This window comes from Nomascus leucogenys, chromosome 7b (genome assembly GCF_006542625.1).
Source record: "Nomascus leucogenys isolate Asia chromosome 7b, Asia_NLE_v1, whole genome shotgun sequence".
NCBI lineage: Eukaryota > Metazoa > Chordata > Mammalia > Primates > Hylobatidae > Nomascus > Nomascus leucogenys.
The window spans coordinates 106,341,108-106,485,286 of NC_044387.1; the positions used below are offsets into that span (position 1 = coordinate 106,341,108).

General features: G+C 43.2%; 3 protein-coding genes and 2 pseudogenes across 3 annotated transcripts; 4 read left to right on the forward strand and 1 right to left on the reverse strand.

Moving 5' to 3' along the window:
• The first annotated feature begins 7,819 nt into the window (after positions 1–7,819).
• LOC115836093 lies at positions 7,820–48,107 on the forward strand (annotated as a pseudogene).
• A 628-nt stretch (positions 48,108–48,735) lies between these two features.
• LOC100593697 (protein FAM149A) lies at positions 48,736–71,610 on the forward strand. Its single transcript, XM_030816406.1, is given in 11 exon segments — positions 48,736–50,292; positions 51,872–51,997; positions 52,692–52,862; positions 54,249–54,439; positions 55,822–55,976; positions 62,257–62,360; positions 62,830–63,039; positions 64,749–64,869; positions 66,354–66,482; positions 66,567–66,648; positions 71,382–71,610. Coding segments are annotated over 11 exon segments (1,449 nt in total). The 5' UTR covers positions 48,736–50,206; the 3' UTR covers positions 71,456–71,610.
• A 14,220-nt stretch (positions 71,611–85,830) lies between these two features.
• LOC105740070 lies at positions 85,831–86,905 on the reverse strand (annotated as a pseudogene).
• Positions 86,901–101,620, forward strand: LOC100602871 (cytochrome P450 4V2). Its single transcript, XM_003271511.3, has 9 exons — positions 86,901–87,488; positions 89,908–90,020; positions 91,411–91,496; positions 92,349–92,539; positions 92,942–93,011; positions 94,365–94,491; positions 96,565–96,750; positions 100,697–100,799; positions 101,512–101,620. Exons 1-9 carry the CDS (start codon positions 87,275–87,277, stop codon positions 101,544–101,546), a joined length of 1,125 nt encoding a protein of 374 aa, XP_003271559.2. The 5' UTR covers positions 86,901–87,274; the 3' UTR covers positions 101,547–101,620.
• A 2,002-nt stretch (positions 101,621–103,622) lies between these two features.
• On the forward strand, positions 103,623–125,850 carry LOC115835879 (plasma kallikrein-like). Its single transcript, XM_030815190.1, has 13 exons — positions 103,623–103,822; positions 107,664–107,826; positions 109,483–109,589; positions 112,034–112,193; positions 113,489–113,598; positions 118,706–118,865; positions 119,651–119,760; positions 119,919–120,081; positions 120,181–120,293; positions 120,449–120,617; positions 123,073–123,248; positions 124,461–124,556; positions 125,639–125,850. The coding sequence occupies exons 1-13, from the start codon at positions 103,765–103,767 to the stop codon at positions 125,848–125,850; spliced, it is 1,797 nt and encodes a 598-aa protein (XP_030671050.1). The 5' UTR covers positions 103,623–103,764.
• The last annotated feature ends 18,329 nt before the right edge of the window (positions 125,851–144,179 follow it).

Consider the following 144,179-nt stretch of genomic DNA (forward strand, 5'->3'; position numbering starts at 1 on the left):
GCCCCTGCAGACTGCCCCGATCACAGTTCAAGCCCACTCCTGGCAGCTTAGTGATTCTGCAGCTTCCTCCCATGTCACCCATCTCTGCTGGCTCATGTGTCATGGTCTGGGCTTAAAGTATGTGGTCCTAATATCAGATCCCAGCTTAGAAGAGAGGGGAGGAAACGGCACTGCCCCTCGCCTCGCCCTCCCTCCTTAGGGAGCCCCTGGTGATTTCTGAGCATAATCGTAGAGTGTATAAAGCAGGAGGGTGTATTTAAGGGATGGCTTAGGACTGTGGTTAGAAAGTTGACCTTCTTGTTAATCTTGGCACAGTGGATTTTGAGTATTGTACTTTCAAATAACTTCCAGGAGGTGTCATAAGGCGTGCTCCAAACTTTAAGGAGAGTCTCCCCGTTCCATGCTCTGTTCTTCATCTTCCTCCTCTCCCTCTTCTCTCTCTTTTTATCTACCTTCAATCTCCTTTCCCTCCTCTTCTGCTCTCCCTGAATTATGCCCCCGTCTAGAGGCATGCTTAGCAGGAAAACACAAATTCTGGGGGAATGGATATGTCTAAAGTCTGTGTGCATCGCTGTTATTCTTGTGTTTTATGAGCCTCTTACCAAAGCACTCTATGATAAAATGTTGGCATGTCATCCAGAAATACAAAGGCTGGCTTTGAGAAGGTCTCTTGCCGTCTCTTGAATGATAGCATTTGAAATGGCGAAGTGCTCCGTGCATGCATTACATTAACAGAGCATAGAGGTGCTGTAAATCAGTAGCTGCCCTTTTAGTCTAATAACAATGGACAGTCAGACTCTTCACTGGAGCTCCCAACTACAGCAGACACTGCCAGTTACCTGCCCAACAGACACCCACACCTCACACTCTTTCTTGGTTTAGTGACGCTAATTTTGTTCAGAGGCAACATATTCAGGGAAAGGGATCCCCTCTAGCCCTAGAAAAATAGCATTATTTCTCTTTCCCTTCCTCTTTCTTTTCTTTCCTTTATTATTATTATCATTATTTTTAGACAGGGTGTCACTCTGTTACCCAGGCTGGAAGAGTTCAGTGACATGATCTCAGCTCACTGCAGCCTCGACCTGTTGGGCTCAAGTGATCCTCCCACCTCAGCCTCTGGAAGAGCTGGGGAAACAGGCGTAAGCCACCATGCCCAGCTAATTTTTTTATATTTGGGCTGGTCTTGAACTCCTGGGCTCAACCCATCTGTCAGCCTCGGCCTCCCAAAGTGCTGGGATTAAGGCGTGAGCCACCCTGCTCCGTCCGTTTCTCTTTCTCATGATTAGTTTAGCTGTGGACTTTTGACCTGGTTATAGCCAATGGGACTCAATTGGAGGGGATTCTGGAAAGTAGTTCGTTCTTTAATGAGAGAGGGTGACCTGAGCCGCCTTCTTACCTTGGATGTAGCTATTTATTTATTTTTGAAACAGAGTCTCGCTCTGTCACCCAGGCGTGCAATGGTGAGATCTCGGCTCACTGCAACCTCCCCTTCCCGAATTCAAGCGATTCTCTTGCCTCAGCCTCCTGAGTAGCTGGGATTACAGGCATGTGCCACCACGCCCGGCTAATTTTTGTATTTTTAGTAGAGATGAGATTTCACCATGTTATCTAGGCTGATCTCGAACTCCTGACCTCGTGATCCACCCACCTCGGCCTCCCAAAGTGCTGGGATTACAGGCGTGAGCCATTGCGCCCGGCCAGATGTAGCTATTTAAAGAAAGATGGCTGGTGCTGAGGGTGACACCTTAGAAACACCAGGAAACAAGCCATACACCCTGACAATGTGTGACTGAAAGAGAATGAGCTTGAGTGTCTGTGACGTTGGTAATTCACCGCAGCAATCCCAGAAGCAGTGAATTGTGGGCTTCCTACCCTGTGAGCTACTTAAGCATCTTGAATGCTCAAGCTAAGGCCAGCGAGGGATTTCCCTGTTCCCTGCAGCTGAACGTACCTCACCTGCCTCTGTGGTCTGGTCCTCCACCTGTATCTGCTATAGTACTCGGGGAATGGGGTCATGGTCTGTCAAGAATCACTGTGATGTAACACTGCCTTTTGATCGGTTTAAAATTGTTCTTATTGTTATTTTATTTTATTTTTTGAGACACTTTCCCTCCCATCCCCCAGGCTGGAGTGCAATGGCATGATCCCAGCTCACTGCAACCTCCGCCTTCCAGGTTCAAGCTTCTCCTGCCTCAGCCTCCCAAGTAGCTGGGATTACAGGTGTCTGCCACCACATCCAGCCTAAAATTGTTCTTATTGTTGTTTTAATAGTCTTTCCCTCAGTAGAATCCCGAGCCCTCAATCAAATAGCAAGAAAATTTGCCCAAGGCTTTACAGAGGCTTTCATTCATTGTGTTTATCACTGAAAACAAATAATACATATTTGTTGCAAACAAATTTTGTTCACATTATACAAAAAGGAATAAACTTGGAAGCAAATGTAGCTATAATTTCCTTCTAGATCTTTCTCTCTAGTTATTCAATGTAGCCTGGGGTCATATATAATAAAAACTAACATCTACTGAGAATTTGCCAAGTGCTATGCTCTGTTTCAGCGACCTCACATGTATTAGTTAATGTAACTCTTACAAGGCGCCATTCAGATAATTACAGCCGAGGAAACTAAAGAACAGAGAGAAGTCTTGGTGTTGTTTAGTGGCAAAGACAGACCATGAGCCTACATAGTTCAGACCCATAGTCCACCAGTCTGCAATGCCTCCCTCTGGTGCTTAGTAAATGTTTGTTGAATCAACAAATGTTCCTCATTGTTCAGAAGTTTGACATTTTTATAATAAAAATTGACAGTATTTTCTTTGTAAATACTGATGTCATGCTAATTGAGGCGATTTAACTTCTTAAACAGATTAATCAGGTTGTTTTAACTTTCAGGTTTCCAAAACACATGTTTTCATAGCAACATGGTCGTAATTTCCTAATACTTTCTCCACGATGTAGCCAAGTGTTATTATACACATCAGAAAGACAATTCATGAAATTGTTCATCAATATAAGCAGAATAATTTTATCACATAAAGCACTACTCTGACATTTCTTTTCTTTCTTTCTTTTTTTTTTTTTGAGATGGAGTTTCACTCTTGTTGCCTAGGTTGGAGTGCAATGGCGTGATCTCGGCTCACTGCAACCTCCGCCTCCCAGGTTCAAACAATTCTCGGGCCTCAGCCCCCCGAGTAGCTGGGATTACTGGCATGTGCCACCACGCCCTGCTAATTTTGTATTTTTAGTAGAGACGGGGTTTCTCCACGTTGGTCAGGCTGGTCTTCAACTCCCAGCCTCAGGCAATCCGCCTGCCTCGGCTTCCCAAAGTGCTGGGATTACAGGCAAGAGCCACCATGCCTGGCCTTACCCTGACATTTCTAATTGTCTATATAAAATCATTAGAAAGAAAGATTAACAATTTACTGTATTTACTTTCATTGCCTGATCCTGCTTGAGCCAGACCACATCACCTGAGGCTCATGTTCTGAGAAGGACATGCTGCTGGTAATTAACAGAGAAGCCTGGCCGCATCTATGAAAGGCTGTTGATGGATGAACAAAGGACTGGACAACTTGCTAAGAATGGCTTATCATGTTTGCAATTATAGGTCATTTTCAAAGGAAGGCCCTCCAAAGAAAAGGACCCACTATCCTTTCAGTGTGCCTTCTTCATGGGGCTGGCTGGTCAGAATGCTACATCTACTGCCGTAACCAAGGATGATACTTCTTCCCCACCACCACCATCTCCTTTTTATGATTCTTGTCATTCTCCCTATAGATTTAAAACAATTACGATGACCATTTCAATTTGTAGCCAGCTTTTTAGAGTGAATTTACCCACTAAAGACTTTCATAGAGGTACAAGCAAGATACTATGATCTTGAAGTACCCCAAAATTAATTAATACCCCAACCACGGATCTTTCCTAGGATTGCCATAACAAAGTGCTGGGTGGCTTAAAACAACAGAATTTTTTTTCTCACGGTCTGGAAATGGGAAGTCCTAACTGAGGTGTTTGTGGGGCCCTGTAGGGGAGGAGTCATCCCTGCCTCTTCTTAGCGTCTGGTAGTGGCCGTCAGCCTGGAGCGCCCTTCGGCTTGCAGCTTCTTCACTCCAGCCTCTGCCTCTGTCATCCCGTGGTGCTTCCCCTGTGTGTCTGGGCCCACATCTCCCTCTTCTTAAGAGTACACTCATCGTACTGGACAACGGCCCATCCTAGTGACCTCAGCTTAACTTGATTACATCTGTAAAGATCCTATTTCCAAATAAGATCACATTCACATGAACTGGGGGTGGGACTTCAACACATCTTCTGGGAGCACACAACTCAAATGTGCCCACAGCTGGGACACATGCAAACACACCTTAGAGACAGAATGCTTTCAAGGCCGGGATCTGGAAGGGTATGCAGCTGTTCTCTAGCTTTATTTTTTATTTTATTATTATTATTATTATTTGAGACGGAGTTTCACTCTTGTTGCCCAGGCTGGAGTGCAACGGTGCGATCTTGGCTCACCGCAACGTCTGCTTCCTGGGTTCAAGCGATTCCCCTGCCTCAGCCTCCCAAGTAGCTGGGATTACCGGGACCCGGCACCACACCCAGCTAATTTTTGTATTTTTAGTAGAGACGGGGTTTCTCCATGTTGGTCAGGCTGGTCTTGACCTCCTGACTTCAAGTGATCCACCCACCTCAGACTCCCAAAGTGCTGGGATTACAGGCGTGAGCCACCGTACCCGGCCTCTCTAGCTTTATTAACAGCATCTATCTGTATACTTAAAAAAATAAAAAGTATGTCCATAGAAGAGAAGTGGTTATTAAGGGAAACATGGAAAGATGTAGAACGAGAGAGCCCAAGACAGCGGCATGAATGCACCACTGTTCAGGAACGGTTGCTCCTGAAGGAGAAGGGTGCTTGGCTCTAAGGGTTAATGCCCCCTGTATGTGAACCACATGATTCCTCCCTTTACTTTGATTCCACACTCACCTAACAACCATTGGAATTAATTTGGTCCTAAAGGGAGTCCTCTTATGGTGAAAGAGCAGAGGATGTAACACTGCATCAGTGTTTTTTTTTTGTTTTGTTTTGTGAGACGGAGTCTCGCTCTGTCGCCCAGGCTGGAGTGCAGTGGTGCAATCTCGGCTCAGTGCAAGCTCTGCCTCCCGGGTTCACGCCATTCTCCTGCCTCAGCCTCCGGAGTAGCTGGGACTACAGGTGCCCGCCACCACACCCGGCTAATTTCTTGTATTGTTTGTAGAGGCGGGGTTTCACCGTGTTAGCCAGGATGGTCTCGATCTCCTGACCTCGTGATCCGCCCGCCTCGGCCTCCCAAAGTGCTGGGATTACAGGCGTGAGCCACCGCGCCCGGCCGCATCAGTGCTTTGTGGGTCAGGTTAGTGGGGCTCCACACACAGACGCTGGTCAGCTGTGAAGGTGCTGGGCCAATCAGATTTCCGAGTCTGAAATATCAGACTGAGTTCTGGCAGCAAACAAGTGCTACCCCCAAGGATCTAGGTGAGCTGACTCGAACTTTGCTCCACAATGGCCCTCCCTTTCTGCTATTTCAAGTTACGTATGTTCAGATTCAATGGAGCGACTAGCAGCTTACTCACCGAAAGCACATACTCTAGAAATAACTTCTATTTGCATTGAAAGTGACCTGATACATTAAGGATTTCATTACTCCATGAATCAGAATAAGATCCTTAAAAGATAAACAAAAAATCTGTGGGAAACTGCTTTGCAGTCCTGAATGAGGGCTATATGAAAACAGTCCAGTGTTCGGATGGAACATCCAGACTTCTGAGGCTACCTGGTGAGTTGCTACAGGAGAGGAACAAGAGAGCATGGGAAAAGTTCATGGTTCAACACCAGCCTGTTCCTGGTGTCTCTGGGTTGTGACGGAGTTGGCACTGCTTCCCTGGTTTGCCCCCAGCCCTCTCCCTCTTGTTACCATTGCTGCTCTCAGAGGTGTCTGTTCTTAATTCCCTCTTTCTCTCATTTTGATTCTTCACTGTGTGCTCTCGCCTCTCCGAACATCCAAGGGCCTTTAAAATCTGACCCTAGTCATCCATGTCTCTTACTTCCCTTAGGCATACAAACGCTCTGCTGTCCCCAAGCGAATGTTGACCACGATGGCTGCCATCACCTGTGCTTGTTTTCTGGGGCACTCACAGGACACTCAGCATATGACGTGAAGCGGATTATTCCGTGCTCTGGGAAGAGAGCCGCTCTTTCTTTGCATGTCTGTGCTTAATGCAATCTTGAAGCAGACAAGTGCCCAGTACATGTTGGTGGCAGTTAGATGCAGAAAAGGGATCATGACAGGACATCATGAGCAGAAGACTGGTTAACTGCCTCCAAATAACGCAAAACTTAGCATTACCCGGAAGTTTACCGTGGCTCAGACTCCAGTTTGATAACTTACAAAAGATTCAAGTATATAAGCATGAATGTCAGTTTATTCACTGCCAGGCTTAATTCATCTCTCTTCCCTACCCCAAATCAGGAAATGTATCTCCTGAGATCCTCTCCTGAATATTAATGGACAAACTCCATCAATATCTCATTACTATTTTTTTTGACACAGGGTCTCACTCTACTGCCCAGGCTGGAATGCAGTGGTGCGATCACGGCTCACTCCAGGCCCAAGCGATCACCTCAGCCTCCCGAGTACCTGGGACTACAGGCATGCGCCACCACTCCAGGCTTTTTTTTTTTTTTTTTTTTTTTTTAATATTTGTAGAGATGGGGTCTCCCTATGTTGTTGCCCAGGCTGGCCTGGAACTCCTGGGCTCAAGCCATCCTCCCACCTCCCAATCCCCGTGCTGGGATAACAGGTATGAGCCACCGTGCCTGGCTGCAATATTTTATTTTTTAACTCTGTTCAACACTGACCCCACACCCCTTTAGATGCTCGCACCTATACGCTCTACATTTCACACTATTTTTCAGATTAAGCAAAATACAATTTATTCCACTTAATAGAAAACTTTGTCTTCCATATCTGTCTTTGAATTTGTAGTCGTTCCGATTATAATTTGAGTTCTCAAACATTTGAGTTACACATTCTCTTTGTTCACTCCGACAGATGTTTAAACAGGTGTGCGTGGGTCTTTCTACTTCAGCTCTCAGAGCCGGTCTTGTCTGCAGGTTAGTGGGTGGCGCACCTCGCGGTCGCTTCCACCCCAACCTTAGTAACAGGGTTTGAGCAGGACCCTGGGGTAGGGGGGTGGATGCTGCTGTTTCAAGCTCGTTCGCCCAAATACATCTTTCTACCTACCTTCCCTGTCATCAGAGAGGTGGCCTGACCCCAGCACGTGCAAGCTTGTCAGGCTGGGTAAGTTCCAGGACCTTTTGGAGCCAGGATTCTCTTTCCCAGCCCTGGGCCCTGAGCTGGGCGGTTGGGATCTGCGACGTTCCCAGCGCAGGGGAAATGGGGGCGTGTTCCTTTAAGGCGGAACCAGGCGGGGAGTGGGGCGTCCGCCGCGGGCACAGCCCGAGCCGCACCTGGGGCCCAATTAGCCTGGAGCGCGGCCCGGTGTGTTGCACTTAGTAACCGCCGGCGGCTGGCGGCGGGTGGCGGGCGTCTGAGGCGGGCGTCTGGGGCGGACGGCGGCCGCGCCTCCCCGGGCTCCTGGCCCTTCGGCCCTCGGGGGTGTCGCGGCGCTGGGACGAGGCGGGGCTGCTCCCCGCAGCCGGGGCGCTCGGCGGGCGGACCCGGACCGGGGAAGGGCGACCCCAGCGGCGCGGAGCTGAGCGCCCCGGGCTGTTCCTCCGGGAGGATAGGGAGCCAGGGGCCTCCGGGGCGCCGGGTGCGGGGACCCCAGGCTCCTCGCCCCCGGCCCGGGCCGCCTCGGCCGGATCCCCGCGGTCTGGACTCTGGGGCGGCGGCGAGGACGGCGTGTCCACCGTCGAGGCATGAAGGCTGCTGTGCTGGACCTTGGGTCTTTCTTGGCCAAACTCTTCGAGACCTCGACGGCGCCCCCCGCAGGCCCCTCCTCCAGACCCTCGGGAGGTGCTGCCGCTGCAGGGTCGGGGGGCTCCAGGGCGGGCACCCCGCTGGGCACCGCCCCGACCCCGACCCTCCTCCTCACCCTGGCTCCGGACTCCCCCTCCGCCTCGCGCCGGGCGCCCGCCCCGCTGCTCCCCGCCCCCTACTCCGGGGCTCCGCCGCCAGCCGCGCCGCGGGAGCAGTGGGGACCCTGCTCTCTTGGCCCAGTAGCCCGAGAGCGGGTAAAGCCCCGCCCCAGCCCCCCACTCCCTCCGGCGGGGGCTGCTCCCGTGCCCGCCTGGTGGTCCCAGCGCGGCCGCCCCCGGGCTCCGGCGGGGTCTGGGCCGCGCTCCCCCGGAACCCGCGCCAGCTTGGCCCCGGAGAGCGAGAGCGCGGCGCCTGCGTGGCCCCCGGGGCTGGCCCCAGAACCCTGTTCCTTACCCTGCCTGACATCGGCGAGGAGGGGGCCTCGGACGGCGACTCCGGGGATGGCGAATCGTGAGTAGCAGCGTGGTCCGGGCGCGTATACCTTTTGCTGGGACCCCCGACCCCTCCGCCTGCCGCACTCACCTTCGCAGGTGCACTTCAGGAAATGAAATATTTGTAGTAACTTCCATAACCCCCGGGCACCCTCCTTGCATGTTTCCTGGGTCTTTACTCCTTGGCTTTGCGAGCTTTCAGACATCAGCTGTGACCTGCTTTGTCCAACTTTCTCGGAGTGAATCCTAAGGGGGCTTGAAGGAAGGGACAGAATTTTGTTTCTCTTCTACCAGAAGCATTGCTACTTAGAGCGTTTGTTTGATTTTCTTAAGGACTTTTTGAAGTCCCTTTCTTTGTCTCAGAATATAGCAGGTGTGCAGGGAAACCGAATACATGCGTCTGCAGCAAGTATTTTAAGAAATGGTGAGACCTTGTGCTTTCCTAATTTCTAAGGACCAGTCCCTAGCCTCATCCCAAGTGGGATGGGTCTCCTTTGTGTGACATCTAGTTAATTTACATATGCATAACATCATCTGACACAAATGGAATTGTAATGGCCAGGACACGTCTGATTATTACCCTAGAGCTCCTGAGAGCTTTCCACAGTGTCCTGAGTCACTGCAGAAACGTTGACTTCATGGGAACATTTTCAATGGGAATCGGAGGCCACTTCCCTCAACACACACACACCCACACAGCACCCCTTTCACTTCCAAGAGTCGTGATAAAAACATTGCTCTTTTAAAATGTGTTTTAGAACTAGGATGAATTTTAATTTTTAAAGAGTGGAGCATATTGTTAGCTATTCTTGAATGGGTAAATTTTCATCCTGAATGCTGCAAAGAAATAGTGAAATGGTCAAAGACAGATGAGCCAATTCACAGACTGAGGTTTCTGCATTGTAATCTAGTGAGGCCATTCCCTACTCCCTCCAAAAAATCCTGAGTAATTTTTGCATTCATACTGATCCTGACTCACTCACAATTTAAAGAATTACAGTTTCACAAAATTGCATGACATTCATGTCAATATGAAAATAAGCTGCCGGGCACGGTGGCTCACGCCTGTAATCCCAGCACTTTGGGAGGCCACGGCGGGCGGATCATGAGGTCAGCAGATCGAGACCATCCTGGCTAACACGGTGAAACCCCGTCTCTACTAAAAATACAAAATATTAGCCGGGCGTGGTAGTACGTGCCTGTAGTCCCAGCTACTCGGGAGGCTGAGGCAAGAGGATAATGGCGTGAACCCGGGAGGCGGAGCTTGCAGTGAGCCGAGATCGCCCCACTGCATTCCAGACTGGGCGACAGAGAGAGACTCCGTCTCAAGAAAACAACAAAAAAACAAGAAAATAAGCAGTTAAGCAAAAAGTTGTTCCCACTCATTAGAAAATACTATATTATGACATATGTTTATCAACTGATAGTTTTCCCTAAAACTATCAGTTAATTGCTTTTGGAAAACTCACTGGAATACATATACCTGAGGAATTAAACCTTTGTTGTTGGCAACTGGTCCTTAACATTTATGCAATTAATGTTTTATGAGCAAACAGATCTACACACTGACCTTAAACGCTAGTCTTAGTGCTTTTAACAAATAGGGACTGAAATATGCAGCAAGGCCAGTGAAAGAACTGGTGTTGGTTTCAGTTCTTGAACATATTAGCTCATGTTTATATTGTGCAAATATTTGCAATAGACACTTTTTGAATAACACTGCATTTGGCATTATTTACATAAGAGATTATTCTGAATTAACAAATGCATTCAATTTTATGGACAGTGAAGAACTTGAATTTTTAAATTATTATTTTTTGAGATGAGGCCTCTCTCTGTCACCCAGGTTGGAGTGCAGTGGTGTGATCACTGTTCATTGCAGCCTCAACCCCTCAGGCTCAAGCGATCTGATTCTCCGGTCTCAGACTCTCGAGTAGCTGGGACTACAGGTGTGAGCTACTATGCCTGGCCAATTTTAAAAATGTTTCTGTGGAGACGGGGTCTCCCTATGTTGCCCAGGCTGGTCTTGAACTCCTGGCCTCAAGCAATCTTCCCACCTGGGCATTGCTGGGATTACAGGCATGAGCCACTGCATCTGGCCATGAAATTGGATTTTAGGTAAGTGCCATGAGAAGTAATATACACAGCTAGGTGCTTTGCAGAATCCTCCTGAGCTTGTGTGCTCCTACTGTCTGCAGCAGCAGGTAAAGGCACACACAGGCAGGAAGTAGACTGGCCCTCTGAGTATACCATTTTTCCTTTCAGATCCACAACTACTCACATTCCCTTCCTTTCATCATACCCCACTCCTTTTTCAATCACTAAAACATAAGAGATGAAGGGGAAGGAAGAAAGTATTAATTAAGGCGACTTTTCTTTCAATACTACAGACTTGGCACCTTGAAGGATCTTTTTTTCCCTCCTGGATTTCTGCGGTGGTGATTTATAACACCGAGTAAACAAACATAAGACAATGAATTTAAATTTGCTCCTACCATCTCATCTGTCAGTTGGCAGATAGCTGCTGCTGTTAGCCTGCATGGTTAATATTAACATCAGGAATTTAAATTTCAAAAGCCTAGGAACATGGAAAGGGAGAAATGGGTAATGTCAGAGAAAAAGAAAAAGAGTGATGAGAATGTGAATACATATAAAGGAAACCATAAACCTAGCTGCAAGAAGTGTGGATCTAATTTTAAGGCTGTGGCACTGAGTTCTAAAGGAAAACCCTGTTAACAGTTTATACTTTTTTTGACAGTAATGCATACATTTTACATTTGCCTGATTCTGTATTGGCTTTAAAAAAAAACAAAAAACAAACAAAAAAAAACTAAAAGTAGTGAAATTAACTTGAGTAGGAAAATATGCAAACTCTCCTGCAATTTAGAGGCTTTTTTCCAAACAAAGATGCTGAATAGCAGCAGGGGTTTTTAATCTCTGACCCAAGAATTCCATAAGTGAAAGGCCCATGGAACGGAGGCTGCCCCTTTCGCTCCACAGGACATACTGGCTGCACCTCTGAGCCAGAGGCAGAGGATCCTGAGCTCTCTTTCTTCACCTCACTGTCCTGCATCTCTAGATGTGTGATCCAACACCTTTGATCTTCACCTTGGCTTCCCTGTGCATTTCGTGTATATATTACACCTCAGTGTTTTTCAGTCTCACTCATCCCTCTTCACTACCTCTTTTCACACTTCTGATTTGAACCACACAATACACCTTGTAAAGGTCTTATTCTCTTATTTGTTCTGCAAATATAAGAATTCCTAGCAGTATGTAAGGTGGATAGATAGATAGCTGCTGTGTATGAATGTTGGTAGAGTGTAATCTTCTTCTAGTCAGGAAGTATTTATAGCTGGTATAAGTCATAGTTATTAGCAAGCATATACTCTTTTTTTTTTTTTTTTTTTTTTTTGAGTGAGTTCCACTGTTAAAATCACATTACTGTGGAAACATTGCAGTGGCTGCTTGCTTGAAGGGCTTGTCAGCATGGCTGGCAGTAAAGTGACTGGAGGGACTTATCTCGATTCCTCTGACACTGAGGCAGCCTTGAGTGTGGTGAAGCCTGTAGACCCGGAAACCAGACGAGGTGGATTCCACCTCAAAGCGATTGCTAGCTGAGTAATTCTGGGCAGCTTATTCATTCTTCCCTAGCTGTACTTTTTCTTTCTTGATAATATGGAGGTGATAATACTTTCTGCATAGAAGTGCTCCAGAAATTAATTGAAATAATAAGTAACATATGGAGAAATGCTAAAAAATGTTATCTACGATTACTACCTGCTTCTTGGCACAGAAATGAAAATTGAGAGCCATGTTTTATTGAAAGAAACATTCTAGGTGAAGAAAAGACTGAGAGAAATGTTTCATTATATTTACCATGTGACTGTAATAAATGGCATCTTTTAGTTCAGTTATTTGGGAGAACGAATTATAGTACATGCCAGTCTTTCATCATTACCTTCCCTGCAAGACTTACAGAAGATGAGGGTTAGTTTAATTAACATTACCATTGAGCTCTGTGTAACACCCAGAAGGAAATGCATTTGCCACTCTGGGATCAAACTTTTAGTCTGCAGAATAATCAGTAGCATCACAAACCATACATTTGTGTAGCCCTTCTCTTTTCCTCCACTGAAACCCTGTGATATATATTCACATCTTATGTCCATTATCAGACTATAAACTCTTTGTCCTGTGACACTTAAGGGAACACATGCCCATGAAAGACATTTAGCAAATATTTATTGAATGGATGCAGAAAATATTTTCTTCCTCATGTAATCCACTGTCATGGGTTTCTAATCTTACAACAACCCAGGGGCAGTTTAAATGTCTTTCTTGAAGAATAATTATTGTCTTGGGTCTTTTTTGTTTCATTGTCTTGAGTTTTTCCAGAGTTAGTAGTGCTTTCTGCTGGGACTTGGCATGTCCTCAGGGATGAACGGTGAGCTCAGTGTACAATTGTCATGTGACTGTTACTTTCTATTACAGTCATATGACCGTTGCTTTCATTAAAGATAATAATGAATTCAACTTTGTTTTCCATATTGAGTATTTGCTTAAACCTGAGAAAACAATTTTGCTCTGTCTTATGCACTAGACTTTTGCTTTAAATTATCCTCTTTCTTTGTTGTTATATTTAAATCTTTTTTTTTTTTTTTTTTTTTTTGAGACGGAGTCTTGCTCTGTCACCAGGCTGGCTGGAGTGCAGCGGTGCGATCTCGGCTCACTGCAACCTCCGCCTCCTGGGTTCAAGTGATTCTCCTGCCTCAGCCTCCTGAGTAGCTGGGATATATTTAAATCTTGAAAATTGTATTTAAGTTAGCAGTTATATTTTTTTTTTTTTGCTGTATATTTAAAGAACACATTTTGAGTGTTTTCTAATTTCTTATCCAACAAGCATGGCCCTTGACTTGTGCCAAGCTCATAATGACAGTCCTATGGGATTTGAACCCTTCAGCATTGTGTAATCATAACAGCTCATGTAAATTAGTATAGTTTTTAAAACACAGATTGAAGTCAGATTGAACTTGATTCAAATCTCATAATTTTTCTTAGAATGCTAGGCGTTCACATTGGGTACTTTACCTCTTTAAGTTTCCCCTTCTCATTCATAAAATGGGAATTAATAATAATGCCTGTTGAAAGAGACATCGTAAGGATTAAAAGAGATCATATATACAAGCTTGTCTCTGTGGTGGCTGGTACATAAACACTGAATAAATATCTGTTACTATTACATGATACTCATTATTCTAAATATATTTTTATTACCCACAGTCAGCATCTTTTGTACAAAATACAGTTTATTGCCATGATCTGCAGTGAAGGCTAATGTATTAATTGTCAACCTGTATTAAATATCTATTCCATCTAAGATCCACGTGGAGCTAGATTTATGAGTAATCAGGGAAAGAACTGGAAATGAATCTTATCAAAAAGCAGGAAAAATAAGATAAATGAGCCAAGAGTGGTTTCAGACACACTGCTGTGAGCACACAGCTAAGAGAGAAGAGGAGGCGCGGAGATGATGCTGAACGAGGGGAGAGGTCAGGGATCTGAGTTCTAAAGAATGTCCAAAAGTGGGGCACGTGGACACCTGGGGCTTGGGAGGGCGCTGTAGGAGACCAAAGCAGTGGGAGCAAACGCGTGGAGGCCCAGAGCCACATGGCACGAGGCTTTCTGTTTGTTAGGAGCACAGCTTTCGTGAAAAGCGTTAAAACTAGGGAGAGCCTTGGATACTGGGCTCTGTTTAGTAAACACTGGAAAAGCCAGGATTTAGGTAGAGAAGTGGCAGGAGCGGGCTGCACTTTAGAAGGGTTGAGCTGATGCGCAGGGAGCTAGTAGGAGGCTCTGGAATTAAACACCTGAGAGGTGTGGAGCCTAGGAATGGACACAGTGAAAAGAAAGATACTGAACTGACAAATCTCACAAGACCAGCAACACATAGGGGAGGCTGAGGAAGCAAGAGGAAGGGCTGAAGATGATGTCATGTGGCTGGGAGGAGAGTGCCACTCATAAAGGGGGACCACAGAAGATGCGGGTTGGTCACGCAGATGAGGAGTTCACTCTGGGATACACACCTTGAGTTGAGGCCTAGGAAAACATCTAGAGAAGGGACCAGCCACGGGGCTGGACATTCATGGTGGAATGTGGCAGGAAGTTAAGGACTGGAAGTATAAACAGGCAGCTTTGCACATGCAGGTGATGGTGAACACACACAGTGATCACAAACTATACAACAGATGACATCACACACCACGCAAGATGGGAGTCCCCCTTGCTGTTGCTGCGGGGGTTTCAAGACCCTCTAAAATGAGGGGCGTCTCCTTTCTCTGCTGGAACAGTGCTTCTCAATGTGTGTGCCATTAGCTACCTGCTTGCAGTTACCAGGTAGCTGCTTGTTCCCTGTCCACGAAGAGGTAAGTACAAAAAGGGAGAATAAGCGTTTAGAAATTTTATAGCAGCTGGCAGAGGAGCTTTATGTCTGTTGACTCTAATAACTAAGCATTTGGATTCACATTTTGGGTATTGTTTTTACCCTTCTATTTTTCTATTTTTATTATATTTTAAAAGTCTTTACATACAATCAATTGGAAAAATGATCTGACACTACAGATAGTTTGGAGACCACTGAGGTAGACTTTATTAAGATAACTTTAGACCACACTGAGCAAAACATTTCAGGACACCAAGAAAAAACAGCCAGATGATGACATTATCTTTTACTGTCCTTAAAATACCGGGCTAAGCAATATTCAAATAGTATCCTCTGACTGAATATGAGATTCTTTAAATTGTTCAGACGATCTGGAGTTGAGGATGTGCCCGGTTCACAGTATCTTTGAGTGCTGCGGTCATCGGATGCAGCCTCCAGCCAAGCACCCACTGTCTGGGAGGGGGGAGCTTCCCATTCTTATTCCTGCTTTAATCCAAGCTTGTAAGTTTCAGTTTTGTTTTGTTTTGACATAAAAACCATGAGGAGTAGAGTCTATTGCTTTCTGTCAAAATAAACCTTTGGATCATTCAATGTGAGGGGGGACAAAGGAAAGTGAAAATGCTAGGGAAAAAAATATCAGTTAACATGTACAAATACCATTCCACATATCCTTCACATACAGAGGACACTCTTCCCTCATGGGTGCAGTCTGGATATTTGTTTCATTTTACACAGTCAAACCACGTACCTTTTTGGATATGCAGAATTTTACTATTCATAGGCAAAAATTTCAAAAATTACCTTCACATTTAATGGTCTCACAAATAGTGTTACACAGACACATATTTAACAGGACATGATTTTCTAGACACTGTGTACGACGTAGTACTCATCAAGCAAATGGATAAATACTATTCATTATGTATTGAAAAAAAGTTGCCCCTTTTTGAGAGGTAGAAATAATGAAGATACCATCTTTTGAGAAGCACAGAAACGAAATAAAGTCTTTGTCATGATTAACAATTATGGAACTTTGCAATGATTAAATATCATTTAGAAGCTGATGGTCTTTGGCAGTGACTAGAAAAACAGCCAAGCTAAGACTTTCCCTTCTGTTGTTTAATAAAGAGGTTATTAAGGCAAAGTTGAACTAAATAAAATGTTCTTCTCAAATGCATGTATACCTATATAATCTTAGAATCATTGCCTTCTTTATAACCATAACTTGAAATTACTTTTAAATATTGTGGAACTTCTATATAATGTCAGTCGTGAGGATGAGGACACAACTCACCTTGGAAGCTCCTGTTCATATCAGGCTTTTAATGTTAATACTATTTCAGAGAATGTCGCTAGTTGTATAGAAAGGTAAAGTGGGGATGTATGTAAAATGCAACATTTAATTCAATTCCCTAATATCAAACAGTGTGAAGACTTGGAAACCATCCCTGTAGATGCAGGACTCTTCATAATCCAGTTGAACTAAGAGTCTACATGAAATAAAATGAACCCCTCCCCTCAAGTAGAAGTTTTGTTGCTAAATTAATGCAAACAATTGAATCCTAAGGAACTACAGTTTGAATATATGAAGTGTACTTTAAAGAAGCAGGTGATATATTCCCAAGGAAAGGTCTACTTCAGACCTCTGTTTTACTTACTGGTTTTAACATTTTTATAAGCATGTTTCACAGATTGATGTGATCATTGATCAAAGCCAGGGTTCTTAGCATTTGAAGTAACAGCTGGTATTTCAGGGTCTACTAGGCACCAAATACAGCATGCATGTTTTATGGACATTGTCACAAATCCCCAGAACATACATACAAGGCAGGAATTTTATTTTCATTTTACACATGAAGAAATTGAGGCTCAGAATAAGAAATTGTCTAATTCCACCTAGCTGCTATGTGAAAAATGTAAGATTGAATTCCTGGAAATCAATCTATATCTTCCATACATAGGTATAACCAGGTATTTTTAATGAATTAAGATAGTAATGAAGATTAAAATCTACTTCTAAAGTAATTCATGGTATTTCCACCAGAACAAAATAACTCCAAAGAATTATACTCTTTCCAATAAAAATTTAAAAATCATGTTAGTAAGGCTGGGCGCACTGGCTCACACCTGTAATCCCAGCACTTTGGGGGGCTGAGGCGGGCGGATCACGAGGTTAGGAGTTGGAGACCAGCCTGACCAATATGGTGAAACCCTGTCTCTACTAAAAAAACACAAAAATTAGCCGGGCATGGTGGTGTGAGCCTGTAGTCCCAGCTACTCAGGAGGCTGAGGCAGGAGAATCACTGGAACCTGGGAGGCGGAGGTTGCAGTGAGCCGAGATTGCACTCCAGCCTGGGTGACAGAGCAAGACTCCATCTCAAAAAAAAAAAAAAAGTAATCTAAAAGTATCTTTCTCAAAATAATATTCCTTTTTTTTTTTTTTTTCCCTTTTGAGACAGAGTCTCCCTCTGTTGTCCAGGCTGGAGTGCAGTGGCACGATCTCGGCTCACTGCAAGCTCCGCGTCCCGGGTTCACGCCATTCTCCTGCCTCAGCCTTCCTAATATTCCTATTAGTACTGATAAAGAGACCATAATAGTCCATTTCAAAGTACGGATAAATGCCTTTTGTAATAAAGGCATGACTTCTTAAAAATAAAGCATTTTGTCAACTCTCTTCCAGTTTATGTTTCTTGTAAATTATTTTATGTATGGTGATACCAAATATATTTTATTCATACTCGAAAGGCAGTAGTGAGCACGCACTGTCTTACTAGAAAAAATGGAGAAGCAATTAGAGATGGCATTGCCAGGGAAAGGCTGTTCCTGCACGTCAGCGTTTTCTTAATTAGATGTTTCACGTAAGGGTTTGGAAGAAGCCTTATAATTAAATATTGACAACTGTAATCCTTGCCAGGCACTAATGTTCATGTTTATCTAGTGAGTATATTTCATTTAACTTAACATTTTGGATCTTTTTTGACTGATTTCTAACATAAATGATAAAATCTTGAGAACCTATAAAATATAGTTAAAATATATTTTTAAAAATGTATTTTTAAAGATTTATTAAAGTGACAATTTAAAACTTAGTCATTAACTTCAATTCTTTACAGTGAAATTTCTTTAGCAGAGCATGTCAGAATTACATTGAGAAAATCATGGGAACCTATGGAAGATGTAAGGAGACGTTGATGGCAATTGATATTCTGATGCACACAAATGTATTTTGACTGCCCTGACAGCCGCCGCACACGTTTACCCCACCTAGCGTGGGACTGAAAACGATGAGCGTGGTGGTGCCATGTTACACCCAGCAGTTGTCTGTCTTCATTCTCTCTTCTGACCCTGTTGAAGTTCGGCTTCTGCTCTTTGGTCTCTGTCTTGCTTTTGTGGTGGAGTTTAAACTCGTTCTTGATGAATACATTTGGCTCTTGATATAATCCTCCTAGCTCCTGAGAATCTGACTCAAGCACCCCTGTGATTTATCCTCCTGAATTCTCTGTTAACTGTGCCAGCCAACCCAGATCTAGCCCCATGAACTTACCAAGACAGTGACTTCCTGGCTGGCACCATGCTAGGCCTGCCAGGAAGGTCAGAATAGCCAATACCTGTCTTCCTTTCATTGGTTTCTCACTTGTCTCAATTACGTCTTTGTGTTAAGTGAGAAAATTGCTGACAAAATATAGATAAAGATGTTATGAAGAAGTCTAAAATAAACTATTGGTAAAGAAACCAGAAGATGAATGTAGACAGTAAGCTGTTCTGAAAGATAACTGGCCTGCTGTCTTTAAAACTGTCAGTGTCAGTGAGGTCTGGGGAAAGGTGGAAGAACCATTTTCTTTCTATATGAAAATAGACTAAAGACATGTAAGAACAATTTGAAACATGGAATTTGATTGGATGCTAGCTTAAAAATATAGCTATAGAAGACACTTGGGAAAATTAGATTTGAATATTAAAGAGAATATTGGAGTGAGTACTAGTTTTAGGAAACTGTCATTGATTTCCTTAGATATGATAACAGTATGAGGATTATGTAGGAGAACATCCTTTTAGGAAATGTATGGTAAGGTAGGGATCAGTAGAGTGTCATGATATTTGCAACTTCCTTTCAGATGGTCCGGAATAAGATATGTTTCTGGATTTAAAAGAATATGGTAAAATATTAACCATGGTTGAATCCAGGTGATAGGTATTTTGTTTTTTGGTATAAATCTTTCAATTCTTCCATATTTTTTAAAAAAGTTATAGTAAGAAGTTCAAAAAACTATTGTATATAAGAATCATTATTATTCTGACCTCAACAGAAATGTTAAATATTTACTTTTCATGGGAATTGTTCATAAATAATGTAAATATTTAGAGGATGAATATCTAAATAATGAAACAAAAGATAAGTAAATTCTTGCCTCCTTTTTTGGAGACTAGGTGGTTTCTTAACATTTGTGAACCCTAATGTTCCAAATTTCATATTTCCATCTTTCTTGAAAGCATCTGGTAATGGTGACTTTCTTTTATAGAATTTCAAGCCTTCAGAGAAGAATCTAAAGTTCTGAAGAAGGAAAAATGGAAATTATGGTAGAGCCTAGAGGGAAAGAAATGAATATATTTAATTTTGTTACAAGGGAATAAGAAATGGTGGGGAAGAGAAGACGGAGGAGATACTTTTACTCATAGGCCGTGCCTCTGCGTTCAAATGCTGGTCATTCTGATATAGAGTCCAGTGTTAATACAAGGAACCAGGACAGTTTGAAAAGGAAATGTCACATTACTGAGTTTTCAAAGGATGTCCAAATCTTATTTTTGCAAAATATGGATGTTTGTATAGTTTATTTTTGGCAAAGGATGGTTGTTTATGTAGTTTATACAGTTAAAAGATTTCTCTAGTCATTGCAAGTTTTCTTGTCTGTACCTTTATGAGATGGGTGAATTTTCATCTCACAGACATGTGCTGATGTTGGGAGACAGTTCTCCCTGGGCCTTTTGTTCCCGTATGTTCTTGCTGGATATGCAGAAATGCAAGGCCCTTCATGGCTCTTTATTAATAAGGGCCATTTTCCAGGGTTGCATTTGCAATGAGCAGCCTGAAGAGATGAGGGAGAAGGAGCACGTGAGCCACTGGCTGCTATGGAGCAACGGGTTTGCAAGCTCGGTGTTTCTTGTGACGCGACCCACTGCAGGATCAAGGACCAAACACTTGCCCTGTGGGAAGTGGGGTCCAGGGAACAGACATGAATTCTGATACTGTGGCTGCTGCCTTTGCAGCAAGTAAGAAAGTCTTTCATCTCTGATGTAGGATTCTCATGTTTCCTCTAAGCATCCACAAAATTGTGACAAACTAATGTGCTAGCTTCTCAGCAGAGTAAAATGAAATCCCAGACCCTTCACAGTCCTTGATAGCCAGCATAGAATAGTTAAGCAGCAAATGTTTTGTGACTATCACTTTCTTTAAGAAACAAAACACTTTTTTTGCAAAGCAGTGACAGTAGCTGAAATTGCTAAACAAAATTCTATTCTAAAAATTTGCCATCTTAACTAGATAGCTAAACTTTTCTAATGTGTAAAAGAACGGGCTGCACACTCACACAGACAATGAGAAACTTTTTAGTGGGTGGCCACTTTGTTTCTAGGTCATCCACTCCCCAAAGAGGTGTATCCTCGGTCAGAAAAGAATGGACTTATGATAAGATCCCAAGATACATCCACAGAATAATCCTGTGAGTAGGAAATGCAAGGCACTATATTCCTCCAGAGTGGAGGTAGAGGGTGGGTTGGCTTTCGGTTTCTTGCCATTTTTTTTTGGGGGGGTTAATTTTTCTTTTTTTATTATACTTTAAGTTTTAGGGTACATGTGCGCAACGTGCAGGTTTGTTACATATGTATCCATGTGCCATGTTGTTTTGCTGCACCCATTAACTCATCATTTAGCATTAGGTATATCTCCTATTGCTGTCCCTCCCCCCTCCCCCCACCCCACAACAGTCCCCGGAGTGTGATGTTCCCCTTCCTGTGTCCATGTGTTCTCATTGTTCAATTCCCACCTATGAGTGACAACATGTGGTGTTTGGTTTTTTGTCCTTGTGATAGTTTGCTGAGAATGATGGTTACCAGCTTCATCCATGTCCCTACAAAGGACAGAACTCATCATTTTTTATGGCTGCATAGTATTCCATGGTGTATATGTGCCACATTGTCTTAATCCAGTCTATCATTGTTGGACATTTGGGTTGGTTCCAAGTCTTTGCTATTGTGAATAGTGCCGCAATAAACATACGTGTGCATGTGTCTTTATAGCAGCATGATTTATAATCCTTTGGGTATATACCCAGTAATGGGATGGCTGGGTCAAATGGTATTTCTAGTTCTAGATCCCTGAGGAATCGCCACACTGACTTCCACAATGGTTGAACTAGTTTACAGTCCCACCAACAGTGTAAAAGTGTTCCTGTTTCTCCACATCCTCTCCAGCACCTGTTGTTTCCTGACTTTTGAATGATGGCCATTCTAACTGGTGTGAGATGGTATCTCATTGTGGTTTTGATTTGCATTTTTCTGATGGCCAGTGATGATGAGCATTTTTTCATGTGTCTTTTGGCTGCATAAATGTCTTCTTTTGAGAAGTGTCTGTTCATATCCTTCGCCCACTTGTTGATGGGGTTGTCATTTTTATAGAACACAGTGTGGTGATGTGTCCACAGCCATACAAGTCAATGGCTGGACTATTGGAAATCCTTGCTGGTGGCATCTCACAAATGTTTTCCTTTCTCTCAGTACTTTTTCTCTAAGTAATGATGCAGTTCAGGCCCTCAGCTTGTTGTTTCGTGATATGTGCCAGCCACCTGCTTCTCGAACCGTATCTTTCTCATTGGATGAACACAGAGCCAGGATGCCTGCTACACCCACATCCCCTGTGGAGGTCTCTTGACCATAGCTACTGCCGAGGGAAGAAGCCCTAGGCAGCTCCACAAACACAGTAATGACGCTGCCTCTCCAGAGCTGATCAGAGCACGCTGGGAAGCCTGAGGAAGACAGTCCATCCGTCAGCCAGCCAGCAATCAGTGACGTGGTCCAGGGGTAGCTCTATCCAAGCAGGGATGTCAATGAAGTGAAATAGGTTTCTCACGAGAATTTGCACATGAGGCAAAGGGAGAGTCAACAACACAGTCTTGTTGTCAGGTTTAAGTGAGATCATTCCCATAAGGCACTTAGCAGAGCGCTTGGCTGAAATATGGGGCTTAATAAATGTTGGGGAATTAACACTACCATTATTGTGAATAGTTGAAGCTGAAGGATACTCTGAGAGAAGGCAAAGAACAGAGAGGCCGTGGGCAAGCTGGGGCCATGAATACCCAACCGTTCGAAAGGGAGGCCAAAAGGAAATATGAGGTAGAGGTGAGATGTTGAAGAAGCAACGTAGAGGAGTGGAATCACATGAACGAGCGTGGCACCCTCTCTGTGTCCTGCAAACTCACACTGGCAAGAGTGTGAGGTAACAGCCCGGAGGCTGGATGACCTTCACAGTCCCCAAATTCTAACCCTCCTGCCATCTCCTTCCTCCCTTATATTCCTGTTTGGATGGCGTTTCCCAGACTCCTGTGGGATCTGGACGCTTGTTTCCAATATTTGTAAATAATTTCCACAAAATGAAATCCCTTCATTAGTATCATATCACGTGCCCTGTCCATACTACTCTACTAGGAGTACCTCGAGTAAGCCTCGCGCCTTGTTACCAAAAAAGATACATTGACGTGCCTGCCCTTCCCAACTCACATCTTCCTGAGGTTCCCCTTTCTTGTCGGCTGGATAGAGTTTATTCACACTCTCAGCTTCTCTACCATATGGCGGTGTGATGGTCAATTTTATGTGTCAACTTGACTGAGCTAAGGGACACCCAGATAGCTGATAAAACGTTATTTTTGGATGTGTCTGTGAGGGTGTTTCCAGAAGAGATTAGCATTTTCATCAGTAGACGCAGTGGAATCTACCCTCACCAATGAGAGTGGGCATCATCCAATCCCTTAGGGGGTCAAATAGAACAAAAAGGCAGAGGAAGGGCGAATTCTCTTCTTCTTGATCTTGGACATCCAACTCTCCCGTCCTGAGACATTGAAGGGCCTGGTGTTTGGGTCTTTAGACTCCTGGACTCCACCCTCGAATTCTCAGGTCTTTGACTTTGGACTTGGGGGAGTCACACCATCATGACCCCATTGACTCCCCTGGTTCTCAGGTCTTCACACTCAGGCTGGGTCACACCACTGGCTTTCCTGGTTCTTCAGCTCGCAGATGGCAGATGATGCGACTTCTCAGCCTCTGTGATTGCGTGAGCCTGTTCCCCTAATGTATCTCCTGGTGTATATCTCTGTACCTTATTGGTTCTGTTTCTCTGGAGAACCCCAATACAGGGGGAGGAAGAGACACTTGTCCTTTATAAATGGGCAGTGTGTCACAATTCTGTGGTGATTTTGAGCTAATTTTCTGCTTTGGAACCACTGAAGAGGCTTATTGAAGACTGGAATGGAATGGAATTTTGTAATGGTAGAGCTGTCGTGTATGCCAGTTACAAGTGTTGCGGGCAGGATAGTTACTTCACAGGCAGAAGTAGTGTCTGTGTGATTCTCTGAGAAGCCCTGCCTTCCTGCCAGGCAGAAGGGTGCTGGAGCTGACTGCACGGGCCGACAGGAGCAACTGCACACCTCTCGCCAACTCCACCGTGAGTGGCATCACATTGGGAGTTTGAAAGCAGCCAGGGAGGAACTATTTTCACCCTGCATGCCCACATGTCTCAACTCAGAGCTTCGGTTTCTTCCGGAGAGTTAGTCTACCAGCACACCGCTGCTAGGAAGTAGAAGAAGTGTGTTCACTTCACAGTAAACATCCTTTCAATCTACCTGGATTCCACAGGTAGATTGAAACAAGGGGATGCTTTTGACAAAAGGCTTTGTGATTACTGCTTCTGTCACAGGAACACTCAGAAGAGATGTCAGGAGGCTGGCCTCTCCAAAGTCACACAGCTGGAGTGTGGGTACCAGGTTCTGTCTAGTGGCTTTCAACATTTGTTTTCTGTCTTAAAACATCAGAGGATGACATGTACGTGCAAGAAACAGTTTCATGAGCGTTTGTTAATGTAATCACTGCAATTATATCCCTTACTCTTCAGACAAGCAAGAATAAGGGAATGTATGTGAAAGAGGTAGTCTGAAATATTCTCGTGGTTTTGTTTTTGTTTTTGTTTTTGAGATGGAGTTATGCTCTTGTCGCCCAGGCTGGAGTGCAATGGCACGATCTCTGCTCCCTGCAACCTCTGCCTCCCAAGTTCGAGCAATTCCCCTGCCTCAGCCTCTCGAGTAGCTGGAACTACAGGCATGAGCCACCATGCCCAACTAACTTTTTTGTATTTTTAGTAGAGACAGGGTTTCACCATGTTGGCCAGGCTTGTCTCAAACTCCTGACTTCAGTTGATCCTCCCCACTCAACTTCCCAAAGTGTTGGGATTACAGGCATGAGCCACCATGCCCGGCCTTTTTTTTTTTTTTTTTTTTTTGATATGGAGTTTCACTTTTGTTGCCCAGGCTGGAGTGCAATGGCACGATCTCAGCTCACTGCAACCTCCACCTCCTGAGTTCAAGCAATTCTCCTGCCTCAGCCTCCCGAGTAGTTGTGACGACAGGTGCATGCCACCATGCCCCACTAATTTTTGTATTTTTAGTAGAGACAGCTTCACCATGTTGGCCAGGCTGGTCTCGAAATCCCGGCCTCAGGTGATCCACCCACCTCTGCCTCCCAAAATTCTGAGATTACAGGCATGAGTCACTGCGCCTGGCCAATATTCTGTTTTTTAATGCAAATCATTGATAAAATTAGTCCTACATTTTTGTGGTCACAGATTACGACTGATACTGAGGTTAAGGACCATGAGTTTAGATGATATAAGGGTGAAGGGAAATTGTGCTCTGCAGGGACTCATGTTGCAATATTCTGTCTTCGGGAGCCACTCAGCTAAATATTATATATATATATAAAAAAAAGAACAACGGAACCTTCCCTGGAACACCTTAGCTCACAATGCTTTCTTTCCTCTTTATAAGGACATGTATTATATGTATTTTTGTTTATTATGGGGAAGGGCTGAGCTCTGCTTAATGGAAATATGTCTAGTATATTCCAGAGCTCATGGTTTTTTGAAATTCAAGGTCCGTATTAAATTCAGTTTATTTAGAATTAGAATGTTCACCTTTATTATTTAATGTACTTCAGTTGTTGGTTTGGTTAATTTTCACACTTTTTAATATTCACACTTTGAGCTTTGCATTGTATGTCTGTGTGTGTGCATATATGTATGTGTGTATGGATGGATGTATGTCTCTGTGTCTGCGTATGTGCATGTGTGTATGGTGTATGCATCTGTATACGGGTGTGTGTGTATGGGTGTTTGTGTATGTGTGTGTGTCTGGGTATGTGTCTGTGTTTCTGTGTGTGTGTGCATCTCTGTGTCTATATGAGTGTCTGTGTATATGTGTCTTTTTTGGTGTGTGTGTGTGTGTGTCCATGTATGAGCCTGTATCTGTGTGTATGCCTGCATCTCTGTGTGTGTATGAATGTGTGTCTGTGTGTGTATCTGTCACTTTGTGTCCATGTATGTGTATGGGTGTGTGTCTGTCTGTGTATGAGTGTGTGTCTGTGTGTGTGCATCTCTGTGTGTATGTGTGAGTGTGTGTGTGTCTCTGTGTCTGTATGAGTAGGTGTGTATGTGCCTCTGTGTGTCTGTGTGTGCATGTGTGTTTGTGTCTCTGTGTCTGTGTGTGAGTGTGCGTGTGTGTGTGTCTATGTATGTGTGCTCTGAATACACTTCTAATCTGTACCTTCTTGTCCCTGTTGGGAAGCCTCTGTTTTTGCTCCACACTGACCCTGAAGCAAGGATGCAGCTCTCCTTTTCCCATAAGGAATTCATGAACTGTAATTGCGTTAAATCACGAGGAAAAACTGTGTATTTCACTAAAGATCCCCTTGAAAGATGAATGTGATTCATATCACATACCGTACAATATCTCACTTCAAAAGTTCTCTTAATTCCGCTTCCAGCAAGGGTGGACTGGATTGTTTCAGACCAACCACCAGCTGAGAGCAACTAGAGAAGGTGAACACTAAGTTAAAGACCACGCAGGGGTTAGGGTGACCTGCAAATAGAGCAGCGCCAGGGACTGAAACCCAGTTTTAGATCTTCTCAATTCCCGATTGGATTAAGGTGACCTGGGGCTGAGTGAGCCCCCAGCACAGTCTGCTATACGAAGCAAATACAATCCTCTTTGAACTTAAGCTGCAAGCAACAACTCTATATTGTTTACCAGACACCAGTTAAATAGAAGAAAGAAATGTTAAAAATAAAAGTACACATCAAGTGTTTGCATGTGCAAATATTCCAAATAAAAGGAAGCTGCTGTATCTTGTATAAGATCAAGTAGACTTCCAAGTAAATAGGAAGCATTGGTAGAAGTAACAAGAGCCATTTCATAAAGATGAAAGCCCACTCTATGAGAAGATATAAGAATTCTTAATTTATAGGCACCAATAACATTGTTTCAAAAAATATATAAAGATGCACCTATTTGACTAACTTGCAGCAGCTAATGTCTGCTGCCAAGGTTTCCTCTCCAGACACAAGAAAAAAGTGTTTTTTTGCCATTCCTGTCCATCAGCCTGTGGCAGCCAAGATTCAATGGAAGAGTATAGGAAATACAGAACACAGATAGGAGGTAACTGTTATAACCCAAACATAAACTTGTAAACAGTGCAAAACCTGTTTTACTCCAAAAAAGGAATCTAAAATTTGACTTTATGAAATCTCTCTCTCTCTCTCTGTCTCTCTCTCTCTATATATATATATAATCTATATCAACAGAACTAAAAGGAGAAATAAATCCAAAATTGTAGTGGAAGATTTTAACAGTAATTGTGTATAATTGTTTGTTTGAGACAGGGTCTCATTCTGTCATCCAGACTGGAGTGCAGGGGCATGATCTCAGCTCACTGCAGCCTCCACCTGCTTGGGGTCAGGTGATCCTCCCACCTCAGCCTCCCCAGTAGCCACCATGCCAGGCAATTGTTTTGTATTTCTGTAGATATGGGGTTTTGCCATGTTGCCCAGGCTGGTCTCAAACTCCTGGACTCAAGCGATCCACCCACCTCAAGTTCCCAAAGTGCTGGGACAACAGGCGTGAGCCACGGTGCCTGGCCAATTATGTATAATTTTTTAGAGTCAATTTGTTTCAGAAAAAATACCACCAATTTACCTTAGAAAGATTCGAACAATACAGTAATTGCTCTCATAGATATGAAATGGATTGAAAAGCTACAGTAAGTAAGACAGTATGCTACCGATACAAAGGTAGACAAATAGGCCAGGAGAGTACAGTAGACAAGCCAGAAACACCTATTTGTACATGGATGTTTGGTTGCTGCAAAGTTGGTGTTGCAGATATTGGTGAAAAGATGGTTGCTATGAACTGAATCTATCTTTCCCCAAATTCGTATGTTAAGCCCCTAACTCCTAGTGTGTTGGTATTTAGGGAGAAACTAGGTTTAGATTAGGTCTTGAGGAAAGGCCCCTTGTGACAGGGTTAGTGCCCTTATAAGAAGAGGAAGGGCCGGCGCAGTGGCTCACATCTGTAATCCCAGCACTTTGGGAGGCTGAGGTGGGTGGATCACTTGAGGTCAAGAGTTCGAGACAAGACTGTCTGACATAGTGAAACCCTGTTGCTACTAAAAATACAAAAATTAGCCGGGTGTGCTGGCACATGCCTGTAATCCCATTTACTCAGGAGGCCGAGGCAGGAGAATCGTTTGAATCCATGAAGCGGAGGTTTCAGTGAGCTGAGATCATGCCACTGCACTCCAGCCTGGGTGACAGCAAGACTCCAACTCAAACAAAAAAAAGATGAAGACAGAGAGTTTCTCTCTCTCCCACTCTCCATGTGTACACAAAGAAGAGGGCATTTGAACACACGGGGAGTTGGCAGCCTTTGGAAAGCCAGGACAACACCCTCACAAGAACCAAAACAGCCGGCACCTTGATCTTGGACTTCCAGGCTCCATACCTGTGAGAAATAAATGTCTGTTGATTACGCTGCCCAGTCTGTGGTGTCTTGTCATAGCAGCCTGAGCTGAGGCAATGGTCTTTTCAATAAATAGTGCAGAACCAATTGCATATCCTTACAGAAGCGAAAGACACCTGATACTGCAAGTCACACTACACATACAAAACAATTTCATGTGGACTGTAGATCTGAATATGAAAGTTAAAACAATGAAACTTCTAGGAGAGGGCATAGATGCCGATTTTCATGCATCTCATCCTTGAGGATGCATCTCATCCTTGCTAACAGACAAAATAATTGCTAACCAAAAAAGTAAAAGTTACACTGTATTAAAATTAAGACCTTCTGTTAATCAAAACAGACCATTTACTGGAAGGTTTTAAATGACCCCAAACAAGCTTTGTAAGGCCAGCTAGCCCTTTAACTGTAATTGATTGTTGGGAAAAAAGTTCTTTTGAATTTGTTTTTGAATGGGTTTAGCTTCTGTTCTAGCTTTCTTTATTATCTCCATAAAAGATTGGAACACAAAACACTAGCTCCATAATAAAGCTTAGCAACACAGATAACACGTCATTTCCACAGCAGAGACTTGGTGATGCTAATCATTTGACAAATTACCTTGGTACAAGATTTTCCAGTTTATGTCACTTTTAATGAAGGGCAAATTTTTAAAGACCTGTTATCTATTTCTGAAAAGTAAGCCATCAGTATTATCATGAGACAAAATTACAACAAATTTAGTTCAAAAATCTCAATGAAGTCAATGAAATTGATTTAAAAGCTACAGTAAATAAGACTGTGTTATTGATGCAAAGATACACAGATGGGCCATGGGAGCCCAGTAGAAAAGCCAGAAACAGACCTATTTGTCTATGGGATTGTTGCAAAGTTGGTGTTGCAGACATTGGTGAAAAGATGATTGTTGTGGGCTGAATGTCTGTGTCTTCTAAACCAAAAAGTGTCAAAGACAGGTCTCAACCAATTTAGAAACTTTGCCAAGGTTAAGAACATGCCAGGGGGACAGGTCTGTGCCTTTTTCCAAAGATGGTTTTGAGGGCTTCAGTATTTAAAGGGGAAAAGCAGGCTGGAGGGGATAGAAGGAGGGTGTGGTCTCACTACTGAATCCACTTGTTCCAAGACAAAAGGAGCAGGGAGGGGAATGGCCAATTAGGTACTCGTCTAGGCTTGGTAGAGCTGCTCTTTATGCAAGGTAAGGTGAACATAGAGTAGATACCTGTGAAGATATTTAACCTTTTATCTGTAGCTCTCTGCCTGTCAACAAAAGGAAAGATAGTTTCTTGCATGACTCAACTTTCAGCTTAAGTGTTTCCTTTTGGCATCGTGAACTGGGGTCCCAAGTTTCTGTTTTGCTTTCACAGTCTTTCCCTAAATTCATATGTTAAGCCCTGAACCTCCAATGTGATGGTATTTGGAGATGGATTTTTTAAAAGAGACATTGATGCTGTGCTGTTAGACGAGCTCTGCCTATAAAGCTGACCTGCACTCAGCACTGCTCAGGGAACGTGAGTAAAGGCGTCTGGCTCAACACTGCCCCCTCCTCCCTAGGCGTTCACTGGTGGGTAAAGGTTAGACAGGAGTCATGTATTGTCTCGACTTCTTTCCAGCCCACACACTACATTCTGCAAGCTGGGAGGTGATTTTTTAAAAATTGTGATAAATATGCATGATACAGAATTTATTTTAACAATTTTAAGTGTACCATTTAGTGGCATTAAGTACCACATTCATAGTGTTGTGCAGTCATCACCACCATCTCCAGAAGTTTTTCCTCATCTCAAACAAACTCACTACCCGCTACCAGTAACTCCCCGTTCCTTCCTCTCCTCAGCACCTGGCAACCACCATTCTGCTTTCTGTCTGTATGAATTTGACTACTTTAGGGACCTTACATAAGTGGAATCATACAATATTTGGGCTTTTGTGTCTGGCTTATTTCACTTAGCATAGGATTTTAAGGTTCATCCATGTTATAGCATGAATCAGATTTTCCCTCCCTTGTAAGATAACATTTAATCGTATGTATTAATATATACTACCTTTTGTTTATCCATTCTTCTGTTGATGGACATTTGGGTTGTTTCCCTCTTCAGCTATGTGAACAATGCTGCTATGAGCGTTCTTTAAAGAGATGGGGTCCTGCTGTGTCACTCAGGCTGGAGTACAGTGGCGGGATCATAGCTCACTGCAACCCTGACCTTCTGGGCTCAGGTGATCCTCCTGCCTCCGCCTCCCAGAGTACCAGGGAGTACAGGCAGGTGCCACCACACCGACCTACTTTTTAAATTTTTTGTAGAGACAGGATCTCCCTGTATTGCCCAAGGTGGTCTTGAACTCCTGGCTCAAGTGATCCGCCCACCTCAGCCTCCCAAAGTGTTGGGATTACAGGCATGAGCCACTGCACCTGGCCTGTGTCCCTGCTTTTAATTCTTTCAGTGTATACCAAGAAATGGGATTGCTGGATCCTATGGTAATTTTGTGTTTCACCTTTGAGGAATCACAAACGATTTTTTCCTAGCAGCTGCACCGTTTTACATCTGCACCGGTGATGCACGAAGATTCCCATTTCTCTACATCTTCACCAAAACTTTCTTTATCCCTTTTGAAACAGCCACTCTAATGAGTTTGAAATGGAGGACTGATCTTTTTTACATTTTTTGGCAAGGGCTTCCAGAGAGCATCGTGTGATGCTGTTGAAGATAGACACATCCCAGCCTCAGAGATTAAACCTGAGCAATTATGATCTTTATTTTCTTCTTTTGCAACATTTTAGACTGGTATTTTCCTGGGTCTAAAATAGGAAGAAAGCTGCATGTGAAGCATGTTCATGCCTGACTCTGTACTAGGTGCTGCAGCAGGGACAGGAAGAGCCTCTTGCTTTTTTTAGGTGCAGGAGAAAGACAGCGAGAACACAGTCATCCTGACAGGGTCTGGCAGCCTGAGTTCTCCTTTCAGCTTTGGTCAGCTCAGAGCCCTGGAGCACCAAGTAAGGAGGAACCTCTGTGCTCTGCCAAGTGTCTTCTTTAGTCAGACCTAGGTTTTCCCAGGGTATCCTGCATTGCCCTAGAATCTGACAGTTTTGTTGTTTTACATTTAGAAAGGGTGTTCTGCTGGTGTTCCCACCCAAAGATGGAATAGGATTTCCTTACAATTAAAGCTGTTGAGGGAAAGCCTAGCAGCCTCGTGTGCTACAGGTTTGCAGGAATCTGGGTTCAGGTCCCTGGCCTTCACCAAGCAGCAGCAGGCCTGCCCCTCTGAGACCTCACTTTTTCTTCTCTGGAATATGAAGGCTTTCATTAGTTCCTCTACTCCTTCAAACATGGATTAAAGGTGTGCTAAGACTGGGGTGACACAATTCAATATGACGCAGTTCCTGGGCTCAAGCAGTCTTTTAGGTGGGAATGGATTGGGAGGATAGAATGTATAACAGATGAATCAGGGCAGTGGCTCTCGAAGTGCCATCCTGGGCCAGCAGTACCAGCAGCACGTGGGATCCTGAGAAATCCACATTCTCACTGCAGACCTGCTGTACCAGAGACGGGTGGGGCCCAGCAACTTGGGTTTTTACGATTTTTCTGGTGATTCTGCTGCATGTTACAATTTGAGAACCACTGAATTCGATTCTGATCTGACAAACTGCAGTGCAAACATAAGAGAGCAGGCACTGCCCCTTTGCCTCTACACTCACATTTTTTACTTTAGATTGTGTATTAAACATAAAACACATGCAATCTCCCAATTCTAGTGTTCTGAAATTCGTCTGTATGTCTTGAAATTTAGTAACAGATTTCTGAAGACATTGCATCATCATGTCGTATAAATATGAGTGGTGGTAGAGGTAATAATCACTTCTCCTTATCCCTGGTGGTCGTGGCCTATGAAGTCACTGGAAACCATGCTATAGTGAATAGGGAACCACAGCTGTAGAGGAAATACAGGGTTCGCTTCCTGTGAGCCTCCAACATTTTTGTCAGCTGATCAGTACCTAATCTTGTCTAATGTGTGTTCCTGTTTAAAGGCACCTCGTTTAATATATAGTTGTGACTTGCTGACATTGAACTCACCAACAGCACCGTCTATACCTCGTGCCTGAAAGCTGATCAACACGCATATTTCCTTCCTAAGGCACACCACAGCCTCCTGGCACTCAGGAACACTCAACAGCTTTAGCACAACACTCCAAGACCACTTTACACAGCCAGACAAAAAGCACAACAATTTGGAAAACCTGTGACAGCACTGAATAGACCCACAAAAGTGCACACGTGTTTACAGTGTGAGAGCTGAAACAAGGCAGGGTCGCCTTGTGCGACCGCAGCGGGGAGCATGCAGTTGAAGGCACTCAGATGTGTCATCGTTCTGCACATGTGCGGAGGGGCACAGAGGCACCATGCGTGTGGAGTTGAGGCTTACAGATATATTTTAGCAAGTAGGTGACTTTGCAGAGAGTGAACCAGAGAATAATAAGGATCAATTGCATCTTAGTATTTCAGTTACATAAAATCTAATGTACAACAGTGGTCTAGCAATTACTACGAAGTCTTTGTTTTCTGCTGTGCTGTTTAAAAGAATAAATCAAACATTAAAAAACACATTTTAGGAAAATTTGGCCTTATTGATGTTGCAGTTTGCCCAGTCAAACTCTTCATAGAATATATTTGGATAGTTATTTTTATTTTGAAAGACGGTTTAATTATCAGAATTTTTGTAAAACAGTTTTTACATTATTCTTTTTTCACTTTTTACTAAGTATAGTAAACAAATGTGTAAAAGTAAGAAAAAAATTGGATATTAAAGAATGTCCTTGAACCCATTTGTTCAATATATTAGGTTGAAACAATGAAATTTCTGTTTCTCTGGTTCAAAATAGTATAATATGGACAATTTCATATGATTCTGCCTAATAATTACTCTCCGTGATAAATTTTAGCACTTATTTTAAAAAGTTGGGTTTCAGAACTTAGGTGTTTCATTTTGAATAATTTACCAACTCTATATTTTTCTGTATTTTTCTATAAGCTTGTGGACCTCATTGATTACCTAGGACTTTCTATGCTTTTCATACTCATCATATTAAAAGTCTAAGTATTTTCATCTCTGTTCGGATACAACATTTATAGCAATTTTTAAATGTCCTGATCGTCTTTGCCATGTATAGCAGCTTTAGCGTCTCTGTATGGTTTGTAGAGAGCTGTGGGGGTGTGCCCTGCAGGGCTGGAGGTGGGTTGCTTGACAAGCCAGGCTGCCCACAGCCTAAGAAGGTGGCTCTGCCTTTCCGTCCGCCTCTCTGTGCCCGAGTTTTCTCACTGGCAGAATGGCACTAACAGTAGTGCCCCCTTCGAAGAATGATGGTGAAGCTCAAATATGCTGATCGATCTCTCTCTCTCTCTCTCTCTCTCTCTCTCTCAAGTGCTTAAAACAGGGCCTGGCGTGTGGTACATATTCAAGAAATGTTAGTGGATACTATGGTAGAACATATTTGTTGTGTTTAAAACAGACCAATAATGAAAGGAAATTTAACAGAAATCAGCAAATTGGATTTGAGATGAATCTTTGAAAGCTAAACTTTTAAAGCCAGACTGGACTGATCTGGATAAAGCTGTGTACCCTTGGGAATTTACTGGATGTTGCTGACCCTCTTTTTTTTTTCCTGTATAAAGAGTAGCCATCTTTCACGTGGCTGAAGGTTTTGTTCATGTGGTGGTTGTGAGGTTTATGAGTAAGGTACATTGGTCTCTGGCCCTAAGTGCTTGTCAGAGCAAAAGCATACCCTATCCCTCGTGCACTTTCATATCATGACACTTTCTGTTGGCCGTGCGTACCAGCTACTGTTCACTGAAATGCTGACTTCTGATTGAAACAGGATTCCCCATCTATTCTGGAATGAAAATTCAGCAAATCCTAAGTCTTGCAAAAAAGACATAAAGTATTAAAATCTGGGCAAGGATTTTTTTTTATAGTGATGAAAGAGGGGAAATGTTGACATCTGGTGGCTTTCTGATAATATTGCATGCCAACATTTCAATGTCGCATGCAGCCCTTCAATCCCAATCTAGAGCTGTATCTTGGTTTACACAGGCTATTCCTAGAACATTCTCATAAAAGAAAAATTAGGTTATCGTTTAATATCATATTTATTTATTGTAATTTCCTGGACTCATTTAAAACAATGTACTTATAAATTTCACCACTTAGGTAATTTTTAAAAATTAATTAATCTATATTTTTCTATAATTTTATATAAGCTGTGGACTTCATAGTTTACCTAGCACTTTCCAAGATTTTTATGCTCTTCCCATTAAAATAATAAAACATGATATTTTATTAGTCTTCTCTGAAGGAAGTTACCAACTTGTAAAATATATGTAAATGTATAGAGGAGGTTAATGCAAGCATTTTTAAAACAGACTTTTTATTTTAGAGCTAGATTTACAGAAAAGCAGCTCCCTATTATTCTGGCACACATGTCACAACTAATGAACCAGTATCAATCCGTTACCATTACCTAAACTCCACATTTATTCTGATTTCACCAGGGTACCGTTCAGGGTTTTTCACAGAAGCAGATCAGACAGGATGAGTTAGTGAGAGTGTGTGTCTGTGTGTGTGTGTGTGTGTGTGTGTGTTTGCGTATGTGAAGAGAGAGAGAGATTTTTTAAAAATTGATTCACGTGACTGTGGAAGCTTGGTAAGTCCAAAATCTGCAGAGGTGACACATTATTTTGGGGGTTACGATTATATTTTAGCAAACAGGTGAATTTGCAAATAGTGAACCAGAGAATTGCAGAGATTGGATGAGGTCCACCCACATGATGGAGGGTCATCTGCTTCACGCAGGGTCCACTAAACGAGTATTAACCGTCACCACCAGTTTTCCCCAGTGCCCTTCCTCTCCTCCAGGGTCCACTTGACATTACATGGAGTTGTCACGTCTCCTCAGTGTCCTCTGGTCCGAGACAGTTTCTCAGACTTTCTTGTTTTGATGACCACGACAGTTTAGGGGAGTTCTGGTTATGTGTTTTGTAGAAGGCCTCTGCCCTGGGGTTCACCTTGTGTTTTTATCATGGTGAGACTGGGGTTTTGGGTTTGGGGAGGAAGGCCACAGAAGGGAAGTGCCGTTCTCATTGCTTCATCGCAAGGGCGCGTGTCAACATGACGCATCACGGATGGTGCCAGCCTTGACCACCTGGCTCCAGGAGTGCTTGTCAGGTTGCTCCCCTGTAAAGTCACCCCCTGCTTCCATACTGTACTCTTGGAGTCAAGTCCCACTCCAGTTGGGAGAAGAAGGTATGATGCCCGCCTCCTGTAAGGGGAGACACACACCACTGAGGTAGAGTTCTTCTGCGGGAAATGTGCCTCTTCTCCCCATTTCTTTCTTTCTTTATTTGTTTATTTCTATCAATATGGGCTCATAGAAATGTATTTTGTACTTTAGTTATAATCCGATAGCACATGATGTATTTTGGTACTCAGGTTGTTCCAGCTTTAGCCATTTGGGGCTCTTTCAGGTTGGCTCCTGTGATATGCTCTCATTCTTTTGTTGTTTTGGTTTTTGTTTTTTTGAGCACTTTCTTACAGTCTGGCAGTACAAGATGCTCCAGGTACATTTTATATTTCCCTGCCTCAGCCCCCAAATCGGCCGCTTCTCCATGGAGCCCTGGTCCCTCTATTGGAGAATAGTATTTGGTGTGGTCTGAATGTTTGTATCCCCCAAAATTCATAGGTTGAAATCTATATCTAATGAAGTGGTGCTAAAGGTGGGGCCTTTAGGAGGTGATTAGGTCATGATTGCAAAGCCCTTGTGAATGGGATTCGTGCCCTTATAAGGAGGCCCTGGCGGCTTCTTCACTCTTTCGGCCACGTGAAGACACAGCTGGAAGGCACGATCTAGGAAGCGTGGAGCCAGCACCAGACACTGAATCTGCTGCAACCTTGATCTTGGACTTCCCAGCCTTCAGACCTCTGGGAAATAGGTAATGGCAAAAACCGCAGTTACTTTTGCATCCACCTAATACGTTTCTATTGTTTATAAGTCACCCAGTCTATGGTATTTTGTCACAGCAGCCCAAATGGACTAGGACAGTGTTAGGAACCAAGATCTAGGCACTGGAGGTGCTCATTGCTACTGGAGACAGCTCTGTGGTATAGAGAGATGACATAGTTGTATGTATATGTTTGTATTTGCAAAGCAAGGACACAGTTCTGATATGCATAAGTTTCAGTTTACATGATACCCATGTAAAGCCAGGACTGTTCGTACTGGATAAATGTAAAAAATATGTAACTTTTGTATATTATAGTGCATAATATTAAAATGAACTGGTTAATACTCCACCTAACTTAAGGAAAACCACTCTCAATGCTTTAAATGCTGAAAAAAGGAATAATTTACAATTTATTATGTGTCTATATGCACTTTCCAAAATTTGTCTCTAATTCACACAACTCTATAAGGAAGACAGTAATATTAGCCTTGTTTTAGCTAATTTCTGCTCACAGCATGAAGTTATCAGCTCAGGATTGCATGGCTAGGGCAAGACAGAGGCAGCATGTGAAATCAGGTCAATTTTTAGAAGAGTTAGATGTTGCTTATAATTTTTGGAATAATTTTATATCTTATATTACTAATTAATTTTCAGAGGGTGATCACATAATCACATATACCACTTCTTATTTTTATTTTTTGAGACAGTGTCTTGTTTTGTCACCCAGGCTGGAGTACAGTAGTGTAATCACAGCTTTCTGCAGCCTCCATCTCCTGGGCTCTAAGCGATCCTCCCACTTCAGCTTCCCAATTAGCTGTGACTACAGATCCATGTGAACACACCCAGCTTTTTTTTTTTATTATTTTTTAATTTTTTTGTAGAGACAAGGTCTCATTATGTTGCCCAGGCTTGTCTTGAACTCCTGAGCTCAAGAGATCCTCCTGACTTGGCGTCCCAAGGTGCTGAGCCACTGTGCCCGGCCTATACCATTTCATTTTATCCTAATGAATTCGCCAAAGTAGGCTAAGGCAGATCCTATTATTTCAGGAATTGAGGTCTCCCATTTAATGACTATAATTACTGATCCCAGGGCCCCTGCCATTAAAATGTAAAACACTTAAACAATAAGATAGAAATAGTCATGTACTTTTCAAATTAGGGTTTAAATAGTCACTGAAAGATGGAAAATCATATGGACTAAGTACAGGTAACATTGTATTAGGTTCTCCAGAGAGACAGAAGCAATAGGAGATACATGTCTACATCTATATTTATATATATCTGTATAAAGAGATTTATTACAAGGACTTAGCTCATTGATTATGGAGGCTGACAAGTCACAAGGCCTTCAAGGTGAATGGCCAAGTTGGAGATCCAGGAGAGCCAGTGAAGTAGTTCTGATCCAACTGGCCAGCATCTGTTATTTTTAAGAATAGCCATTCTGACTGATGTGAGATGGTAGCTCATTGTGGCTTTGATTTGCATTTCTCTAATGATAAGTGATGTTGAACTTTGTTTTATGTGATTGTTGGTCACATGTATGTCTTCTTTTGAAAAGTGTCTGTTCATGTCCTTTGCTCACTTGTTGATGGGTTTTTTTCTTGCAAATGTGTCTTTAAGTTCCTTACAGATACTGGATATTAGACCTTTGTTGGATGCATGAAATATGTTATCAGTGTAAAATACACACTGGATTTCAAAACTTAGTACAAAAAAATTAAAAATATCTAATTACTAATTTTTATACTGATTACATGTTAAAGTGATAATATTTTATATTAGATTAAAATATATCATTGAAATTAATTGTACCTGTTTCTTTCACTTTATAAATGTGGATACTAGAAAATTTAAAATTGTATGTATTCACATTATATTTCTACTGGGCAGTGGTGGTCTAAACCAATCCAACATGAAGATTTTATCACTTTAATCTTTAAGCAAGCAACATAGCTTTAGGTTTTGAAATTTGAGAGAAGAGACAAATGAATTAAGGAACTGTTCAGGTTTTGGACAGAAGTCATAAGAAATATAAAAGTCAAGACTTGCTGGGTTTGTGAAACTTTGACCGTCACAATCTCTCTGGGCAAAACTGAAAAATGGCCTCTGTGCAAAGATAAAATCCTAGGCAGGGGTAAAGGTGAAATCAAAGGTTTGGCTTAATAAGACATCAGATTTAGGAGTGTCTCATAGATCCCCATGATAAACAATAGGGTTTTAAAAAATCCTAAGAGAATTGTCCCCCGGCAGTCTCAAAGGTGGACCAAGGGCCCATCTCTGGTCAGTGTGGTTTGTGACTAATGGATGGGGTGAACTCTGATAAAATTCAAAGAAACCCACGAGGTTCATAAGAGAACTGTATTGGCAGAGTGATGGAAGCACCACTGGCTTGAAGTAAAAGAGGCACAGACTTTTGGCCCCCCTTCCCCAGCCTTCCTTGGAGGAAAGCAGGCTGAGAGGCTACTCAGTTGCAAACCTAGGCCATTTCTTTTCCCTGAGGAAGTCTCGGTAGAAGCAAGAGCCCAGAGGACAGAGCTAAGGACCGGGGAGAAGGCAGGAAGCAGAAGTGAGTCCTCCTCAAGGCAAGGCAGCAGGAGCCTGCTGGAACCCGCAGTGGCTGCTGCCGGCTCTGCCGCCTCTCCTGTTGGACAGGTGCCCACTGGGGCTGTCCTGACTCTGTCTCACCATTGTCGGTTGGGTGTGGATAAGACTGCTGCCTTGTCTCTTTAGTTCGCAGGTCTTCAGATGTAAAGGAAATACCCTAAGCAGAAGCCTCATCTGCACACGGACATGCTTTAGATGATGAAACTTCTGAGCATCTTGAAAGAGCTGAGTGTATCGTACATGTGTAAATGACCTGTGGCCAGAGGAGGGTTATGGCAGATTAAAGAGGGCTGTAGGTCCTTCCCATTGAGAGCTGGGGTCTATTTTCCGTCTCTTTCATTCTGGACTGCTTTGATTATGGAGTACAGTGGAGGTGACACTGCCAGTTGCAGTCTTGAATAGAGCCGACGGCTTCTGCCTTGCTTTCTCGGGGCCCTAAGCTGCCATGTAGAAATTCTGACGACTTCACTGGAGCGACCACTCAGAGAAGTGTTGAAGCTGCACCAGAGAGGGCTCAACTGGGCCCAGGCTTCCAGCCACCCCCCACTGCATGGTGTAGACACATGAGTGAAGCCTCCATTAGAGCCTCCAGACCAGACCACCCTCCACCTGTATGCCACTGAGCAACCCCACAGGGAGCAGAAGAAACACTCAACCTGCCAGAATTCCTGAATTCTGTGGATGATGAGCATAACAACATGACTGTTGATTTAATCTACATTTGGGGTGGTTTGTTATGGGGTAATAGATATCTGGGACACGTTCACACATATACATCCTAGCTGTGTGACCTCGAACATGTTACTGAAGGTCTCTGACGTCAGTATTTTTATCAACAAAATTGTAATAATAGTGCCTACCTACTATGGGTGTAAAATATATGTAAGAATATATGTAAAATAATATATATAAAAGTAAAAGCAGCTAGCATATGTTTGGATCTTAACTGACATTGTGTTAGATTTTTACCTTTTTTTTTTTGAGAAAAGAGTCTTGCTCTCTTGCCCAGGCTGGCCTTGAACTCTTGGGCTCTAGTGATCCTCCCATCTTGGCCTCTCAAAATGCTGCGGTTACAGGTGGGAGCCATCACACCAGGCTCCTTTCTTTTGTTTCCCTGGTATGTCCATCCTCCCGCCCGTGGCAATATAAATAATATCAGCAGGTCTGTGTGGGCTTAAGATACCATCAGTTTTCCTGATAGATATGGATACACATACACATATATCACATATATACCATATACATGTATCAGGATTTAACATCTCATTAATTTTATAACCACTTACCACTTTTATAAAAGTGGGGAGGATCCCAGTGTTCTTAGTTCAATAATGGATTACTGTTTTGTTTTTGTTTTTTTGAGACAGAGTCTCCCTCTGCCACCCAGGCTGGAGTGCAGTGGGGCAATCTCCGCCTCCCAGGTTGAAGTGATTCTCGTGCCTCAGCCTCCTGAGTAGCTGGGACCACAGGCGCGTGCCACCACAACCAGCTAATTGTTGTATTTTTAGTAGAGACTGGGGTTTCACCATGTTGGCCAGGCTGGTCTTGAACTCCTGATCTCAAGTGATCTGCTCACCTCAGCCTTCCAACGTGCTGGGATTACAGGTGTGAGCCACTGGCCCGACTACTGTTTTTGTTATTGGTAGTGATTTCTTGTCACCGTGCTAGGGTGGCCCATCAGAAATAAACTGGGCTTTTTACCAAAAACTCGGAAAGACATAGTTTACCTCTGTAAATGCAGGATACTAGGCAGGAGAAATCGTTTGTACCTGTTAAAACTTAGATGGCCTCAGCTCTCAAATGAGACTGGCTATGGCAGGACGGGGATGAGTGTTGTACCGGCACCCAGTGCACTGTCATTACTAAAATCCCTGTCGTGGGAAAGGCATACCTCGTGCGGTGCCCACCCTCTGAGACTCAGCTTGGAAAATGTAGTTCACCTCCGCGACCTCACCCCTTCTTCCCTTAGCATGTGAAAATGACGGCTTGGCATTTTCACCAGCTCACAGGAGAGAGTCCAGCTGCTCTGCTCCTGATATAATCCTGGGCCTCCAAAACTGAAACGAGCACATGTTAACACAAGCGGCAGGCATGCTCCGGGTGTGCAGGAGATGCGCCGGCTTGTGTGAACCGGCAGGACAGGCGTGGAGGTGTGGAAAAGTCCACGTCTTATGTGCATGCTTAGATCTAGCGTTCTTGTTGATGGAGTAATGGTTCTCGCATTGACCAGATCCGGGGCTTCATTTTTTAAACCTCATTCACCCACTCCCCACCCCAGCTTGGTGTCTGCATCCTTTGATGGGGCGGGGATAGGCGAGATGGTCCCGTGCTTCTCTGCCGCCTTCTGGTGAATTAAAATCCGATTTGGAAGAGGGAGGAGCAGCCAGCACCAGTATGTTTGCCCCCGGGCCCCAGAGACCCGGGAAGGAGTAGGGAGGCCGGGCGGTGCGCGGAAGAGTGGCGGGGGTTGGAAACCCGCTCCGGCAGGGGGCGGGGAAGGCGCGCTTTCCCAGAGGTCGGCGCGGGCTGGGGCGGGAGCCAGTGTGTCCGGAATCGGTGGGTTCTGGGTCTGACTTCAAGAATGAAGCCGCTGACCCTCGCGGTGAGTGTTACAGCTCTTAAGGTGGCGCGTCTGGAGTTCGTTCCTTCTGATGTTCGGATGTGTTCGGAGTTTCTTCCTTCTGGTGGGTTCGTGGTCTCGCTGGCTCAGGAGTGAAGCTTCAGACCTTCCGGGTGAGTGTTACAGCTCATAAAGGCAGCGTGGACCCAAAGAGTGAGCAGTAGCAAGATTTACTGTAAAGAGCGAAAGAACAAAGCTTCCACAGTGTGGAAGGGGACCCGAGTGGGTTGCCACTGCTGGCTCTGGCAGCCTGCTTTTATTCTCTTATCTGGCCCCACCCACGTCCTGCTGATCGGTAGAGCCGAGTGGTCTGTTCTGACAGGGCGCTGATTGGTGCGTTTACCATCCCTGAGCTAGACATAAAGGTTCTCCACATCCCCATCAGATCAGTTAGATACAGAGTGTGGACACAAAGGTTCTCCAAGGCCCCATCAGAGTAGATAGATACAGAGTGTCGATTGGTGCATTCACAAACCCTGAGCTAGACACAGGGTGCTGATTGGTGTATTTACAATCCCTGAGCTAGACATAAAGGTTCTCCACTTCTCCACCAGACTCAGGAGCCCAGCTGGCTTCACCCAGTGGATCCTGCACCGGGGCTGCAGGTGGAGCTGCCCGCCAGTCCCGCGCCGTGCGCTCGCACTCCTCAGCCCTTGGGTGGTCGATGGGACTGGGCGCCGTGGAGCAGGGGGTGGCGCTCGTTGGGGAGGCTTGGGCGGCACAGGAACCCATGGAGGGGGTGGGAGGCTCAGGCATGGCGGGCTGCAGGTCCGGAGCCCTGCCCCGCGGGGAGGCAGCTAAGGCCTGGCGAGCAATCGAGTGCAGCTCCGGTGAGCTGGCACTGCTGGGGGACCCTGTACACCCTCCGCAGCCGCAGGCCCGGGTGCTAAGTCCCTCATTGCCCGGGGCCGGCAGGGCCAGCCGGCTGCTCTGAGTGAGGGGCCTGCCAAGCCCACGCCCACCCGGAACTCCAGCCGGCCCGCAAGCGCCGCGCGCAGCCCCGGTTCTCGCTCGCGCCTCTCCCTCCACACCTCCCTGCAAGCTGAGGGAGCCGGCTCCAGCCTTGGCCAGCCAGAAAGGGGCTCCCACAGTGCAGCGGTGGGCTGAAGGGCTCCTCAAGTGCCGCCAAAGTGGCAGCCCAGGCAGAGGAGGCGCTGAGAGCAAGTGAGGGCTGTGAGGACTGCCAGCACGCTGTCACCTCTCACCGGGATGGGCGGGCTCGGCCAGGATTAGCAGGCGGGCGAGGGCGCAGCGCAGGGAGGAGAAGGGGAGGCGGCGCCGGCGCCGGCGCCGGCGCGGGCGGGGCGGAGGATCTGGAGAGGGAAGGGGCGCGCGAGCCTCGCGGACCCCGGGCGCGCCCGGGCCGCCTGAGCTGGGCCAGCCGCGCGGCGGGCGCGGGCTTGGGCGGGCGGGGAGCCCCGGCCCCGGGGTTGCGGGGGCGCGTGACCGGCTGTCTGCGTGGGACCCGCGCGCGGTGCCTCTGCCTGACCGTGCCCGAGCCTAGCGTGGAGCCTGGCGCGGGGGCCGCGAGCACAGGCCCGGGGCTGATCGTGATCGGGTGAGTCTCATCCGGCGGCGGGGCTCGCCCTCTGGCCGCTCTGCGGGCGATGTGCACGGTGTTCTCCGCTCGCGGGCCGGCTGCGTCTGGCCCGGGCTTTCCTGCAGGCACTCGGGAAGCGTCAGGCCTGCCCCGGGCATGGCTCACGCGGAGAAGCGTTCGCCGCCAAAGGGACTCCTCCGTCACCGCGGTTGCTCCTGGGACTTGCTGGTCTTGGGTCAGGGCGGTGTGAGTGTTCCGTGTTGAGGAGCGGCTTCCCATGGCCACCCTGGAGTGCCCCTGTGTGCCCCTGTGTGCCACCCCGTGTGCCACCCCATCCAGAAAACCAGCCTGCATTTTAACCCCTTCAGAGTACAGTGCTTATGTCAGACAGTCCTGTTAACCAGGAATAGAAAATTTTGAAAGCTGCTGTCACTGACATCAGAATTTCTACAAAGCAGTGTGGCAGAGGTTTGTGGGCTGTCAAGAAGCAACCTAAAAAAGTGACTCTAAATGATTATTTCCCTGACAGCTGGAATGGAGCCATGGAGATTGGAACTCACCCTTAACCTCCATGCGCCAACAAATGAGTGCAATCCAGTTTAGTGACTGCACCTCAGTCCACCCTAGGAAGACCTGTCCCCAGATCAACAGCCTTGCTCTATTTAAACAGTATGGCCAGGAACTAGTGTAGAACTTGCATGTCTATGTATAGAAGCTTCATAGACATGCCACCATATTCAAGTTTTAAAATACCTGGGGGATGCATCCTGTCAGTTGTGTACACTTTCTTAGACTGTGTAGGATATAGAACTAGTCCATAGTTTATAGGGGATTAAAGAGGTTCAACATTATGCACGAAGGACCAGAAACCAATCCTTGGTTAGAGAACAGAGAAACCAAAGAACCAAAACAAGATGTGAAAGAAAAAAAAAGAGAGAAAAAGACAAGAAAGGGATTTCGTAGGCTCTGCTGTTAATTCATGATATTAGTAACTTGTGGTACTGGAGAGACAGGCAGGTCTGTGGCCTGGGTCTTCGAAGAAACTCCGGCCCTATCCTCTTTGTGCTCTTGGGCAATCATTGAGTTATGGACTTAAATTCCTGTTCACCTAGTTTTTTTGTGAATTGTGTGGTCAAGTTTGTATGTCATTACACTGAACTCTGAAGCTCAAGAAATTGCTCAAAAGGAGATACGAAGGGGAAGGGCAGAGAAGAAAAAAGGAGGAGAAATGGCGTGGAGTAGGGGAGTTTTAAGGCACCTAATTTGTAATAATTGGTGTGACTGTTACCCAGCTTCCCATTTCCCCCTGCCCTGCATCCCAAGACCTCCTGGCCTCAGCTCTGCGTCCAAGACAGTAGGACGCCCGGTCCTGGAAAGGATGTGGTGTGATGTGAAGAGACATGAGTTCCTCCGTTTTGTAAATAATTTTCTCCTTAATTTGAAAAGACCTTCCACCTTTTCCCCTGAAAAAGAGTGAATTTCCTAGAGGAGGAAATTATTCATTGAAACACACTCGCATGCGTCCCATTCTGAATTTGGCTTCCGAGTTGCACAAAAGCCGGAGGAGGAGCTAGAAGCAGGATAGGTGGTCTTGGCAGACGCTCCATTTGGAGGTGAAAACCATTTGGGGGAATATCAGCTGCCCAAAGAAGAGCTGTGACTTTTTAACGAGTAAAACGTTATCCAATAATGTCTTGAATCTGGGGAATATTTTCATGTCAGGTCACAATGTAATCCTATCTTTCAGGCATAAACATTCGAGTAATTCTATAGTGAAAATGAGTTCCGCATTTGAGTTGCTAATTTCATCTTTGCCGTTTGATTCTTTCAACAGAGGGCATCTTTTGTGTGACGAGTGTTATTTCAGGTGCTTAGATTAAAAGATGAATAAGGTGTCAAGGTCACAACAAAAAGTTAAAATGTGAAAAGATCTATATAATACAAAATGCTATGGGAGGTCCAAAGAAACAAGAACACAGCATCTTCATAGAGTAGCAGGTGATGATGATAATAGCAGTGAGAGGACAGGTGCAGTGGCTCACGCCTGTAGTCCCAGCAGTTTTGGAGGCCAAGGCAGGAGGATCACTTGAGCCCAAGAGTTCAAGACCAGCCTGGGCAATTTAGCAACACCCCATCTCTACAAAACATTAAAAAGTTAGCCAAGCAGGGTGGTAGACACCTGTAGTCCCAGCTACTAGGGAGGCTGAAGGTGGGAGGATAACTTGAGGCCTGGAGGTCGAGATTACAGTGAGCTGTGATCCTGCCACTGCACTCTAGCCTATGGAGCAGAGCAAGACCCCGTGTCAAATAATAACATAATAATAATAGCAGTGAACAGGTAAACCCGATTTATCTGGCACTGATTAGACACTTCATATACTTTATCTACAGATGTGGACACTGAATTCAGGAGAGGAAAAGTAACTTGCTTAAAGCCTCAGTGGCAGAGCAAATTTGAACCCCCTATTATTATTCTGTAGATATGTATCATAAAAGATCAATGTTTCAGCTAATTCATCATGCTGAGTTTTAAAATTATTTCTCAATCATATATTAACTCATATACCAGTATGTTTTTCTTAGTGTTCAAAACAAATCTATTTGATGTAATTTTTAGTTGTTATTTTGTGTCATTAGTATTTGTATGTTTACCTAAAAAGTTATTGAGTCACATGTAAACAAGAAATAATTAGTGGCTTGAAAGCAACTGAAGAGGGTTAAAGGTAAAGCAGTTTGTCAGCATAAAGCATGTCCTTTATTCTTTTCTCTGGGGCCCTTTCTTTAACACCTGTATCCTCAGAGTTACCTGGTTGTCCGTAAGATATATAAGCAATAAAGAGAAGAAAAACATCATGTAATTCTATTATTCTCTCTTGCACGAGACATATCTATGGAAGGTAGATGTTCTTGCTAATCTGTACATGGTAATTACTTTGTTTTAAAAATTCCCTTTGTTGGCTGGGTGCAGTGGCTCACGCCTCTAATCCCAGCACTTTGGGAGGCCGAAGCAGGTAGATCACTTGAGATTAGGAGTTCGAGACCAGCCTGGCTAACACGGTGAAACCCTGTCTCTACTAAAAATACACAAATTAGCTGGGTGTGGTGGCAGGCACCTGTAATCCCAGCTACTCAGGAGGCTGAGGCAGGAGAATTGCTTGAACCCAGGAGGCAGAGGTTGCAGTCAGCCGCAATCAATTAGGTAGCCTTATAATTGAAAGCAAAAGCAAACTTTTAAAAAATGCAGGTTAGAGTGGTGTTCTTATTAGAAATATTGAAAGTTGAAGTTTTTCCTAATTCATGACCGTATCTTATGTTAATATACGTTTTATTTGTAAGGGAAAATAAGATTTCTATTGAAGAACAGAAGTAGTTGATTATTAAACATCAGGAAGATATTTTGACTAGAGGAAGCAAATGTTTTAAGCAGTTCATTGAAAGGACATTTCAATGATTAACAGGAACTGTGCTACACCAGTTAGGCTTCATAGTTTATTTAACATCTAGATATTTCTTCTGTTTTAGTTCTTCATTAAATTTTAATATCTTCTAACTCTTGAAAACTCAGTATACCCACAAACAGCAATGCTAAATTAAAGCGAGTTAGATGTCTGTGTGTCTTCTGAGTCTAAAGAACTTGATGCTTCTTAATTAATATGGGATTAATGATTTTTTTACTGGAGGGATGGTTGGGTTTTGTAAGTCCCTTGTCCCTGGTCAAGGGACAAGTGGGACCTGAAATCCCTGAAATACTGTGAACTGTTTGGGGCAGCTTTTCCTTCTCTGGCTAAGTCACAAAAAGTTGATGTTGTCTTCAGTTCACATAAAGGTGCATGTAGGTTAATGGCAACCTTGATTTTAAGAAAAATAAAAATGATAAGGTCCTAAGTCTCAGTTTCTTGAGGATATGGGGGGTGTGTGTGTGTGTGTGTGCGTGTGTGTGTGTGCATGCTCGTGCACAGGTGGGTTTGGAGGGATGTGGCAGAACAAGAGGGGCAACTTTATACAAAAGAGAAATTTTAAAAGTCTTAATGAATAAAACTATATTATTACATTAGGGAGACTTTTCATGTTTTATTTCATTTCCAGAAGAGGACTGTCAGAAGGACGTAGAAGGCACAGTTTTACTGTGAGAAGCAAAGATCCTTTACCTACGCATTTTACAAGAAATGTGCAGAAAGCCATTGATAAATATACCTGGTAAGAATTCACCTCGTTCATTGCTTCAGATTACAAAATCACAAAATGCCCGTAACAAATGTGGGAAAGAAAGTTAGTGACTGGCCATGAATTTCTGAAAGTAAGATGCAGTTTTATTTTTAACCTAGTGTAAACATCACACTGTAAAAATATTTCAAAATTAGTATACTGTGAAATTAATGAATATATTTAATGAAAGAAAGAGGAAGCAGGCTCAGAAAAGTGAAGCCACTTAGCCGTCCAAGCCCTTACAGCAAATGTGATTTCTTTGCCTATGTTCATTCCTGCAGCAAATCCTTGCCATCCTTTTCCTCCAGCGGAAGCCACACACCCACAGGAGCCCACACCTCTTGGTCTGGGTCGGCCACACAAAGCTCTACCACCAGCTCGTCCACGGAGAGGGGCTCCATTTATTCCTGGAGAGATGACGTATGTCTCGGAATATTTTGGATAATCTTGTAATTACAGTTTATAGTGAAGAATTGCTTCCTTATATTCAAAATTATTTTTACCAATTATAAAAGCGTGACCTATTACATACATACATGTACATACATGTAAAAGCATGTACATGTTACATGTGAAAATAATAGATCACGAACTGTGGAGAAAAATAAAACTCCCTGGTGACCTCCTGGCCCCGCCTTAGCTGCCTGCAGTTTTCTTGTTTCCACCCTGCAGCCGGCTCTCCCGGTGTGCGCTCCCTGTGACTTCTTGGATGGTGTCCATGGCCGGAAATTCAGGACTTGAATAAGAAAAAAATGTTGGGAACAGTAAAAGCTGTGACAGCCACAGTGATTAGAGAACTCCCCGCCAGTATTCCCAGTCGGATATTTCACCTTCACCTCCTACCCCTGGGGGAGCTGTAGCCTCTGAACTGCTTTTGTCTGTGTGAGCCTGGGATTGTGGCTGGGGGAGCTCTGCTTCCACTGCTCCAGCTTGCTCGGAGCTCGCTGGCTCCACAGTCTCCTCCCTCCTCCTCCCTCCAAGGGTCTCTGAGGATCCCAGGACACAGCCCTCCTTTGTAAGGCCCACCTGGCTACAGCACCTTGGGTGTTCTGTTTTACCTCGTTTATGCTGTTTTTTTCTTTTTTTTTTCTTTTGCTTGCTTTCTTGCTGTCTTTCTGTCTTTCTCTCGCTCTCTCTGTCTTTCTCCCTCTCTCTTTTTTTTTTCTGGGACGCAGTCCCGCTCTGTCCCCAGGCTGGAGTGCAGTGGCGCAATCTCGGCTCACTGCAAGCTCCACCTCCTGGGTTCACGCCACTCTCCTGACTCAGCCTCCCGAGTAGCTGGGACTACAGGCGTGAGCCACCACGCCCAGCTAATTTTTTTGTATTTTTTAGTAGAGACGAGGTTTCACCATGGTCTTGATCTCCTGACCTCGTGATCCGCCCGCCTCGGCCTCCCAAAGTGCTGGGATTACAGGCATGAGCCACCGTGCCCAGCCTTTTCTCTCTCTTTTTTAAGACAGAGTCTTGCTTTGTCACTCAAGCTGAAGTGAAGTGGTGCAATCTCAGCTCACTGCAACCTCTGCCTACCAGGTTCAGGCAATTCTCCTGTCTCAGCCTCCCGAGTAGCTGGGATTACAGGTGTGTGCCACCATGCCCAGCTAATTTTTGTATTTTAGTAGAGATGGTGTTTCTCTGCTAAACTGTTGGCCAGGCTGGTTTCGAACTCCTGACCTCGTAATCCGCCCGCCTCCGCCTCCCAAGGTTTTGAGATTACAGGCATGAGCCACTGCGCCCGGCCTCTTTGCTTTCTTTAAAAGCAGTTCCCCACTCCCACTGCACATGGGAATCCGCTTCTGTCTGCAGCTGTACAGCTGTGATTCTCAGGGGAGTGGGTAGCGGAGGGGCACCGAGGGGGTCTGCAAGGGACTCAGTTCAGCACTGCTAGGAGGACCTTTCATGCACGCAGCTCCCTTACTTAGGGGCAGCTGCCTCCTTCCTCATGCTTATGCCCACTCACTGCTACCCCTCAAGCTTGCCTTCCTTGGTAGAAGGCTGAGCACCACTGCTTTACTCTCCAAATTCTAGGATTCTTTTGGTATAACATTTAATGGAATTACCAGGGAAATTCTTATAACTTCCATTAATAGAATTAAAAATACTCTAGACCCTATAATTGCTTTTCATTTCAATTTTTAAAAATGTATTACTTTTTGATGGGAAATATTTGCAAAAACAACAGAATGCAAAAGATAGAGAAATGAAAGTGAGCTCTCTCCCATGCCCCAGCCACCCAGTCTCCTCCTGGGAGATAAATGTTATTATTAGTTTTCCTTTTATTTGTATTGTGAAAGAAATAATTCAACTCCCCTGTAATCTGGGAATCTGTTTTATTATCAATTTGAGAGAGGAGCTAATGCAGAAAATGACAAATAGCATTCTATGAAAATCAGCCTGAACTGACCATCTGGAGACAGGTATGTCTGACTGAATACACTTTGCCCTGTGAACTGTGCAAATTCCGGTGCTTCTAGAAAACCATGTGGCGGGGATCTTGCCTTGGCTCCCAGAGTTCTGGGAGAGTTACCTCCCAAATGAGACCCTCTAGGAAGGCTGAGAGGTTTTCTTATCTCGGATTCACTGCAGCCAAGTGCAAGAATCTCCTAAGGCCAGAGGAAAAATTAATACTCAGGCCTCACCCTAATGACCACACTTCTTAGGATAACTAAGGATTTTTTTTTTCCAGTTCATTGATTTAAGGAGATTAATGGCCTTTTCTACAAAAGTAATTTTCTTTTCCGTGGTATCACCAGAAGAAAAAAAATCTTGTATTTTGCAGGTATGCTTAGGTATGTCAGGCACAGCTCTGTGAGGGACATGCGGCTGCACGTGTGTGCAGACATACAGATGTGGGCGTGTCTGTGTGTCTACGCTGATGTCTGTGGCAGTATGAACACCTCCACCTATACCTCTATCTATGCAAATTCTCGAGTCTCATAACTTCCGTGGTAGAAGTTTTCTGTGTTTAACAGCAAAAGAATCTGAGGCTCAGAATGAGATGGCATTTCTCAGAAAGGTAACAGCTGGAGCACAGGTGTGTCTGACTGCAAAGCCACCTTTTTACCAAGGGATGCACCTTCCTACATAGTGCGTTACAGTAAATGTATAAGTAGCATTGATCCAGAAGCCCGCACTTCTATAACTTTCAGTGTCGTAACTAAGTCTGCATTTCTGTTTAGGAATTTGATGAAGCCAGTGCACAGTCAGTGCAGCGGTTACTCTGGGAGGTGGAGGAAATGTTATTTGAAGGGAAAGTGAACCCTCAGACCCAGAGTCTGCTGGCCGAATGCGGGGAGTGGACAAGAAGATCCCTCCATCTGAGGTGGGACCTTGTTGGTGGAAGTTCTCTGGGGTGGGTTTTCGAAGCGCCCACCCCTGACCTGCCTCGATACAATCAGTACTTTGGTCTGAAAGCACCTGCCCAGTCAGAATATGGAGGCAGAGCACAGTCCTTCCCTGAGAGATCACTTTCCTCTTATGGTGCCTGAGGAAATACTGAGACATTCCAGTACTCAAGCGCCTTTTAATTTGTGAGAAGCAAATTCAGCCTATCCTGAGAAGGGCATTACACATATACGAATGCAAAAACGGTGGAGGCTACCCCTTAGCTTCACATTCACTGTGTGTGAGCAGCACATGTCTGTCTTCATCACAGAACACAGCGAGGGTGGGCAGAGATGATTTGCTGAACAGGCTGGATAGATGGGTCTTCCCATCTCACCCATTCCTTATGTAGGGAGGAGCATGTGTTACTTTTCATATCAAAGATGGAGAATATGGATTGGGTATGAAGGCAAGCTTTTCTTTTCTTTTCTTTTTCGAGATGGAGTCTTGCTCTGTTGCCCAGGCTGGAGTGCAATGGTGTGATCTCAGCTCACTGCAAGCTCCGCCTCCTGGGTTCATGCCATCCTCCTGCCTCAGCCTCCCCAGTGGCTGGGACTACAGGCGCCCACCACCACGCCTGGCTAATTTTTTGTATTTTTAGTAGAGATGGGGTTTCACCGTGTTAGCCAGGATGGTCTTGATCTCCTGACCTCGTGATCCGCCCACCTCAGCCTCCCAAAGTGCTGGGATTACAGGCATGAGCCACCGCGCCCGGCCGAAGGCAAGCTTTTCTTTGAGTCACTCAGCCAATGTACTGGGGGACAGTTTATCAAAGTTACCTGAGTTCCTCTGGATTCTGTCTGGGGGGAATCAATCAGAACACTTATGTAAATGTGGCTGGATTTCCTGGTTACATTCACTAGGTAACTTTTACAGAAATCTTGACCAACTAGGGTTTTTTTTTTTTTCTTTTCAACCCTTACTAAGCCACCTGCCCTAAAGAGTACGATATGTTCACTAGATCCTAGTTGTGGATCCTCGCTTTTCTGGGGTGATCGCTCACCAACAATTCGGGACCTCAGACTTACTCTTGTCACTGCTATCTTACATCACTGATAGAAATGGAGGGAAGGTGGGAAAAGAAAAGATTGCCAGGTACATAAGCCAAGTGTGCATATTTATATATTTGTGTACTTGTTATGTTTGTGTTTAACTGTGTGTTAGTTAATATGTATGGAGAGCTTCTATGTGCCCAGTGTTGCCTTAGACACCTGAGTCTGTCATATATCATCTCCAAGCCACTCATCAGCCCTGCAAGGTAACCATTATTATCCTATTTTGCAAATGAAAGACAAACAAATGAAATTAGCCTGAGAACCTTGCCTGAGACTGAGTCAGTGGAAGAACAGTCTGGCCTAAACTCTCAAAGTCACACTTCTGTGATGCGTGATGCTTCCCACGTACCCATACACATCTTATCATACACATGCCTTCAAAATCATTGTCTCCTACTTTTAAAATCCCCATTTTCCCTTTGTCTGATCAAAAATGTCAGTAGCTTCTCTTTGACCTTGCAGAGTATTAGGAAGACAGCTGATCCTGCCCACTGACGAAGGTGTCCAGCATTTCCAGGGCAGCACTCCTGCCTCCGCAGTCCACAGACCCCCGCTCAGTGCCTGCGGACACAGCAGCAGCATCAGAGAGTATGTTCAGATAAGTGACTCTCAAAAAGTATCGTTAGCTGTATTTTAGTTATACTTTTTCATGTTTATCTCGTCTATAAGCCTTGGCTCCACCCAGTTTGGAAATTTAGATTCCGATGAAGGGCAGGTACAGAGAACAATTTTTATAAGAAGCTTGTGATTCTGAATTGATGATAGGTGTATGTGTGTGTATAGAGAGAGATGTGTAATATATATATGGAACACACATGCACATACATGGTAGTTACCTTCCACGTTTGTTCCAAAGGTGCTGTGAAAGGTGGACTGGGTGCAGGATGGAAACCGCCTCACTGTGATGGATTATAAGCCTCCAGGCAGTGGCAGCAGGAGAAATGGAGCTCTGTTCTGTCATTTCTGTTCACTAGCAGATTTTGATGACTCTATGCCATTCACACATATTTGGTGTGCCATGACATAATGCAATCCTTTCACTGCAACCAAAGAGGGTACAAACTCATAGAATAGTTTAGGCTTTTAAGAAGCCCTTAAAATGTTTAATGATGCCTGTATTAAAATGTTTCTAAGGACATGAGTTTTGTCCAATATAATATTCAACCGTTTTGAGGAGGGATTCTGTACTTTACAGATAATTGAAAGATCTGCCATGATTATTTAAGCATTGCGTTCTTGGTGTTCTATAAACTCCCATGTAGAATCTGTTTTTTTCCCATAGGTTGTGCGTTTCTGGCTATCAAATAGTCCCAGCAGCACTCTCAGCCTCTGCCCTGCCAGGCCCTGATGACACAGGGGTTGCTGACCTAACGGCATGTTCATCCCTGGAAGAAGAGGTTTACCATGTGGATGGAAAGATTGAAGAGTATTTTGCTTTTGACAGAAAAGAGGAGTAAATAGAATCTTATTTGACATTGACCTCATAAAATAATATTAATTTATTTGACATTTATTGTTATCGTTTGCTCATAAAGTGTTTTGTGTATTTTTTACTCACCCAAAAGATTTCTGTTCTTTTGAGAGTGATGTACTCCCCAGAGCTTTTGGATTCCTAGCAGGCGGTGCACGTGCGGGAGCAGCGAAGAGGGTGTTCAGCGCCCTTGTAAAAGCAGACAAGGCTCCTCGCAGCCCTGGTGCTGGAGGCTCCAGGTTCCCCAGCACTGCTGCCCAGAAGGGCCTAAGGGGACTTCCCGCCTCTGCGCTAAATTCGTATTTTGTTCTTTTTTTTTTTTTTTTTTTGAGACGGAGTCTCGCTCTGTCGCCCAGGCTGGAGTGCAGTGGCGCGATCTCGGCTCACTGCAAGCTCCGCCTCCCGGGTTCACGCCATTCTCCTGCCTCAGCCTCTCCGAGTAGCTGGGACTACAGGCGCCCGCCACCACGCCCGGCTAATTTTTTGTATTTTTTTTTTAGTAGAGACGGGGTTTCACCGTGTTACCCAGGATGGTCTCGATCTCCTGACCTCGTGATCCTTCCGCCTCGGCCTCCCAAAGTGCTGGGATTACAGGTGTGACCCACCATGCCTGGCCTCGTATTTTGTTCTGAATCAAAAACTACAACTATTACATGATAAAAATTTGCCCCATGATTGAAAATTGGCACGTTAAAAAGTAACACTGATGAAACAAGTCTTAACACATTTAAGAAGACTGAAATCACGCATCTTTTCTGATCTCAGTGGTACGAAACTGAAAGTCAATAACAGGAAGAAAACTAGAAAACTCACAAATATGTGTAAACTAAACAACCCGCTCCCCAACAACCAGGCAGTAGGTCAAAGAAGAAACCAAAAGGGAAATCAAAAAACATAATGAGACAAATTAAAATGGAAATACAACATATTAAAACCAAGTTTATGGGGTACAGTAGAAGCAGCTCTAAGAGGGAAGCCTATGGCAATAAACGCCTACATTGAGAAAAAAGAAATATCTGAAATAAACAACCTGACTTTATACTTGAAGGAATGAGAAAAAGAACAAACTAAGCCCTGACTTAGTAGAAGGAAGGAAATAACAAAGGTTGGAGCCGAAATAAGTGAAGGGACTAGAAAAAAAAGAAAGATCAATGAAACCAAGAGTTGGTTTCTTGTTTTTGTCCCCTCCCCACAGTTTTATTCATGTGTAAGGGACAAAAATTATATATGTTAAAAAAGAACGATGCTGTTTAACAAAGAATGTTTATTAATATATGTATACATGTACATACATGAGTGTGTGTAGATAGAATTATTTTAACTCTAAGCGTTGATATTTTAGTAATTGGAGTGGGTTTTTATTCTTAGTGATGATGAATGTCTTGAACAAAAACCAGCTCAGCCGGGTAGGAAATGGCGCAAACTCGGACTTCCTCCTGTTTCCCCTCATGACTGTGTCAAAGATGCCGTGGCAGCAGAAGTGTTTGATCATGTCTGGACAAATATGGTAGAACTTCTGGAAGAGCTGATTAGAAAACACTGGGAAACTACACTCACAGGTACTTACGTGCAGAATTTGGCTTAATGAAAAGAAAAAGTCCCTGTTCCTTGGCCCTGGGCTGCTGCTCCCCAGCTTGGCCAGACCTAGAACATGACCAGTGAGAAGACAAGTGGGCATTCTGACTTCACTCACGAGTGCTCTTTAGTCCCTTCAAAAAGGACGCTATTGTTTTTTTGCGATATAAAAAATAATGCAGGGCTGGCTGGGTGCGGTGGCTCACACCTGTAATCCCAGCACTTTGGGAGGCCGAGGCAGGTAGATCACCTGAGGTCAGGAGTTTGAGACCAGCCTGGCCAACATGATGAAAGCCTGTCTCTACTAAAAATACAAAAATTAGCCAGGCGTGGTGGCACGTGCCTGTAATCCCAGCTACTTGGGAGGCTGAGGCAGGAGAATTGCTTGAACCCAGGAGGTGGAGATTGTGCCATTGCACTCCAGCCTAGGCAACAAGAGTAAAACTCCATCTCAAAAAAAAGAGAAAAGAATGCAGGGCAGGCATGGTGACTCAGAACTTTGGGAGACCAAGGCAGGAGAATTACTTGAACCCAGAGGTTCAAGGCCAGCTCAGCTTGGGCAACATAGTTAGACCCTGTCTCTTCAAAAAATACAAATAAAAAGTCAGCCAGGCGTGGTGGCACATGCCTGTAGGCCCAGCTACTCAGGAGGCTGAGATGGGAGGACCCCTTGAGCTCAGGTATTCAATATTAAAAGTGAGCTATGATCGCGCCACTGCACTCCATCCTGGGCAACAAAGCGAGACCATCCCCCCCCAAAAAATAACAATGCATATGCAGTCTGGAAAACACACAAATACACAAGAACAAGGCTAGAAGTCATGTTTTTTGTTATAGTAAAAATAATTTACCTAAGTACTCTCTAATAATGAGATATTTGTTTTTAAATGTTCATGACATTATCTGTAATGTGAAATGTAAACATAGCTAATTGAATAATCCTTTAGTCATCTTCCTTCAACATACAAAATATTCTCTAAACTTAACATTGAACAAAAACAAATCATAAAAATGTCAGTGATGGACATTAATGACCAGTTTTATTAATCCATTTGTACAATAAGGCAATAATCATGTTAACCTAAATCCTGTTCTTTTTCCAGTATTTAAGGAATTAGTTGGGCTTTATCATGTGCTGAGAATCTGTACTGCCCACTGTGTAATCTGCTTCTCCACTCACTGCAACCACAGTTACAGCAGCCAGTTGCTCCCCACGGGTCTCTGTCCTCCGTAGTAACGTGCGTAGTGGCTGTAGCATGGACTCGTGGTAGCTCAAGCACAAATATTCTCTTTCAAGAGTGAATTTTAAGTATTTGTATTAGATAATCTGATGTTTCTTGTAATATTGATTCTTCTGTTGACACAGAAGGGAAGAAACAGAGAGAAACATTGAAAGTAGCTGGAAACAGATTTCCACACGTCCTCATTCCACACGCTCGCGCTGATGGAGCCAGTGTCCCCCCGTCCGGAAGCTCCGAGGCTCACAGCATCCCCCTGGCTTCTCGTCTGAACCCACCCCAGGTCAGTGCTTTCACATCCTTCTCCCTCTTGCCTTCATTCTGTGTGTCTGTCACCTCCGTTTGTCGGGAGTGCCATTCTATTAAACTGTAGCACTGAGATATCTGGGGCTGCTTTCCACGCTGCCCGCAGAGGGGTCCATGCAGGCTTTCCATGGTAACTTAAAGGGAAACCTTCACAGTGTCACAATGCCTGGAGCCCTTGACGTCCCGCCCATGAAGGATGTGCTCAAGTTCCTTGCAGTAGGAGCCCCCGCAGGCAGCACCAGCCTTGGCCTCCAGATGGAGCAGTATATCCACAAAAGCACCAGTGATGGCATCTCTGTCATAAATCTGAAGGGACCTGGGAAAAGCTGCTGCTGGCAGCTCGTGCGATTGTTGCTGTTGAACCCTGCTGAGGTCCCTGTGGTGCTCCGGGAACACTGGCCGGCGGGCTGTGCTGAAGTTCACTGCTGCCATTGGAGCCGCTCCAGCTGCCGGCCGCTTCTCTCCTGGAACCTTCACTCGCCAGATCCAGGCAGCCTTCCGGGAGCCATGTCTGCTGGTGGTTACTGATCCCAGGCGACCACTGGCCTCTCAGAGAGGCGTCTTGGCTAACCCACCTCCCATTGCACTGTGGAACCCAGATTCTCCTCTGTGCTATGTGGAAGTCACCATCCCGTGCAACAACGGAGCTCGCTCAGTGGGCCAGAAGGGGTGGCTGCTGGCTCAGGGAGTTCTGGGTATGCGTGGCACCATCCCCCAGGAACACCCGTGGGAGTCCACGCCTGACCTCTGCTTCTGCAGAGACCCTGAACAGATTGAGGGGGAAGAGCAGCCTGCTGCTGATGCAGCTGTGGCCAAGGTGGAGTTTCAGGGGAATGGACGGCCTCAGTGCCTGCTGAGCATTGCCGCCCAGCCTGAGGCTGCAGACCCAGCCCCTGTGTGCACGGCCGTCCAGCCCGAGGCTGCAGACCCAGCCCCTGTGCATACTCCTACTGCTCAGCCCAAGGGTGCAGACCCAGCCCCTGCACGCACTGCTGCCCAGCCTGAGGCTGCAGACTGCTCTGAAGGTGCAGGTACCCCCTGTGCCTATTCAGCAAGTCCCTACTGCAGACTGGAGCACTCAGCCTGCCAGGCAAGCCTGTTCTGCAGCTCCCAAAGCTCAGGCCCCTGAATGAGGAGGATCAACCACTGAGCGGTCTCAAGCTGTTCTTCCACAGGCCACCAGCAAGATGGAAATAAGGCCGATGGAAAATAAACATCGGTGTCTATTGAAAACAATGATATTCGGGTCTGTTTGCAACATGATTATTTCATGAAGTTTGACAGAATTACCACATGGCACTGCTTCGAGATGTGAAGCTGTTTTCTACATTTTGGGAGATAAAAAAAATGCTTTCCCCTAATATTTCCAGCTAGTTTGAAAATTATAAATGTTCTCCTTTCCTTCCACCAAAGTGATGAAAGAACCAGTGAGTATACATTGGGCTTACTCAGCATTTATTGCTTGTAGTTGAGGCGTTTTGAGGAGATACAGAGGTGAATGCTAGTGATACAAAAGCCATGACACAGGGTCAGGTGCAATACATTCTGTGAGGGTCGCGCAAAAAACAAAAACAAAAAAAACCTTGTAGAATAATCAGAGAGAGAGAGGGGGATTGGTCTTTTACATTGGACGTAAAATTTGAGCAGAAACATGAAGGAATGAGCAAGGCTCTTGTGGCAGAGGACTCTGGGTGGGCCATTTCAGGCCAAGCACAGGCGCGGATGCATAAAACATGGGGCCTGTTTGGGGGCCGTGACTGGGCTGAGCTTAGGGGATAAGAAACTGGGAACCACAGCGTAGTGGCAAGAACAGGGGATTAGGAATCGCGAGGCCTGAGAGGAGTATTCTTCTGGACACGCCGTTTAACTTTTCTGAACTTTAGTGTCCTTAGCTTATAATGAGATTATTATCTTGTCCAGGGGATTATTGTGAGGATAAAATCATAGAAATACCCGAGAGCTCCTCCCACAGGGTCCCGCACATACTGAGCGCTTAATACATTTTTCTTGAATGGCATTTTTATTGAAAGATCTGGTAGCAGGTGAGGCTGGAAAGGACACCCTTGTTCACGCGAGGCCTGTAGTGGTGCCAAGGAGGTTGTTTCCACCGCCCACCTTGTGTGGGGGAGCAGAGAACACGGATAAGGCAGGATTCCTAGTCCTCAGCTACACAGAATTCACAATAGAGCTGGAGGGAGTCCAGCCATGCTAAACAACACACACACCACACCACTCACACACACACTAGACACACCACACACACCACTCACACACACACTAGACACACCACACACACCACTCACACACACACTAGACACACCACACCACTCACACACACACTAGACACACCACACACACCACACACACACACACACACTAGACACACCACACACACACACTAGACACACCACACACACCACTCACACCACACACACTAGACACACCACACACACCACACACACACACACACACTAGACACACCACACACACCACACACACACACACTAGACACACCACACCACTCACACACACATACACTAGACACACCACACACACCACTCACACACACCACACTAGACACACCACACACACCACTCACACACACACACACACTAGACACACCACACACACCACACACACACACTAGACACACCACACCACTCACACACACATACACTAGACACACCACACACCACTCACACACACACACTAGACACCACACACACCACTCACACACACTAGACACACCACACACCACTCCACACACACACACTAGACACACCACACACACCACTCACACACACTAGACACACCACACAACACTCACACACACACACACTAGACACCACACACACCACTCACACACACTAGACACACCACACACCACTCTCACACACACACACTAGACACACCACACACACCACTCACACACACACACACTAGACACCACACACACCACTCACACACACACACACACTAGACACACCACACACACCACACACACACACTAGACACACCACACCACTCACACACACATACACTAGACACACCACACACACCACTCACACACACTAGACACACCACACACCACTCACACACACACACTAGACACACCACACACACCACTCACACACACTAGACACACCACACACCACTCACACACACACTAGACACCACACACACCACTCACACACACACACACTAGACACACCACACACACCACTCACACACACTAGACACAGCACACACCACTCACACACACACACTAGACACCACACACACCACTCACACACACACACACTAGACACACCACACACCACTCACACACACACACACACTAGACACACCACACACACCACTCACACTGCACACATTTTCCCACACACACCCCACACAAACACACCACACACCAAACACATACCACATACACACTACACACCACACACACACCATGCACACACACCACACACACCACTCACACACACACCACACACACCACTCATACACACTGCACACATTCCCCCACACACACCCCACACAAACACACCACACACCATACACCACACACACCCCACACACCACACACACACACCAAACACATACCACATACACACAAACTACACACACACCACACACCCCACGCACACACACCACACACACCACTCACACACACACACACACCACACACACTGCACACATTCCCCCACACACACCCCACACAAACACACCACACACCAAACACACACCCCACACAAACACACCACATACCATACACACACCACACACCACACACCAAACACATACCACATACATACAAACTACACACACATCACTCACACACACATTGCACACCCCCTCACACAAACACACCACACACCAAACACATCCCACACAAACACACTACACACCATACACCACACACACACCACACACCAAACACATACCACATACACACACACCACACACACCCCCACACAAACACACCACACACCATACACCACACACACACCACACACTATACACATACCAAATACACACATACACACACACTACACATACACCACACACACACCACACAGACCATGCACGTACACCATGCACGCCCCACACGTGCACACATACTACATACCACACACACCACATACACACTATACACACACCACACACATACACCACATGCATACACAACCCACACCACACATACACACCTTCACACACACCACGCACACACCTCACCACACCACACACACACCACACCGCACACACACATGCACACCTCCCCACACGGGAGGCGGTCTAGCTGATAGCAGAGTGAAGCTTGCATATATAGACTACTAGTTCTGAACTTGACATCTTCATTTAATACTCCATGATTTTAAATCAGTCCCTGTTTCTCAAAACCTCAATTTCTTGATTTATGAAGTAGGAAGCTGTGAGATTAAAGGAGATAAAACATTTCATATAGTGTCTGGTGTAGAGTGGACATTCAATAAGTGTTACCTTTTATTATAATCAGATGCTAATTATATATTAATAGTATATATAATCCTTTGTAATTAGATTTTTGTGTAATTTTTTAATTAGATGTAATATTTTATAGTTAGATTATATATATTTTATAATTAGATGTGTTTTGGATCATAAGTGCTCTAGGGGTCAGAGGAAAAATGTACTTTTCACGGAGTAGGGTAAGATATGAACCAAGCCCTAAATGATAGGTATGATTTGTTAAGATGAGAAAAGAAGGGAGGCTCTTCAAAGCAAAAGCAAAACTGGGCACCTGGCGTGGGAGCATCTAAACCAACGATCTTCGTGGGGCTGAAGGGACACAGGCCTGAGCAGAATCTGTGCTTCAGGGAGCAGTGGGGAGAACAGAGCGTCTCAGAGGCTTGTTTCACTTATTGTATTTTTTTGGTCTCTTTAAACTGCTCCGACAAGTTCAATACAATATTTCCCACTTTAAAAAAAAATAGGCAGTATGAATATCACAAAAAGAGCAGTGGGTGAACCTTTACATATCAGGCAAAATAAACAGACCTGAAAAATATGGCAATTCTAGAAGCTGAGACATTTTTTAAATAGCTGTTTTGTTTTTATAATTACTTTGTTTGGATAAATGTTAAAAAAAAATGGACAGCAAAGTTAACAGAATAAAAATAGAGCCTGTTTTGAAATACTCAAGGTGTTCTAGTGGTAATTATGAAAGCTCTCAAGTTGTTCTTCTACATATGATCGTGGTTGCCACATCTGTTCATGAACTAGAACAGAATTCCAGTCCCGGAAATCCTGTTCTCCCGAATCTAAATATTGTTATTTAAAAAAAATTTAATTTTACTTTAAGTACTGGGATACATGTGCAGAATGTGCAGGTTTGTCACACAGGTATACATGTGCCATGGTGGCTTGCTGCACCTGTCAACCTGTCATCTAGGGAAATATTACTTTAAATCCTAGTTGGTCATATTGTGGGACTGAAGAGGGAGTTGAGAATTACTTAGCCCTTAGCTCACGCTTTCTGGCATCTCATTTAATTCTCACAATGGCTCTGTGAAGTAGGTATGATTTTTCCCCAATGTAAAGATGAGGCCATTAAAGGTCCAAGAACAAAGTAAGCTTTCCAGAATTACCAATCAGGAAGCAGTTAGAGCTGGGATTCAGACTGAAGCTTTCAAGGGCCCAGGCCGTCTCACTGCTTCTGAGAAGAGAACCCAGGCAAGTGTGGAGAGAAGGAGAGGTGAGGTCCCAGGCAAGCAGGCCAGTGAGGAGCTGTGATGCCCGGCCTGTGCTTCTCCCCGTTCTCTCTCTGCCTTCCTCACCCTGGGGTTACCAGAGGCTGATACACGTTGACCACACCAGGGCTCCCTTGCCCTCCAACCTTTGGGCTCTCAGAGCATGGGGGGAGACTGAAGCACGGCTCTGCTTCCCTGCAGCCTCCCTGCCAGGTCACCCTGGGCTGGTGGCGTTCCTACCCCGTGCAACTACCCTCTCCGGGTGCAGGAACCTCTCCCTTACTTCTGGCCACTTTGGGCCAGGTGTGCTGAATGTCCCCACTGTTAGGAGCCTTGGGGAATTAACCAATTCGTTGTTAATGTCTCAGCCGACATCTTTATAAAATATCTCCCCTTTATTAGTTTTTCCTCCAGTTAGCCGGTGAGTGTGCCGGGTGTTTCCTGCTCATTTCAGACAAGCATCAGTCATTAGAACGGCACTGGGCATTTGTAATTCTTTTTTTTTTTTTTTTTTTTTACTGTTCTCAGATTCATCGCTTCTCCAGCAGTTTTTATAGTGACATGAATGGTGTCATGACAATTCAAGCAAAACCGCTTCAACAGAGACCTACCTATTTTGCCAACAGAACACAGTACGTATCAGAATTAATAGTAGTTACCCAGCCTCTTCCCTGTGCTGCAAACACTGGAGCACTGAAGATTGCAGGGGACGTGAGATCACGAAGGTCCCATTTAATCCCGTGCTTCAGATGTGCCTGAGCGCATCTGGAAGAGCAGAAACAGACCCTTCAGTACCAGCCACAAAACAGTTACCGTGTATTTGGTTGGGAGAGATGGGGAAAGGGGAATGTAGTCCTGAAATTCTTAATCTTGTGGGCTTGACTGTTTGATTACTAACAGTGAAAACCTTAGCTCTCTTCCTGTGGATGATTCTTCACTGAAACAGAAACGGAAATGATGGGTCTTTTCATTCATTCAAGTACTTCGGAGTATGTTCTAGGTGCCAGACTGTTCTAGACAGTGCTCAGCTAAGCACAGACAGGTGCGTTCCCTGTTATCACAGCACTTGCAGCTGAGTAGCTCATAGGATTTCCTTCCCAGGAATGAGAAGGAGGACAAAGCATCGGGTGGAGGGGCAGGTGCTCTCTCCTCCGCACGGCACAGACCGGGACAGGCCTCAGACACTCATGGATTACCACCTTCTGCAAAGAAAACACCAGTGCCCTGGAGGCTGCCTTCTCTTGCTTCAGATTCACAGAGACTAAAAGCCCCCAACATCTATACTGACGAAGTTCTTCGGGGAAGAAAACTGTGAGTCTCCTTTCTTTCATAGTAAACCAAAGGTCACACAGGACCTAGATGCTTCTCAGTTAGGGCTTATGGATCATCCTGGACAAAGCATCCTCTATCTAGTTTTACATAAACACTTTTCTAATGAGTTCATTGAGTATTTAACATTCTGCTTGCTCCAGTGGTCTACTTAGCTGTATCCTAGGACACAAGGTCAGGCAATGTCCCTGTCACACAGGCGGAATGAGCCTCTGGTGGTGGGGTGACCTTGGGTGGATTTCAGTGGCCTCATCTGTGAAAGGAATAATTAGCTAATGCCTTTCAATTACATAATTAATACTTTTTAAGGGGAGGCTTAAATAAAATAATGTATATAAAATGCTATAAAAATAAAAGGACTATATTCCTATCAGATTATCTTTAAGGATGCATTTTTCTCTATGTGGGAGTTTCAGCAAAGCTGTTGATTGCAGGGATTCACATCCCGTCATGGCCTCGTTAGAAAGGTGCTTATCTCTTGCCCTCCAGCTAACTTACCAGTATCGGCCAATACTTACATTGATAATAACAGCTAATGTTTATTGATTGCTTTCTTTGTTATCAGCACCAGGTAAATGAATTACATTTATGATCTTATTTATTCCCCACCACAAAACTTTATATGGTTGGGACTCACACTATCCCAAATCTGAGATGAGGAAACAGGCTAAGCCTGCCAGAGGTCATCCCCGCCAGGAAGAGGCCCAGCTGGACACACCCACAAGTGCTCTCAGGCTTCAGAGACCACCCACTGGACCCCCGGCCTGCAGGGGAGCCGTTAACAGGAGCTGAGCTCAGGACTGGGCGGCTGCCAACGCTTACCTGGCACCTGGACTTTTTCCAGATGCAGTCATAACCCCCCTTTCAGCTTTTTAATTGGTGATTGTTTCTTTCACAGTTTGGGACTGATGTTTCCAGCTGTGTTGGGTCTGCTGTGCTGATTCCTTTGGGATCCCTCCCCCTCCTCCGCCTCGCTTCCCCCCATGCCAGTCAGCAGCACACGGTGCCAGTCAGCAGTACATGGCAGGCTTTCTCCTCCTGCCCCAGCCTACCTGGGCCCCCCATCACACCTTCTTCAAATAGAAACCCATTTATGTTTCCTACTGAGATCCATTCAGATGCCACCAACTGTACAAATCCCTCTGTGTTCTGACCCCTCCCTCCCTGTGGGCTGGTGATTTTTCAGCTTTTTATTATTGCCACCCTGAGGAGCCCTTTTGGACCGTTCTTCCCAATTGCTCTCCCTACACATGGAATTGTAGTTCCACAGACAGCCTGTTTGTCTGTGTACATAGCTGTGCTCTACACATACGAGGGAAGCTGTGGCTTCAGAGGGGCCAGTGCCTACCCCCTTTGGTGATGCTACCTCACCTATGTCCCCCGGCTTCTCACTCGCCTGGATTCTCACCTGCCAGCCTCACTTTCCCTCTGACTCCCACACACACCAGCTCTGCATCTTCTCACCTCCATCCTCTGTCTTTCACTTGTATTGAGATAACATTTTCCCCTAGTTATCAGAGTGCTGTAAGTTCCCTGGGGAGCATCCGGATAATACCACACATAGCAGAAATCAAAGACCTCCTGTGTGCCCCTCACACAGAAACATCAAAATCATAGCTCTTGGTAGATTTCCTGTCACTTGCCAGTTCTCCATGTACCTGGGTGATCGGTGACATGATGTTGTGTTGCAGGCCGACTGGCGTGGACCACATGGCTTCCCCGCTGGTTCAAACATCACGGAGCAGGTTCCCCCCGATAGGCACGGAGACCAGGGAGCAGAATACAGCAGTTCCTGGATGCCGCCGTGTTTGTGTAAGACAGATTTCATTCTATTTCAGTGGACCATTTAGGTTCTATATTGGAAAACAAACAAAAACAACCTTGGCACTTCCAGGTGAAATTAGTAACATGACATCTGAGTAGCTGTCCTCAAATGCCTTCATAATCTGTTTCCAGAAAGTAAATGAATGGCTTGTGAGAATCTACAGGGAGTGAGAGGCTTAATTCACCGTTTTGTGAAATAAAAGCATGCTTGAACTAAATGAGAAATTCCAGGTGTCGAGGAAATCTCTGATAGGATAGTGGAGCAAAGGGGAGAGCGTGAGATTTGGTCAGGAGACAGGCAGGTCCGCGTGGATCCCGCCACAGAAACTCTCTTCTATGACTTGGTACAAGTCACTTCAATCTCCCTGAGCGTTAGTGTTCTCTATAAAAGGGATTAATGATTCTTACCTCTAAAGAATTGTTAGAAGGACGAAATGAACTCATAGGTGTTAAATAATTCCTGACGTGAAATTATGAGCTCAGTAAATTATGACCCTGGTCATCTTTATCAGTCTTTTTGCAGCTAACCTTTGCCATGTCTATTGCAATGGAGGGCAATACCTTCTGCAGTCAGACTCCCCTCAGCCAGGCAGTCACACAGGTCTGGGGGAGTGTGCTGTTGCCAGCATGCATATCCAGGCAGCCCCCAGGTTTCCAGCCACCCCTCACTCCACTCTCACACAAGTAACTTGTCTCTATTCATTTTATACAACACAGAAGGACCGCCGTTGTAGGAACATAAAGACATAGTGAGAGAAAAACCCTACCTGGGACCAGGTTTCCTCCTGCATGCCCTGTGCCACCTTGAGCCCAGCACTGGAACCCATTCCCAGAAGGCAAGAGTTGCAAAGTGTTCATGTTTAACCTTAGAATAACATCATTTTACAAAAGGCAGCCGAGTGCAGTGGCTCACGCCTGTAATCCCAGGTGGATCACGAGGGCAAGCGTTCGAGACCAGCCTGGCCAACATAGTGAAACCTCATCTCTACTAAAAATACAAAAAAATTACCTGGATGTGGTGGCACGTGCCTGTAATCCTCGCTACTCGGGAGACTGAGGCAGGAGAATCGCTTGAACCCAGGAGGTCAAGGTTGCAGTGAGCCGCAATCATGCCGTTGTACTCCAGCCTGGGTGACAGAGCAAGACTCTGTTTTAAAAAAAAAAAAAAAAAAAAAAAAAGCAAAAATCACATTAAAAAGCCTGCTACTTCACAAATGCAGAATTACATTCTCTTAAGGTTTTTTTATCTCTCTTTCCCTATTATGACACTATCATTGTATCAGATTTAATAGTGCAGTTACATAATCAAAATATATTTCATCAGATATTTATCCTCAGGAGACCTGATCCTTAGTAATGTCTAACTAAAAGTTTCCAAATGGATGAGTGAACGATTGAGCATGTAGAGATTTTCTTTTGTGTTTTTAAGGATTGCATTTATTTTAAACAAGAATATACTATCCTTCATCTAGTACAGAGGAAGGCATCTACAAAACCGTGTGTCAAGTGCCATGCCTGACGGTATAGAATGATCGCGTCTTCGAGAAAGAACCGCTACCCTGGAACAGCTGTCAAGGCCCAGCACAACCCACACATTCCGGGTGGGTTCTCTGTTTCCTGTAACTTTAATTTTGACAAACATTTGAAAAAAATGAAACTTGTCCCTGATTTTATTTTTCTTCCAGCAGTCAGATACGCCTCGCAAAAGTTCATTGACACAAATGGAATTTGCTGCTCACACATGGACAGGTCAAAGTATTTTGACAGGTCAGCTTTTCTCCATATATAGATAAAGTGATGCAGTAAGTGAGATTTCAAGTTTCAGACCGTGAAATGGGAGATGATCTACCTTGATAAGCCTATTTTGCTCATGTAGGAGGGAATAGCAAATGTTTGGGGCCTGTGGCCTGACCTCAGAAACCTCAATCACAGAGCACATCTGCACAGACTTACCTGCTGTGAGGTCAAGAAGAGGGGAATGTCCAAAAGCTCTCAATGAACTCGGGGCCTCACTCTAAAAAAAAAAAAAAATGCTGTCTTAGGAGAAGTCAGTACCTCTGTTTGCTATAGAGTTTTCATGCTCTATTTCTAAGTGAAACTGTACTCTTAGATTCTCTTTGAAAATCTAATGATAAAAATGCTTGAGAAAATTAACACAGATTTGCTAATTATAACACAAGGTTTTACAGATAAATAGGTATTCTCAGCCTGGTATGTTGTTCGCAGGATATTCTAGTTTGAATACAGGCCAGTGATGTTTCCACTTCCAGAGCAGTCACCAACACTGTTTTCAAGGCGGTAGTGTGGCCTCATCATGAGGTGTGCTGCTCTGGAGTCTGATGTTGGATTTCTACCCTCACTCTGCCACCGGCTGTGCAACCCTAGGAATGTCCCAACCTCTCTGGCCCTCAGCTTCCTCTTTTATAACAAGCTGGGTAGATAAAATAATTATTGGAAATCTGAAAAGGATCTAGCTAGATACCAGGCATATATTGCTCAAAAATTATGAATTATGAACCATTTGTATTATAAACAATCTGAAATTTCAGGGATAGTTTATTGTTTTATGGGGAATTTTAAACATATAATTCTAAAAACAAATTTCGTAAAATGTAAGCGTTGTGTAACACAGATCTATCACTGTTCACATCAACCCTGTTGTCATCCTGTAGCATAGTAATGTCAGAGATTCTTCAGCTCTTTAAAATTTTGCTCCTGTGCTAATAGCTCTGGGCTGCTGTGCCTTTTGGTTGCTTTTCTTGTTGTATGTTCCTTAGCAGCATTAGCGGTCATTCTCATGTCAACAGCTCGTTCTCTAAAAAGCAGCCATGCTGCATGGTTAGGTGTTGCTTTTTTTTTTTTTTTTTTTTTTTTTTTGAAACGAAGTCTCGCTGCGATGCCCAGGCTGCAGTGCAGTGGTGTAATCTCAGCTCACCGCAACCTCCACCTCCCAGGTTCAAGCGATTCTCCTGCCACAGCTCCCCGAGTAGCTGGGATTACAGGCACATGCCACGATGCCTGGCTAATTTTTGTATTTTCAGTAGAGATGAGGTTTTACCATATTGGCCAGGCTGGTCTCAAGCTCCTGACCTCAGGTAATCCACCCATCTTGGCCTCCCAAAGTGCTGGGATTACAGGCATGAGCCACTGCGCCCGGCCCAGGTGTTGCTTTTAACACAATTGTAGATGCTTGGGGGGAAGTAGGTGCCCAACTTAGCTTATCAATCATGGATGGTGTATCAAGCGCTCACTCTGTGCCAAGGTGCTGTGCCAAAGGCTGGGATTCAAGAAGCGGGGTGTTTCCATCTGTGCCTCAAGGAGCATTGAGCCTGGCAGGCAAGCTGGAAAAGGCTGTGAGAGGGGTGAGCAGGACCACCTGGCTCCCCCGTCAGGTGGCTGGAGGGTGCAGAGGCTTCCTGGAGGAGGTGACCATCACAAGGGATGTGAGAGAGAGGGAGTGAGTGCTGACAGACCATGCTGTGGATGGCTAGCAGCAGGTGGTGATGAGAGAGGGAACTGGGGAAATTCTGACCAGTTCGCTTTTGGGGATGCTGACTGCAGCATGCTGAGTGGAGGCGTCCGGGAGGTAGTTGGGGTACACATAAGTAGAGGTTTGGGGTGGGAATTGGGTTCTGAATTTGTTTTAAATCTCACTGTTAATCATTGACCAAATGCTAAGTCAGTGTATTCTCTTATCAATAACTTTTTTTGCTTTAAAATATGCTAGTCATTGTTTCTACAATTATAAAAATAATACATTATCAAAATAGACAACTTACAAAACACAAAAATCCACCAAGGAAAACACAGCCAAGGCCCCTGATGTCACCATGTAGAGAGAACGTGGCTCAAAGGCGCGAGCTGTGATGTCGGTGCGATGAGGCGCGTGCCCCGTGCAGACGTCCCCAGGCCCCAGGTGGGGCTGCAGGTGAGGCGTGCGCGGCCTCACACGTGGATTAGAGCTTGGGAGCAGGAGGCCTAAGTCTTGTCCCTCAAAAACGGAAAGCTCTTTCTTTCCTCCTGAGCACTGTGTCAACGTCAGCCCAGCACGCTGCTCACACAGGGAGTCAACGCCAGCCCAGCACGCTGCTCACACAGGGAGTCGCCTCTCTGGCCACCAGCTTAGGCAGCACACCACGATCTAATAGGACATTCAGGAATGAATTAAAAACCAGAGTGGATTCATGGTGACACCTTCGGCATATCACTCACTGCTTTCTGGAAGAGGAGGTGGGGGTAGAGCCGGTATCGGGGGACTGCAGTGATCCCCCACTGGGGGTGCCCACAGGAGTTACATTAACATGTGCAATCACATATGGCCACTTGACTCGTGCAGGACCCAGGGAACAGTCCACGCCAGTCATCTGCACCTCACTGCCTCTTAACTGCCTACCCAAGACAAAAGAGCTATTAGAAGGGAGAATGCAGCCAACCAAACGCACGGCTCCAAGAGGTTTTGCATCTATAACGACAAGCTAACATTTAGTTCCTTGGCTCAGAATATTTCCCCTCCTTAACCATTTTTTAATGTTTCAAAGCTCATCCCCATTTGGGGAGTGGGAAGGGTATGTCCAGACCCCCTCAGGGTCAGGCTGGCTTTTCTTTCTTTCCACCAGGTGCACAGGCACATTGGCTACAGGGCACTCCCTGGAGCACCATGCAGCTCCGCATGGCCTGTGCAGTCTGGAAGGGAGGGCAGAGATGCCCAGGGCTGTAGGTACCAGCCTGTGCATTCCGGAGGAGGCCATGCCTGGTGGTCGTGAGAGACACGGGCCTTGGCACGGAAGTCCTAGTTCTGCTGCTGGGTGCTGTGAGACCAGGCATTGCCTGTGGGTCTCAGCTTCCGTATCTGTAAAATGGGAATAACACCTCACTCAAGGACTCCCGAAAGGATTAAATAAAACACGGAGCAGATAACGCAGTGCCTGGTGCATAACAAGCCTCAACATATCCAAGGACTCATCCTGATCGCCCATGAGCCTATTTAAGGTCAACCCTGTCTCACTTAAAAAACAAAACAAGACTGTGCATTCAGGTTCAGGTAGGGGTGGTCCTGTCCAGGGCCAAACCCCGCCTAGAACCAGCCAGGCTTGTGCTGCTGGAGAGGACTGGCCAAGCCACCGCACTCGGGACCAGCACTGAGCAGCCTGGTGAGCTCTGAGCCCGCAGAGCAGGCAGGGCCCCCGACAGGCAGGCTGTGTGCAGAGGCCCCTGGGGCACCGAGGGACAGAAAACCTCAGGCGAAGGAGGCCCTTTCACCCACCACAGTGGAACCTTCCCCACTGAACACCGGATCTCCCAGCCCTGTCTGACCTTCAGTCACATTTTAAACACTGAACAGAGGGACAGAGGGACCTGTGTTCCTTGATGTTTCATCTTTGTTCATCCATCGGTCGTCCTCCAAATCAAAGTCTAGAAGCTTCTGCACTAATTCTGAAGTCAGGCTGAACCTTAACTCATGAACAAAACTCTTTCAGTTTTCCTCTAAGTCTTCATGGAGCTTGTCATAAGCAGGATCCTCATAAAGGAATTTCTGAATCATTCCGATCAGTGATTCTAAGAACCACATCTTTCTGTGGTCCTTCTCAGTGGCACAGCTGTGCAGGAGACATTCCCATGCCAAAGCAAAGCCTTGATAGCACCCGATCTGAGGCCGGATGTTGGCTCCGTGCACCATGCAGTGCTGCCTTCCTTCAGTGACGCCCACACTCCTGCCTTCCTCCTCCTTCAGTCACACCCACACTCTGCCTTCCTCCCAGCCTTCCTGACACCCTTCCCCATGTAACCCTGCATCCGCCTTCATGATGGCATCCAACACAGCCTGGTTCCCAGGGTCAGGCCCAGACGCACCGCTTCAGAGGATGAGCTCTTACCAGGAACTCTGAGACAGCTATTATTGATGGTCAGAGGTCTTTTCTATATCTGCAGAAGTGATCGAGGGTCCATAAGAGGGATCTTCCTGTCTTTCTGAGGGTTTGTTTTCTTTTTCTCTGACAAGCAGGCACACGACCTCTTTGCTACCTTTGCGTCCAGGTCAAAAAGCACTGGGAACTACTAACTTATGATTGTTGTGATTATTATTAACTTTTATTATTTCTGTGATAGAAAAAAAAAAGGAGCCAAAGGGGTATTCCAGGTAGTGGGAAGGATCCCTTAAAGTACCTGGCGTTGCACCTGCCCCTGGGAAGCAGGAGAGCTGCCAGGAAGTAGCGCTTCCTCAGCCTCCTGGGCCAGAACCCGCCTCTGCATGGAAGCTTCTCGCAAATCCACCAGCTCATGAGGACGCTTGGCCTGCACCTCAGCTTGATTTTGGGGGAGCACCCTTCCTTTTCCTTAAGACCCTAATAGGCGGTTTTTGCATATGACTATTTCCTAATTTATACAGAAGTGTATTAAAATATATATTTTAAAGTATTTGCATGGAATGTACAAAACAATCGTTCTGAGTGGTTGCTTTTGTAACATTTTAATGAGAATTACCTTTTGCTTGGTGTTCCCAGGTTCACAATATGTGCCTAAATCTTTTCAGAGGACAACTTTGACTTTAAAGAAGAGATTCCAAGTGACATCTTGAAACCACCTCACCAGAACCATTGGAGCACTCGTGGCCTCAGCACACTGCTTATCACTTGAAAAATGGAGGAACAAGTATTATATTTATCTGTGTGTCTGACAGTGTGAGATGTTAGACTGAGAGAAATGCAAACAAATAAATCACTTAATCTTGAACACTTTGCATTGTAAAGAGAGTGAAAGTCAAACCCACCAAGCTGCCTTGCTGAAAGCATCTCCAAGGTTCTGTGGGCTTTGCTCAGAAGACCTTGATGTGTGTTTGCAATCTGTCATTTTATCAATGATACACAAACATAATTAGCATGTGTATGTACTCACACACTAATTACGTGTAAGAATATATTATCTAGGAATATGCCATTTATAACTTTGTACTGTGACGTGTTTTCTAGTCTCATCCTATTAGTAATTCTGTCAAAATCCTAGACACTAGTAGATATTAGTATTTGAGATGATATGTCACAGTCTGAATAAGACTCAGATTGTTCTAGTCATGCTGAGTTTCTCATACATTTTTTTAAAGTGCTTCCACCATGAACCTCTTTGAGAAATGTCAGTGGCGAAACCTCCCAAGCTAATTTTCTTTTTCTATGTTCCATCTTCAAATGCAGACAGTTCACGGAAGTACCCCACATTTATTGATCTTAGGGTTGAATATAAACGTAATTAAAAGCTATGGCAGGTGATGTCATCTTTATTGTTTACAGTCGAAGCTCCTCCATGGGAGGGGAGCCTCGCACCCTCCACGTGCCATCAGGAGCTGGCCTTTGCTCAGATGTCACCTCTGCAGTGATGCCTTCCCAGAGCCCTCGTCTCCTCGCGCTCTGTCCTCCTGCTCTGCCTGGCTTTTCTTCAGAGTGTGTTTCCCCACCTGACATTACTGTAGAAAATGGAGCAGAGAACGGGAAGGGGAATTGGCAGAGATGAGGCTCCGGGCATGTCTTTCTCTTGTCGCTCTCCCCACTGTTTCTCTTGATCATGATTCAAGTCCTTACACTCATTTTTATATTCTCAGATCTCAAATCAGCTAATTTCTTCTTTTCTATCAGATAATTGCATTTTATCAGTCTAATTATCATTAATCCAAACTGTAACTTTATAAGGCTATATATATGAGCATATTTATAAACTTAGATTTATAAACTATATACACACATAGATATATGTATCATATAAATGCATAATAAATTATTTTCAGACTATTTCTGGCTGTAAGGAGAAGGAATCATTGCCTACTTGTAGATGATGTCTGAAATTTTAAAAGATGTGTTGAGACTAACATTAATGTTGTCCTTTATCACAGAGTGACAAAACAAAAATGACCCTAGAGCCTTGCCTCTGAAAATTTCTCCTTGACTTTGCTGACTTCATTTCTTTTTTCTTTTCTTTTTTTTTTTGAAATGGAGTCTGGCTCTGTCACCCAGGCTGGAGTGCAGTGGCACAATCTCGGCTCACTACAACCTCCACCTCCTGGGCTCAAGCGATTCTCCTGCCTCAGCCTCCTGGGTAGCTAGGACTTCAGGTGCATGCCACCACACCCAGCTAAATTTTTTTGTATTTTTAGTAGGGATGGGGTTTCACCGTGTTAGCCAGGCCGGTGTTGAACTCCTGACCTCAGGTGATCCGCCCACCTCAGCCTCCCAAAGTGCTGGGATTACAGGCGTGAGCTACCGCGCCTGGCCAGCTGACTCCATTTCTATAGCAATGAGACACATTAGGCAGCAGCAACAGCAGTGACCACGAGGTCCATGCCTCTTTTCCATGGTCACAGCTCCATGTGTCTGGGGAAGATTGCTAATGCTTCGTTTCCTACACAAAGCAAACCAAAGCATTTTTGAGAATTTTCTACATTATTCCTAAACATTAGCAATAGAAACTTTTAAGAGCAAATGCCAGTCTTAATTCAGCAGCTCTCACACTTGAGGAATAGTTAGGTATGTGAGTAGCCGGAGCCCGTGTTATAGGGCTGCTGGTTAGGTGCTCTCTGGTGCATCATTACTGCTCAAAGCATGACCCACTTGTTCTTTCAGATCCACTCAGGGTATTTTATGTCCATTTCCAGGAGCCATCCAACTCCTTCCCTATTCAGTCCAAATTCCCTTTTTTTTTTTTTTTTTTTTTTTTAAGTTCAGGGGTACATGTGCAGGTTGTTACAGGTTGTTACTTAGGTAAACTTGTGTCCTGGGAGTTTGTTGTACAGATTACTTTATCACCCAGGTGTTAAGCCTAGTATCCATTAGTAATTTTTCCTGATCCTCTCCCTCCTTCCACCCTCCACCCTTTGACAGGCCCCAGTGTGTGCTGTTCGCCTCTGTGTCCATGTGTTCTCATCATTTAGCTCCCACTTAGAAGTGAGAATGGATGGCATTTGTTTTTCTGTTTCTGCATTAGTTTGCTAAGGATAATGACTACCAGCTCCAGCCATGCCTCTGCAAAGGACATAATCTCATTCTTTTTTATGAGCTCAAGCTTCGTAGTAGGGAAAACACTGGATATTCAGTCTAAACTAACATTTAGGTAGGGTATCCAAGATAAGATGTTTTTTCTTTGAAAACCAGTGAATATACTTTATGGTAGCTTTACCTTGTTTGGCTCCAGAGGTTTGCAAATAAGAATCTATTATTTATATATATAGGTAAAAAAAAAAAAACAAAATATTTTTTAGAAAGTGATCTTGAGTCTTCTAAACATTAAATTGGAAGATAAAGTGCCATTTTAGAGATTACATAGAGACTTGGCCCTGTCATTGATTTTAAAAATGACCTTCTCGTTGCACTGATTTTTACCCCTATGTTAAAGTTAGTATTTTATTTATACATTAAATTAGATTTAGAGATTAGTAAATAATGCTTATATCAAGGATGGTGCTTTTTAAGCTAAGTAGGTAAAAATTAGGGCAGTGTTTTTATAAACTACTTTAATAAATGAGTCTTACCTTAGAATTAATGTTAAAAATTAAAAAAGAAAAACTGAACTACTTCTAAGATAGATTTTTAAATTCAGCTTAGTGAATTTTACACTAATTGAATTACATTAATTAAAATGCCTGTTAGTTTATCCAAAACCAAAGAAAGAATGAAGAAATTTTAAAACAATCTAAGAAAATGTAAAATACCATAGAAAACTGCTAGATTTTGTGAATTTAATATAAAAGGAAGTATCCATATTGATATTATTCTGAACTAGATGGAATTTCTACACCAATTCAGTACATTTTTATATATCATTTGGGTATTATATTTTTTGTTTTCTTATAACTACAGATTATTGTGTAGGATTTTTGATTCCTTAATTTCTAATAAAATATAAAAGTGTTAAAAGTTTTCAAAAATGTGTTACATTTATAAAAGTATTTTTAGATTCCCAATTTTTGTATCATTTGTGCAAATATCTCTATTCTGCAGTTTCTAATACGTAGGTATTTATTATTTCTAACTACATAGCAAACTTTCCCCAGTAAATTCAAAGTATATGTCCATATATATTTGCCAAGGCTTTACGTAATTTATGAATACTCCATTGTAATGTTTGTCTCAGAAGATTATGCTCCTGTGTGGTAATCATCATGGATTTGATTTCATCAAACATTTATTAAGCACTTTCTTGGTGTAAGATTTTGTTCTAAGCATTATAGTGAACAAGACAGTCTTTGGCCTAAAAGAACTTAGATTCTAGTGGAGGCGACAGACTATAAACAATTAAACAAAAACATAATACAGGTCAGTTAGCAATAAGTGCTATGAAGAAACAAAGCGAGGCAAGGTGACGGAGTGGAAGGAGCTGCAACTTTCCATCGAGCGGTTGGGGAAGGCTGTGTTGCAGAGGTGGTATTTGAGCAAACCCCAAAGAAGATGAGAAAAGAAGCCTGGGAGATATCTGGGGAGAAAGAATAGTAGACAGAGCAGAAAGCATGTGCCTAAACAAGAGTCCACCTGGAATGTCTGAAGAACAGCAGAGAGGCCAGTTCATGGGATGCGCTTGGCAAGGGAGTGAATAATAGGAGCTCAGTGAGGTAACAGGAGCTGAGGGACTGAGGTCCCTTTTGGACTATGGGAAATCTGAAATCAGAAGCCACTGGAGCAGTTGAGTTTTGGGGATAGGATGATATAATCGACGAGAGATGATCATGTTTCAGTCAGATGATAGTGGTAAGGCTGATGAGAATCCCAAGACTTTGCATGTGTTTTGAAATTTGAGCCAAAAGATTTGCTGTTGGATGAGAGGTGGAGTGTGTCTGCAAAAAGAATTGAGAATGCCTCCAAGGCTTTTGGCTTCACACTTGGAAGGATGGTGTTGATATTCACTGAAATTGGAAAGACTACAAGGGGAACATGTTTGGCAGCATGAGGGGCATGTTATGTGTGAGATGCCAATTAGATCCTAAGTGGAGATATTGAGATATTTGGATATCCACACTTGGGTGTGGAGGTGAGGTATAGACTGGACGTGTAAGTTCGGGGCTTATCAGCACGTAGATGGTATTTAAGAACTGAAATGGATGAGGTAACCAAGAAAATGAGTAGAGAAATGGAGGAAAAAGAAGTACTGAGCCTTGTGCCTGTTAACATCTAAAGGCCTGGGATGTGAAGGAAAACCAGCAAAGCTGCTGAGGGGAAATAAGAGTCAGGAGAATGTGGCATCCTCAAAGTGTGTGTGTTTGTGCGGGGGGAAGTGTTTCAAGGAAGCGATAGGGACTCAAGTATGTTGAATGCTGTTGATGAGTCAATTACGATAAGGTCTGAGAATCGGACTAAAGGTTTAGCCACATGGAAGTTACTGGTGGCCTTGACAAGATCTGCTAGGTGAATGCACAAGGCGAAAGTCTGCTTGCTGTGAGTTCAGGAGAAAAGAAGACAGGAATCGAAGACAGTAGTCATGGACAAGTCTTCTAGGGAATTTTTCTGTACAGGGGAGTAGAGTAATGGGTGTGTGTGTGTGTGCGTGCTTGTGCGTGTGTTTCCTAGTAGGGTTCATCTTGATGAATGTCTTCATTAGTCAGTATAAAAATGTTGATCCAAAAAGAAAGATAGCGGTAGTGTTCTCTGGAGGACATGTGGAGTGTATTCCCGCTGGAAAGTTAAAGAAAAAGCTGACAGAGCTGCGTGAATAGTAAGTTACTATTTAATAGTAAGTTACTGACTTTTTAATGATCGCCATTCTAACTGGTGTGAGATGGTATCTCATTGTGGTTTTCATTTGCATTTCTCTGATGGTCAGTGATGATGAGCATTTTTTCATGTGTGTTTTGGCTGCATGAATGTCTTCTTTTGAGAAGTGTCTGTTCATATCCTTTGCCCACTTGTTGATGGGGTTGTTTGATTTTTTTCTTGTAAATTAGTTTGAGTTCTTTGTAGATTCTGGATATTAGCCCTTTGTCAGATGGGTAGATTGCAAAAATTTTCTCCCATTCTATAGGTTGCCTGTTCACTCTGATGGTAGTTTCTTTTGCTGTGCAGAAGCTCTTTAGTTTAATTAGATCCCATTTGTCAATTTTGGCTTTTGTTGCCGTTGCTTTTGGTGTTTTAGACATGAAGTCCTTGCCCATGCCTATGTCCTGAATGGTATTGCCCAGGTTTTCTTCTAGGGTTTTCATGGTTTTAGGTCTGACATTTAAGTCTTTAATCTATCTTGAATTAATTTTCGTATAATGTGTAAGGAAGGGATCCAGTTTCAGCTTTCTACGTATGGCTAGCCAGTTTTCCCAGCACCATTTATTAAATAGGGAATCCTTTCCCCATTTCTTGTTTTTGTCAGGTTTGTCAAAGATCAGATGATTGTAGATGTGTGGTATTATTTCTGAGGGCTCTGTTCTGTTCCATTGATCTATATCTCTGTCTTGGTAACAGTACTATGTTGTTTTGGTTACTGTAGCTTTGTAGTATAGTTTGAAGTCAGGTAGCGCAATGCCTCCAGCTTTGTTCTTTTGGCTTAGGATTGTCTTGGCGATGTGGGCTCTTTTTTGGTTCCATATGAACTTTAAAGTAGTTTTTTCCAATTCTGTGAAGAAAGTCATTGGTAGCTTGATGGGGATGGCATTGAATCTATAAATTACCTTGGGTAGTATGGCCATTTTCACGATATTGGTTCTTCCTATCCATGAGCATGGAATGCTCTTCCATTTGTTTGTGTCCTCTTTTATTTGGTTCAGCAGTGATTTGTAATTCTCCTTGAAGAGGTTATTCACATCCCTTGTAAGTTAGATTCCTAGGTATTTTACTCTGTTTGTAAAAATTGTGAATGAGAGTTCACTCATGATTTAGCTCTCTGTTTGTCTGTTATTGGTGTATAGGAATGCTTGTGATTTTTGCACATTGATTTTGCATCCTGAGACTTTGCTGAAGTTGCTTATCAGCTTAAGGAGATTTGGGGCTGAGATGATGGGGTTTTCTAAATATACAATCATGTCATCTGCAAACAGGGACAATTTGACTTTCTCTTTTCCTAATTGAATACCCTTTATTTCCTTCTCCTGCCTGATTGCCCTGGCCAGAACTTCCAACACTATGTTGAATAGAAGCGGTGAGAGAGGGCATCCCTGTCTTGTGCCAGTTTTCAAAGGGAATGCTTCCAGTTTTTGCCCATTCAGTATGATATTGGCTGTAGGCTTGTCATAGATAGCTCTTATTATTTTGAGATACGTCCCATCAATACCTAATTTGTTGAGAATTTTTAGCATGAATGGCTGTTGAATTTTGTCAAAGACTTTTTCTGCATCTATTGAGATAATCGTGGTTTTTGACTTTGGTTCTGTTTATATCATGGATTACATTAATTGATTTGCGTATGTTGAGCCAGTCTTGCATCCCAGGGATGAAGCCCACTTGATCATCATGGATAAGCTTTTTGATGTGCTGCTGGATTCAGTTTGCCAGTATTTTATTGAGGATTTTTGCATCGATGTTCTTCAGGGATATTGGTCTAAAATTCTCTTTTTTGTATGTGTCTCTGCCAGGCTTTGGTATCAGGATGATGCTGGCCTCATAAAATGAGTTAGGGAGGAGTCCCTCTTTTTCTATTGATTGGAATAGTTTTCAGAAGGAATGGGACCAGCTCCTCTTTGTACCTCTGGTAGAATTCGACTGTGAATCCATCTGGTCCTGGACTTTTTTTGGTTGGTAAGCTATTAATTATTGCCTCGATTTCAGAGCCTGTTATTGGTCTATTCAGGGATTCAACTTCTTCCTAGTTTAGTCTTGGGAGTGTGTATGTGTCCAGGAATTTATCCATTTCTTCTAGATTTTCTAGTTTATTTGCATAGAGGTCTCTATAGTATTCTCTGAGGTATTTTGTATTTCTGTGGGATCAGTGGTGATGTCCCGTTTATCATTTTTTTATTGCGTCTATTTGATTCTTCTCTCTTTTCTTCTTTATTAGTCTTGCTAGCGGTCTATCAATTTTGTTGATCTTTTCAAAAAACCAGCTCCTGGATTCATCGATTTTTTGAAGGGTTTTTTGTGTCTCTGTCTCCTTCAGTTCTGCTCTGATCTTAGTTATTTCTTGCCTTCTGCTAGCTTCTGAATGTGTTTGCTCTTGCTTCTCTAGTTCTTTTAATTGTGATGTTAGGGTGTCAATTTTAGATCTTTCCTGCTTTCTCTTGTGGGCATTTAGTGCTATAAATTACCCTCTACACACTGCTTTAAATGTTTCCCAGAGATTCTGGTATGTTGTGTCTTTGTTCTCATTTGTTTCAAAGAACATCTTTATTTCTGCCTTCATTTCATTAGGTACCCAGTAGTCATTCAAGAGCAGGTTGTTCAGTTTCCATGTAGTTGAGCGGTTTTGAGTGAGTTTCTTAATCCTGAGTTCTAGTTTGATTGCACTGTGGTCTGAGAGACAGTTTGTTATAATTTCTGTTCTTTTACATTTGCTGGGGAGTGCTTTACTTCCAACTATGTGGTCAATTTTGGAATAAGTGTGATGTGGTGCTGAGAAGAATGTATATTCTGTTGATTTGGGGTGGAGAGTTCTGTAGATGTCTATTAGGTCCGCTTGGTGCAGAGCTGAGTTCAATTCCTGGATATGCTTCTTAACTTTCTGTCTCGTTGATCTGTCTAATGTTGACAATGGGGTGTTAAAGTCTCCCATTATTATTGTGTGGGAGTCTAAGTCTCTTTGTAAGTCTCTAAGGACTTGCTTTATGAATCTGGGTGCTCCTGTATTGGGTGCATATATATTTAGGATAGTTAGTTCTTCTTGTTGAATTGATCCCTTTACCATTATGTAATGGCCTTCTTTGTCTCTTCTGATCTTTGTTGGTTTAAAGTCTGTTTTATCAGAGACTAGGATTGCAACCCCTGCTTTTTTTTGTTTTCCATTTGCTTGGTAGATCTTCCTCTACCCCTTTATTTTGAGCCTCTGTGTGTCTCTGCACGTGAGATGGGTCTCCTGAATACAGCACACTGATGGGTCTTGACTCTTTATCCAGTTTGCCAGTCTGTGTGTTTTAACTGGCACATTTAGCCCATTTACATTTAAGGTTAATATTATTATGTGTGAATTTCTCCCTGTCATTGTGATATTAGCTGATTATTTTGCTCGTTAGTTGATGCAGTTTCTTCCTAGCATCGATGGTCTTTACAATTTGGGATGTTTTTGCAGTGGCTGGTACCGATTGTTCTTTTCCATGTGTAGTGCTTCCTTCAGGAGCTCTTATAAGGCAGGCCTGGTGGTGACAAAATCTCTCAGCATTTGCTTGTCTGTAAAGGATTTTATTTCTCCTTCACTTATGAAGGTTAGTTTGGCTGGATATGAAATTCTGGGTTGAAAATTCTGTTCTTTAAGAATGTTGAATATTGGCCCCCACTCTCTGCTGGCTTGTAGAGTTTCTGCCGAGAGATCAGCTGTTAGTCTGATGGGCTTCCCTTTGTGGGTAACCAGACCTTTCTCTCTGGCTGCCCTGAACATTTTTTTGTTCATTTCAACTTTGGTGAATCTGACAATTAGGTGTCTTGGAGTTGCTCTTCTCGAGGAGTATCTTTGTGGCATTCTCTGTATTTCCTGAATTTGAATGTTGCCCTGCCTTGCTAGGTTGGGGAAGTTCTCCTGGATAATATCCTGAAGAGTGTTTTCCAACTTGGTTCCATTCTCCTCGTCACTTTCAGGTACACCAATCAGACGTAGATTTGGTCTTTTCACATAGTCCCATCTTTCTTGGAGGCTTTGTTCATTTCTTTTTACTCTTTTTTCTCTAAAATTCTCTTCTTACCTCATTTCATTCATTTGATCTTCAATCACTGATACCTATTCTTCCAGTTGATCGAATCGGCTACTGAAGCTTGTGCATGCATTACATAGTTCTCATGCCATGGTTTTCAGCTCCATCAGGTCATTTAAGGTCTTCTCTATGCTGTTTATTCCAGTTAGCCATTCATCTAATCTTTTTTCAGGGTTTTTAGCTTCTCTGCAATGGGTTCAAACGTCCTCCTTTAGCTCCGAGAAGTTTGTTATTACCGACCATCTGAATCCTTCTTCTCTTAATTTGTCATAGTCATTCTCCGTCCAGCTTTGTTCTGTCGCTGGTGAGGAGCTGCGTTCCTTTTGGAGGAGAAGAGGTGCTCTGATTTTTAGAATTTTCAGCTTTTCTGCTCTGGTTTCTCCTCATCTTTGTGGTTTTTATCTACCTTTAGTCTTTGATGATGGTAATGTACAGATGTGGTTTTGGTGTGTATGTCCTTTCTGTTTGTTAGTTTTCCTTCTAACAGTCAGGACCCTCAGCTCCAGGTCTGTTGGAGTTTGCTGGAGGTCCACTCCACACCCTGTTTGCCAGTGGAGGCTGCAGAACCACAAATATTGCAGAACGGCAAATGTTGTTGCCTGACCATTCCTCTGGAAGCTTCATCTCGGGGGCGCCCAGCTGTATGAGGTGTCACTCGGCCCCTACTGGGGGGTGCCTCCCAGTTAGGCTACTCAGGGGTCAGGGACCCACTTGAGGAGGCAGTCTGTCTGTTCTCAGATCTCAACCTCCGTACTGGGAGAAGCACTACTTTCTTCAAAGCTCAGTTGGAAATGCAGAAATCACCCGTCTTCTGTGTCGCTCATGCTGGGAGCTGTAGACTGGAGCCATTCCTATTCGGCCATCTTGGAACCTCGATTTTCGAGTGTTATTTCTTTTAAGGGAAAAGGGAGCTGGCAAGTTTGAAATCAGTAAGGCAAGCTGGAAGGCTGGAAATTCAGGTAAGAGTTCAGTGTTGAGTCTGAAATCTACAGGACAAGGCAAGTAGGCTGGAAATTGTGGTAGGGTCTCTGTGTTGCCATCTTGAGGCCAGATTCTTTCTTCTTCAAAAAACCTCAGTCTTTTTTTTTTTTTTTCTTTTTTCAGACAGAGTTTTGCTCTTGTCACCCAGATTGGTGTGCAATGGCGCAATCTTGGCTCACTGCAACTTCGCCTCCTGGGTTCAAACGATTCTCCTGCTTCAGCTTCCCAAGTAGCTGGGATTACAGGCATGTGCCACCACACTTGGCCAATTTTGTATTTTTAGTAGAGATGGGGTTTCACCATGTTGGCCAGGCTAGTCTTGAACTCCTGACCTCAGCTGATCCACCCACTTCAGCCTCCCAAAATGCTGGGATTACAGGCATGAGCCACTGAGCCTGGCCAAAACCTCAGTCTTTATTCTTGAGGTCTTCACTAGTTGGACGAGGCCCACTCACATTCTGGAGGGCAATCTGCTTTACCCTAAGTCTGCTGACTTAAATGTTAACCACTTCTTAAAAATACCTTGACAGCAATATCCAGATTGGTGTTTGACCACATAACCTGGCCCCATAACCAAATCGGCACACAAAATCCATTATAGTAGGTAAGGCTTTGTCAAAGAGATCTAGAAAACGTTTCTGGGAGAAATTAACGAAGACCCAAATAAATGAAGTGATATATCATGTTCATGGATTGGAAGACTCAGTGCAGGTATTATAAAGATGTCAGTTCTCTTCAAATTGATTTTTATATTTAATTCAATCACAATTAAAATACCATCAGGGAATGTGTGTGTGTGTGTGTGTGTGTGTGTGTGTGTGTGTTGATATTATTCTAAAATTTATAGGGAAATACAAAGCACCCAAAATAGCAAGATAGTCTTGATGAATTTGAAAAACAAATAACTTATATCAAGAAATATCAAGATTTATAAAATTATTAATTAAAATCATCTGTTATTGGCACACAAATGGACAAATAGCAATAGAACAGAACAGATCATATGCATGTGTACAATCCCCTGATTTATGACAAGGTGACATTCCGTGCATTGATTAAAAGACGGTCTTTTCATTAAATTGTATTGAATCCATTGAATATTCATATTTTTATTTAGAAGGGTGTTGAACTCCACTACCACATACATACACAAATACATTACAGATGCAAGTTCTTGAATCTAAATTAGAAAGGGAAGATTATGAAGCTTTTAGAAGGTTAATATAAGAGAGAATATCTGTTTTAGCTTGTGGTAGGCAAAGACTTTCTAAACAAGATGCATAAAACATTAACCATAATGAAAAAGATAAATAAACTGGACTTCATTAAACTTTAAAACATTCTTATTCATTCAAATACATCAGCCATGGTTTGACTGTGTCCCCCAAAGTTCATGTGTTGGAAACTAATCCCCAATGCAACAGTGGTGAGAGACGGGACCATTAAGAGGTGATTAGGCCATGAGGGCTCTGCCCTCACAAATGGATTAATGCTACTATCGTGGGAGTGAGTTCCTAATTAAAGGATGAATTCAGCCCCCTTCTTCTTGCTCTCTCTCGTTTACTCTTGTGCCTTTCACCTTCTGCCATGGGATGATGCAGCAGAAGGCCCTCATCAAATGTGGCTCCTCTGTCTTGGACTTCCCAGCCTCCAGAACCATACTGGTCTATGATATTTGGTTATAGGAGCACAAAATGAACTATGACAACATCATTAAGAGGGTGATAAGGCAAACTACAGAGAGGAAGAAACTTGTAATACATAGCTGGCAAAGGATTTGTATTCATATATAATTTATTATATAATAATTGCTCATTATTTACAATTCCTACATTCACTAAAAATCCAGACAATTACAAGGTTAAACATGGAAAATGATTTAATAGGCACTCTCTGAAATGGCCAATAATCTTTTGAAATGATGCTCACCGTCCTAGGTCAGTAGGAAAATTCATACTAAAATTTCAATGCTCAGCCTAGGCAACATGGCGAAACCCTATCTCTGCTACAAATACAGAAATTAGCCTGGTGTGGTGGCATGCACCTGTAGTCCCTGCTACTCAGAGGGCTGAAGCGGGAGGATTGCTTGAGCCCGGGAAGTTGAGGCTGCAGTGAGCTGAGATCATGCCACTGCACTACAGTCTGGGTGAGAGAGTGAGATCATGTCTCACATAAATAAATAAATAAGTAAGTAAATACTCAATGCAGTTTTACTACAAGACCCAACTGAATGGCTTTGCGAAAAAAAAAAAAAAAAAGACAATACCTAACATTAGCAAGTATATGGAGCCACTGGAACTATCAGAGATTGCTCATGAGTGTGTAAATTGGTACAAATTTGGAAAACCGGCAAGAAGTACTAAGTCTAAATGTATGCATGCCTTATGACCTAGCAATTCCATTCCTGGGCATATTTACAGGAAGGAGAAATATGTACACATGTGTATCAAAAGACATCTACAACAGTGATCATACAAAATTCTTCACAACATAGGAAAACTGGAAACAACTGAAACATCCATTGGCAGTAAAATGAATGATAAATTATAATCTATTCCAACAACGGAATAATATACAGCTGTGAAAAATAAGGGAAAATATTACACATGGCAATATAGTCAATATAGATTGTCATAAATCAGGTGATTGTACACATACATATGATCTGTTCTATTGCTGTTTTCCATTTGTGTGCCAATTACATGATTTTAATTAATAAGTCGATATTTCTTGGTATAAGTTATCTAACTTGTTTTTCAAATTCATCTCAACTCAGTGTTAAGAAGCCAGATATGAAAGAGTGCATGCTGGATGATTTCATGTTGTACTGCGTGATCTGGGTTGTGGTTACATGGAAGCGATGGTGTTTGTCCACGAAACTGGACGTTTGAGTGTTGTATACTTTATTTGATCCTGGTACTTGTGATTCAAAATTTCATAACAATTTCCTGCTACCCTTTATGATTTGATGTATGTAAGTAGAGTTTGCAGATAATGTAGTTCTATACTGAGCTATGAATTTATTTTTATAATGTAAATTTTTTTGTATTAAGAATCATTCCAAGTGACAGAAAATTTGGGAAATCAAAGTATTAACATTTATAAAACCATTCTGTTGTTTATAACATATTCTGGCCATGACTTTCAAAAGCACTGATTTCTAGGGGGAGAGGGTATCAAAGAAAGACCTTGACTAAAGAAAGCTCTTTCAAGTGGGAAGGGCATCATAGAGACTGGATCTTGAGGAGGGAAAGTCAGGAGATGCCTTCCTACTCAGCTGCATAGCTCCTGAAGCTAACAACCCGCAGAGTTATAAATGTCGGTGGATTGCCTTCACATTGGCCTTGCAATCATCTGCCTCACTGAGCACCATTACATTTCATGGTGGACATTCTAAGGTGTGACACAGTGTACTCTGCTGTCAGGAGGCTTTCCGGGGAGAAGCGTCTTGCCAAGGATTTCTTGCACTCCCAGCCACCCGACTGGTTTAGTCTGAAATTTCAGTATTCCAGGGTAGTATGAGAAAGGCCCTATCTGGTAACAAAGAAAACATAAGAAAGATGGCTAAGGGAACAAAGGGACAAGGCTTTAATTTTGTTCTTCATCCACAGATTGCCTTCAAAATAAAGTGTCTAAGCCTGGCAGTCCAGGTCGCTTTAAACTGGCTCCACCCTGCCCACCCGCCTCATGCTGCACCTGTCACTGCGTGGGACCCTGCTCCAGGCAGGGGCACCTCGCTGCCCCTTGAGCTCATTTTATCCCGCCTGGCTCTGCAGCATTTCTGACCATTCCTGCCCTGGCCGAGACTCACTGCTGCCCAGAGCAATCTCCCTTCTCTGCTTCTAGAGGGGAGAGGTTGTATGTTACCCGCCTTGTTTTGTCCACAGAGGTTAGCAGAGACTGATACAGACAAACCCTTTTTCTTTCTAATTTTAGATTCAGGAGCACATGTGCAGGTTTGTTAAATTTGCCTGACGCTGAGGTTTGAGTTTCTATTGATCCCCCCACCTGAATAGGGAACAGTACCCAATACACAGTTTTTCAACCATTACTCCCCTTCCTTCCTCCCCCTTTTTTGGAATCCCCTGTGTGATGTAGACAAATTGTTTACTTGTATAGCTGTAATTAACCTTATTATAGTTCAGCCTCAACCCTTTAGAGAGGAGGAAACTAAAGCCCATGAGACTTGCTTAAAGATACTGAACATATTTATTTTTTAAAGTGTTAAAGTGATTAAACAATGTTGACGTGAATGAAATAAAAAGCGTTAAGTTCCCCATCTTCATTCCCACTCCATAGAGCTGATCAGTATTTTTACTTGCAGACATTAGTGGAGCCCTAGAGAAAGAAACCTTTTCTCCCAAACAAGGCATTACTTTACAGGACTTGTTTTGTTCACTTACTATTTCACGTCAGCACATGCAGATGACTTAAATTCAAATAGAGAAAAGCCTTAAGCATGTTTTTTTTCTGCACTAAAGAGGCCCTGCAGGTGGCTGTGGGCAACCTATGCAGTGGCTTCGAGCAAACGAACGTAATTAGTAATTAAGCAAAGCGGGCATCCAGGACATCAATTTCATCTTCCTGGCACTTTAGTAAGGGCCTGGCCTCTCGGGGAGCGACACTCCTCGCCCGGCTACTTTGTAAGAAGCATGGAGCGTGGAAAAGGGGCTGGGGTCAGCACTGGGGCCCTCTGCCAGGAAGAGAGACTGGCGGCCAGGACACGCGTCTCCCCAGGCTGAAATGGGGCACCCTCTCGCGGTCCTTCCCTCCCTTCCCGGGCTGGGTGGCCGGTCTTGGCTCTTCTGCGAGTCCCCGGCGGTTGCGGTCTCCCGGCACCCGCTGAGCAGCCTCGCTCGCCTTCCTCTCCCACCCGCCCCTCCGTGCTCTCCGCGGCTCCAGCTTCCTCGGTCTGGTGCCTGGTGAGTATTTCGGAAAATACCTGGCTCACAACCACCTCATTTCGCTCCCAGTGTCCCAGTGCGCCAGCGGACACACACCGGTAGGTGACTTCTCTAAGGTTGTGTCCCCAAGGCCTCCCTGGATTACAGCGCCCGCTGCTCCGTGTGACCCCGCGGGAGCCAGAATGCGCCCCGCCTCCCGGGCTGCAGGTCGCGCAGGGAGCGAGCGCCGCGCGGCAGAGCTGGGCTCCGAGCGGGATGCGCCCTCCTTTCCGCCTCAGAGCAGGCTGCCCGCCCGCGGAATGCCGCACGTCAGAGCGGCCTCGCAGGACCCGCAGACCAGCCCCGCCGGGCTGCCGCGGTGACTGTTCCGACGCCCCCGACCCCCCACCCCGAGGCGGCGGGAAGTGCCACCGGGCCTCCCGTGCAATCACTACGCCCTGGGACCCGGAAACCGTTTTCCGGTCTTTCGCTTTCGGCTGGCGCGGAGCCTGGAGGCCGCGGTGCAGCGTAGGCTGGGCCGGGCGCAGGAACAGCCCCGTGGCGCCCTCCCTGGCCGCCGCCCAGGCGGAAAACGTCGTTCCGGGGACCTGGCGACCCCGCAGCGGGGAGCGCGCCAGGTCCGTGCGGGGAAGGGGGCGGTGTGCGGCCGGCACCGCCTCGCACCACGCCCCCGCGGGCCCGCACTTGCCCAGAGTGGACCCCGCGGCCGCCAGCCAGGGCGATGGCGGGGCTCTGGCTGGGGCTTGTGTGGCAGAAGCTGCTGCTGTGGGGCGCGGCGAGTGCCGTGTCCCTGGCCGGCGCCAGTCTGGTCCTGAGCCTGCTGCAGAGGGTGGCGAACTACGCGCGGAAATGGCAGCAGATGCGACCCATCCCCACGGTGGCCCGCGCCTACCCACTGGTGGGCCACGCGCTGCTGATGAAGCGGGACGGGCGAGGTAAGGGCCGGCGCCCCTCCTGGAGCGTAACGGGGTCCACAACCCCATCCCCACCCTCCGATCGGCCAGGAACCCGCTGCTTGTGGCGCTGGCCGCAGGAGAGAGGAGCCTGTCACCCTTTGGAGAATGCACTCCCAGTTCTATTCGTTGCCCCTTGGCACCCGCCGACACTGCTAGTGCCCCATCCCAAAGTGAGCATTTTCTTTGTGTGTAGCACCAGATGCGATATTTCAAACCGCTGCCCTCGGTCTTTTCCCACCTCACCGCTGCTCAGCTCTCAAAGCCCTGCCTTTTCCTCCTGCCTTGGCTTGGGAAGCCTTAGCAACAGAAGCTCCCTGGGAGCACAAAGCGGTTTTAAACTGGCCAACACCTTAACGCTTAGAGCCGCCCTCCTCTTGCTGCCACTTTGGAAAATAAGAGACTAGAGATTAATTGGAGGCTTCCTCCCAGCATCACAGGACTTGACTGCTACTTCAGTTCCCGCTTGACCTTCATATTTTAGCCCTTTAAAGGAGGTTACATAATAACAATTAAGAGATGGCAGGGCCTTCAGGCAGACTTCTTTGGAGGGTTTCAAACGCCTTGTTTATTAAAGAGTGAATTTTTTAGTTAAAATCATGTTTTAAAACAGAGATAGACATTTTATTGATGGAAAAAAATCACGTTAAGTTAGAAAGCTCTCAGAAGTACCTGGTATTTACAGTCCCCCGTCAGGGAGGGCGAACTCGATCTCAGCGTTTTATTTTCATCAGGGATTAAATTGAGGTACCCAGAACTGAAAAGATTTGCCCAAAATGGCATATTTTGAAATTGGCCCAGACCAGAATCCAGTTTCCTCCGGGATTGTTAGTAATCGTTTTACAGGTTGAGCGTTAACTAACTACAAAGCTTGAAGGACTTTTTCTCATTTTCACTTGTTTTCTCTAATAAAAATAATGATGTCATTTCAACTTCACAAGATGAGGCCTCATGGAAGAGTGTTTACCAAAATATTAAAAATACTTTGACAGAAAAAAATCAAGCGAACTCTTTGCCAACCAAATATCATCATGAGTGATGTAACAAGTAATCCAACACAGATATGAAAATCACACTGGTAAAAATCATCTCAGTTAATTCTAAAAAGCAGAGCTAACCACCCCTTTTGTCCTAAGGCTTTATGGTATTAAAAAATAAATTGTACAAAAATATAGATTTTCCCCTATCCCTTACCCCTGGAAAGTAACATACTGAAGTCTCATCATATTCTTTTGGGGATTCCAGTAATTAAAATCTCTAGTGAATAAAGACCTGTTTCAAAACAACCTGTGAGCTGATTGGACTATTTAAAGTAATTCTCCTTGCGGTCACTTTCAGAGTGAAGACAATGGCGAATACTGTCTTTTACAAAGGGACTTTTTATTCCACCAACAAATTCTGGATTTTGGCATCAGGAAAACCACTGTTCAATTTCCAACACTATAATATCCAAGTTGTTTGAGAAATTATTTAAAACTCTTTAACTTAGAGGGTTTTTTTCTCCTTTACTTGTTAAAGTGACTATATTACAGAGTTACTTTAAGGATTACATTTATTGCATGCAAAGTTTCTAGATCACTGCCTGGAAGTTGGTTAGAGTAAGTTCTTTAGTTGTCAATCAAGCATTTATTAAGGTCCTGTTTTGTGCCCAGTGTTGACCTCAACAAAGTTGGGGATATCAGAATATTCTAAGATACACTCGTTGTTCTCAAGAATCTTATCTTTCACATAGAAGAGGTGTTGCCTTTCATTTTGTGGCTAATGTCCAAACGCTGGCCTCAGCCATTTCACCTTGAAGATTGCAGTTGGCTTCCAACTGGCTTCATGTCTGCCTTCCCCGGCTACTCCCAGCTGTTGGCCCTGCTGCCTTAGAACCACAGATGGAGACCTCCCTGTCCCCTCTGTCAGACCAGACCAGGGCAGGCAGTATATTTGCATGACGCAGGATGATTGACACTGATGATTTCACCCAGCTCCTTTCATAGCAATTTTGACAAATGCTTCATGTGAGAGACATTTGGAAGCAGCATAGTGTATGGTGAAGTCCTGGAGTCTCGGTACAAGCCAGGTTCCACTGTTTACTAGCTTTGTGATATTGGGCAGTCGTTAGAAAGAATGCCTGTTCTGGGACATCAAAACCTAACAATTATTATTCTCTAATAGCTAACATGCATTATATGTGTTTATTTGCTGTGGCAAATACTATTTTGAAAAAAACTTTAGACTTACAGAAAAGTTGCAATATTACAGACAGTTCACACATGCTCTCTACCTGGCTTCCTCTAATAGTAACACATTACAGAATTAGTACATTTATCAAAATGAGAAAACAAACATTTGTCCAATACTGGTCACAACTTTCTCATCTTGATTGAATTTAAAATTTGATGTTTTTCCCCAGAATTTTTTCAGCAGATCATTAAATACACAGAGGAATACCGCCACATGCCACTGCTGAAGCTCTGGGTGGGGCCAGTGCCCATGGTGGCCCTTTACAGTGCAGAAAATGTGGAGGTGGGTACGTGTGAATATGATCAGTATTGTACTGTGTATCTGACAGTGTAAGAATCTCATCAGAATCAATATAATGTGTCCTTATATTTCAACCATTTCAGTGCAAAAAACATTCCATTAAGTATTTTAGACTATATAGGTGCAATTTAATGCTTTCCAGGTTTGCCTGAATCCTGGGAGATTAACATTCTCCAGATATAAGTGCACAACTGCTATCAGGTCCCGTTATATTTATTCTTTTTTTGAAAGGATCTCGTTTTCTAGAAACATAAATAAATTATTCTGCAAGGCGAGCACTTGTTATCCACCAGACACTATTTTAAGACTTCAAAAATATATGACTAATAAAATATGTTTCCCTCAAGTTGCTCAGGGTCTCATATCAATGATAAACTTAGTCCAAAGTTAAACGACAATGCAAATTTGATATTTATGGGATAAATATTACAAACCCATGCTATTGAAATTAGTCCTCCAAAAAGTTGTAGTCCTTTTACTTGTTGAAAGGTCTGGGGAAATTATCTTGTAGTATGGTGAGAAAAGGATTTGGGTCAGGAAACAAAGATGGGGCAAACAGAGCTGCTCTTCATCGACCAAAATTAAAGACCGAATTTCCTAGGAAGTAGTGCCAGGACATGTCTTTCTAATTATGGTGAAAATGCTGGAGTTTCTCATGCTTCTCCAAAATCCTGGCTCAGAGAAGACAGCGAGAAGGGCAGACAGGATTTCCGCCGCTGTTGGCCTAGTGTTAATAGAAGTTGGTGTGGTGGATGCAGATGGAGATCTGTCCAGAGTAGGGGACTTGAGCAAGAAGCCTGGTGAGCACCCTGTGCTCAGTCCTAGACCCCATCCCTCCTCCCACTTCACGTGGACTCTGGGTGATCCGATCATACTCACGGCTTCCATTGCTGCCTCTATGCTGGGGACACGCAAAACAGGCATCTCCAGCTCAGGCCTTATCTTGGCTGTCTCATTTGCTTTCAGACCACAGCAACCTGAATGCCTCAAAGTTAACATCACCTGAAAAGACACCCATGATTTCCGTCTCCCCAGATGCGCTCACCCTCCAGATTCACCTCCTCCCCACCTCACTGTCCCCCTCCCCCCATTAAATAACTCCACTTGGTTCCTGGTTTATGGCGGGAACCAGAGAATCATCTGGGACATCTTTCTTTCCCCAAACTCCATTGAGTCCCCAAAACTGAATGCCAGTTTTATGTTCAAAACTCTCATTGAATGTCTTTGAGGCACAGGACTGAAAATGAACCACGGAGAAAATAAATGTTGTGAGTGTCCTAAAAACTAGCTGTATTCTAGCCAGTATTCCTATAATTACAGGAAGGTTGTTTGATGTCTGTATGTCTCTAAAGTATGTTTTTCTCTTCCTAAGGTAATTTTAACTAGTTCAAAGCAAATTGACAAATCCTCTATGTACAAGTTTTTGGAACCATGGCTTGGCCTAGGACTTCTTACAAGGTACGCCAGTGTACCTTCGTAAAGCTGTCTATAGAAATGGTTACTTCTACGTGCAACTTGTTATTTCAAGAATTAACATAGGGTAGCTTTTTCTGTAGCAGGACTGTGCTCTCAGAAAGGAGGAGAAAGGCTGGAAAGGAAGGTCCAGCTGGCAGCTGGCCTTTGCCCGCCAAGAGGCCAAGAGTCCAGGTGAACAGTTATCTTCAGCCGTGGTATTCAATAGTGACTGTCGCCAGTGTTCAGGAAGACTCAGGAGGTCCTGATGGATGGGAGTGGACGGGATGGAGGACACAGTAAAGCAAAGGAGTGTCTGGAGCAGGGAAATCTTGAAAATCCAATAAAAAAGATGGTCAGTCCCAGAAAAGTACAGTGAGCTGGTATCTAGAAACATGGCTCCATCCTCTGAGAGAGGGCCCCACAGAGCAAGGCAGGAGCCTAGTAGGGACTTTGGAGAACTGGAGAGGGGAGAGATCAAGGTGGAACCACGGAGCCTGAGGATCATCTGAGGACCGAAGTATTGATGGAAGGAGAAACAAATTTATTATTAGAAACTCGGAACTAAGAAATTGAGAAAAATTCTTAAATTTTTCAATTTTATGAATGCTATTTTAAACATCGATATTATAGAACAATGTCCAAAATAGTCATATTTTGTAACTATAGATGAATATTTTATAGATATGTGTATATCTTTGCCATTCTGCCAAAAGCATTTGAGAACCTGTAGATGAAGCTGTTTCAGGAGAATTTTGTTGACTTGCTATATTTGTGCTTTCCTCATTTTGGGTGTTACTTTTCTCTTGCTCTCTCTTCTGTATATATATTTTTTGTAACCACATATTTTATTTCTAGTACTGGAAACAAATGGCGCTCCAGGAGAAAGATGTTAACGCCCACTTTCCATTTTACCATTCTGGAAGATTTCTTAGATATCATGAATGAACAAGCAAATATATTGGTTAAGAAACTGGAAAAACACGTTAACCAAGAAGCATTTAACTGCTTTTTTTACATCACTCTTTGTGCCTTAGATATCATCTGTGGTGAGTCTCATCGATCTGTTTCTAAATTTATGGCATAAAGAGAAAATGGCCCAAACAGGAAATCACACTCCACCGGGAAGGCAAATGGGGGGACGGGAACGGGTGACGGGCTCTTCAGCGCGGTTCTACTGCCGCGTTGGACTTCTGAGGAGCAGCAGCCATGCCCAGGGCTGTGAGTGGGGCAGGCACGGAGCAACTGCCCAGGGAGGCGAAGGGAGGGAAGAACAGGAACAGGGAGTAGAAGTGGACCGTACAAGAGAAGAGGGTAAAGGGAGGAAGAAGAATTCTGAAATATACAAGGACAAAGCAGGATGTACGTCTTTAGTGTCTGCCGCTGCAAAATAAACACGAGATAACTAACGTGCGTGAATTGAATGGTTGCTTCTCACCCGTATTTTATAGAAACAGCTATGGGGAATAATATTGGTGCTCAAAGTAATGATGATTCCGAGTATGTCCGTGCAGTTTATAGGTAAATGGAGTCCTTTCAGTTATTTTAAAAATTATTATTGATTTAGGCTTTAAAAATTATTGCTAACAATTTCTGTGTTGTATCTTTTTATGGTTTCAAAATTAAACATTAAACTAGAAGTTAACCTCATCATGTTAGCATGTGTTTAAGCAGTAAAGGTTATGTAAATTATGGCACATCTAGATTATGCAGTAATTTAAAATGATTATTCTCTAACATTGAGATTACATTATATTGTACATAATGATGCTTACATTATGATGCTGAGAAAAGAAAGATACAAACAGTTTTCTGTACCATGATAATTGTTATATTTAAAAATTATTCATAGAAAAACACTAGCAGATACTATAACAAAATGTTAGCAGTGGTTCTCATTGCCTCGTGTATGTGTTTCTCGTTCTTGTGCTTTCCTTTTGTTGTTATTCTTCTTCCCATATTTTCTGCACGAAGTAGTATTGTTTTAGTCATCGAAACAGTCAATTTTACTCTAAAATTGCTTGAAATTATTCACCTGTTAAGAGGCAGGGCAAGGACTTGATGAAGTACAGAGAAGTGCATTGAGCTGAGTATATTTAAGTCTCCTGCTCATTTCACTTCATTTTAACCAATATTTATTAAGCATCTGTGATCTTCCAATCACTGCACAGGGTACTGACTGGTTTTGTAGTAGTACACAAAACAGAATAACACAGGAGGCAGGCATCGGACAAAGAAATTCATGAATTGTAATAATTGCTCAGGAAGAAAAGATCAAATTGATATCAGAGAGCAAAACAAGAAAGTGTCCTACAGAGTGAGAGGCCAGGAAAGGTCTTTCTGAAGAACCGGCACCTAAGCTGGTCCTGCAGGAGATCACATAGGGGTCTTTCTGCTCTGTGACTGGACATGAAAGGGAGGTGCTGGGACAGCCAAGTGACAGATGGGTACTTAGAGAGCCCTCGCTTGTAGAAGAGGGCAGCCAGTTGTCTTCTGTCACTCCAGAGGAGTGGTCAAACCAATGATGGACCTTAAAAAGAGGCCGGTTTCATCTCAACCCCTGGTGCAGAGGCCCTAGGCAGAGTGGGAAACTCGCCCTGGAGAAACAGAAGCAGAGACCAAATGGGTATCTAGTAAGGATGTTTTATAATGAATTCTTCATTCCTTTAAAGAACCCATTATTTTCTGAGACTTCATGGAATGTGTAATAGCCCATGTCTTCACTGTTGAGCATAAAACATGGGGCTCTTAGTAGCCTCTAAGACAATCATCGTCATTCCCACGATTGCCTTCATCAAGGCCAGGTACCAAAGAAGTGCTCAAGAAATACACATTTCTGATACAACAACTGATGTATTTTTATCCCACTTATAGAATGAGTGAGATGATATTTCAAAGAATAAAGATGCCCTGGCTTTGGCTTGATCTCTGTTACCGTATGTTTAAAGAAGGATGGGAACACAAAAAGAGCCTTAAGATCCTACATACTTTTACCAACAATGTAAGTCCCTGACTTCTAAAATTGTGGTAAAATAGACGTAACATAAAATTTCCCTTTATAACCATTTTAACTGTACAGTTTGGTGGTATTAAGTGCATTCACGATGTTGTGCAGCCGTCCCCACCGTTCATTTCCAGAACTTTTGGTAAGTCCAAGATGTTGATGTTTTGTTAACATACCCGGTGTAGGACTATGGAGCCTATGTCTCAGAAAATAAAAGTTGAATAATAATAGAAAAAAAGTTTTAGTATAAAAAAACTATACTTAAATTATATATTATACTTAAGTATAATATGTAATTATGTAGTCAACAAATATGAAGTACTCGCTAAGTGCTAACCACCATACCAAATGTCGGAAATGTAGTCATGAGTAGGACGTGTATATGGTCCGTACCTGAAAGGAAGTTATTCTAGTAGGAGAGGTGATCTATCAGCACATAATTACAACATGTGATATGAGCTATGAACACTTATTAACAAACAGGGTGCTGTGTAAAAGAATAAAGGAACAAAGATCTGTGCATAGGAGTTTTCTGGAAAATGTTTGGATTCCGCAGTCATTTTCAAAGGCAGAGGGCATTGATGTTAGTATCTTAACATGGAAAACATTAAAATTAACTAGATATTAGTATTCTGTTTCCAAGTCAAAAATAACCAGAAGATAGTGATGTTGTTTTGAATATAGGATGTCAATCTTTGTGTTAATAATGTGTTTTGAAAAAGCAAGATTTAATTGAAAATATACATCAAATTATAATTTCAGTGTATTGAAAAAACTGCCTGTTTAAATATGTCCTTTCTTTGCTGTAAATTTTGGTTAAAATTTATTGGAATTATGTCCCTGTGGTGAAGTACATCCTACCCCCAAGAGAGCAAATGATGAATAAATCAGTAGATGTTCCATGAATGCGATGTTGGCTGAGCTGGCCACAGTGGAGTGTGATCACCTGGTTATAGGAGAATAACCAGCAGGTTATATTTCACAATTATATTTTTCCTTAAATTTTGTGCATTAATATTTAATAGCAATAATTAAATGAATTCCAGACTGAATGGACAATTTTATTCGTTGAATAAACATTGAGAATTGCCTACTAAGGCCTGGGCTCTAGGAATTCCACCAAGAATAATAAAAGACATGGTGTTTTGCCCTCAAATTGCTTAGAATCTATTCAGGCCACTTAGTAGCAGGTTTGGTCAATTACCTGGTAGGAAAAGAAGGTTGAAATGTACAACCAAATTAAGTGTATTGGCCTTCATTCTTTTATCCATCCAAGAAATATCTAGTGAGTATTTGTTAAATGCCAAGCAGTGCTCTAGAGGTTGGAAATGTATCAATGAAAAAAGACATGCACAAGCATGGCCGAGTTTGAGTTGGAAGAGAAAGATGCTAAATAATAAGTATAATATCACATATAATAATAAGTATAATAGAAGTATCACATAATGTCAGGTGGAAAAGGAAATGGAGAAAAATAAAGCAGTGTTAGGAAGCGTCGCAGTCCTAGGGACAGGGGTGGCAGGGATGAGGGAGATCTCTCTGATCCTGTGACATTGAGCAGAGATCTGGAAGAAGGGAGGGGGCAGCCATGCAGGCCTCTGAGGAAAGCATTTCAGGCAGCAGGAATCGCAAGCATAGAGGGTGAATTCACTAATCTACTTGCTGTTTCTTTTCTCTCCTACAACATGTAATTAAGTCTGTAATTAGACTATTGTATAATGATTGCATTCACTCTACCACTTGAACTTTTTCTCGTTAGCGTGATCAAATCTCTAGGGTACTGTCTAGTAGACTAGGATTCTATTCTTGTGTTGGAAAGGCTGCAAAAATAGCACGTGAAAATTAGGGATTTGCGTGACATTAAATTTGTTTTTAAAAGTTTCACCAGATAATCCCTGAAATATTAATGAGGCTTACTGTACTTTCACAAGAGCCTATATTGTTGAAATGTTGAACTAGAAAGGCTTAGAAAAATAAATGAAAGAAACTAGCATATTTTATAAGAAAATGTGTTACTAGGGTGCGTCCAAGTCCAAACAGAAGCATGTGATTATCATTCAAATCATACAGGTCATCGCTGAACGGGCCAATGAAATGAACGCAGATGAAGACTGTAGAGGTGATGGCAGGGGCTCCGCTCTCTCCAAAAATAAACGCAGGGCCTTTCTTGACTTGCTTTTAAGTGTGACTGATGACGAAGGGAACAGGCTAAGTCATGAAGATATTCGAGAAGAAGTTGACACCTTCATGTTTGAGGTATTGTATATTGTTATGTTCGGATATCATTAAACAAATTTCAGTTATTGTTAGAATCTTTAGCATTATTTTTTAAAACTTAATCAAATTTTAAAGTAGTTTACTATAACTAAGGAAGATTCATTATATTTTAAGTAGAAATTACAAAAATTAAGAAAATGATTAAGTACCAGCTCAACTTCCTTCTTCAGAAAACGATTTTGACTAGTGCTGGGCACAGCAGTAGACACATTTGTTTTTCCTCAAGAAAACCGAAGATTTGTCAGTTTTCCCAAGCAGAAGAGCAGCCAGAGATTGCTCTCAGTTCTCCACATGGCTTCAGGCTTCCTTCTAACCTTCCAGACGCGCAAGTCCACTGCCTCACCACCTCCTTTCTGAGGTTCCAGCAGATGGGCACTTAGCTACTGCCATGAGCTGCTCTACCTAAAGAGGACAGTAAGAGCCCTCCAACAGAGAATCAGCCAGTTCATGATTCTAAAGAGATCTCTGATCTCAAATTTATACATATATATGTGAAGTACCTTTTACGAAGATAGCCTAAATATTAAATACTACAAAGAGGGACCTTCTCTATATGTGGATTGCAAAATAAATAAAACATGGTTTTTAGAAGCCATGTAGTAATATCCTCCACATGGAGCAGAGTGAAAGGCATCTGAGTTTTTAATGGCTCTGCCTGCCACCCACGTGTGAGCTGCTCTGCGGCAGCCTCTGGCGGCAGTGCCAGTGCTCCTGCACTCTGGTGTAAGGCTCCACGACACGGTAGAAGGCTGTGTGAAGGGTCTTTCGATCCGAGTCCCAGTTCAGGCTCTGTGCTGATTAGCCAAATAAGACAGTTCTGATCATTCCAGAGTTCTGTCACAATTTTCCTATGTGTAAAGCGAGAGATGGACTACATTGATGGTTTTAAACTTTTTTAAGCAGGAAACTTTACTGAAAATAAATCTTAAGCAGAAGATGGACATCTAAATTAGCTGAAAAGTAGAGAGGCGCTAAGTGTGTGGGCTCTAAGACCAAATCCCAGCTAACATGCTGGAGCCACGACCTCAAGCACCTCACCTAGCGGTTCGGGCCTGAATATTCTTATTTTAATAGCACAAACCTCATGAATAGTTATGATGATTAGATTAGTAAAGGTGCTCTGAGAATCGTGATTGGCCCATAAGTATGCAGCACATACCGGGTGTTATTATTTGATGTTGGAGTAGAGAGATCTCACATCTTCACCTTGCCCATGTACACACACACACACACACACGTGCATACACTCATGTAAACCCATTCACAAACACACATGCACACACCTACACACACACACACATATGCTCATGCACATACACATGCACAGACACATGTATATACCCACATACACACATTCACATATACACAAACACATACACACCTACATACACTCATGCACATACATACATGCACACACATACAGGCACACACATACACAAACGTGTATATCCACATGCACACACACGTGCATACACACTCACACAAATATACACACACACCCAGATACTCATGCACATACACACACATGCACAGACATATATACCCACATGCACACATGCATGCATACACATGCACACACCACCCCCCACAGAGGCACACATTCATGTACATTTATGCAAAAATCACACTTACAAAAACACGTACACACCTACATACACACATGTGCATATACACATACACATACATAGATGCACATATATACACACATGCACACACAAAAGCACACAGCTATATACACTCGTGTACATAAGCACAAATGCACACATAAATACATGTACATATCCACGCACACATTGATATATGCGCACACCCCCATACACACGTGCACACACACATCCATCTCCTACCAGGAACCTCTCAATCTCACGTAAACAACCAGAACCAGACTAATGATTTTTCTTCCAACTCTAACATTCCTTGACATTCTAATTCTTTTCTTCTTTGCATTGAAAGGGAGGCATACCAGGTGTGAGTGTGATACTGTGGCCTCTTCCACAGGCCGGTGCAGGCTGTAACTGCCCAGGTTCCAGCTGTGAGCTAAAAGTGGGCGTCCTCCCCTGCTCCACCTGTGTGCCTCGGCGCTTTACGTTTGCCTTATCATGCTTTCTGCGGATGGCAGACCAAATGAAATCGGAAGTTCAGCAGACTCCTCTTATTCATTTGGATCAGGCTTCCGCTCATAAATTCAAGGAAAGCTATTAAAATTGTTTAGCCAGAATGCTTCCTTCCGTACTTAGTAGACAACTGAGCACAACGGGCCAGAGCTCATCTGGAGTTCCGAGTAGGTTTTGTAACGGCAAGTGCTAGGAAAATGCAGAGGCGCCGACCTCAGGACCTGTAGGCTGTGCCTTTTAAGGACTGCAGAATAAGCCCCAAGAAATTCATTTTAGGAGCTGTTTTATAAAACAAGTACTTTGAATATTTCTGCACAGAGAATGAAATATTACAAAAATCACTCGTGCCACATAGGAAAAATGGAAAAGTGAGATCTTTTATAGAGGAAATAATTTTTCTTTTTGTCCTCAAAGTTTCACTCAGAGAGGTAGATTACTGTTACTGATTTTCCAGATATATTTTTTTTCTGAAGAACTCACCACTTTTGCACATGGAAATGTGCTAGGGATATGAGGAGGTAGATAAGAGGTCACGGCCTGAAATATCAAATGGGTGGGGGAGAAGGTTGCGCGAGACGTTACACTAGCGTAAGAGGTGGCGGCGGAGACGTTACGCTGGCGTAAAAGATGGCGCTGGAGACGTTACGCTGGCGTAAGAGGTGGCGCTGGAGACGTTACGCTGGCGTAAGAGGTGTTGCTGGAGACGTTACGCTGGCGTAAGAGGTGGCGGTGGAGACGATACGCTGGCGTTAAGAGGTGGCGGTGGAGACGTTAGCTGGGGTAAGAGGTGGCGGTGGAGACGTACGCTGGGGTAAGAGGTGGCGGTGGAGACGATACGCTGGGGTAAGAGGTGGCGGTGGAGACGATACGCTGGGGTAAGAGGTGGCGGTGGAGACGATACGCTGGGGTAAGAGGTGGCGGTGGAGACGATACGCTGGGGTAAGAGGTGGCGGTGGAGACGATACGCTGGGGTAAGAGGTGGCGGTGGAGACGTTACGCTGGGGTAAGAGGTGGCGGTGGAGACGTTACGCTGGGGTAAGAGGTGGCGGTGGAGACGATACGCTGGGGTAAGAGGTGGAGGTGGAGCGTCCTTACTGCACAGGGTGTGGAGGGAATGGCATGGGCTCAGCTGGCTTTGTCATCAGACACGCCGCAGGCTCAGTTTCTGCCTCTGCCTCCCACTAAGCTGTTTAGCACAGGAGAAGTTAGTTAACCACATCTTTGGCCTCAGTTTTTAATCTCTGAATTGTAAATAACAGTAATGAGTCTTTCATGGAGTTTTTGTGCAGATTAATTCAGTTTCTGCAAAGTGCTTAGTATTTTGCCTAAAACTCAGCAAGTATGAAATGAGGTTGTTGTCAATTTTTAATGCAGAGGATATGACTTAGAACCACACCTCTACCCCCGGTGCCTGTCATCAACAGGTGAGGCCCACCTGACAGATGGGGGAAGGCAGAGAAGTACAGCCCTGACAAGCAGGCTCGTGAAAATCAGACTTCGTTCTATTCACAAAGGCCCAGCTCACCTAGTGCCCATGGAACGCCACCTTTATTAACACAGCACAGGCATGTCCCACCAGCGTGCAACACCGTGCGGCATGGAACTGCCATCTCTAAGCATGAACCTCCGCTTTTCAGGGCTTGTTTTCTTTGTTTATCACCGAGGCAAGGTGCTGCACAGAATTCATTTCTTATGTCCTGCAGTCACAGTGCAGTCATCAAATCCAGAGACAATTCGAAAGAGGTTTCTGGTCACTCCTAATCATCGCAGCATAACTCTGCTTTTTAAGCTATTGTTTTCTCCATTTGTAGGGGCACGACACAACTGCAGCTGCAATAAACTGGTCCTTATACCTGTTGGGTTCCAACCCAGAAGTCCAGAAAAAAGTGGATCAGGAATTGGATGACGTGTTTGGTATGTTTGGCCCCTTCACTGGTTCTATTGTGGTACTAAGTCCCCTGCAGAGATGTCACTGTGTTGTAAACAGTGCAATGAGCAGGAAGGCTCCCCCGCGGGGTCCTTTCCAGTACCATCCCCTTTGCAAGGCCTCGCCCATTCACTCACAGGCCTCTGCCAGTCGCCTGGCAAGTGACTACTGGGCCGGATGCTGGGGTGCACCGATGTGTGCTGCCGTCCTCAAGGTTAGATGCTGGGGTGCACTGATGCACGCTGCTGTCCTCAGGGGTCTCACTGCTTCCCAGGCGAAACAGAAGCTTTGAGTCATGGGTTGTGCATTTGAGTGAAGAAGGTGCTATTTGGGAGAAAGGAGGAGCTGGTGAAACTATTCAGAAGGGTACAGGAAAGCTGTTTCACGGATTGCCTCTCACCACAAAGGAGAGAAAAAGTGGATTAAGCTACCAGGAGATACATTTCTATTATACAGCAAGCAACCCGGAGGAAAAGTCCTGACAGTAGGATGTCTAGGGTCCCAGACTTGCCCTTTTGCTCCCTGCCATCCCTGCCATCTTGGCTTTTGTCCTCATGATTGGCGTTCCAAGCATCACGTTCATCTTCAAGGCAGGAAGACGGGAGGTGGGGGTACCGGGTGTGTTGGTATCCTGTGGCTGCTGCTGTGACAAATCCACAGACGGGGAGGTTCACAGCAGCGACTTCTGTTCCCTCACAGTTCTGGACACCCGAGTCAAAGATCAGTGTCATTGAGCCCACATCACCATGTGGGCAGGGCTGTGCCCCACTGGGAAAATATCCATTCCTCACCTCTTCAGCTTCCAGTGGCCGCCAGCATTTCTTGGCTGACAGCTGCATCGCTGCCATCTCTGCCAGTCTCTGCATCACCTTCTCTTTTCTCTGGGTGTGTGTGTGTGCATGCGCGCGCATACGTGTGTGATGTGTATGTGCGTGTGTGTGCTTGTGTGTCTCTCGCAAGCATACTTGTGACATACTTGTGATGGCGTTCAGGGCCCACCTGGATAATCTACCCACTGTAAGATCTTCAATTTAATCAAATCTGCCAAGAGTTCTCTTTTCCCAAATAGGGTAACATTTACAGATTGCAGGGATTAAGACCTGATATTTTGGGGCCATTATCAGCCTGCCACAAAGGGGCTTCCATCGATTTTGTCCTTTTTAAAAATCACGTGTCACATGGCCCCCAATAGCTGCAAGGTGAAAAGGAATAAAGTTGAGTTAGCCAAGCAGCAAGTGGTATCTGACGCAGTTTTATAGTGAGAAACTAAAGGAATAAAGCTGGAGAGAGAAGGCGTTCTAGAAAGAGAGGAAGCAGATGAGCAACGGCACAGAAGTGGAAAGGTTTCTGGTGTGGAGGGCAATAGTGGAGAGGGAGAGACCGTGAGAACTCGTCTCTCATTCACTGGGAGGTGAGGATGGAAAAGCAGTTTTCTGTGCAGATTGTCCCAGGACTGGAATTTCATATTAAGAGGCAAGCTTTTATTTTACAGAATGGACACCATCTAAAACTTTTGGCAACATTTTTGTCATCATTTTATCTTTTTAACACTGATTTTAGTTTTGCTTAGATTGCCTTGAGTGGATAAATTTGGTCTTCCAAAAGCTCACAAGTTCTGTTGGAATAGACTCCAATCTTTTGTATCCCCTACAATGTTTAGCTCATTACCAGTTTCACAGAGCTTTTTGGTCCTGCAGAATGAGTGACACAGTCATCATTACTAGAATCTTTGCTCTGTGCTTCTCGTGTTTTCTGCTTATTGTGCCTCACTTTTTCTTCTACCCCCAATCCTAGTTCTAAAATTTTTGAGCAACTAGGCTGGGCACGGTGGCTCACACCTGTAATCCCAGCACTTTGGGAGGCCGAGGTGGGCGAATAACGAGGTCAGGAGATCGAGACCATCCTGGCTAACACAGTGAAACCCCGTCTCTATTAAAAATACAAAAAAATTAGCCAGGCATGGTGGCGGGTGCCTGTAGTCCCAGCTACTTGGGAGGCTGAGGCAGGAGAATGGCGTGAACCCCGGGGGGGTGGAGCTTGCAGTGAGCAGAGATCGCACCACTGCACTCCAGCCTGGGCAACAGAGCGAGACTCTGTCTCCAAAAAAAAAAAAAAGAAAAAAAAATTGGAGCAACTGTTCTTTGTGTAGTGAGTTGCAAGTATTAATTCCTTATGTTATTTTTTATGAGGTAAATGTCACATAATGTAAAATCTACCATTTTAAAATGTACATTTCAGCAGCATTTAGTACCTTCACCATGTTGTACGGTAGTTACGTCTACCTAATTCCAGAACATTTTCAGCACCTTGAAAGGAAACCTGGTAGGATTAAGCAGTCCCTCTTGATTCCTCCTTCCCCTGGCCCTGGCAGCCTCTGATTTACTTTCTGTCTCTATGGATTTACCTATTCTGAGTACTTCCTACACATGGATTAGTACAATATGTGACCTTTAGTGTCTGTTTATTTTATTTGGCATATTGTCCATTTTATTTTGATTTTGCATAATGTTAGAAATTCTGCTTTAGCTGTGGGTATTTAGCATCCCCTGCCTTGATCCACGTGTTCTTCTTTGATGGGTATTTGATGGGTATTTAGCATCCACTACCTTGATCCACGTGTTCTTCTTCAATGGGTATTTGATGGGTATTTAGCATTCAGTACCTTGATCCACTTGTTCTTCTTTGATGGGTATTTGATGGGTATTTAGCATCCCATGCCTTGACTACAACAGTAGTCTGGAGGTCTCAATTTGTATCTTGGGAAGCATTATAAATTTTCCAACTCTCTAGACACAAATGTACAAAAAAAAACCCCTTGTTTTCTATACCAGTAATTGTGTGCTTTGTCTTGCAATTCAGACATTTACAAAAAAATCTAAATCACCTTAAATTAAGATTTATGTTAAATGTGGTCTAAAACCAGCAGAGTTATGTATTGTTTTCTTTTTTAGAATGATTTTATTCAAGCAAGCAACTTATTTCATTTCCTTGTTTGCTACAGTTTCCTGTGGTAAGTGAATTATCTATAAAACATGGAATTCAGGCTAAGACAGGAGTAGCCCAGCAAGTGGCACCACCCCTGGAGAAAGCTATTGAACATACAGCTTTGGGGATGGAGATAGTCCCTGATGATTCAGGACACGTGTCTATCTAATGTTCCAGAACAAGGACCACTTGCCAGATATATTGCTCTAGACATAGGTTGCAGACCAGAGGAAGGAGCTCAGAAGTAGGAATATGTTGGGACTTGTGTTAACAAAAACTTCTGTTCGCAGATAACATTCTGCAAAGCAAAACTCGAAACAAAAAAATAGTCCTCTATTTTGATTATCAACATTAAAAAATTAAACTTTATCTGAAAATTCTAAAGAATGCTAGGCATTTTACAGTGTCTAGGTCCAATCCAAGTATCTGTTAGGTACACGATACATAGTTTTACTCTGGACCGCTAGGGAACCATTTCAAAAATGAAGGTGCCTGGTTTAAATTTAACTTAGCAAACCAGGCATTTGGATAGTTCTAGGAAATAGCTTTCAACACCAGATTTCGATCTCATTTCTCTATTAATTTCATTAATTTTTGGAGAATAAAAATGATTCTGGACATTTCATTAATCATTGTAGAGGGAGTTTTCTCTGTGTCCCCACAAGGCATGATTCTGGGTCTACGGTGACTTAACAGGGCCACACAACAATGAGTATTTAACTTTCCTCTCAGATGTATGGCTACAATAAACATCTATAGGTAAGGTTTACATTCATAAAGAGACTTTTTTTTCCAGGAGAAAAGGCTTTTATTCCCCCTAAATCACAACTCCCCTATGTCTGTCCCTCAACCCTGATTGCTCTTCTAAACGTAGTTTACAAACCCATGTGCAAAGCCACTGAGAGCTGAGAAGGAGCATAAGCCAGAGACACTGGGAACCACGGCCAACTCCAGGGGGTTTTTCGTTTTTTTCTTTTTTCTTTGGCAAAATAAATCATGATTATGGCTAGGAAAATTAGGGATGTAACTAAGCAAAAAATTAGAAACTACATATTGAATGTAGGCCCCAAATTCAGAAACAGTCATCGTTAAACATCTTTTGTTTAGTCTTTCAGATATTTTTCTACATATGCCTATTTGCGCATTTCACAAAAAAGAGTTATTAACTATGGACACTCTTTGACTTGCGTTTTCCACTTACAGCTGTCTTTTGGTGCAAATAAGTAATATTTTTTGGAGCTTGCTATTCTTGTCTTTTTATGGTATTTTTGTGTGCACACTCTTATGCACTTATTCAGTTATTTCTGTAGAATACATTTTTAAAAATAAAAATACTAGATTCAAAGGTATGAATATTTTTGAAGGTTTTATGGTGTGGCATCATGAAATTATCTTTCAGAAAGGTTACTCCATAGCTGACTTTTTCTGCCAGGTAATAAGAGTGCTCATTTACCCCACTTAGGCCAACTCTAACAGGCTTCTGTTGCTTTGCATCCTGACATATTTATCTTTCTGGAAACAGAGTCCTAATTTATTTCTGCAGAGCTACTGCCTCTCAGTTTTGGTCCATGTGGTTCTGGTGACTCTGATTCTTCTGCTGAACCAGGAAGTGCACACATCCTCCTGGCTGCAGTGACCCAATCAGAGCCAACGTCTTGCAACGAAGCTTTTGTTTAGACATCTAGAAATAAGTCTCTTACTTTTTTCTTTTTCCAATTTGACTTGAAACAGAAGAGAATACAGAGGCCTGAGTTGTTGGTGCTATTTTGCTACTACGTGGAGCTTGAGAGTAATGGTAACACCACGACTGGAGCTAGCAGAAGGAGACATATCGTCCACTGATGCTATCAGTTGAGCACAATGTCCAGTTACTTTTTAAGCCAGATTCACCATGGGCTTTTTGGGTCCTGAACCAATAGATTTCATTTGTTTTCAAGCCACTTTGTACTAGGTTTTCTGTCGTTTGCAATCAAAACCAGTATACAAACACTGGTTATTTAATTTTTCATTTTTGCTAATCTCATGGATAAAATGGCTTCTAGTTGTTTTAACTTGCCTATATTGTGATTCCTCCCATTTTCATATACTTATCACTTCTATTTCTTTTGTAAATTATCTTTTCATATTTGTCATCTAATTCTTTAAAATTAGAGTACTTTTCTTCTCATTATTGTTTATGGAATTGTTAAGCCTGAATAACCTGCCCAAAGTCCATGGACATGGGGGCCCATGTAAAAGCTTTGAAAGCCACCATCATTATGAGATAAATTCTATAATAGTACTTTACATATGCTCCAAAATACAGCACAGACACAGCTATCATTGTCATGATCATCATTATCATCATGATCACCAACTTATGAGGATAAGCAAGAACACCTACTAGAAGTTTCTTTCCATTCAGCAACAAAGTTGGTGTCTTTCTAGTCACTCCCTTCCCTGACTGTCACATGGCAGTTCACAGAGGCTCAGTTGCAGAATGAGAAGCTCTGGACCAGGACCTGCCATTGTGTGCATCCTTGCTTGTGAACTGGGGGCTGGAAGAGGAGTGACTGCTTGATAATTATGAGTCAGTCAAAACCACCAACTGTCTGAAAAAAATAGGCCTTTTTGTAACTAGTATTGTCAGTAAACCAACTCCCTGCATGTTTTGTGCATACGTGAAATCTAGGTAATACACTTGTATTCCCAAAAGCTTCCTTGAAGAGATCTGTGCTCTTTCCAAATATAAACCTTACCCAAGAGGTGGTCATCTTGGCCACACCTCTGAGAGGGAGAGAAGCAGTCTTGCTGTGTTGGATGGTCATAATGGGGCTCAGGGCCAGAATCCCCAAGGGGTAGGATAGTGCAGAGAAGATGGCAGTCTCCAGTGCTTAATAAAATGCACGTGGTCTAAGCTGCCCATTCCCTCAAAGGCAATAAAAATAGGTACTATTTAAATTGAAGAGTAACTACTGCCCCAGGGAAAGGCCAGGTTGTCATTGGAATAGCCATGGTTAATGGTCAGTTGATGACTGAAATGAATGTGCTACCTGAACAGGAAAGCTTATGAAGCACACTTGGAACAGAGTCTTTCCAGGTAAATCCAAATTTACAAATTAAAGCCAGTAAAGACACCTAATTCTCTACTATTATGTGGGGTGCAGTGTATTCTAGAGCTGGGAATAATTCCAAACAGCAAATAGTTCAAAATTTATGTTCAATTTAGCATATGCATGTATTTGTTTAAACCGTCTTAAAAATGAGTAAAAAATATTGTCAGTTTGCTTGAATCATACTGAGATGAGGAATAATATTTAGCATTGCATGCTAAAAAAGGACACAGGATTGGGAGTCAGGGCTGGATGACTGTCACAGGACTTTGACTAACTGTGTGGATCTTGGGCAAGTGTGCCCTGAGATTCAGTTATTTAACTTTCTTTTAAAAAACATAATCCAGATGCAGATAATAAAGCCTGCCTCTAACTTCCCTTACAGAATTGTGAGAAGCTGGTGGAGATGTTTGTTACAAAAGTGTTTTGAAAATAGAGCAAATATTTCTCTTTTTAAGGCATGATATTTTCATAGCATGTCAGGCAGCAGGGAAAACCTAAGTTAGGATTTTATTTTATTGTGGGGAATTTATGTGCAAATTATTGTGCAATTTAATGAAAATAAGCCAATTTTTTATATAGAAGTACCCAGAAAATTAGATAACACTATACATTGTTCAAATAGTTGCCTTAATATATTTTATTTTCCCAGCATAATTAGTGATATTATACAGGTCTTTGAGTAGTCAGTGGGAGAAGTTAAGAAAGCAGATATCTTTTTATTAAAATTATTATTTGAATTATCCCAAATTAATTTTTATGGTTCTATCCCAGGATGTCTGACTCAACTATATGAAAACACCTTCTTCAGAGGTGGGGATGTAGCTTCCATGTACACCCCAAACGCCCAGCACTGCCAGATGAGGTGCACATTCCACCCAAGGTGTTTGTTATTCAGTTTTCTTCCAGCAAGTTCAATCAGTGACATGGAGAAAAGGTAAAAGTTGATATTTCATTATTGGAGAAGGCATTTTTCAAAACTGAATCAGTTTTATGCACAAAGGTGTAGTATAACTGAGAGTTCTTTCTCAAACGGGGTTCAAGGACCAGCCTCAGCAAAATCCCTTCAAGTGGTTCTTAGAAATGCAGATTCCTAGGCCACAACCCAGATGTGCTGAACCAAAGTTTCTTGGGACTAGAAATCTACATTTTAAACAATCACTGTGTTTATTTAAAGTAGTAGAAGCTAGTCATTTTCTATTCAAAGCCTCAAAATGCTTGAATATCACTGGGCTAAGAGACTGTCTCAAGAAAAAGTCTAACAGGTGAACATTACATCTGAATGAAGAAACAGAATTAACTGTGTGACCCATGATCACATTAGTGGATAGCACAGTCTGAAGAAAATAACATAAGACAAGCATTTTGCTGAGAATATAATTGAGAAAGATCTAGAACTTGTGATTTTGGGACAGGGCAGATCTAAATGGTGCCTAAAGTGAGCCAGTTTGGGCACCTACAGCATGATGCTATGTATGGTATGTGTGTGTGTATGTGTGCTTGTGCTTGTGTGAATATGTATTAACTGGAAATTTGTAAAAGTATTGGAAAAATAGTATTTACAAATTTTTTTTTGAGATGGAGTCTCACTTTGTAGCCCAGGCTGGAGTGCAGTGGCGTGATCTCGGCTCACTGCAACTTCCACCTCCCAGGTTCAGACGATTCTCCTGCCTCAGACTCCCAAGTAGCTGGGATTACAGGCACGCACCACCAACGTCTAGCTAATTTTTGTATTTTTAGTAGAGACGGGGTTTCACCACATTGGCCAGGCTGGCCTTGAACTCCTGACCTCGTGATCTGCCTGCCTCCACCTCCTAATGTGCTGGGATTACAGGCGTGAGCCACCGCACTCAGCCGTAATTACAATTTTTATTAGGTCAGAGAGATGCTTATTAATCACGAGCCACAGTTTTCATCTTAATGTTTTTTCATTTTGATTAATATCTAGAATAAGGTTTTCTTTGTTGTTCCCATTTCCATATTCATAACTGTTTTCCCATCTTCACTGTATGTGAGTTTACGAACTAGAAATTGGACAGTCATTCTCTGATCCTACATGTTAAACTTGTAGAGAAAACCCAGATTGTCTGTGAGGATCATCATATTAAAAGTAGAGGTAGGTTCTAGAATTCTTATAAATAATGAAATTAACATGAAGGTTGACATTTAAGACAGAGGGAAGTCTTCCATTAAGTACAGACTACAAGGAGTTAATAAGCAAGATGAACACGATATACAGATCCAGCTCTTATCACTAAGTTAACCTTTTAAGTAAATGAAAGTACTTGCAAAAATAATTACCAATCGAGGACATAGTTGCCTGAAAGTTTAAGAACACAGGAAAAATCATTAACGCTTTAATATGGTTGACTTCCTGTACTTAAAAAATGAGAGTGTAAAGAAAACGCAATGCTGAAGTTAGATATTATGGGGATGTTATAAAATTACCTCTAAGAGTGTCCTTTCCAGCAAGTATTGGGGAAGCTATATGATTTTCCTTGTTCCTGGTTTTGTTAGTGTATAGAAAATGCTAGACATTTCCTCAATGTATGTTTATTTTTCTACTTCCTAAGTAAAGCTACTTTTAAAACAGGTTTGGTTGCTTCTTGAAGGATAGTGTTACAGGAACCCTGCCAAAAGTACATCGAACAGGTGCAATTTCTGGACATTCCTTAAAGCAATGTGGTCATCAAATAAGTGGTAAGTTGTGAATTTCTTAGCTACATTTGAGTTAATATTGGATCTCCCTTAGAACAGCTTTTGCTCAAAGTTCGTACTGCTACAGCCTTTTGGAAGGCATCACTCATAAAGATGGGAGATGGGGCAGTATTCTGGACACAAAAGAGGGACCCATATTCATCTGGACACTTCTATTGTCTTTATCAATCAACACATACTTAATGAGCCTCTATTATTTATGAGGTTAGCACTCAAGTGTAAGATTTACAGAAAATGAATCCAAATAATCGTGTCTCCTTGTTTCCAGATACGAATTGTTAAGAAAACACTAGGGAACATCTCTCTCAGGTTCACTTGAGGGTAATTTTTATATCAGTGATTCTCAACCAGCAGTGATTTTGTATCTTCCATTAGGGGACATTTGACAATGTCTGGAGACATTTTTGGTGGCTACAACTAGGGAGGACGCTATTAGCATTTACTAAGTAGAGGCCAGAATGTTTGAATGCTGCCCAACATTCTACAGGGCACAGGGCAGTCGTCCACAGCAAATAATTTTCTGGCCCAAAATGTCAACAGTGCTGACATCAAGAAACTCTGTGATATACCATTAGGCCCAAATTGAAGAGCTGAATTCTGCAAATCTTGTTAAGAATATTACTTCTTAAAGGAAACTTGAGGACTAGGATGCTAGAGAACTTTGATTCTAACATCTGAAGCTACTGATGTCTTGGGAAACAGTTTCCAACGCTATCCTAATAAATTTAAGACAAATGAACTATTTCTCAAACATGACTGGGACTGATCAGAAAGTGAAAAGTGCTGAAAAGATTCAACTGATGGGTTGTCAGAATCTTAAAATAACTGTGCTGTTATTCTACGTATAACTATATATCATTACTATTTTATTTTCATTATGCACAATTAATTTTGTAGGTTCAAATTTCAGATGTTTTTAAATTTGTCATCCTTTCCTCCCTCACTGATACCACCCCTTCACTACATACACACTTTGAGCCTGCTGTTTGCGTTTTAACCAGTTATCAAAGGACAGCAATGCCTTCATTATAAATCTGGGCCTGACTTAGCCAGTATAATAGGTGTAGTCTACCTGAGGTGGAGTACATTTCCTATTTTAAAAGATCAATTTGTATGTTAATCTAATTTGGTATAAGTTACTCGAGTAAGTGCTATTTCCGATTGTTGTATCTTGTAGCGAAATTTAAAGAAAAAGAAATATTGTGCCTTTCTCAATATTCCTGTTATTGTTAACATATTCTAAAACTCAGTGTTACTCACTTAGCTTGCTTTTAATGTTTTTTCCTAACTTCATCATCTTAAAGTGAAAAATTGTTCCCAAGTACATAAAGTCTCTACACTCGAGAACAATTCTAGTCAAAAGCATTTAGAGCTTTCATATGAACACTTAAAAAGTTTTTATTTGTAAGAGTCCTATCCCAACTCTTAGCCTATTCTTTCCTCACATGCAGAAAAATAGGAAAGAGACTTCATTTCCACAATCTTCAAATTCCTGTGTTTAAGAACCACAGTGAATAATCCACCTCCCTGCCCAACTCAACATACTGTCGTATAGTTTTCCTGACAGTTTGTATATTTTCTGTCTTTCCCACCCTTAAATTTAGTTTTATGACTTCAACCATACTTCTTAGGAGTGGAAAGTTATCTATAGTAGATTATGGTTTATTCCACATAATCTTGGGGAATAAAACTTTAAAAAAGTATACAGTTTATACTTCTGGTTACATTACTTCCTTAACCAAAAGTCTAACCAAGAAATTTGAATCTTTTTCAAAAAAAGAGCCTAATTTTGCTTCACTGTCTGTGAAAAGAATTATCTGTATCTTTTGCATGTAAGACAAATCTCAATGAAAAGGGTGCTTAAATAGAAGTTAACACTATTTTAAAGCAAGAATGAAAGTGGTTTCACCATGTGTAAACAACAACTTCCCACATTTTGTAATGATTGATCCAGATGCAATTTGTAATCAGAAAGGAGAAGTCGAAAGCAGAGAAATAACACTGGGAGATACAGAAGCTCCTTCATTCAATGCAAAAGGTCAAAGGCACATCAGTTTCTTTAATAATGCAAGCCTCAGCACACATTATCAGTGTCCTCATTATTATTGCCTTGTTTATTTCCCACTGCTCACTGATAATTTCAACGTGAAATTTGCCTGCATTGCTGCATGCATCGTGCAGTTTAAGAAGTGAAGTAACCCAATTTCAAAGCTAGTGCTTTAGGGAAAATACTGGATTGTATTTACTTCAAGCAGAGTTCGATAATTTATGGACATAATAAAAATTTTAAATCCCTTAATTAATATAGCAGTTGCCAAAACTGGGCTATTATCCTTCTAAACTACCAGCCCACATGGTGGTGGGTATCGAATCTACCTCTAGAAAGAAAATGGACTGTATTTGCTCTATGTATTTTTCTTGTACAGCTTGCCACCGAGACATTTATAAAGGAATTGATATGAGAGGAGCCAATTTTAATGTATCTAAGGTTAGCAGTGTTGAAGAATGCCAAAAAAGGTGCACCAATAACATTCGCTGCCAATTTTTTTCATATGCCACGCAAACATTTCACAATGCAGAGTACTGGTGAGTACAGTTCAAGGTGTATTTGTTCTTTGTATTGGTGCCTCCAGGATTTCACTGTGTTCTTCATAACCTCTTTTGTTCCCGAACTAAAAAGCAAACAGGGCTTTTACTCCTGGCCATTTTCCTCATTTACTTACTCTATTTTATTTTTTTATCTTTTATTTATTTATTTATTTATTTATTGAGATGGAGTCTCGCTCTGTCGCCCAGGCTAGAGTGCAGTGGCGCAATCTCAACTCACTGCAACCTCCGCTTCCCGGGTTCAAGCAATTCTCCTGCCTCAGCCTCCCGAGTAGCTGGGATTACAGGCGTCCGCCACCATGCCTTGTTAATTTTTGTATTTTTAGTAGAGACGGAGTTTTACTATGTTGGTCAGGCTGGTCTCGAACTCCTGATCTCGTGATCCACCCATCTCGGCCTCCCAAAGCACTGGGATTACAGGCATGAGCCACCACGCCTTGCTCTTCATTTTTTAATCAACTGATTCATTTAATTTCATTTGTTTCTCTACTCTTTTCCCCTGGCATGTAATTGTACTGCATCTTCAAAGCCTGGCATCCTCTTCTCCTACTTCTCCAAAGCTGATTCTTTCAGGTCTTTCCTCAAATACCATCCCCTCCAAAAGGCCATTTCTGAGCATTCTCTTTTAAGTCACACTCAGCTCTGTTTATTTCATTCATAGAGCTAATCACAATTTGATATTAACTTGTGATTTTTTTTTCCTTATTTTTAAATCTTATTTTTATTTGCATAGATGTATGGGGTACAAGTGTCATTTTGTTACTTTGATGTATTTTACAGTGGTAAAGTCTGGGCTTTTGGTATATCCATCACTGGAGTCATGTACATGGTACCCACTAAGCAATTTTTCATCACCCACCACCTTCCCACCTCTCTATCACCTTCCCAGTCTCTACTGTCTATCACTCCACGCTCTACTCACTTTTGGTGTCATTTTTCCTCAAGTCATTTTCTGAAGTCTGTGTCATTTTTCGCTTTCCCGAAGCGAATTTTGGTGTCATTTTTCCTGAAGTTCCGTTTGCCCCACACATAGGCCTTGCTTACAGAATGAGGGTTTAGCATCGCGGTGTCTCCCACCTCATTCTCACCCTAACTCTCCCTTTACCCCTTTGCGAGGGGAAGGATGTCCATTTGATTAATAATGCAAACTCCTAACCCACTCATTATCAGGGTCTTTGTTTTTCCACTGTCCATCTGAATACTAACTGTTACCTGCACTGCTCCCTGCACCTCAAAGTGCAGGAAGCAAAGTAACCTCTTTTCTTCCCGTTCAGGAACAATTGCGTATTAAAGTACAGTCCCGGAGGAACACCTACCGCTATAAAGGTGCTGAGTAACGTGGAATCTGGATTCTCACTGAAGCCCTGTGCCCTTTCAGAAACTGGTAATTGTAGGACTACTTCACTTTGTGATTGTAGTAGGCAGAATAAGAGCCCCCAGAGACGTCCCTGTGCTGAGCCCTGGGACCTGTGCGTGTGTTCCCATAGCTGGCAAAAGCGTTTCTGTCAATGGGATTCAGTTAAGGGCTTTGATGGATGGGGAGTTTACTCTGGATTTTCTGGATGGGCCCAGTGTACTCACAGGGTTGAGTGCTCACAAGGCTAATAAGAAAAAGAGAGAGGCAGAAGGGTCAGAGCCTTGACCCTTGAGAGAGGCTTGAAGGTGTTACACTGCTGGCTTTGAAGATGAAGGTCCGTGAGCCAAGGAATGCAGGTGGCCTCTAGAAGTTGAAAAGGGTGAGGAAACAGTCTCCCTGTGGAGCGTCCTGGAGGAACAAGCCCTGCTGATGTCTTGATTTTAGCCCAGTAAGACCGAGTCTCTAGAACGGTAAGATAACAAATTTGTGTTGTTTTTAACTACTAAGTTTGTGGTTATGCCCCTAGAGCAGCAGTTACAGGAAACTAGCACAGTGCTATTGTTATAGTTATAGGACAGTGATATTGTTATAGTTATAGGACAGTGATATTGTTATAGTTATAGGACAGTGATATTGTTATAGTTATAGGACAGTGATATTGTTATAGTTATAGGTACAGTGATATTGTTATAGTTATAGGACAGTGATATTGTTATAGTTATAGGACAGTGATATTGTTATAGGTACAGTGATATTGTTATAGGACAGTGATATTGTTATAGTTATAGGACAGTGATATTGTTATAGTTATAGGACAGTGATATTGTTATAGTTATAGGACAGTGATATTGTTATAGTTACAGGACAGTGATATTGTTATAGTTATAGGTACAGTGATATTGTAGCAAAACTGTAAGGTCATTCCTTGGTTGTGTCCCTATCTAGTGAAATGACTCTACCGGGGTAGGGAAATAAAACTGTTGTTTCACACAAAAAGGTAATTTCAATGGAATTATCCAGAAAAGTGCCATGACATTCCACCTCATGTAGCATATCAGGATGTTAATGACAAGATGTTACTAAAAGCAAATCCCTTACGGCCAGTTCTCTGCAGTACTGGGTGCTGGCTCTGTGCCTGGCCCTGTATTGGGTGCTGGGCTAGGATTGCCCTGTGGAAGATTGGGAAGGTTGGTTACAAGGTGTCTATTTTCTTGTCTCCTCTTTGCGACAGCACACCTTCTCCATGGTGTGTGCCAGGTTCATGTGCACTGGTGATTTAATTTTAACATTTATATTATTTTTTTCCGGGAGAGTTTTTGAAGGCTGCCGGGAGGCAGGACTCGATGCAAACATGCTCCATTCTGTACCCAGCACTGTTGCTGGAAGGATTTGCTGCACTTACCCAGGGAACAGGCAAGCTCATGCTGTGGCTCTGGGCTGTCACGGCTGCTGTCCACACTTGGGAGAGCACCCTGGGTGGCTCATCTGTGTACTTGCTTTCTTGTTAAATTGCAGTGAGTTCACATGTGATTTAATCTGATCAAATGGCCTTTAGAGACTGATAAAAATCTGGCTGTTTCAGGCAGTGTTTTAAGCTGCTAAGGACATGGCTTTTCACTGAGTACGTGGTCCCCATTCCTCAGGGAACACCCAGTAACCACACGCCTCCTAAACCTAGAGTAGGGCTGTCTCCTGGCCTAACTGCCCAAATGAGATTCATAAGTTAGGGATGATCTGTAGTCATCACTACAGACTTGTCCTTAGTTTCACCAAGGATTTTCCTAATTTTACAAACAAAACCCCTAAGGCTCCTAGAAGGAGGGTAGAAGTGAAGGCGCTCAGGAGTCACATAGCTGATGAGCTGAACCAGAACTTGACCCTTGGGTCACACAAATTTCACAGTGCTCACGCCCCCTTTTGTTTTTTTAATGGATTTAATGGTGTTTTAAAGCCTCCTGCCTCTCAACGCATATGAATTCATTGTATTTACAGATTTCCTTCTCTTGTGGTCCATCTTCCTGCATAGATCTTGAGAGATGTCAGGGTAACCACATTTCCTCAGTTAATTTAACAAAACCATTTGCAACTCTGACATGGAAAATTCCTACCATGTGACTTATTAATTTATCAATTCAGATAGTAAACATATTTTCCAGCCAAAAGGAGGAGAACATAAACTGGAAAAAAATTTTTTTTTTTTTATTTTTATCACCTCTGGGGAAGAAAGTCTGATAAATGAAGCTAGTTGATAAAATTGCAATTAGGGGAAGCAACATCATGGTTTCTGTTTGCAGGCTAACCAGATGGCATAGTTGAAATAGAGAATGTCCTAGAAATCAACTGGTTGCTTGGCCAAAATATCTATAAATAGTGCCCAACATATTAGATAGGAAAAGCAAAGTAAAAACAATTTTAACAGGTTAGGACATTGGGCTGCAGTATTGCGTATATTTAATGTCATGTGTGTCCATGTGAAGAGACCACTAAACAGGCTTTGTGTGAGCAATAAAGCTTTTTAATCACCTGGGTACAGGCAGGTTGAGTCCGAAAAGAGAGTCAGTGAAGGGAGATAGGGGTGGGGACATTTTATAGGATTTGGGTAGGTAGTGGAAAATTACAGTCAAAGGGGGTTGTTCTTTGGCGGGCAGGGGTGGAGGTCACAAGGTGCTCAGTGGGGGAACTTCTGAGCCAGGAGAAGGAATTTCACAAGGTAGTGTCATCAGTTAAGGCAGGAACCGGCCATTTTCACTTCTTTTGTGATTCTTCAGTTACTTCAGGCCATCTGGATGTCTACGTGCAGGCTTGGGCCCAGAGGCCTGACATGTAACATGGATAAATGTAAAGTTCTTAGAATCATACATACACATTGGAAAAGATGGGGCTTAATAGCACTTTATAAGAAGACTTGAAGGATGTTTGAGAATCACTATGAAACTGCTGAAAATATCAAGAAAATTTAGTTCTTATGTATATAAATAATGTGCCTCTTACATGAATCTCTTCTATCAAGTTTGGTATTTTAATATAGCATATATTGTTTTTTCATAGTAGATTTAAAATTTTTGATATATAATTTAGATAACATAAAATTAACCCTTTGAAAGTGTACAACTCAGTGGCTTTTAGTATATCCACCTGATTGCACAACAATCACCACTATCTAGTTCCAGAACCTTTTTATTACCACGAAAGAAAGGCTGTATCCATTGGCCGTGTTTCTCCATTCCCTACTCCTCCAATCCCCTGGCAACCACTAATCTACTTTCTATGTCTGTGGACTTGACTCTTCGGGACATTTTACATAAATGGAATCATGCAATGCAGCACATTTTGCATCTAGCTTTTTTCACCTGGCATGTTTTCAAGGCTCATTCGTATTCTAGCATATATCAGTACTTTGTTCCTATTTAGGACTAAATAATATTCTATTGTATGAATAAAACATATTTTGTTTATATGCTTAGTTTGATGAACATTTGAGTTGTTTCTGGATTTTTTTTTTTTTTTGCCTCTTATGAATAATGCTTCTACGGACAACAGTTTTTGTGTAGGCATGCATTTTAAATTCTCTTATGTATGTACTTAGGATTAAAATTGCTGGATCATAGGGTAACTCCATGTTTAACTTTTTGATGAGTTGCCAAACTGTTTTTGAGAGCAGCTGCACAATTTTACATTCTTACCAGCAACAACTGAGGGCTTCAATCTCTCTGCAACCTTAACAACACTTGTTATTGTCTTTTTATTGTTGCCTTTCTAGGCAGTGTGAAGTGGTGTCTCACTGTGGTTTTGATATGCATTTCCCTAATGACTAATAATGTTGTATATCTTTTCATATGCTTATTTTCAATTTGAATAAATTCTTTGGGAAAATCTCTGTTTAAATCCTTTAGCCATTAAAAATAATTGGGTTATTTTGTTTTCATTGTTGAGTTGTATGAGCTCTTTATATACTCTGGATACTACACTCTTATAACATATATTATTTTCAAAAATTTTCTGTGCATCTGCAGGTCATCTTTTCACTTTACTGATGTGTTCTTTGAAGCACAAAAGTTTTTAAACTTGATGAAATCCAGTCTGGCTTTATTCTTGCATGTGCTTTACCTAAAACGCCAAAACCTAATTCATGGTTATGAAGATTTTTGCTTATGATTTGTTCTTAGAGGTTTATAGTTTTAGCTCTTACATTTAGGCATTTGATGCATTTTGAATTAAATTTTATATATGGTGTAAAGTAGGAATCCACCTTAATTCTTTCATGTGGATATTCAGTTATTCCATTGTCTTGAAACCCTTTTCGAAATCAATTGTCTAGAAATGTAAGAGTTTATTTTTGGACCATCAGTTCTATCCCATTGACCTATATGTCTATCCTAATGCCAGTTACACACAGTCTTGATTACCATAACTTTGTAGTAAGTTTTGAACCCAGACAGTCTGAGTGCTTTTATTTTGTTCTTTTTCAAGATTAATTTGGTTATTCTGGATCTTTTGCATTTCCATATGAATTTTAGGATGGTTGTCAATTTCTGCAATAAAAAGGCAGCAGGATTTTGATAGAGAGTGCATTGAATCTGCAGACCAATGGGTATCAATAGAATTATGTGTTATCAAATTTAGTAAACTACATAAATGATATGAACACAATAAAATAAAACTAAGATATAAGACCATATTAATGTAATGATAATAAAAGTGGATTGTCTCCTGTTGTAATTTTAATGGGCACAAGGCATGTTTGTTAATCACTTCTTATTAAAGAATTTTTTATAATATTCAGGAAAATGCAACAAAAAACCCTTACATTCCTAAGGCCTCAGAGTCAGAGTAATATAAAGGAGATGTAAACACATGCGGAGTAATGCAAACATTTGGCAATGGTGGTGACTGGAGCTGGGAGCACAGCTTTTATTTCTCTGAAATAGGAATTTGCCCCTTAGAGTAATTAGACCAATTTTGCCTTCTAAATGGCAAACAGTTTGGAGATATTTTACAGGACATTTTTTCACTTAGGGTGTTTAGTACTGTGAATAATAAATAGTCACAATTTCCTTAACCATGGTGACAAAATACAAGCAAATTTAGCCTCGTGTCATTTCCTAAGGAACATCTTCTCTCTGTGAGTTCACAGGTTGCCACATGAACGTCTTCCAGCATCTCGCGTTCTCAGGTGTGGATGTCGCCAGGGTTCTCACTCCAGATGCTTTTGTGTGTCGAACCATCTGCACCTGTCACCCCAACTGCCTCTTCTTTACATTCTATACACATGCGTGGAAAATCGAGTCACAAAGGCAAGTATGCATGGGGAGCACTTGCTGCTGTACTTTCATCACTTTTATTTTATAGTCTGAGTCTTTAAAAGTTTCGTTCATTTCCCTCAAAACACTTGAACCTGCAGTGTAAGTAGGTACTTTTCTGCCAGGTGCAGACTAGTTAAGAGATCAGCAGACTTCTCTGCCTATCTTCTCTTACTTTAAAACAGATGTTACCATTGAATCAAGGAAGCAATAGCCATGAAAAGAAAGAAGGATCTGACGCCTTTGAAAGAAGATTCAAAACATGATCTTCATGTTTTGCATTAGCTTGGAGTAAAATCCACTCGCTGGCAGTATAGCCCTTAAGCTTGTTGCGTCTTCTCTTTGTTTCAGAAACTAGAGCCCTGTTTATTCTGATCAAGGCTCTGGCCCACTGTCTTTATCTCAGATTACCCACCCTCTTCTACACACAGCATGGAACTAAGAGAAGGGTGTCTAGTTATGTAATATCATCGGCAGCATAAATTCCCAGAATTTGTTCTTTGATTTTTTTGTTTGTTTGTTTTTCCAGTTAGAAGGTGGAACTTCATCATTGTCCTCTTTTCAGGTTGTCTGTGCCTATTAGTTTTCTCCAGAGGGAGTTGTGGTTTGATTTAATCTCTGCAATTTATTAGAGTCCTGTAGTCGGATTTACTTTGAAGAGAGTTTCCCAGAAGAATAAAATTTGCAGTTGCTTTTTGGGTGTGAGCTGCTTTTGTATTTGCCCAGTGCCTTTAATGCAAATTTCTTTCTTTCTGTCTTGCTTTTTTTTAAAAAAATAGAAATGTTTGTCTTCTTAAAACATCTGAAAGTGGCACACCAAGTTCCTCTACTCCTCAAGAAAACACCATATCTGGATATAGCCTTTTAACCTGCAAAAGAACTTTACCTGGTAATGTGATTTGATAATAATATTACATAAAATGTAACCTATTTCATGACTTTTAACAGCAACAGTGATGAAACAGTCCTCAAGGTAACAGAAACTTGTGTAAATGTCATTCGTTGCTTTTCTCATTTGATATCTTTTTGCGTGTATAATTGACACAGAACCCTGCCATTCTAAAATTTACCCGGGAGTTGACTTTAGAGGAGAAGAATTGAATGTGACTTTCGTTAAAGGAGTGAATGTTTGCCAAGAGACTTGCACAAAGATGATTCGCTGTCAGTTTTTCACTTATTCTTTACTCCCAGAAGACTGTAAGGAAGAGAAGTAAAGGAAATTTTATTTTTCAAAGACAGTCGACATGACCGTTTCATATTCTCTTTCCCCCGGTGAAGGCTTACTCTTTCTACTGTTCATTTCATCTAGGTGTAAGTGTTTCTTAAGATTATCTTTGGATGGTTCTCCAACTAGGATTACGTATGGGACAGAAGGGAGCTCTGGTTACTCTTTGAGATTGTGTAACACTGGGGACAGCTCTGGTGAGTAACCTCACTTTTTCATGGAACTGTAAGGAACGTCTGTCATGTTGATAGTTTGCTTAGTCTTAAGGAATTATGTGTCTTGTTCTCCTTGGTTAGAAGGGACATTGATTCACTTCTAATTCCAACCATTAGTGTCAACACTCTCTTTTCAGTCTGCACAACAAAAACAAGCACACGCATTGTTGGAGGAACAAACTCTTCTTGGGGAGAGTGGCCCTGGCAGGTGAGCCTGCAGGTGAAGCTGACGGCTCAGAGGCACCTGTGTGGAGGGTCACTCATAGGACACCAGTGGGTCCTCACTGCTGCCCACTGCTTTGATGGGTAAGTGTTGGATGCATCTCATCCAGAGTCTTATCTTGGCTTTTCATTTTGAAGGATCTGTGATCAGCTGCTTCACTGCCATATGACTTTATGAATAGAGACGTGTTAAAGTGGGGATGGTATTCACAACATTTAACTAGTAGGGTCCAAGCACTGACCAATCTGACCATTAGAACAGAGTGTGGTCTCTATACAGGACTGATGGCCCTGGGTGGGTATTCTCCCGCAGAAAGAGAAACGAAGACAATACCCTTCTCTTCCAACCCACCACCCACCACCAATCCCACCACCAATCACACCACCAATCCCACCACCAATCCTGCCACCAATCCTGCCACCCACCACCAATCCCGCCACCAATCTCGCCACCAATCCCACCACCACCACCAATCCCACCACCAATCCCACCACCAATCCCGCCACCAATCCCACCACCAATCCCACCACCAATCCCGCCGCCCATCCTTCCACCCATCCCGCCACCAATCCCACCACCAATCCCGCCACGAATCCCGCCACCAATCCCGCCACCCATCCTTCCACCCATCCCGCCACCAATCCCACCACCAATCCCACCACCTACCACCAATCCCACCACTAATCTCACAACCAATCCCTCCACCAATCCCTGATGTGTTCTTCAAAGACTTATTTGTCAGGCCCATAGAAATGTTACTTCTTGCTCTTTGATTCATAAATATACTAAGTAATAATAATTTTTTAAAGTGAGAGTTTTGTACTCTGTATATTTCAGTGTATCTAATTTGATCTATTTCAATTTTATTGGTCAAATAGTAGACATGTTAGGTAAGTCTTAAAACACTGAGGCTTTGGAGTTAGACAGAACATGGCTTGAGTGACAGCTTTGCTGCTTATTAGAGGTGTGGCCCTAGGAGATTTGTAAATCCCTCTGAGCTTTATTTTATCTAAAATATGAATAATAATAGTAACGAATTTGTAACGTTATTGGGAGGATTAAGTGACACATTTAAAATGCTTAGTACTGTGTGTAGAACACGAACACTAGTCCAAAAATGTAAACTATGATTTCTATATTCAGTAAGAAATGTAGAGATGGACAAAGCATATGAAAAGCAAAAGAAATACTAGAAGACACTTGATTTTTCTCAAAAATAAACACAAAGTATTTTTGTTTTAGTGACATTCATGCTTAGATGCTGTACACTAGGATTGAACATACTGCCGTCAAAATACAGCAGTCGGTGGTACACGGGGGTGGAGCAAGTCCCCTCCACCTTGTCATCGTGTGAAAGGGCTCCGCCATACATGATCTTGCATGTGGTTTTAAGGTGGTTGGCCTGGAAGAAAAGGCCCAAGATGGGAAATAGTAGGTGTCTTTTTTACTAAATGCCCTCCAATTTGGGACCAAGAATTTTCATTCTTGAAGGCTCAGTGTTGTGAGTTTATAAGAGATTATAGACATTAAAGTGCAATGATTTCATTGAAAAAAAAAGCCCCTTTGCACCTGATATCTCCAACATTTTTTCTAGAACTTTGTGCACACATGCCTTGCACTACTTGGTGATGATAAAGGTTTCCAGATCTTTGCACAGAATAAGGCTTTGCTTTAGATCATAATTTTGGATGCACTTAGTATACATTCGTCTTTTAAAGAATTTATTTAAATTTTCATACTTTCCAAAATACAGATATACCTTACTTATGTATTTATTTTAATTAATTATTATTTTTTGAGATGGAGTCTCCATCACACAGGCTGGAGTGCAGTGGCACAATCTCGGTTCACTGCAGCCTCTGCCTCCTGGGTTCAAGCAATTCTCCTGCCTCAGCCTCCTGAGTAGCTGGGATTACAGGTGCCCACCACCACACTTGGCTAATTTTTGTAATTTTAGTAGAGACGGGGTTTCAGCATGTTGGTCAGGCTGGTCTCGAACTCCTGGCCTCAAGTGATCCACCCACCTCGGCCTCCCAAAGTGCTGGGATTACAGGTGTGAGCCACTGTGCCCAGCTGCATAGAGATATTTTAAACAACACTAAAGTCCTCCTACTCTGCCTAATTAGAAGAGCATTAGAAGATCAGCCTGACTTCTTGATCGTTCTGAATTTAGTGGAGCAATGAGGTTCAGCTTTGGTGAATGAGCTTAATTTTTCCATGATAAATTGCTAGTCTCTTCCCACTACAGTGTCTCTCAGAAATGGGACAGCAGCATCCTTTTTGTTTTCACTTGCAGTAAGAATGATGCAATTACATAAATGTACTACACTTTTCAATTTGCTAAATAGAATCTTCAGAGATTCACTACTGCTGCTATTGGTGATGAAAAATTACCAGAAGGAGGAATTAGGTGGGAGAAAATGTGTCCTATGTAGTATTTCCTTCCCAGTTCTCTTTGAAAGAGAGTGATAGGAAAATGGAACGATATTGAAGGAAGGCCTGCCCAGTTTCAAACAGGTATTTATTTTTCTCTCCTAGGCTTCCCCTACTGGATGTTTGGCGCATTTATAGTGGCATTTTAAATCTGTCAGACATTACAAAAGAAACACCTTTCTCACAAATAAAAGAGATTATTATTCACCAAAACTATAAAGTCTCAGAAGGGAATCATGATATCGCCTTGATAAAACTCCAGGCTCCTTTGAATTATACTGGTATGTAGCATATGTAAGAAGGTGGATAGCAGAATTGTACTGGTTGATATTTTCATATCAATTTGAACAAGAGGGCACATCTAGAGAGACTATCGTTGTTTTCTGACTGGTGGAGTTGAGGGAAAGGTGAAGGTTGCATGGGAAGTGAAGTGAAATCTCTTCTACTTAAAGAGCAAGAAATGTGAACTAATTCTTTCAGGGAGGAATACAACTGCATGCAGGTGATGGAAATAATGGGTGTAGGAAATGTCTGTGCCATCTGAGAGGCACTGGGCTTGCTTGACAAGAGTAGCAGAACAGTCATTGCTTTGGGCTTAGGGATATTAGAATGTGTGAGGGCAAGTGGGATCAGATATCTCCTTCCAGGTGTAATTTGGGTAGGAAAGAGACTGATGCAGAAAGAAGCCCTGGAAAAGCCAGAGCATCGTGATCAGAGGTGTTGCCTTTGGAGGTTCATTGCTGCTGCCAGGAGCTGAATACCCACTGTATCCAATAACATTAATGGTCAGGCATGGTGGCTCACACCTGGAATCCCAACACTTTGGGATGCCCAGGTGGGAGGATTGCTTGAGGCCAGGAGTTTGAGACCAGCCTGGACAACACAGTGAGACCCTGTCTCTACATAAAATGAGAAAAAAAACAACTGGGTGTGGTGGTGTGCACCTGTAGTCCCAGCTAGTCAGGAGGCTGAGACAAGAGGATCACTTGAGCCCAGGAGGCCAAGGCTGTAGTGAGCCAAGATCTTGCCACTTCACACAAACAATTATGTAACCTCAGGCAAATTGCTTTACCTCTTTACACCTCTAATTTCCTCATCTGTAACATGAGGATGATAATTTCTTCCTGGGTTTGTTGTCATAATCAGTATATTAAAGCACTTCATGTCTGGAACAGTGAAGACACCCTGCTATGACTATTAAGGACAGTATACATGGAATAAGATGCAGGAACTTCTAAATGCTTTTGACCGTAGATTTAGGTTCTGAGTTTTAAGAATTTAACTCAGGAAATTGTAACACCAAAAATGTCACGTGAAAAATGGTGGTGGCAAGTTTTCTTGAATCATAGCCTTAGAAGTTGGGCAGAAAGCAAAAAAGTTATTCTTGATGCTACTCTGTAGAAAGAGAAGACAGAAAAAGAAAAAGATGTATTTTTAAAGTCTATATCCGTAACTTTATTTGACCAAACTCTAATTTAAAAATTATGTTTCAGAATTCCAAAAACCAATATGCCTACCTTCCAAAGGTGACACAAACACAATTTATACCAACTGTTGGGTAACCGGATGGGGCTTCTCGAAGGAAAAAGGTAAGCATGACGCTTTAAATATTGCTTCTAGAGCAAGTCTTACATGTTGAAATACATGGAGTGGGTCGTTTTAATCGGCTTCTGTCTGAAATTCTATCTAAACTCTTTATCTTTCCTATCTATTTATTCCCAAATATTTATTCAGTTATTCTTAAAAAAAGTATTTTTGCTTTGGCTTGTAAAAAAATTTTTAGGGAGACTTTTAAGCATCTTACTTCATTATAAAGATCATTTGCTTGACTTTGCATGAAGCAGATTGGGCCCATCTAGGGCTGACAAGCCCGTGCAAGACCATCCGGTCCTCAGTGTTAGCAGCGTTCCTGTCTCCCAAAACCGTGTTCTCCCTGGATGCTGATGGCCGGGAGCACAGGCAGGTGTGTCGTCTCACTATGGAGAATCATATTTGTGTCATTCTTTGCAGAAGAAGGTAGCTTGCCAAACTCTCTCCATCTTTCCCGATTCAGTCCTTTGTGCAAGTAATTCACATTTTTAGATTTTTTACTGGTAATCTGAGACACGAAGAAATCTAAAGTAATCTTCACTAAGCCATGAAAGCTCCCAACACCGTTCTCCATGAGAGATGCTCGCCTGCATTTATTCAAAAGCAAGAGACCCCTCTGTTGCCAAAGCTCTGAGGGCTTTTCAGAAACAATATAGTTTTAAATTATAATTTTGAATATATAAAACAAAAAAATGAAAAGTGATAACTTCCAGGCTTTGGATTGTTAGGTGATAAATATAAAATGGGATTTCTGGGGGACTGCCACTGAGATGGGGGATGGCAGAAAACATGGAAGCAAGGTCTCTGGTCAGCCCAGGGTGCCGGGCTTGTCCCCATACCACATAGGCAATAAAAGGACAGTACAGGGCGCTGTCTCTCTCCCTCTTCCTCTCTCTCCCTCTGTGTGTGTGTGTGTGTGTGTGTGTGTGTGTGTAACACTATCTTCCCAATTTTTACTATTTGTATTCAAAGATAAGGTCCTTATGAAAAATATACTGCTCTGATTCACTTCAAAACTCATTTCCATATTTACTATTTATTGTGTTTCCTCCTTCTGACGTTATATATTGGTTACTCACAGGTGAAATCCAAAATATTCTACAAAAGGTAAACATTCCTTTGGTAACAAATGAAGAATGCCAGAAAAGATATCAGGATTATAAAATAACCCAACGGATGGTCTGTGCTGGCTATAAAGAAGGGGGAAAAGATGCTTGTAAGGTAATGCATGAGATTATGAAGAACACAATAGGCTGCTTGAGGAAATTCATTTCAAAATATATTTTCCAATAGTATACTTTAACATAGTTTTTTAAAAAATTCAGAGACAAATGATCTGATAAATTTATAAGCAACTTTTAACAAATTGAATATATATAATACATATTTACATTATTTATATGTCACAATCTATGCATGCACTAACTTAAGAGGGGCAAATATACATACAATAATATAAAAACATTAGACTTCTTTGTCATTGGGATGATGATATCAAGATTTCTTTTTTTTTTATTTTTTATTTTTTTTTATTTTTATTTTTATTATTATTTTTTTTTATTATGCTTTAGGGTTTTAGGGTACATGTGCACAATGTGCAGGTTTGTTACATATGTATCCATGTGCCATGTTGATTTCCTGCACCCATTAACTCATCATTTAGCATTAGGTGTATCTCCTAATGCTGTCCCTCCCCCCTCCCCCCACCCCACAACAGTCCCCGGAGTGTGATGTTCCCCTTCCTGTGTCCATGAGTTCTCATTGTTCAATTCCCACCTATGAGAGAGAACATGCGGTGTTTGGTTTTTTGTCCTTGCGATAGTTTACTGAGAATGATGTTTTCCAGTTTCATCCATGTCCCTACAAAGGACACGAACTCATCATTTTTCATGGCTGCATAGTATTCCATGGTGTATATGTGCCACATTTTCTTAATCCAGTCTATCGTTGTTGGACATTTGGGTTGGTTCCAACTCTTTGCTATTGTGAATAGTGCCGCAATAAACATACGTGTGCATGTGTCTTTATAGCAGCATGATTTATAGTCCTTTGGGTATATACCCAGTAATGGGATGGCTGGGTCAAATGGTATTTCTAGTTCGAGATCCCTGAGGAATCGCCACACTGACTTCCACAATGGTTGAACTAGTTTACAGTCCCACCAACAGTGTAAAAGTGTTCCTATTTCTCCACATCCTCTCCAGCACCTGTTGTTTCCTGATTTTTTAATGATGGCCATTCTAACTGGTGTGAGATGGTATCTCACTGTGGTTTTGATTTGCATTTCTCTGATGGCCAGTGATGATGAGCATTTCTTCATGTGTTTTCTGGCTGCATAAATGTCTTCTTTTGAGAAGTGTCTGTTCATGTCCTCTGCCCACTTTTTGATGGGGTTGTTTGTTTTTTTCTTGTAAATTTGTTTGAGTTCATTGCAGATTCTGGATATTAGCCCTTTGTCAGATGAGTAGGTTGCAAAAATTTTCTCCCATTATGTAGGTTGCCTGTTCATTCTGATGATAGTTTCTTTTGCTGTGCAGAAGCTCTTTAGTTTAATGAGATCCCATTTGTCGATTTTGGCTTTTGTTGCCATTGCTTTTGGTGTTTTAGACATGAAGTCCTTGCCCACGCCTATGTCCTGAATGGTATTGCCTAGGTTTTCTTGTAGGATTTTAATGGTTTTAGGTCTAACATATAAGTCTTTAATCCATCTTGAATTAATTTTTGTATAAGGTGTAAGGAAGGGATCCAGTTTCAGCTTTCTACATATGGCTAGCCAGTTTTCCCAGCACCATTTATTAAATAGGGAATCCTTTCCCCATTTCTTGTTTTTGTCAGGTTTGTCAAAGATCAGATAGTTGTAGCTATGCGGCATCATTTCTGAGGGCTCTGTTCTGTTCCATTGATCTATGTCTCTGTTGTGGTACCAGTATCATGCTGTTTTGGTTACTGTAGCCTTGTAGTATAGTTTAAAGTCAGGTAGCGTGATGCCTCCAGCTTTGTTCTTTTGGCTTAGGATTGACTTGGCGATGCGGGCTCTTTTTTGGTTCCATATGAACTTTAAAGTAGTTTTTTCCAATTCTGTGAAGAAAGTCATTGGTAGCTTGATGGGGATGGCATTGAATCTATAAATTACCTTGGGCAGTATGGCCATTTTCACGATATTGATTCTTCCAACCCATGAGCATGGAATGTTCTTCCATTTGTTTGTATCCTCTTTTATTTCATTGAGCAGTGGTTTGTAGTTCTCCTTGAAGAGGTCCTTCACATCCCTTGTAAGTTGGATTCCTAGGTATTTTATTCTCTTTGAAGCAATTGTGAATGGGAGTTCACTCATGATTTGGCTCTCTGTTTGTCTGTTATTGGTGTACAAGAATGCTTGTGATTTTTGAACATTAATTTTGTATCCTGAGACTTCGCTGAAGTTGCTAATCAGCTTAAGGAGATTTTGGGCTGAGACAATGGGGTTTTCTAGATATACAATCATGTCATCTGCAAACAGGGACAATTTGACTTCCTCTTTTCCTAATTGAATACCTTTTATTTCCTTCTCCTGCCTGATTGCTCTGGCCAGAACTTCCAGCACTATGTTGAATAGGAGCGGTGAGAGAGGGCATCCCTGTCTTGTGCCAGTTTTCAAAGGGAATGCTTCCAGTTTTTGCCCATTCAGTGTGATATTGGCTGTGGGTTTGTCGTAGATAGCTCTTATTATTTTGAGATACGTCCCATCAATACCTAATTTATTGAGAGTTTTTAGCATGAAGGGTTGTTGAATTTTGTCAAAGGCCTTTTCTGCATCTATTGAGATAATCATGTGGTTTTTGTCTTTGGTTCGTTTATATGCTGGATTACATTTATTGATTTGCGTATGTTGAACCAGCCTTGCATCCCAGGGATGAAGCCCACTTGATCATGGTGGATAAGCTTTTTGATGTGCTGCTGGATTCGGTTTGCCAGTATTTTATTGAGGATTTTTGCATCAATGTTCATCAAGGATATTGGTCTGAAATTCTCTTTTTTGGTTATGTCTCTGCCAGGTTTTGGTATCAGGACGATGCTGGCTTCATAAAATGTGTTAGGGAGGATTCCCTCTTTTTCTATCGATTGGAATAGTTTCAGAAGGAATGGTACCAGTTCCTCCTTGTACCTCTGGTAGAATTCAGCTGTGAATCCATCAGGTCCTGGACTCTTTTTGGTTGGTAAGCTATTGATTATTGCCACAATTTCAGAACCTGTTATTGGTCTATTCAGAGATTCAACTTCTTCCTGGTTTAGTCTTGGGAGGGTGTATTTGTCGAGGAATTTATCCATTTCTTCTAGATTTTCTAGTTTATTTGCATAGAGGTGTTTGTAGTATTCTCTGATGGTAGATTGTATTTCTGTGGGATCGGTGGTGATATCCCCTTTTTTGTTTTTTATTGCATCTATTTGATTCTTCTCTCTTTTCTTCTTTATTAGTCTTGCTAGCGGTCCATCAATTTTGTTGATCTTTTCAAAAAACCAGCTCCTGGATTCATTAATTTTTTGAAGGGTTTTTTGTGTGTCTATTTCCTTCAGTTCTGCTCTGATTTTAGTTATTTCTAGCCTTCTGCTAGCTTTTGAATGTGTTTGCTCTTGCTTTTCTAGTTCTTTTAATTGTGATGTTAGGGAGTCAATTTTGGATCTTTCCTGCTTTCTCTTGTGGGCATTTAGTGCTATAAATTTCCCTCTACACACTGCTTTGAATGTGTCCCAGAGATTCTGGTATGTTGTGTCTTTGTTCTCGTTGGTTTCAAAGAACATCTTTATTTCTGCCTTCATTTCATTATGTACCCAATAGTCATTCAGGAGCAGGTTGTTCAGTTTCCATGTAGTAGAGCGGTTTTGAGTGAGTTTCTTAATCCTGAGTTCTAGTTTGATTGCACTGTGGTCTGAGAGACAGTTTGTTATAATTTCTGTTCTTTTACATTTGCTGAGGAGAGCTTTACTTCCAACTATGTGGTCAATTTTGGAATAGGTGTGGTGTGGTGCTGAAAAAAATGTATATTCTGTTGACTTGGGGTGGAGAGTTCTGTAGATGTCTATTAGGTCCACTTTATGTAGACCTGAGTTCAATTCCTGGATATCCTTGTTAACTTTCTGTCTCGTTGATCTGTCTAATGCTGACAGTGGGGTGTTAAAATCTCCCATTATTATTGTATGGGAGTTTAAGTCCCTTTGTAGGTCACTCAGGACTTGCTTTATGAATCTGGGTGCTCCTGTGTTGGGTGCATATATATTTAGGATAGTTAGCTCTTCTTGTTGAATTGATCCCTTTACCATTATGTAATGGCCTTCTTTGTCTCTTTTGATCTTTGTTGGTTTAAAGTCTATTTTATCAGAGACTAGGATTGCAACCCCTGCCTTTTTTTGTTTTCCAGTTGCTTGATAGATCTTCCTCCATCCCTTTATTTTGAGTCTGTGTGTGTCTCTGCACGTGAGATGGGTTTCCTGAATACAGCACACTGATGGGTCCTGACTCCTTATCCAGTTTGCCAGTCTGTGTCTTTTGATTGGAGCATTTAGCCCATTTACATTTAACGTTAATATTGTTATGTGTGAATCTGATCCTGTCATTATGATGTTAGTTGGTTATTTTGCTCGTTAGTTGCTATAGTTTCTTCCTAGTCTCGATGGTCTTTACAATTTGGCATGTTTTTGCAGTGGCTGGTACCGGTTGTTCCTTTCCATGTTTAGTGCTTCCTTCAGGAGCTCTTTTAGGGCAGGCCTGGTGGTGACAAAATCACTCAGCATTTGCTTGTCTGTAAAGTGTTTTATTTCTCCTTCACTTATGAAGCTTAGTTTGGCGGGATAGGAGATTCTGGGTTGAAAATTCTTTTCTTTAAGAATGTTGAATATCGGCCCCCACTCTCTTCTGGCTTGTAGAGTTTCTGCTGAGAGATCAGCTGTTAGTCTGATGGGCTTCCCTTTGTGGGTAACCCGACCTTTCTCTCTGGCTGCCCTTAACATTTTTTCTTTCATTTCAACTTTGGTGAATCTGACAATAATGTGTCCTGGAGTTGCCCTTCTCGAGGAGTATCTTTGTGGCGTTCTCTGTATTTCCTGAATCTGAATGCTGGCCTGCCTTGCTAGATTGGGGAAGTTCTCCTGGATAATATCTTGCAGAGTGTTTTCCAACTTGGTTCCATTCTCCCCATCATTTTCAGGTACACCAATCAGACGTAGGTTTGGTCTTTTCACATAGTCCCAAATTTCTTGGAGGCTTTGTTCATTTCTTTTTATCCTTTTTTCTCTAAACTTCCCTTCTCTCTTCATTTCATTCATTTCATCTTCCATCAGCGATACCCTTTCTTCCAGTTGATCGCATCTGCTACTGAGGCTTCTGCAATCTTCGCGTAGTTCTCGAAACTTGGCTTTCAGCTCCATCAGCTCCTTGAAGCCCTTCTCTCCATTGGTTATTCTAGTTATCCATTCTTCTAATTTTTTTTCAAAGTTTTTAACTTCTTTGCTGTTGTTTTGAATTTCCTCTCGTAGCTCAGAGTAGTTTGATCGTCTGAAGCCTTCTTCTCTCAACTCATCAAAGTCATCCTCCATCCAGCTTTGTTCCGCTGCTGGTGAGGAACTGCGTTCCTTTGGAGGAGGAGAGGTGCTCTGTTTTTTAGAGTTTCCAGTTTTTTTGGTCTGTTTTTTCCCCATCTTTGTGGTTTTATCTACTTTTTGTCTTTGATGATGGTGATGTACAGATGGGTTTTTGGTGTGGATGTCCTTTCTGTTTGTTAGTTTTCCTTCTACCAGACAGGACCCTCAGCTGCAGGTCTGTTGGAGTTTACTAGAGGTGCACTCCAGACCCTGTTTGGCTGGGTGTCAGCAGCGGTGGCTGCAGAACAGCGGATTTTCGTGAGACCACAAATTCAGCTGTCTGATAGTTCCTCTGAAAGTTTTGTCTCAGAGAAGTACCGGGTTGAATGAGGTGTCAGTCTGTCCCTACTGGGGGGTGCCTCCCAGTTAGGCTGCTCAGGGGTGAGGGACCCACTTTAGGAGGCAGTCTGACCGTTCTCAGATCTCCAGCTGCATGCTGGGAGAACCACTACTCTCTTCAAAGCTGTCAGTCAGACAGGGACATTTAAGTCTGTGGAAGTTCTTGCAGAGTTTTTGTTTGTCTGTGCCCTGCCCCCAGAGGTGGAGCCTACAGAGGCAGGGAGGCCTCTTGAGCTGTGGTGGGCTCCACCCAGTTCGAGCTTCCTGGCTGCTTTGTTTACCTAAGCAAGCCTGGGCAATGGCGGGCGCCCCTCCCCCAGCCTCGCTGCCACCTCGCAGCTTGATCTCAGACTGCTGTGCTAGCAATTAGCGAGACTCCGTGGGCATAGGACCCTCTGAGCCAGGTGCGGGACACAATCTCCTAGTGTGCCGTTTTCCAGGCCCGTTGGAAAAGCGCAGTATTAGGATGGGACTGACCCGATATTCCAGGTGCCGTCTGCTTCCCCTTTCTTTGACTAGGAAAGGGAACTCCCTGACCCCTTGCGCTTCCCGAGTGAGGCAATGCCTCGCCCTGCTTCGGCTCGCACACAGTGCGCTTCACCGACTGTCCTGCACCCACTGTTAGGCACCCCCTAGTGAGATGAAACCGGTACCTCAAGCAGAAATGCAGAAATCACCCGTCTTCTGTGTCGCTGGGGCTGGGAGCTGGAGACCGGAGCTGTTCCTATTCGGCCATCTTGGCTCCACCCCGATATCAAGATTTCTTTGTTAGATTTATTTCAGATGGAAAAGGGGATACAAAAAATGCAGGCACATAAGATGATACTTGGAGAACTTTAAGAAAGAGTGAGTGTGTGTGTGTATGTATGTGTGTGTGTGTGTCTGGCAAGCAAGGTCTTGGCTCGGGAGGCTGAGGCAGGAGAATGGTGGGAACCTGGAAGGTGGAGCTTGCAGTGAGCTGAGATCGTGCCACTGCAGTCCAGCCTGGGTGACAGAGCAAGACTCCATCTCAAAAAAAAAAAAGAAAAGAGTCTGACACCTGTTAAGTTGTGAAAAGAGACATTCAGTATCTATTCTCTCTGAAGGCTGCTACCTGGAGGCCTCATCTACATAACAAGGACCTTGCCTTCCACAACTCCCCTTATGTGAACCCAAACATTTCTTTCTACCAACTTCAAGCCTTTAGACAAAGCTTAACTGTTTCAAACAATTGCCAGTCAGAAAATCTTTGAATCTACTTATGACTTATAAGCCCTCCACTTCTCACATTTGAGATATCCCACCTTTCCAGGCAGAACCAATGTACACTGTACATGTATTGATTTATGTCTTTGCCTGTAACTTCTTTCTCCCTAAAATCTATAAAACCAAGCCATAACCCGACCACCTCAGACAGCCTCTGAGGCTGTTCTCAGACAGACCCCTTGAGACTGTTCTCTGAGTCGTGGCCACTCCTACTGGTGCAGAATAAACCTCTTCAGCTGTTCTACAGAGTTGGGTTTTGCCAGTAACACTCACGCTTTGCGCTCTGTCCACCTTGTCCTCGGGGTATCCTCACTCTAAACCACAGTGTTTAGTACATGGTTGGCACTTGATACATATTGCTGAATAAATGATCAGGCCCTTTAAGAACTGGGTAAGAACAAAACAAAAGCAAGACTTCCCTTTCTATGGAAAAATAAATACTTAGATGTACAGACGTGTTTATACTCAACTTCCTGAATTTCCCAAAAGGAAATGTGGGGAGGGGATGAGATGATGTCTGCTCTAGTTAACTTGCTTGGAAGCAGCAATTTTGATCATGGAACTATTAAAATGTATGTGACCCTCCAAAAAAAATAAAGAAGAGCAAAAATAGTTCCAATGTTCCAAACTCCCTCTGCGGGTCTGAAACACGTGTCACTGGCAGGTCACCCTCCTGGGAGTGTGCGCCTGCACTAACCCCATGTTGGGCTGTGCCCGGATGCCTGCAGCGCTGCCCCTGTGTCTCCATGAGCGCTGGCACACACTCCCACAGCCTGCGCCAGCTGCTTTGCAGACAGATTCACTGGCAACAGAAAAGGAAGAAAAAAAAATCCAAGGTCTTAGGGTACATTTTTTTCATTCTCTTTCTACAGCTAAAAGGAAGCTGGAAGCTTGAGAAGGATTCACAGGAGCTGAATAATAGCCAGAAAGGGAGATTAGCAAGAAACACTGTGAGAGCTGGGAGATATTCCTTGGGTTTAGCACGAGAAGAATGTAGTGCTGTGTGTGTTCGACTTGCTCGTTCTGTTGGTGTCCCCCCTCCCTTGGCTCCAGAGCCCCTGCACGCCTTCCCTCTTCCTTTGCCAGGAAGGGATTGACATGGGGTCAGTCATGAAGACGCTGTCTCCCAGCCCCACCCCAAAGGTCACAGCAGGAGGCTGGTGCAGGCTGCATCTCAGGCTGCCAGTGGGGAACAAAGACGAGGGCCGCTCAGCTCTTTTCTGGCTCCCCAGGGAGAACAGTAAATCCCCTGGTGCCACAGAGAGACCTGGACTTGGCATGGAGACATGCTCCTTCCAAGTGACTAATTGTCAGATTTTCATATTTCATAAGGCATGCCAGCAATAACAAGCAAGCAAATGGACAGCAAATTAAGAAAATTAATTTATTGGTAACAATCAGCTTTCATTTTCCTTTTTTCCATGGAACTGCTTCCTAATGACCTCCCCTCCTACAGCTGTGTCATTTGGATAAACTCACATCTCCCAGACATTTTTTAATGAAATATGAGGCTATTCACGAAGGATGAAGGGGAGGAAAAAGAGAGCTCCTTATGCTCATCTCCCTTCATATTGTAGATGGTTCATAATGAGCACAGTGTCTTTTGAGATGTACTTTCAGGCAGATTTTTCCATTTCCCGTAAATCTTCATGTTCTGGGTGTCCCAGTCGTTGAAGCTGTGGGTTGCAGTGCTCCAAGAGTAAACGGATTCAGGAAATGCGACCGCAAAATATACTGATTGCTCCAAATGGAGGGCACTGGAGGAGCAGCAATGCAGGGAGGGGCTTTCTCTGAACCTCCCTAACTGCCTAAAAAGCCAACTCTCCAACAGAAGCTCAATTGTCACTCATCTCCTCCCTGGGAATCTCATCAACCTGGGAGGATTATCCAGGAGAGACTTGGGGTCCACAGGACATCCAGGCAGACTCAGTCACAGCCATCACCCATTCACCTTCCCCCAGGTCATTTTCTCTCCCCAAGCTTCCTGCACCTCCCCTCTTTCCCTGGGAAGAGGGTTTGTGGGCTTCTAGACCTCACTGGGTTTTGCATTCTCACTTTTCTTCCCTGGGCTGCCCCTGTGCATATGATACATGTGTTTGCCTTTTCTCCCACTCATCTGCCTACTGTCTGTGTATTTCACAGACTCAGTTATCAAACCTTCAGAGGGCAGGGGGGATGTTTTCCCTCCCCTGCAAGGGAAAAGTGGCTTCCTGCTCTTCCAGTTTACAGTTATATGCTTGGACAGTCAAACCTGATTTTTGTTGCTGTCTGAAGCAAGACAGTAAGACCATAGGCTAGACTTTGGAGAGAGGAAGAGAGCAAGAAAAAGTGAAGGAATAAGAGTGAGCAAAAGTGAGGAAGAGAGAGAGAGAAGAGAGAATTTTATGCATCTCTTAAGCATATGTGGAACTCAGCCTGGATGTCTGTGATCACACGATTGGTCCAGGATGGGAGGTGGGCTGCCTTTGTGCCTGGAGGGCATGGCCAGGAGACTCCCGCTGCTGAAGAGCAAGAGGAGGATGCAATGGATGGGAGGGAAGCAAACTGTTGTTCTGCTCCCTTTGTGCTGAGAGATGGTGGAAAGAGGAGAGGCAATGTGGGCAACCAAGCATTGAGGACACTGAGCACTTACTGAAGAAGAGATTTTAAATTAATAAATTGGGTTGAACAAAATCTTGATTCACAGTCCTGCCTGTTCCTAACGCTGGCAGGTTCAGGCCCAGGAGTGAGATGTGATCGGTTGTAGAGAAACTGAGAAGTCACGTGTGTTTAATCCATGAGACTGTGATGTGAGTGAGTTTGCTACCCAGCCAGAGTTAAACTTAGCCAGCGTCTGCATGTTCTATTTTACTCATGGGATAGCACTGTAGGAGGCAAAAGGAGATTGTGAAATGACACTGAGATCAGTGATAATCTTATTATCAACAAGAAGACTCAAACACTATAAAATGTTTGAAGCGAATTATTCTGAGCCAAATATGAGTGACCATGGCCCCAGGAACAATCTCCTGAGGTCCTAGGGACACGTGCCTGAGGTGGTCAGGCTGCAGCTCAGTTTTGTACATTTTAGGGAGACATGAGACATCAGTCAATACATGTAAGGTTCACGCTGGTTCAGTCTAGAAAGGCAGAACAACTCGCATTGGCGGGGGAGAAGAAGTGGATTTGAAGATTTTCTGATTGGCAGTTGGTTGAAAGAGTTCAGTTATTATCTAAAGAGCTGGAATCAGTAGAAAGCAGTGTCTGGGTTAAGACAGGGAGTTGTGGAGACCAAGCTGCTTCTTATCCAGATGAGGCCTCCAGGTGGCAGGCTTCAGAGAGAACAGATTGTAAATGTTTGTTACCAGACTTAAAAAGGTGCCAGACTCTTAGTTAATTCTCTCCTGGATCAGGGAAAAGATGTGGAAAGGAAAAGGGGGTTCTCTACAGAATATAGATTTTCTCCACAAGAGACAGCTTTACAGGACCATTCCAAAATATGTCAAAGAAATATATTTTGGGGAGAAATACTTCCGTTTCTTTAAGGCCTGCTCTGTCATGTTGGTATTTTATTGCTAGAAAGTGTGTGTTTTGTCAGTCATAAGGTCTCTGTTTTAATGTTAATGCTGGTCAGCTGGGCTGGATGCCAAAGGGAGGAGGGTACAACAAAGCATATCCAAACACCCCTTCCCATCATGGCCTGAACCCATTTATCAGGTTAACTTTGGAATGCCCTCGGCCAAGAGGAAAGGTCCGTTCAGTTGGTTGAAGGGCTTAGAATTTTATTTTTGGTTTACAATGTCCTTTCTCAAAAGGAGCCTTGTTGTTTATTCTTCATGCCATTGTTGCAAGGCTCTGAGGCAGTAAAAAAAAAAAAAAAAAAAAAAAGATACTGGGCACATCAGTGTTTCCCTGGCCTCCCATGGAGGGGCAGAGCATTTTGTCAATCTTGACAAAGATTATAATCAATCCAGTCAAGTTCAGGTCAGTTCAGTATCTTGACTGTTTTTCAGAGTGATCTGAAATGGCCTCACCTTGGAAGAACGGCAGGCAACTTCTGGTTTCTCTTGTCAGAACTCCCAGGATTCTAGTAGCTGTTAGAAGAATCTCCATTTTCTCATAACTGACTTCTGTGCTGTGACTTGCAGACTACTATAAAGACTAGAAGGTACTTAAGGAAATAAGAACAGGAAATTCAAAAATGTGATTAACACACTCAGGGAAACTGGGCCAATTCTCTAAAAACAAAGGCTCTTCCACTCTCTGTTTTTTTGTTGTTGTTGTTTTTGTTTTTGAGACAGAGTCTTGCTCCATCACCCAGGTTGGAGTGCAGTGACATGATCTCGGCTCACTGCAACCTCCACCCCCTGAGTTCAAGCGATTCTCCTGTCTCAGCCTCCCAAGTAGCTGCGATTACAGGCACCTGCCACCATGCCCAGCTAATGTTTTGTATTTTTAGTAGAGACGGGGTTTTGCCATGTTGGCCAGCTGGTCTCGAACACCTGACCTCAGGTGATCCACCAGCCTCACCCTCCCAAAGTGCTGGGATTACAGGCATGAGCCCCTGTGCCCAGCCCAGCTCTTGCACTCTCTAAAGAACATGAACAAGTGGTGAAAAAAGCAGAGGAAACTGCTTTCACTTGAACAGACAAAGAAAATAAAAACACTTGTCATTTTTAAAAAACAAATCTTATTTCATTTATGAAAAGAGCATCTATATATGTAAAGATTGCTACATACACACAAAGGTTATTATTTACTCAAGGTACAGGTCATGCCTGATGCATGCACTAATTCCCAGTCCCTCAGGGTACAGATCATTACACCTGATACACACATGGATTCCCAATCCCTCAGGATGCAGATCACACCTGATACACACATGGATTCCCAATCCCTCAGGGTACAGATCACACCTGATACACGCATGGATTCCCAATCCCTCAGGGTGCAGATCACACCTGATACACACATGGATTCTCAATCCCTCAGGGTACAGATCACACCTGATACACACATGGATTCCCAATCCCTCAGGGTGCAGATCACACCTGATACACACATGGATTTCAATCCCTCAGGGTACAGATCACACCTGATACACACATGGATTCCCAATCCCTCAGGGTACAGATCACACCTGATACACGCACAGATTCCCAATCCCTCAGGGTACAGATCACACCTGATACACACATGGATTCCCAATCCCTCAGGGTACAGATCACACCTGATACACGCACAGATTCCCAATCCCTCAGGGTACAGATCACACCTGATACACACATGGATTCCCAATCCCTCAGGGTACAGATCATACCTGATACACCCATGGATTCCCAATCCCTCAGGGTGCAGATCACACCTGATATACACACAGATTCCCAATCCCTCAGGGTGCAGATCACACCTGATACACACATTGATTACCAATCCCTCAGGATACAGATCAAGCCTGAGGCACACATGGATTCCCAATCCCCTTGCTGTATCTTCACTCCCTCCCTAGCCCTCGAGTAGGGAAAGACTTCCTAAGACATATGAGGATACTTTGAAAAAAAATTTCTAATTACTTTTTCTAATTAGTACCTAAATATCCATCCATTTGTGTTATTACAGTTAATATTAAATTTTTATAAAACATTTTGGAGGGTTAAAAAAAGTCTGTTATTTTTACATATAGCAAATTTTTGATAATTCATAAGTAACAATTACCTATCAAGGGCTCATTCTTATTTTCAGATATAGACTCTGTATGCTTTTGTACGTATTCAATAGCTATTGTATTGGGTCAGGCACATGACAGGGGCAATGTGCTACTGACCTTTGGTATAAGAAATAAGGAACAGGTCGAGCGATGTGCCCTGCTCTGCAGACCATCAGTTATCAACTGGTAAAGGCTGGGCATTGACGAGGTGGGCTTGAGCAGCAGCGTCAACTCTGTAAGTATTTTATAAGCATCTGAGACCATTGACCATGGACTGTCCTCCAAAGAATTAAAGCTAACTTGTGGCCAGGCACGGTGGCTCATGCCTGTAATCCCAGCACTTTGGGAGGCTGAGGAGGGCAGATCACCTGAGGTTAGGAGTTCGTGACCATCTTGCCCTACATGGTGAAACCCCACTCTACCAAAAATACAAGTTAGCCAGGCATGGTGGCGGGCGCCTGTAGTCCCAGCAACTGGGGAAGTTGATGCAGGAGAATCACTTGAACCTGGAAGGCAGAGGTTTCAGTGAGCCAAGATCGTGAGACTCCATCTCAAAAAAAAAAAAAAAAAGGCTAACTTGTTTCTTATGTTTGTCTGATACTCCGTTACCAATTCACCTCGGTTGTCATAAACTTGCTACTCAGATTCAAATCTTATTTGTAAGCTGATATAGTTTGGATATTGTCCTCTCCAAATCTCAGGTTGAATTGTAATCTCCAGTGTTGGAGGTGGGGTCTGGTGGGAGGTGTTTGGGTCATGGGGGTGGATCCCTCGTGGTTTGGTACTGTCCTTGTGATAGTGAGTTCCAGAGAGATTGGTTAAGTGTGTGGCACCTCCTCCCCACTCTCTTGCTCCTGGCTCTGGCTATGTGACGTACCTGCTCCCTCTTCGTCTTCCACTATGAGTAAAAGCTCCCTGAGGTGGCCCAGAAGACAAGCAGATGACAGCACCATGCTTCCTGTACAGCCTGCAGAAGCACGGGCCAATTAAACCTCTTTTCTTATAAATTACCCATCTCAAGTATTTTTTTTTTTAATAGCAAGACAAGAACAGCCTAACACTGGAGCTGAGGTAAATCCAAATCTGCCACTTCAATCCATATCTCAGTCATTCTATTGTGGTGAGCAGGAATATAACGCAGATAAGCCAGAGACTGATGTGGCAGGGAAAACACACAAAACTCCAGCAACTAAAATGACACAGCAGGGAAGCAAGCAGAGAACAGCAGCAAAGAGTGCAGGAAGGAATGGAGTGGGAGGAGCTGGAATGAGGACCCTAAATTCAGTTGCTGGGAAGGACAGTGAAATGATGAAGAAAAGTACATATTGGGGGGCAGGGTGGGGAAGAGGACAGGGAAGGAAATGTTGAAAGCAGGCAGATGAGGTCAGAGAAGCTGGTCATTCATTCGCTTGCCAACCTATTCACTGACCAAACGAGTGCTTATTTAGAATAAAGTGTGGAAGGTTGCCGTGGGACATGAAATACAGGGAACGGAAGGGAAAAGAATGTCATGGGTGAGTGGTGACTATCTGGGCCAGTGGCACAGGGGTAAGAATTTATCAAGATAGTTGTAGGTAAAGAGAAGCAGGTTTAATAAAGAAAGTACAAAAATATGTTGCAACAAGGCAACAGGTAGGCCAGCAGAAGAGGAGCTGACTGCCAGGAAACAAAGTCTTGCAGGGCTGTGGATGTTATGGGACTGTGCTTCTGCTTTGTGCTGAAGAGGGTTACGAGCAGTACTGATTAACACCAGGGTTACAGGGAGCTCACTTGCGCATGCCTGGTGAGAAGCTGGGTAGAAGACGATTGAGTTATATTCACAAGAGGACTGGTTCTGGACCATAAAGAAAGGCAAGCCTTTAGAACTTATCTGCTTTCTCTTTTTGCTTTCCCTTGGTCCCACCAGCCTGACTCCTTTTCCCTAATTAGGACCCCAAAAAGAACAAAGGGATAAACTGGTTCTAAGAATTATAAGCTCTTTAGACTGGGAAAGTGATTGTAGAGATAACCTCACTCAATTTGTTGATTGCACACACTGGGGAGCTGATGCACAGGTGTGCCCCTCTAGGCAGGATGTAGATAGGAGAGATGGAGCTGTTAGGAGAGGGAGCAATACTGCAGGGCAGGTGGGAATCACAGATGGAAGCAGCACCTGGAATCCAGACCTGTGGGCACTCTGCTGAGCTTCCCAGCCAGGGGATGGTAAGGACCAGGGCAGAGATTGTGACCAGGGTGGGCCACGAGCCCAGCACAGCCTTCTAGAACCTGGAAGATAGGCAGCCCAAAAGTCGATGGAAGGCACACAACAACGCCATTCCCTGGTGTTTCCACAGACGAAGGAAAATCGACTCTGGGGATCCTTTACCTACACCTGTTCCAGCAGCAGGAAAAGCCCTTACTTTTCTACTCCTCCAAGAGAGCCCAAATCTCAAGCCATGCTGAAGGAACAAGCGAGGAAAATGAGAGGACGGCGAGGAGGAAGGGAAGGAGCCAAGAGAACACTCAAGTGTCTAATTCTTTGCACCTGTAATTAGCTTATTTAATCACCTAATTATAAAATGAAATTGTGCTTTGCCAGTCATTTCGAATTTCGGGACTGAAATGGGAAAAGGTGATCTCTTTGCGCCATCTAGTGTTGTGTCTTGAAATGACACACTTCTTGACGTCTCAGCCCAGAGGAGCTGCAGGCAGCCTTACATAATCAGAAATAGAGTGAGGAACACAGCGAGATTAGCCTCTCCTGTTACATAACCTTGAGAAGTGTTTCAAAGCAGAAGATTATGCATTCCTAGCACCAAATGAATCTTCTCAATAGTTAGTAAGATAATCCCTAAATCTAGGGCAAGGCAGCAATTATGATCCTATTGTCATCTGGAAGTTCAGGTATAGAAGAGAACTCCAGCAGGGTGCAGTGGCTCACACCTGTGATCCCAGAACTTTGAAAGGCTGAGATGGGAGGATCCCTTGAGCCCAGGAATTCAAGACCACCCTACACATAGTGAGACCCTATCTCTATAAAAACAAAAAATAAAAATAATTAGCCAGGCATGGTGGTGCATCCCAGCTACTCAGGGAGGTCAAGGCTGCAGTGAGCCATGCTCACACCATTGCACTCCAGGCTGGGCAACAGAGCAAGACCCTGTCTCAAAAACAAAAACAAAAAACTTTACTATTAGTACAATGAGAACTAACATGGCCAAGAATGTAGCCTTCTAGAGGTTAACTTTAACAGCAACATGAGATCATTGACAATTACGTCATGGACTTAGAAGCTGATGTACAATTCTCAGAGAAAGGAAGGAAAGGAGAGAGAGAAAACGAAGGATACTAAATCATGGAATTATATCTGATGAAAATAAATGAATCATTAAGTAAAATACACTGCCATAAGGCTATTTGATTATAAGAAGCATATTGATCAAATGTATTAAATAGGAAAGTAAAATTATCACTGAAAGTTACTAATTATAATGATCACTCCATATTTACTATATGCTAGAAATAGACGCACATTATTCCATTTAATCCTCACAATAGTCCCCTAAGGTAGCCACGACCATTATTCAGATATGAAACCTGGGGCTTAAGGAGCTTAATAACCTCGCTCAAGGTCACACATAGTCACTAAGAGGCAGAACGATGGTGTGAACCTCAATCTTTCTGATTACAAAACACTGCTTTTCATTGCTGTGTAATGCTGCCTCTTTCTGTCAGAAATGCTTTAAATTCCTGACCAACCGTAAACCTAAAATCTGCAGGCCCTCTTTTGGTTTGCAACTTTTAATCTATTTCCTAACATTTTCATTAGAAGAGCATGATCTATCCAGAAGTAACCATTTAATGTTGCAAAAAGTACAACCTGGCTGAAATGGTCATTTAAAACTTGGAACACACTGGAATCCTGAGGCAAAGGAAGAGAAGTGTGACTTCATACAGCATTTCCAGATTCCAGGACGCAGAGACCTCCATCTAAGGACCAAGCACCGCTGGCACATGGACCGCGTGAGAAGCAGGTCCCTGCCAATGAGTCTTTCCTGCAGAAACCTCGGCTCCATGACTTGGTTAAGCAACAAGCGAACTGCAGCCTCAGCACCAACGTGAGAGGTGCCGAGCCCTCTCCTTCCTTAGCTACGGAGCTGGTTCTTCAGCAGCTTGTTCCTGCTAGTACATGTCAAGAGCTTCCCAAAATGTAAACCAGACGTTGGGGAAAATGTTCTCTCTAGTTGTATTCGGCTTTTCCACAAGCACTCTTTAAACTCAAGCTGCTGAAGTGCTCCCGCTGAGAAGAATGCTGTTCTGTGCAAACGCCGCGCCATTGGCCATGTCCTGGACTGTCCAACTCTTCAGTTTGAGACAAAACTAACACGCTTTTACAATAAAGAGGCATGAAGGAGGTGGCCAATGTGGCATTTTTCAGCTCTCCAAAGTATCCCAGAAGAGTTTGATTTAGGGCTACGTGTGTTTTGTTGCCACAGTAGTTAAGCTTGCCACCAGAACTCTAGTGCGGGGAAATGTTAATTATGTTAATCTACTTCTTTTGGAATTTATGGCTCAATTTATTATAAATTTACTAATGAATTAGCAAATTCAAGTCAGCACAGAAACAAAAGATTATGTCCTTAATACTCCAGAGCTTATATGGGGGAAGTTGGGGGATGAAGGTGGATGTAATTTGCATGTCCAAAAGCTAAAAGTGCAACAGGAGAGGCAGTGCAGCGGCCAGCTTCCCGGGAGCGTTCTTATTGGCATACTGGTGTTTCACTGCACCAGCTGAAGTCAAGAAGGTTTCGTTTTTGTTTGTTTGTTTGTTTGAGACGAAGTCTTACTCTGTCTCCAGGCTGGAGTGCAGTGGCCAATCTCATCTCACTGCAACCTCTGCCTCCCGGGTTCAAGCGATTTTCCTGCTTCAGCCTCCTGAGTAGCTGGGACTACAGGGGCCCACACCACGCCAAGCTAATTTTTGTATTTTTAGTAGAGATGGGGTTTCACCATGTTGGCCAGGATGGTCTGGAACTCCTGACCTCGTGATCCACCCACCTCAGTCTCCCAAAGTGCTGGGATTACAAGCGTGAGCCACCACACTCGGCCTAATTTTTGTATTTTTTTTAGTAGAGACGGGGTTTCACCATGTTACCCAGGATGGTCTCAATCTCTTAACCTCATGATCTGCCCACCTCAGCCTCCCAAAGTGCTGGGATTACACGTGTGAGCCACCACGCCTGGCCCAAGATGGCTTCTTGAAGTGCCCCTGACAGGATGGCAGCGCGAGAGTCCAAAGACACCGAGTGCCTCTCAGGGCAGAGCACAAGCTGCAGACACCACGTAAGCCAGCCAGAGAGAAAAAAGAGAAGTAACCCAATTTTTAAAAGGAGGAAAGTATTTGAAGATATTTCACGAAGAAAGACATACCAATGATCACATGGCAACATGCGCAATCTTAGTCATCAAGGAAATGCAAATTAAATCACAATCAACCAGAATGGTTAAACTCTAAAGACCGACAATAGCAAGTATGGGCAAAGATGTAGAGCGACTGGAAGGTGCCTACATTTTTGATGGGAGTAAGAAAGGGCATGATTACTTAGCAAAAGGCCTGGCATTCTCTTATGAAACTAAAGACGCTCCTACCAGCAATTCCAATCCTAGGTGTTTACCTAAGAAAATGAAAACCTCTGTTACAAAAAGACTTTTCCAGGGATGTTCACAACAACTTTCCTTATAATACACGAAACCTAGA

What these genes read in the sequence shown, in the direction of transcription:
- LOC100602871 (XM_003271511.3), top strand. Translation starts at nt 87,275, where the DNA reads ATGGCGGGGCTCTGGCTGGGGCTTGTGTGGCAGAAGCTGCTGCTGTGG. An exon ending in ACAGTGCAGAAAATGTGGAG is followed by an intron (nt 90,021 to 91,410) that starts GTGGGTACGTGT and finishes TCTCTTCCTAAG; the next exon opens with GTAATTTTAACTAGTTCAAA. An exon ending in TGCCTTAGATATCATCTGTG is followed by an intron (nt 92,540 to 92,941) that starts GTGAGTCTCATC and finishes CGTATTTTATAG; the next exon opens with AAACAGCTATGGGGAATAAT.
- LOC115835879 (XM_030815190.1), top strand. Translation starts at nt 103,765, where the DNA reads ATGATTTTATTCAAGCAAGCAACTTATTTCATTTCCTTGTTTGCTACA. An exon ending in ATGTGGTCATCAAATAAGTG is followed by an intron (nt 109,590 to 112,033) that starts GTAAGTTGTGAA and finishes TTTCTTGTACAG; the next exon opens with CTTGCCACCGAGACATTTAT. An exon ending in GCTGCCCACTGCTTTGATGG is followed by an intron (nt 120,618 to 123,072) that starts GTAAGTGTTGGA and finishes TTTCTCTCCTAG; the next exon opens with GCTTCCCCTACTGGATGTTT.